This window comes from Tachysurus fulvidraco, chromosome 2 (genome assembly GCF_022655615.1).
Source record: "Tachysurus fulvidraco isolate hzauxx_2018 chromosome 2, HZAU_PFXX_2.0, whole genome shotgun sequence".
NCBI classification, from domain to species: domain Eukaryota; kingdom Metazoa; phylum Chordata; class Actinopteri; order Siluriformes; family Bagridae; genus Tachysurus; species Tachysurus fulvidraco.
The window spans coordinates 30,011,416-30,124,834 of NC_062519.1; the positions used below are offsets into that span (position 1 = coordinate 30,011,416).

The 113,419-nt window shown below is 36.1% G+C and overlaps 10 protein-coding genes and 1 long non-coding RNA gene across 68 annotated transcripts; 7 read left to right on the forward strand and 4 right to left on the reverse strand.

Annotated features, from left to right (window-relative positions):
- Window positions 1-415: 415 nt before the first annotated feature.
- Window positions 416-17,532, forward strand: ttc39c (tetratricopeptide repeat domain 39C). Its single transcript, XM_027148949.2, has 14 exons — window positions 416-954; window positions 3,467-3,515; window positions 5,688-5,816; window positions 6,012-6,126; window positions 7,888-8,233; window positions 8,511-8,679; window positions 9,447-9,540; window positions 9,639-9,746; window positions 9,924-10,033; window positions 10,151-10,274; window positions 12,003-12,100; window positions 12,292-12,396; window positions 12,908-12,946; window positions 14,207-17,532. Exons 1-14 carry the CDS (start codon window positions 788-790, stop codon window positions 14,294-14,296), a joined length of 1,743 nt encoding a protein of 580 aa, XP_027004750.1. The 5' UTR covers window positions 416-787; the 3' UTR covers window positions 14,297-17,532.
- Window positions 17,533-18,292: 760 nt separating this feature from the next.
- LOC113651212 (serine-rich adhesin for platelets-like) lies at window positions 18,293-30,015 on the forward strand. 29 transcript variants are annotated; one of them, XM_047803324.1, is made up of 26 exons: window positions 18,293-18,758; window positions 19,337-19,390; window positions 19,544-19,645; window positions 20,111-20,218; window positions 20,423-20,530; window positions 20,736-20,843; window positions 21,049-21,156; window positions 21,362-21,469; window positions 21,952-22,170; window positions 22,623-22,859; window positions 23,035-23,163; window positions 23,477-23,704; window positions 23,880-24,008; window positions 24,223-24,351; window positions 24,757-24,984; window positions 25,160-25,288; window positions 25,503-25,631; window positions 25,846-25,974; window positions 26,538-26,765; window positions 26,938-27,066; window positions 27,693-27,821; window positions 28,036-28,161; window positions 28,805-28,948; window positions 29,052-29,096; window positions 29,190-29,477; window positions 29,623-30,015. In XM_047803324.1, the coding sequence occupies exons 1-26, from the start codon at window positions 18,593-18,595 to the stop codon at window positions 29,916-29,918; spliced, it is 3,933 nt and encodes a 1,310-aa protein (XP_047659280.1). In that variant the 5' UTR covers window positions 18,293-18,592; the 3' UTR covers window positions 29,919-30,015. The 29 variants fall into 29 exon arrangements, with proteins under 29 accessions (XP_047659280.1, XP_047659334.1, XP_047659283.1 ...); XM_047803378.1 differs by having other exon boundaries at window positions 18,488-18,758; window positions 26,941-27,066; XM_047803327.1 differs by having other exon boundaries at window positions 18,489-18,758; window positions 27,696-27,821.
- Window positions 30,016-36,778: 6,763 nt separating this feature from the next.
- On the forward strand, window positions 36,779-44,629 carry tnfaip8l1 (tumor necrosis factor, alpha-induced protein 8-like 1). 6 transcript variants are annotated; one of them, XM_027160145.2, is made up of 4 exons: window positions 36,779-37,077; window positions 39,260-39,477; window positions 42,091-42,173; window positions 42,719-44,629. In XM_027160145.2, exons 3-4 carry the CDS (start codon window positions 42,092-42,094, stop codon window positions 43,282-43,284), a joined length of 648 nt encoding a protein of 215 aa, XP_027015946.1. In that variant the 5' UTR covers window positions 36,779-37,077; window positions 39,260-39,477; window position 42,091; the 3' UTR covers window positions 43,285-44,629. The 6 variants fall into 6 exon arrangements, with proteins under 6 accessions (XP_027015946.1, XP_027015949.1, XP_027015947.1 ...); XM_027160148.2 differs by having other exon boundaries at window positions 42,123-42,173; XM_027160146.2 differs by lacking the exon at window positions 39,260-39,477.
- Window positions 44,630-45,546: 917 nt separating this feature from the next.
- Window positions 45,547-46,938, reverse strand: LOC125140713. Its single transcript, XR_007139923.1, has 2 exons — window positions 46,799-46,938; window positions 45,547-45,779 (listed from the first exon to the last, which is right to left on the reverse strand). It is a non-coding gene; the product is annotated as an uncharacterized LOC125140713 (long non-coding RNA).
- Window positions 46,939-47,853: 915 nt separating this feature from the next.
- LOC113651306 lies at window positions 47,854-53,246 on the forward strand. Its single transcript, XM_027160126.2, has 3 exons — window positions 47,854-49,527; window positions 50,091-50,645; window positions 52,689-53,246. Exons 1-2 carry the CDS (start codon window positions 48,625-48,627, stop codon window positions 50,565-50,567), a joined length of 1,380 nt encoding a protein of 459 aa, XP_027015927.1. The 5' UTR covers window positions 47,854-48,624; the 3' UTR covers window positions 50,568-50,645; window positions 52,689-53,246.
- On the reverse strand, window positions 52,559-57,797 carry mydgf (myeloid-derived growth factor). Its single transcript, XM_027160191.2, has 6 exons — window positions 57,537-57,797; window positions 56,811-56,861; window positions 55,625-55,686; window positions 55,177-55,258; window positions 53,850-53,922; window positions 52,559-52,978 (listed from the first exon to the last, which is right to left on the reverse strand). Exons 1-6 carry the CDS (start codon window positions 57,699-57,701, stop codon window positions 52,899-52,901), a joined length of 513 nt encoding a protein of 170 aa, XP_027015992.1. The 5' UTR covers window positions 57,702-57,797; the 3' UTR covers window positions 52,559-52,898.
- Window positions 57,798-59,844: 2,047 nt separating this feature from the next.
- LOC113651389 (muscle-specific beta 1 integrin binding protein) lies at window positions 59,845-63,371 on the reverse strand. Of its 5 annotated transcripts, none has more exons than XM_027160168.2 (8): window positions 63,213-63,371; window positions 62,418-62,508; window positions 62,013-62,061; window positions 61,653-61,827; window positions 61,218-61,289; window positions 60,936-61,020; window positions 60,740-60,825; window positions 59,845-60,305 (listed from the first exon to the last, which is right to left on the reverse strand). In XM_027160168.2, the coding sequence occupies exons 1-7, from the start codon at window positions 63,236-63,238 to the stop codon at window positions 60,751-60,753; spliced, it is 573 nt and encodes a 190-aa protein (XP_027015969.1). In that variant the 5' UTR covers window positions 63,239-63,371; the 3' UTR covers window positions 59,845-60,305; window positions 60,740-60,750. The 5 variants fall into 5 exon arrangements, with proteins under 5 accessions (XP_027015969.1, XP_027015961.1, XP_027015955.1 ...); XM_027160160.2 differs by having other exon boundaries at window positions 59,845-60,308; XM_027160154.2 differs by having other exon boundaries at window positions 60,914-61,020.
- A 3,050-nt stretch (window positions 63,372-66,421) lies between these two features.
- atcaya (ATCAY kinesin light chain interacting caytaxin a) lies at window positions 66,422-71,371 on the reverse strand. The gene is made up of 11 exons (XM_027160140.2): window positions 71,167-71,371; window positions 70,372-70,430; window positions 70,013-70,249; window positions 69,747-69,911; window positions 69,550-69,652; window positions 68,717-68,848; window positions 68,128-68,214; window positions 67,752-67,850; window positions 67,397-67,432; window positions 67,234-67,293; window positions 66,422-66,663 (listed from the first exon to the last, which is right to left on the reverse strand). The coding sequence occupies exons 2-11, from the start codon at window positions 70,406-70,408 to the stop codon at window positions 66,612-66,614; spliced, it is 1,008 nt and encodes a 335-aa protein (XP_027015941.1). The 5' UTR covers window positions 70,409-70,430; window positions 71,167-71,371; the 3' UTR covers window positions 66,422-66,611.
- A 1,950-nt stretch (window positions 71,372-73,321) lies between these two features.
- On the forward strand, window positions 73,322-91,650 carry zfr2 (zinc finger RNA binding protein 2). 18 transcript variants are annotated; one of them, XR_007139096.1, is made up of 21 exons: window positions 73,322-73,474; window positions 75,331-75,571; window positions 75,766-75,880; window positions 76,568-76,798; window positions 77,507-77,883; window positions 78,165-78,347; window positions 78,653-78,860; window positions 79,022-79,152; window positions 81,332-81,448; window positions 81,762-81,933; window positions 82,261-82,309; window positions 83,233-83,359; window positions 84,674-84,852; window positions 85,463-85,631; window positions 86,746-86,926; window positions 88,458-88,540; window positions 88,909-89,007; window positions 89,120-89,231; window positions 89,329-89,448; window positions 90,199-90,482; window positions 90,675-91,650. XR_007139096.1 is itself a non-coding variant. In XM_047806236.1 (21 exons), exons 1-21 carry the CDS (start codon window positions 73,419-73,421, stop codon window positions 90,568-90,570), a joined length of 3,129 nt encoding a protein of 1,042 aa, XP_047662192.1. In that variant the 5' UTR covers window positions 73,322-73,418; the 3' UTR covers window positions 90,571-91,650. The 18 variants fall into 18 exon arrangements, 14 of the variants coding, with proteins under 14 accessions (XP_047662192.1, XP_047662243.1, XP_047662247.1 ...); XR_007139098.1 differs by having other exon boundaries at window positions 89,351-89,448; window positions 90,199-90,360; window positions 90,554-91,650; XM_047806236.1 differs by having other exon boundaries at window positions 90,199-90,360; window positions 90,554-91,650.
- A 585-nt stretch (window positions 91,651-92,235) lies between these two features.
- Window positions 92,236-102,953, forward strand: matk (megakaryocyte-associated tyrosine kinase). Of its 4 annotated transcripts, none has more exons than XM_027159948.2 (13): window positions 92,236-92,385; window positions 93,964-94,026; window positions 94,148-94,267; window positions 95,594-95,709; window positions 97,135-97,354; window positions 98,175-98,268; window positions 98,397-98,462; window positions 99,062-99,161; window positions 99,264-99,348; window positions 99,534-99,607; window positions 101,362-101,557; window positions 101,840-101,926; window positions 102,222-102,953. In XM_027159948.2, exons 2-13 carry the CDS (start codon window positions 94,018-94,020, stop codon window positions 102,411-102,413), a joined length of 1,359 nt encoding a protein of 452 aa, XP_027015749.1. In that variant the 5' UTR covers window positions 92,236-92,385; window positions 93,964-94,017; the 3' UTR covers window positions 102,414-102,953. The 4 variants fall into 4 exon arrangements, with proteins under 4 accessions (XP_027015749.1, XP_027015758.1, XP_047662278.1 ...); XM_027159957.2 differs by having other exon boundaries at window positions 92,295-92,408; XM_047806322.1 differs by having other exon boundaries at window positions 92,342-92,364.
- Window positions 102,954-103,196: 243 nt separating this feature from the next.
- rx1 (retinal homeobox gene 1) lies at window positions 103,197-110,861 on the forward strand. The gene is made up of 4 exons (XM_027159968.2): window positions 103,197-106,894; window positions 107,419-107,767; window positions 109,182-109,432; window positions 109,582-110,861. The coding sequence occupies exons 2-4, from the start codon at window positions 107,494-107,496 to the stop codon at window positions 110,014-110,016; spliced, it is 960 nt and encodes a 319-aa protein (XP_027015769.2). The 5' UTR covers window positions 103,197-106,894; window positions 107,419-107,493; the 3' UTR covers window positions 110,017-110,861.
- The last annotated feature ends 2,558 nt before the right edge of the window (window positions 110,862-113,419 follow it).

Genomic DNA, 113,419 nt, shown 5'->3' on the forward strand with positions numbered 1-113,419 from the left:
TTTAAGAAAAATCTTCTCCCAGTCAAGTTTAAAACAAATAAAATAACTGAAAATGTATTAAATATACAGCAGAAAACAGCTGCAATATATATAATTAGTGCTTTTGTTAGCTTCCAAGTCCCTAACACATATCGTTTGGTGTGTACTCTGGCAACCGTGGCTGAATGTAGCCTACTTTTCAGTGAGAAGGTGGTCCAGCGATAGGCTGTGATTTGTTGAGTGAGTTGCCAGATTGAGCAGAATAATATACAAACAATTTACACTATTCAGACTTTGATTTGTACTTACCAATATTGCTTAATGAGGTTATTGTTTAACATTTTTGCTTCTTTTCTCCTTGTATTAATTAATATGTAGTGAGTTGTGAAGTTTTTACACGGTTCTTGGAAATGGCGTTGAGCGGAACAATCTGGCAACCTTCACTGTCTTTGCGTTTTGGTGCGCCGCTTCGGGAAAATCCGGCAACAATGAATGAGGAGCGAATATATCGCATTGCATTTCGACTTTCTGCTGTGATTATCATCACACGTCTCACATAATCGGCTGGTAAACAATGAAAATTGTTGGATGTTCTATCTGTTTTTTAACAGATAGACAGGAGTTGCATTATACAGAGGACGTTTGGCCTAATCAACAAAATATGAGTTAAATCTTGGAGGAAACACACGTCCTTAGGGTTTTATCATTTTATCATATAATTTTATTCTACGTTTAGGACTGTTTAAGATTGTCCTGTCATTTGGATGGTTTATCTACGCTTGGTATTCGTTGTTAATCGCACTACTGTATGAGCGCATGTGCAATGGCAGGCCGCGAGCAGCATCAGCAGCATCAGCACCATTCGCAGGTGGAGATGAAGGCAGAGCTGGATGATGCGGAGCTGGCACTGCAGGGCATAAGTATGCTCCTCAACAATGGCTTCAAGGAAAGCGATGAGCTCTTCAGGAGATACAGGTAAGCCTAATGCAGCAAGAGCACAGCTGATTTCCTGAAACATGCTTGACTCAAACTGTCAGTAAATGACCAGGTCTGTCACGTTTGTTTGAGCAGAGAAATCACCATACAACTTACAGAACAGGGTGGTATACTCAAGGGTGGTCAGTGCCACTATAGGTCTAAAGGATATTATCATTCTCTAAACCCTAAAAGATATTATCATTATTATTCTTCCTGTTTGTTGTTGCTGTTCTGATTGTGTTGTCAGTATGGTAACGTCCCCAATGGTGTGAAAATGAACTTGATAATCTTTCAGATAATTTGATTTGAATCATTTTGTAAACTAACACAAAACAAAGTATTCCTTTGCCCCACTGATCACATTATTTGGTGGCATAACGTTAAATTTCATTTACTTGTATAGCACTTTTAACAATTTACATTGTCTCAAAGCAGCAGAAGTACAGAAACAGAAGGGGGGGAAAGGAAATAATTATATATAAAAAATATTAAGAAAAAAATAAGGATAAAAAATAAATGAATACATACAGTACATTTAAAGTTTAAAATTAATTTTAAAATATTTATTTAAAATTTTAAATACTATATATCAAACCCTATCACTGGCTAGAGAAAAAAAAGGAATGTAAAGCATCCCACCACTACACAGTCTGCAAACCTGAGTCACTTGCGAGGGTGGTAAGCGACAGCATCCAGACATCCCAGTTCACCAAACACTCTAAACTTAAGACTTAAACTCTGAGCATAAACTCTGTGTCTGAATCCCAAACACTAATTGGAAATCTGTTCCATAACTGTTGGGCTCTGTGAGAAAAAGATCTGCCCCTGCTGTAGTCTTTTGAACTTAAGGTACTACCAAATAGCCTGCACCTTTTGATCGATGTAGGCGTGACGGATCATAAAAACCAAAAGATCACTCAGGCACTGTGGCGGTGACCATTAAGTGCTTTATAGGTAAGTAATCAATTATAATCAATTTGAAATTTGCCTGGGAGCCAATGCAGTGTAAATAAAAAAGTAGTGATGTATTCATTTCTTTTAATTTTAGTAATTCTAGCTGCTGTGTTCTGGATTAACTGGAGCTTGTTTATTCTCCTACTAGAAAATCCAGACAGTAAAGCATTATAATAATTCAACCTAGAGGTAATAAAAGCATGAACTAGTGTTTCTGCATCATGTAATGTCATCATATTTCTTATCTTAGCAATGTTTCTGAGATAAAAGAAGGCTACCATTGTGATATTATTTATGTGCGCTTCAAATGAAAGACCGGTATAAATAATTACACCAAGGTCTTTAACTGCTGCACATGATGTAATAGAAAGACCATCCAGAGTTACTCTGTAATCAGATAGCTTACTTCTGATTTCTGATGATTTGAATAGATTTCTTCAGTTTGTTATTAGCTCCTGCTACCTAATGAAATTGAATTCTTAATGCTAACAGTTCATATGATGTGCCCAAATGTAACCATTGCTTTTTGTAGCTTGGTAAACAACAACAAAAAATGTTTAGGTGTGAGCCTGATAGGGATACTCTAAGACCATATATAGAGTAACATTATGTCATGCCTGGCTATACACTTGATTATACGCCCTTCGCTGGTTATGCATTATCAACCCTTGAACAAATATTTCCTTGTATAATATTATTTACAGAAATCTGTATTTGTTGGTTATCAGTGTGTTTGTATTGTAATTTGTGTGTTCTCAGCCATAGCAGAATAAATATTTGACCCAGTCCTGCATCAATAAGAGGATATGGAGCAATTGCGCCCACATTCAATTCAGGATGGGAAAATCCATCCCATTTTGATGATTTCATTTTAATTTAATTAGTCCAGCAATCTAGGACTTCCCACAGTACAGGCTTATTCTGCAGAGTGCCTGAAGCTAGAGTGCACCATACATATGCAGAATGTATAAAACTGGCAAAATGAAATTTCATTTAAAAGGAATTAATCATTTATAGCACAACTGTACATACAATTTATTTATTTTTGAGTTTATTTTCCTTTTTTTGGTCTATTTGTATTCTCATATTATTTTTTAATTGTCTGTGTTGTTGTTTTCTGTGTACTGGTAGCGTATGACACTAAAACAAATTCCTTGTATTTGCAAGCATACTTGGCAAGAAAGGTCCATCTGATTCTGATTCTGATTATTGTCAACATGCGGACACTATGTGATACTCAAAAACATCCAGGATCATGTCTTTTCCAATTCACTGTAGAAATAACAGCTCATTCTACATACAGAAATTTGAGCAACAGTATAGACAAATTCCAAATTCATATAATATATAATAATAATAATCTTTAGCAAATCAATTTAATCCTGATTCTTTTTCAGTTCATTTTTTGCACATTACAGTATAGGGTTTCTATACAGCTTCTCTATACAGTAGTCTGTCAGCAACTACGACAAACAAGGACACAATTTTTGAAATAGCAAAAATGTAGTAATTACAAATTAGCTGATTCTTTGTTTGTATTATTTCCTCTCTACAGGACCCAAAGTCCACTGATGAGCTTCGGGGCCAGTTTCGTGTCCTTCCTGGTCAGTGATACTTATGAACCTTATTACTTATGATACTTGTGAACTTATGAACTTTATTATCACTGGTGCTGTACTTTAAATACCTATTAGGGAACAGTTTAAGCTAAATGCAGCATTTTTTCACCTGAGTTACTCAGAAGTGTGAAGTCTGAATTTGGAGTTGTGTCATTTTAGAGCTCAGTGTGTTAAAACCTAAAAAGTAGGAAAATTATTATCAAAAATCTACCCATCTAAAATTATTACAGTATATGTACAACTAATATGATATGTTGATATACCTAATCTAAATATTACTATACAATCATTTAAAGTGATGAAGTGACTAGCACCTGCTTAATCTCTAAAGAAAAGTCTACTGACTAAAACCAATATTGTATATTACATTTTGTATAAAAGTAGTATATTAATGTAACAATTAATTATGTTCTGTAGTACGTTTGGTATTGTATTGTATATTTTGTGTGATTATATAAGCAATATTGTTCTGGAGTAACACTTGGACTACTCTTTAATATTTTACCTGAATTTATAATAAGGCAAGGTGGTATATATTCACCAGAAACACAGAATTATATAAATTACAATAAAAACATGAAAAAAATTCAGTATTCTATATAATTCATCATCTACAAGATTTATTATAAATTCAGCATTGTTAGATTAATGCAGCAATAAAAGTTTTGTCTGTTCATCGTACATAAATCAACATCATGCTTTATGCTTTTTTTTTAAGACATGAATAAGAATATCCCTGGCAATCTGTTGCTAATATGCCCAGATGTCCAGTGTTCAATGAATCAAGGAGATCCATCTGGTTTTGCAGATGATGATCATAAACTACCTCTAAAAAGAAAACAATCTTCTGTGGTGTCTGGTAATAAAGGATGTGTAAAATCAAAGAGATATTTTTGTGTTCACTTTTGGCTTTACTCATTCCCATTCTGCATCTGAAACCTTCCATCATGGGCTTTCAAGTATCTTTTGTGGAGAATAGAATTGGATTTGTATCACAGCAGTCCAGTGTTTGATATTGCATATTAAATAGTGATGTTGAACAGAACATTGACTGTAGTGTGTAAGACTAGCATATTTCTTACTAATGTACGTGAAGTGTATGTCAGCTTTTAAATTCATGCCTGATTAATTTAACATTTGAACTAAATAATAAGTGGAAACATGCTGTTTTGCTAGGGGTTTAGCTTATGTAAGAAAATGAATGCAAAATTATTTTTAACTATATTACCTAAATGCAGGTTATATGTAAATGTACTGATAGTCTGGGGAAAACCAACCAGATTCCTTTGTCAGATTTCTGAATACTGAAAAATCAGGTTTTAGGATACTTTGACACCTCTATATTAAGAAAGCATTATATTCTACCACAATGATGTTAGGATGGATGTGTGGTTTATTTAACAACCTTTTAACCTTTGTAATCAGTAACGGCTGTCAAAATGTCTTTGATACTCTTATCATCATCATCATCATCATCAAAACAGAAAAGAGCACTTAAATGCTGAGTACAGATCACAGCAGACAATGTTTTCAATGTTTCAAGACATAATTGAAATTATATATAGTCCTCTGTAAGTAATTTTATAAGTTATTTTAAAATTGGAAATTCCAATCATAAAAATTATAATCACATGACTCGGATAAATCACAATCACTGATCTAATTAGAAAAAGAAAAATGTAGAACATTATAAAGAGAAAGAGCTAGAACAAAGAAGAACAGAGAAGGAGAAAGAGAGACATTTTTCACAAAATACAGGCCTGTATAATGACCCCATATGGCAGAGCTGCTGCTCAGTAATGCAAACGTCAATATCATTATAGTACCTGCCCTCACAAGCGGAAGTGCAAGCGGGAATAGCATTAGAAGGCTGAGGAGAGAATCCCATTAAATATAATCAATACTAAACAACATTGAAGGGTTCATTTGTTTACCATACAATTACATTATTTTCAGGACAGGAAGAGTACATAAAGAAGTGAAAAAAGGTCAATTTAATTTTAAGTTAATTTATTGTGGGCTTGTACACATAGACCTTTTGGTTCAGTGATCCAGGGGAAAAGTGGATACAAAAGAAAATAGAATACATGTCGAAGATAGAATACATAATGTGTTATTCAAAGGATGAGATAAAAACATCACTTTCTGTGCTTGTAGAATGCCATGATGACGTTTGAGGAGGAGAAGATGCAGATGGCCTGTGATGACCTGCGCACCACAGAGAAGCTGTGTGAGAGTGACAACGCTGGTGTCATCGAGACCATCCGCAATAAAATCAAGAAAAGTGTAAGTGTGTATAGGTGTGAATGCAAACTGCAATAGTCATTTATATAACACCTCAATGATTGTATATGTTTTGTCAGTGATTGTAACACTGAGAAAAAGAGAAATTGGGCACCCTACATTATGCTGTCATACATAATGTAAAAGCCATCTGCTCTTTGGGGTTGCCAGATCTATTTCAGTTAATTTTCTCTACAGATGGACTCTCAGACGTCAGGGTCGGCAATAGTGGATCGACTCCAAAGGCAGATCATAGTGGCTGACTGCCAGGTATACCTCGCTGTGCTCTCGTTCATCAAGCAGGAACTCTCAGGTATGATTTGTATTTTTTTCCATTGATTAGGATTGGCTGGTTAAAACTGTAGCACTCAGTAATGGTGCAGTTCTTAATCTGTATTGTTAAAACACACATAATTTGCGCTAAAATTCGGCATTTATAAAGCATACGCAAGGTCTTTTTAGGATGAGACAAAAATAGCATACCTCATACCCCTGCTCTGCGCTGCGATTCCTTGTAATCCATTTTCTTCAGTCCTTTCTAAGTCCCACTTCTTTTTAACTAACCTCTTCCTCTGAATGCTGTCCTGTGCTTCCATGTTTCCTTATCTTCTTTTCTCCTTTCCGGTGACACATCTAGCACCCTCCTGCTAGTTTGCCTGATCAATTCTACTGTAGTTTTCCAATCATCTGAAAGCTCTTCCTGACCACCCAAAGCCTGTCTCAGCTTCTGTCTGAATTCCTCACAACATTGTTCCTTTTTTAATTTCACCACTTGGTCTTTTTTCTGTCTTTCCTCTCTTCCTCTTCCTGACCACCAGAGACATCTTACACATCACCATCTGATGCTGTCTGGCTACACTCTCTCCTATCACCACTTTGCAGCTACTAATCTCTCTCAAATTGCCTCATCTACATAGAAAGTTGTCTACCTGCATACTCATACCTCCACTATTATATCTGACTCTATGTTCCTCTCTATTCAGGAAATAAGTGTTAAGTCCATTTCCATCTTAGCAAAGTCCACCACCTAGGTTCCTTTCCTTAACACCAAAACCTGCCCATCACCTCTGTTCCCTTCACCAACATGCCAGTTGAAGTCTGCTCCAATCACTACTCTCTATCACCTCATCTAACTCACTCCAGAATCTCTTCTTCTCTTCTAACTCACAGCCTAATTGTGGAGCATAACCACTGATGACATTCAACATCATCCCTTCAATTTCTAACTTCAAATCTGATTACACTGTCTGACACTCTTTTCACCACTAAAACATTCCTCATAAACTCATTCTTCAGGATCACTCCTAACCCATTTCTCTTCCGATCCACACCATAATAAAACAGTTTGTATTCCTCTCCAATACTACATACTTTGCTCCCCTTCCACCTGGTCTCCTGCACACACAGTATATCTACCTTCCTTCTCTCCATTATGTCCACCAGCTCTCTACCTTTCCCTGTCATTGAACCAACGTTAAGAGTCCCTATTCTCTCTCTGTCTACGAACGATGTCATCAATATTGTCTTTCTCAAGGCCTCAGACAGCTCTTTGGATCTCACCTTCAACAAATAAGAGCAAACCAAACTAAATGTCTGATCTTTAAATAAGGCAAGCCTTATTCAAAATGCTCTGTAACAATGTTGTAATAATTTGCACCTGATGTGATACACCTGTAGGTCATTTTATCCATTTTAAATACAAATAATTGTGGGGGTGTCCTTAGCTTTTCTTCACAATAATTCTTTTTGTTTTTAATTACATTTTGCAGATTATTTAAAAAAGAAGTTTCATTGGTTTAATTTGTTTAATTATGTTATGGTATGATATTGAATCTTTCCACTATCATTAAAATCAAATACCCATATATTTATCTATTTATAAAAAAACACAGGCTTTCATGGGGTGTCCTAATTTTTTCACATGACTGTATGTACACACAAAGTATTATATAAAGCATAAGTATATATTTGTATTCTGCTATTTCAAAATTGACACATACTATATAGTAGGCATCTAGTCTGATGTGAAAATACGCCGTAACATTACCTCCTGCTCCAATTCCATCTATTGTAGCATATATTAAAGGAGGCTGGATCCTCCGCAAGGCTTGGAAGATGTACAACAAATGCTACAGTGACATTAGCCAGCTCCAGGAAGCATGTCGCAGGCGTTCCTCTGATCAGGAAAATCACAACTCACCTGTTGCCGAGAGCAATGGCGGGCTGACGGAGGAGGCACTGGGGCGTCTGAAGGGCTCGGTCAGTTTTGGCTATGGCCTTTTCCATCTCTGCATCTCTATGGTTCCTCCCCATCTACTGAAGATAGTCAATCTGCTGGGATTTCCAGGAGACCGAAACCAGGGTCTGGCATCACTCATCTACGCAAGTGAGAGCAAAGACATGAAAGCACCACTGGCCACGTAAGCTTTGGTTACTGAAACATTCATCCTTAATTTTCTAGTTAGACGGTTATAAATTCTAGTTTTATTTATCTAGTTTTTATATTCTATTATAATTCTAGTATAATTGTGTTGAATTCTTGATTATGTGCTAATACTGACAGCATGATTAAAAGCAGAGAAGGGCTATAATCAAGAAAAAAGCTATTAGTGGATGCCCATGTAATTACCAATATATTTATTGTGCTTTCTTTTGTGGTATTTGTGCATCTCTTATTCACACCTTGTTCTCCTCCAGGCTGGCTCTCTTATGGTACCACACAGTGGTGCAGCCCTTCTTTGCTCTGGATGGCTCTGATTCCCGGGCTGGGCTGCTTGAAGCTAAAACTATTCTGCAGAAGAAAGCAGTAATTTACCCCAACTCATCTCTCTTCATCTTCTTTAGAGGACGAGTGCAAAGGTTAGAGGTAAGTATGTGCAGCCTAGAAACTCTAACAGGTGATGAAGTGCATTTCATTTTCCACATATGTTGAAAAGTTAGTTTTTCCCAAAACACCACCCCAGCAGACACACCTTTAAACTTCAAATTAAAAATCAGCAAATGACAAAGTTATGTTATATATTTTTTGTAAATTTCAGCAGGATAGAGTTTTACAAGTGGTGTAATATTAAAAACAATTTCAGCATCAAATTTAAAGGATTTTTTGTTTTTGTTTTTGTAAATGCTAGCATTTCCTAGGTACTGTAGAATGTTAAAAGGGCTGACTGAATGTAACACAATACCTTTCAAAGTGGTTAAAGTAAAAAAACTCTTGCCTGTTTGATATATAATGTTTGCTCTGATTCCAGACATAAAATAAAACAGCAGATTCAGAAAAAAATTGTAAATTTTCCATATGAATTTTTCTGAATCAATTTTACAGATTTAGATTGTATGCAGAGCAAGGTAACTTGGCTAGCTCAGCAGAATAGATAGCTATAAAAATGTTAATGTTCATTGCAAATCCATATTCACTGCCCAGTTACCTCTTAACTGAACCATGTTTTAGATATGTCACAAAGAATATGTCTCAATTCTCATCTAAATTTTACAATCTATTTGAGCTAAAAATAAATCATCGAATTTTTTGCTTATAGCAAAATTGCAACAATGTGCACTTAGCTTATTAGTAGTTTGGTTACAATTTAGGGATGCTGGATTTAAAATGAATTTGCAGTCTTTTTTCTTTTTCAGTGCCAGATAAATGGTGCACTGGCATCTTTCAATGATGCTCTGGAGTTTGCTTCAGACCAAAGAGAGATCCAACATGTGTGTCTCTATGAGATCGGTATGATCTGTATCTTCTATATCTATAGAGTATATACATACTTTGAAGACTAGATTGGTCACAGTGTGTTCTAAACATCTTGCGTGTGTACGTTTCAGGGTGGTGCAGTATGATTGAGATGAACTTTGAAGATGCTTATAAGGCATTTGAAAGACTAAAAAATGAGTCCAGGTGGTCACAATGCTACTACGCTTATCTTACTGGAGGTATTTTTCATCATTTGTTTACATGGAGGTGTGTGTGTGTGTGTGTGTGTGTGTGTGTGTGTGTGTGTGTGTGTGTGTGTGTGTGTGTGTGTGTGTGTGTGTGAGCACATGCGTGTGTGTGTTTATATATAATGTATGTTAATATATCATTTGAGTTTACTTTTATCCCACACTTAGTATGCCAGGGTGCCTCAGGTGATTTGGCGGGGGCAAACACGATTTTCCAAGACGTACCTAAGCTCTTCAAACGCAAGAACAATCAGATTGAGCAGTTTGCATTCAGGAGGGTGAGTTTTTTACTGCTAATAAACATCATTAGCAAACAGTTATCATATGCTCAAAGTGGACCCCATACACTTGGTACCTCTTTTCACTTCTCGTTTTCTCTGATTTTTTTTTTACAGGCAGAGCGATTGAGAAAACTGGGTGCTTCACAGGAACTGTGCATTCTGGGAGTTGTAGAGGTGCTCTACCTGTGGAAGGCTCTTGCAAATTGCTCATCTTCTAAACTGCAGCTCATGAGCCAAGGTAAAATAAAGTGTTTTTATTTTTTTTCCCTTGTTTTTGTGTAGAACCATAAAACAGTGTTTTCCTATTAGATAGTGTTTAATATATAAAGGACTAAAATATTTTAGAACACCAAGAGCGCTTAACAGTTAAGTAAACTCTTCAAAATCCATAATGTGAGACTATAATGTGGGCTTGACTTTATATCAGTGCTTTGAAAATGGTTCTTAAAATCAATGATCTGGAATGATCAGGAATAGGTTTCAGCCTTAAGGGCGAAGGGCTCTTGAGCAAAGCTCTTGATTAAATCTCTAAGTCTGGCCATTGGTCTGGATGAATTTGGATGAAGTGGGCCAGCTTGGTAAAGCAGTTGATCATAGAAAGCACCACAGTGTTGCTGGAAAAGAGAGATAGTCTCGTCATTGTCCAGGGCGATGTGAGACCAGAATTGGGAGAGGGTTGTTGTCGGAACTCAGAGCTGGTCTCCAAGTCGACACATCACAGGGTGATCTCCACATTTAGACTTTTTGGTTACTAAAGACTGTTTTAGTTAAACTAAACTTAAACTGTTAACTCTATAATTACTACAAAATACTGAGAAAACTCCTCAGACCTGGATGAGAATGAGCAAACTTCTTTACTGTGGTCAATCAGCCAACAAATTATAATTTGCCAAATTCAAAGTAACAAATTGCCAAATTCAAAGTATCAAATTGCCAAATTAAAAGTAACAAATTGCCAAATTAAAAGTAACAAATGAAAACCCCCCAAAAAGATCATGTCATGCAAAATCAATCAAGAAAAACAAGAACTCTCGCGACGTCCTTGCAAAAATAAAAACACCCACCTTGACCCGCGGACACGAGCACCTCAGATATCTTCTCAATATATACCCTGGCGCTCCTAGGAGCCCAGGTGCCATATCACCTTATTTACCGGAATCATCTCCTATGTTTTCTAAATACACTGACCCAATTTCCCCTTATTTCCCATTAACTTTCACCCATATGCCCATTTATGGATTTTCCTCCCCTTATTTTTCATGACCTCAGACTAAACACCTGGGCCTTCTTCAGTCTGCACAACAAGTTTATGAGCACCACATGCCCATTTATGGATTTTCCTCCCTTTAGTTCTCAGGGCCTAGGTCTGTGGACCACTGTTTTTTTCATTCTACATAACATGTTATTGCTATGGACCAAGGTCTGAGAACCATGGTGTTCTTCATTTTCCATAACAATTTATGAGCTAAGGTCTGGGAACAATGGTATTTTCCCTTCTACATAACAAGTTGTTATTACAAATGTGCTCAGACTGACTAGGCCTGACAGCCCCGAATCTGGTTGCAATAAACATCTTTGGCCTACAACATCACCTACATATGTCTTATGACAGCAATTGTAATATTTTGCAAGGCCTAATACTTTACTTTGGTTATAGTATTGTAAGGAATAATATTTTAATTGTTTCTACTAAGATTTTTTTCCAACATTGTGACAGTCCAGGGTGATATGAGACCAGGGACGGTGAATATTTGGGAGGGGTTGTAGATAGCTGAGGGAGTCATGGGGCTTTTCTGCTGGGTGCAGAATGGGCACATCGAAACATTACTGACAGCATTCATAGGCCTACTTCAAAGCCTACAGATAAATAACGTAGGAAGAATGAATTCAGCAGGTGACTGATGTTGCTTTGGATTTGCCTGGCTTTGCTTTTTTTGCATTTTACCATTCTTCTTTGTTCTCTCAGTGTTGCAGGGTGTGGATGACCCATCCTTCATGGGTTTAAAACACTTGCTTCTCGGTGCTATACAGAAATGTCTTGGAAACATTAAAGATGCTATTCAGGTTTGTGTCTCTTCTATTAAAATGCATTTTAAAGCCATATGCTTGGATGTCATCCTGTCTAACTCCATCCATGTGTGAAAGATTGGAACTAGAGCATCTTAATTTTCGTGCAGAACATGTCGATAATAATGTGGCTGCTGTTTACACTCTGAGTAAATTACTTGTGTTTATCTTGTTGGTCAACCATACAGTCGTATCAGAGGGCAGCCAGGGATGAGCTGGGCCGACTGAACAACTCTTATGTGCAGCCATACGCCTACTATGAGCTAGGATGTGTGTTGTTGGCTAAACCTGAGGTAAGGCTACAAACCTAAGAAAACCAGCATAAAAACTGTTTCTTTCCAATGTTTTTTTTCCCTTTATGTTTGTTTCAAGAAGCCTGTAGCATGATATGCTGGGAACATCAAAAACTATGTCAAGTCAACTTTATATATGTGAACATACAAAATGTATAAAAAGTATATAAATGTGAAACCATAAAGAGAAGAGTGAGCTAAAAAATGAATCATGGTACAAGTTACACCATGATGAAGTTACATGCTTCTTACACAGGCAATTATTGTATAGTCCTTGGATATACAATTAATTTTGCATCCTTTTCATAATTGTGTTTGAATTAAGTGTATATTATTTGATCAATATAAAAGACATTGCTATTATGCATCTGTATAGATAATCTATAACTACATTCCATAATAAGTTATTAATACTAAATTAGATATTCCATTAAACCATTTCATTCAAATAAATGTGGTGGTCTCATTGTAAATTATAGTAAATGTCACTAATTTTTCTTTTTGTTTATAGACTTTGAGTAAAGGAAGGTCATTGTTGCTTCAGGCAAAGGTAAGCAGTATGTATTGTTGAGTTTAGCATAGTTTTTACAGCATGTTCTTAAGCCTGTGGTACAGGGGACCCAGCAGGGGTTTTAGGGATTTTCCAGGCTTTGCCAGGCATTATGCAGACAAATCAGGTTTAATACTTCATGGTATTAGCATCCCTGGTCACACATCCTTATTGTTATGATTTCAGTTTGTAATTTTACTGTATTAATTAGTATATGCAATGACAAGTCAAACTGGTGTGTTTCACTAGTCTTAATTCAGTTTGTGGTCCTACATAGTGCTCTGTATAAAACAGTCTGGAGTATACAGTATAGTGAGGAAGGGTTTTCTGACACAGTGAAGTTCAAGGCAGCATAAAAAGCAGGAAGTAAACATGAATCAAGGCAAAAGGCAAATAAATGGATTCTGTAATAGAACCTTAGTGAACTGAGGCTGTGACCAGGCAAGCTGCATTGTCTGCAAGCGTAACTAGAGGAGGTGTTTAAAGTAACACAGTGGAGAGATCAGGGTTGAAGATCAATATGAGATCATATTATTGTCAAAGCCCCAAAGCCTAGGCAAATAATTTCTCAAAATCTAGCTGACATAGCTCACAACAGAAACACCAGCAAAAAAAGGAAGAAAACCTTGATTTAATTCAGCCAGCATTTGGTGAAATGAGACCATAAACAGGAAGTCTCAAACACTATTATTATACAAGGTACTAAATGTCACAACGTAACATAAAATTTAAGCACTGTTTCATATTTTTGTACTCTCACCATCCACTTTATTAGGAACACCTGCCAATTTATGCAGTTGTCCAATCATTGGATCAAGAAAAAAATCATGCAGATACATTTCATGAGCTTCAGTTAAAACATAACAAATATGAGATCTCTATAACTTTAACTGTGGCATGGTTGATGGTGCAAGACAGGCTAGTCAGAATCTGTGGATTTCCTGGGAATTACAAACACAATAGTCTCTAGAGTTTATACAGTGTGGAACAAAAATACAGAATAACATGGTGTGAAATCAGCAGTTTCTTATTTTGATGTTTGATGTGAACAATAACTGAAGCTCTTGTCCTTTATCTATGTGATTGTATGCATTGTGCTGCCTCCACAAAATTGGCTGATTAGATACCTGCATGAAGCTGTGGTTGTACAGCTACACAACATACTGTAGGTGTCCTAATAAAGTGGATTGTGAGTGTTTATAGCTGTTTTTCAGTTAATTGTAAACAGAGTTGAAGTAGTGGGTTTGTGTATGTTTGCAGGAGAACTGTACAGGATATGACTTTGAGAACAGACTGCATGTGCGAATCCACACCGCCCTCGCCTCTGTAAAGGAAGTGGTCCCTCTGTGACTCCAGCCAACCCAGGAAGTGCATTTTACAGGGACCAGCCCTGTTTGGCACCTTTTAAAATGCAAGCCATTAAAAATGTTTTTTTTTTTGTTTGTTTGTTTGTTTTTTGAAAATGAAAATGATAAATTATTTTTAGATGGTTAGGTTGATCACCAATAGTCTTTTTTTTCCTATGTGGGTGAATTTCCTGTTTTTATGTAGTAGATAAAGTACATAAAGTGGATTATATTGCAGTTTCAAAGTTCAGTTAAAGTTAGCTGTCCCATTACACTGATGAATGTTACTATTTCTGAATGTTTTGTCTTTTTTGGCTTTGGAAATGTATTACATTTTACCAGGACATTTTGGAAAGGATAAGAACAATGTTCTAAATTTGGCTGGCTTTAGTTTTTGTTTTATAATTTGTTATAATTTAAGAATTTGTGTCATGGGAATAATACTAGATTAACACTACCTACCTAACACTACCTAACACTATTACAATATTTACACACACATTAATGTCAGAGGAAGGCAGAATTCTGTCTAAGGACTTAACCATGTTGTATTTTTTTTCTCTAATAAGCATAATCCCTCTGAAAAAATTAATTAAATATCATTTATTTAAAATTTTGCATTTTACAAAAATGATCTGTGTATGATATGAAAATGTAAATAGAAATAATCATTGTGTAATAATAAGTTAATAGATAACTACTAAAATTCGGCAATTATCATTATGAAGAAGGATGATGGTCTCCATATTCATCTGATAAGCCAAATGGCTCAGAAGCTTGTTTACTGTTTCTTCAAACAAGCTCAGACTTATCAAGAGCGATATCAGTATCGCGGACCCATATGTATATTCTCACCAATTTTCAGATGGATAGCTGAGCAGGTTCTGTAGTTAAAAAAACCTGTTTCCTTTAAAAAATCGGAATGTCAGATGTCACAGGTTTAAAGCCAACTGCCTTATAAGTTTAGAAGTTCTAAATGGGAAAATATAGATTTAGCACTTTGTTAACAAATTTAAACCAAAGACCAATTTACAGTATAGAATCAAAATTGGCCATGCGAGAGGAGTTAACCAGTTAAAATTACATTTCTGCATTTACAGAAATTCAGGGGTATACAACAAATTATTATATAAATAAGGCAATTTTAAGTCAAAATGCTTCACAGTATCATTTTAGCTTGTGCTATAAACTCTGGACAGATCAGATGAATGTTTTTAAACTAAAAATGAAGAATAAAATGCATACTTCTCTGTCCAATAATCTTTAAAAATTCTGTTTTTCATATTAAACATATAGTCACTACATTAATCAGACAAGAATGTATAAATGAACCTGGAATCTCAAATTTCCACGAGTATCCAATGAAAGTGAAAATGAATTCAGTCTGCTGCAACATTTTTCTCAGTCCAGCATTTGAGGATTACTGCTTCAGAGCGTTTTGGATAAATTTTCAGACATAAACTGATCAAACATTGCTAGCTCTGCAACATTACTCAATGTTTTTTAAATTTGCTGAGTGGTACTTCTTGCATGTGGTGTCTGCATTGCAGGGACATGCATATGCAGTTTGACATTGTAAAATTTGTTATCCTACTAATCTCCCATAACTAAGACAGGTTCGAGGTGTGCAAAAATCTGAATTTCTATTCAGTTGTGAAATCACACTTGATCTCACTGAAAAAAGTAATTATTCAGGAAAATATCACACATGGATAGTGTTATTTAGCCACACACATTAACTGTCTTGGCCTTAATCATGAGACATACAGAAACATACATAATAAAAATGTAATCTTCTTCACAATAGTGACCATATTTAAATGATTCTGTGCATGAAAAATGAGATATCATTAAATCAGACTGTTTTTGAATCCTTTCACATTGTCCTTAATATTTTTCCAGATTACAACTAATAAGATGCTGAAACTACTACCCAATGACCTCCTGGTTTCATTGCTTCTGTATGTTTAAGGCACCTGGTGAACGTGTTTTGCTAGCTTTCATTGTTATATCATTACTACTGTCAACATTATGACATTACATGTATGTACTCTATACTCAAATTTCCTGCTATATAGTTCTCAAAGTGGGGTTCAAGACATACAGCCAGGGTATAGTCATTTTCTATTTAATGAGGGTAAAGTGGTAGAAATCCATAGACTAAATCTTTATTGATTAATCTATATTGATTGATTGATTGATTGATTGATTGATTGATTGATTGATTGATTGATTGATTGATTGATTGATTGATTGATTGATTGATTGATTGATTGATTGATTGATTGATTGATTGGTGTCTCTAATATTGCAATAATAGGCTTTCACTCATACAATACCTTATTTCTGCAAATATAAAATTGTTTTACACTGAAAAGGCTCCCTGGCTGCAAAAGATGTACGAACCATAGAGATCTATACAGGATTTTTTTATATTTCTGATCCTTTAAAAATCATTTAGTAGCTGCTATTACATATAGATAATTTAATCTGGTTTATTAGATGACATACTCAATGCATTAGATAATCAGCCTGTTACATCACTCCACTTGCATGAGATGAGTAAATATGCACATGCTGCCATATAGACTGAAACACTATGAATATATTAATATGGTTAAATATGTTCAGGTATATTTCCACTTTATTTCCAAGTTTATTTCCACTAAAACTTATCACCCTGAAATAATACTGAAATAATCCTGAAAGTTTTTTCACATTCACCAGCTAGCAAGAAACTCTAAACTTTACACTGAAGGATAATCTCTGAGCACAAGTTTTGACCACTCATACAGCTACCTTGTTTTTTTATTTTTATATAAAGGATGGAATATATGCATCTATGCTATTACATGCTTTTTTGTTTCATCTATTACATAAAATATTCTTTAATTTTTGTTTTCAATTCATTGACCTGTATTTTGTTGAGCGAGGCAAGATCATATTCAGTGTGAGGTACCGAGGATGAAATGTGATTTGTTCCTTTTTCTTTGACAGTGCTTACAAGGAAATTTGGCAAATTGTACATTTCAAGTATTTTGATGTGCAAAATAAGTCAGAATCTCACATCTGTACTGATAATTTGTGTGCTTTACTGTTAAGTGCCCAGGTAATGTGATACTATGTTAATCCTATATGCATAACCATAATTAATATTCTGTACTGTAATGTCACTGAGACAGTGAAGTGTGTGAGTGGCACTGCCAGTTGACCCTGAATTAAAATATGTTCTTAATGCCATTACACGTCGTGGTCATCACATTTGTAATATCTATACATATATTTTATTTCTCTCATAAACAGAACATACTAGCTACTGAATGTAGGCTTCCGAACCAGACCATCTTTAATTCCAAGGAAGCAGTCACACAGGGTTGTTATGCTCAAAAGGCAGGAACACAAAATAACAAGAAATACAAAAACATCTAACAAACAGTCACAAAATAAGGAACAGTTCAAAAATAATGTTGAATGCTAAAATAATGAAACACCTAAATCAACAGTCAAATATAACAATAGTCCAAGTCAGTATCCAAAAACACAGGTCAAGCATGCAATCAAATCAGCAATAGCAAATGCAAAATCAGCATGAGAAAACAAGTCAATTCAAAAATCGCAAAATATCTGCCTTTTCCCCTCTTACAATGACCCTGGTCATTATTATTATTAATATTAGTTATTATTGTTGTTGTTAATTTTATTATTATTGTTGTTGTTGTTGTTGTTGTAGTAAAATAATAATAATAATAATAATAATAATAATAATAATAATAATAATAATAATAATAATAATAATAATAATAATAAGGAACTATTATTATTACTTTTTTGAATTAGCATATGGTTCAAGATGAAATATATTGTACTGTATTTGTGTTTTTCTGTTTTTTATCTATTACTGATATTTTATTGTGTTTTTGCATTGCATGTAAAGCACACTGGTCAACTGGTGTTGTGTGTAGTTGTGCTATAGAAATGAATTGACATTGACAATTGACATTAGTAGTAGTAGTAGTAGTAGTAGTAGTAGTAGTAGTAGTAGTAGTAGTAGTGTTATTGATTAATTAATTATTAATCTAAAGATATATAGAAGTAACAGATATTTATTCTAGGTGGGTTTAAAACAATAGCAGGAGCAGCTGCGCAACTGTATGACGCCATTATTATGACGTGCCTCGGAATGTTTATGACGAACGCGACCTTTTCATTCTAGAACGGTATCGATCAAAGCTGGTCGTATTGGCGACGCAACGGTTATGTTGCTACGGTGATTACTGCAAGTACGACTTGTAATGAATTAATGGCCACTAAAACTGAAACTTTCGAGGGATGGCCAACGGTGTTACTGCCGTTTGGTCTCTCAACGTTGCTGAAGAACATGAGCAGAGACGTTATGATCGAACAACCTGAAAACATCGCCTGCTTCTTGGCTGATTATATGTCTGAGCTGCTCCTGTACAGAAATCGTCAGTAGTTTGTTTTTATTTACTCACTAAACATAACTTTCAGCACTTTACATCTATAGTAGAATTAGTGCTTTTTTTAAGCTCGTGATTACAACACAATATAGACGTGAGTCTGATATTGTTGAATTGATTTAAAGTGTTTTGATGGCCTCAGAACGTGTAGTGAATTGACTGGCTAATAAAGAGCATGTTCTACTGGTCGTTTTTGCTGACACACTTTTAAAAATGAATTGAAATGAAAGTAAAAATAATAGTAATAAACAGATGTTTCTAACACCTTGTTGTCAAGTGCAAATGGAGGCTGTGAAAAACACTGGTAAAAAAAAACTAAAAAAAAATTAAGTATGAAACATAGTTTATGACTATGGCAATGACTTGACAAACACTCAGTATTATATATTAGTTTTCCTAATAAAGTTCTCTATTAGTATATAGGCTATATAATAATTTTTTTACCTTAAATGGATGCTGATTAGCGTGTTGTTTTAATAATTTAATAATAATTTTTGTTGTATTTGACCATCTTTGTGAAATAATGCAGTTTAACACAAACAATCACCTTAATTTTGATTTCTCAGAAAACCCAACAATGGACCTGAATGAAGTCATAATTCTATTTCAAAATAGGAGAGGTGAGTTTTATGACAAGCCATACTGAAAAATGTCTTCCTGATTTCTTAATATTAAAAAAAAATAGTTACAACAAAAAACAGTGGTGTTTTTACGGAATAAAGAGTTGTTAAAAAATAAGAACTGATAAAAATGAACTTTTTCTGTATTCTCAGAAGAGATCATGAATATATCATCTGAAGTGACAGCTGGTGAAGTTAGAGATATCGGAAAGGAAAGTGAGACGTCTTCCACAAACCTCCCCTCAACCAGTCAAGGTGAGAACTGTTGATTACAACAAACTTAATATTGTACTGTTCAAGGTACGTTAAAGAATTGTATGTTGTTTATTTTTATGCCAAAAAGGGTTTCAAAATTATTTCAATTGGTATATTGCATGCATAAGGAAATAATTGTGTTTTCAATAATATGATGTTTGTGGACTAAACACCAGTCTGGGACTATAATACCGGGATATATCTAGGTACTTGAACTTAGATTTCACATGAATGTTGCTGTATTACTAATCATCTGCATGGTTAAGGATATATCCTCTGCTATCACTGTAGCTAAACATGTATTTATTCCACCTTCATGACTAAGAGAATATCAGCAGTACCTTCAGATGTTCAAAGGGAAATGTTTAAATGTCCAAGAAACAAATGCCTTCATTTACCAATACCTAATATGTTTGCAGGTAAAAGCAGTAGCAAGCAGTACTAATGCTAAATAATTGTTTTTAGAAGCTGCTCATCTGAGTGTAGATAGAAGTCAGTCGAGTAAACTTAGCGTCACGTCACCTGAAGATGTTTTAGGTGTCAATCTCCTAGAGGAAACACCGCTTGTTGAAGGTAAATTACAAATTACACAGAAATGTGCAACATTGAGTGACTAGCTGTTCAGTTGCCAGGTAAAATTTAGTAACTCATGTAATAACTCCACAAATGTGGTGAGCAGAAATCCATTTGTTCAAAACATGCTTAAATGTTAATACCTTATATGTTTGCAGGTACAAGCAGTAGCAAGCAGTACTAATGCTAAATAATTGTTTTTAGAAGCTGCTCATCTGAGTGTAGATAGAAGTCAGTCGAGTGAAGTTAGCGTCACGTCACCTGAAGATGTTTTAGGCATCAAGCTCCTAGAGGAAACACCGCTTGTTGAAGGTAAATTACAAATTACACAGAAATGTGCAACATTGAGTGACTAGCTGTTCAGTTGCCAGGTAAAATTTAGTAACTCATGTAATAACTCCACAAATGTGGTGAGCAGAAATCCATTTGCTCAAAACATGCTTAAAATGTTAATACCTTATATGTTTGCAGGTACACGCAGTAGCAAGCAGTACTAATGCTAAATAATTGTTTTTAGAAGCTGCTCATCTGAGTGTAGATAGAAGTCAGTCGAGTGAAGTTAGCGTCACGTCACCTGTAGATGTTTTAGGTGTCGAGCTCCTAGAGGAAACACCGCTTGTTGAAGGTAAATTACAAATTACACAGAAATGTGCAACATTGAGTGACTAGCTGTTCAGTTGCCAGGTAAAATTTAGTAACTCATGTAATAACTCCACAAATGTGGTGAGCAGAAATCCATTTGCTCAAAACATGCTTAAAATGTTAATACCTTATATGTTTGCAGGTACAAGCAGTAGCAAGCAGCACTAATGCTAAATAATTGTTTTTAGAAGCTGCTCATCTGAGTGTAGATAGAAGTCAGTCGATTGAAGTTAGCGTCACGTCACCTGAAGATGTTTTAGGTATCAAGCTCCTAGAGGAAACACCGCTTGTTGAAGGTAAATTACAAATTACACAGACATGCACAACATTGAGTGACCAGCTGTTCAGTTGCCAGGTAAAATTTAGCATCTCATATAATAACTCCACAACTGTGGTGAGCAGAAATCCATCTGCTCAAAACTTGCTTAAAATGTTAATACCTAATATGTTTGCAGGTACAAGCAGTAGCAAGCAGTACTAATACTAAATAATTGTTTTTAGAAGCTGCTCATCTGAGTGTAGATAGAAGTCAGTCGAGTGAAGTTAGCGTCACGTCACCTGAAGATGTTTTAGGTGTCGAGCTCCTAGAGGAAACACCGCTTGTTGAAGGTAAATTACATATTACACAGAAACTTGCAACATTGCGTGACCAGCTGTTCAGTTGCCAGGTAAAATTTAGTAACTCATGTAATAACTCCACAAATGTGGTGAGCAGAAATCCATTTGCTCAAAACATGCTTAAAACATTGAATGTTGAGGTGGATGCGGTACAAAAGAAGAAGACCACTTTAAGCTCCACTCCTGTGAGCCAAGAAAAGGAATCTGAGGCTATCGTTTTAGAAGCAGTTATTTGAGGCAGTTTTGCACTCAAGTCTCCTTCTCTGAACAGCTGAACTCCAACACTATAGACTTCATGTTAAAACTATGATGAAGTCAAAGAAGACTGATGCTTTGAACCATAATGTGCTCATAAGATTCTGTTTTCACACAATTGCACCTTTTGACTATATAGAATACAGTTAGAGAAGAAACATTTTGCTGTATTAGCAAACTTCTTCATGGTTAATTCATATCCTCTTCTCTCACTGCAGTTAAACCTCAACCTATGCCACTACGTAAACCTATGAAAAGATTAGCAGCAACTTTAAAAAGAGCTGCTATACAAATGAAACTTTCAAGGAGCGATGGTGAAACCACTAATCAAGCGAAACTGGTAAAGTCATCATCTCTACAGGATAGTGGTGTTTTGATGTCCTCTGAAGTGACGTATAAATCTGACACAACACAACAGGAAGCTTTCCTGGACAAAGGTACATTTTGCATTTACAACTTTTTTGATCTTATAAAAAGGTAATTATTAATATGACTAGTGGCTGTGAATAGACAATAATCCATCACAGCTTACACATGACATTGAACATTGACGTAGATAGGGTACAACAGCAAAAAAACACTTTGAATCCCACTCCTGTCAGCTAAAAAAAATCAGAGGCTATCATTTTAGAAGCAGTTATCTGAGGCGGTTTTGTGTCTAGTCTCCATCACTGAACAGCTGATAACTTCAACAATATAGACTTTATGTTAAAACTATTATGAATTCAAACATGACTTGGATCCTTTTAGTTATAAGTTGCTCATAACATCCTGTTTTTACACAATTGCACTTTTTGACAATAAAGTATAGTTACTGAATATAAGGAACATTTTGCTGTATTAGCAAACTTCTGTTTGGTTAAGGTTATATCCTCTCCTCTCACTGCAGTTAAAGATCGACCTAACAAACATCAGCCACTAACTAAACCTATGAGAAAATTAGGAGCAGCTTTAAAAAGAGCTGCTATACAGATGAAACATTTAATGATTGATGGTGAAAACACTGAACAAGTGAAATACTCTCCTGGACTGGCAAAGGTGTCATCTCAACAGGATTGTGTTTTGATCTCCTATGAGGTGACTGATAAATCTTTCATAATGCAACAGGAAGCTTCACTAGAGAAAGGTACGTTTCAGAGACAGACAACTTCATTGTACTTATAAAGAGTTATTTATTATAGTGACTAGTGGCTGTAAATAGACAATAATCACAGCCAAAATGCCACCAGTTGCCAATATCTGACAAGTGTACAGGTAAAAGCAGTAACAGGCAGTACTAATGCTTAATGAATGTTTTTCAGAAGTTGCTAAAATGACCAGTGAAGAATCCCAAGTTGGTATAGATGAAATTCAGTCCAGTGAAGTCAGTGTCTCAACACTTGAAAGCGTTTCAGATGTCGATCTCCTACAGGATACACAACTGGTCGAAGGTAAATTACAAACTACACAGAATTTTGCAAAGAGCTTAAAACATTGTCCTTGTTGATAAGAGAGGTCAGAGGAAAATAGCCTAATTGATTTGAGCTGCCTGGAAGGATTTAGTAACTCATCTAATAATTCCATAACTATCATGCTGTCAGAAATCAATCTGTTTCTCATAATCATAAGTTGCTCCTAAGATCATAAGATCCTGTTCACATAATTGCACTTTTTGATTTTATAGTATACAGTTATATATGGAACATCCTTTTGTATTAGCAAACCTCTGCATGGTTAAGGTTATATCCTCTTCTCTCACTGCAGCTAAACATCTACCTATGCCACCACTAATACCTAAGGGAAGATCAGCAGCAGCTTCAAAAAGAGCTGCTATACAGATGAAACGTTCAAGGAGTGATGGTGAAATCATTGACCAAGTGAAATACTCTACTGGACTGGCAAAGGCGTCATCTCTTAAGGATTGTGTTCTGATGTCCAGTGAGGTGACTGATAAATCTGTCACAATGCAACAGGAAGCTTCACTAGAGAAAGGTATATTTCAGAGACAGACAACTTTATTGAACTTATAAAGAGTTGTTTATTATAGTGACTAGTGGCTGTAAATAGACAATAATCACAGAAAAAATGCCACCAGTTGCCAATATCTGACAAGTGTGCAGGTAAAAGCAGTAACAGGCAGTACTAATGCTTAATGATTGTTTTTCAGAAGTTGCTAAAATGACCAGTGAAGAATCCGCAGTTGGTGTAGAGGAAATTCAGTCCAGTGAAGTCAGTGTCTCAACACTTGAAAGCGTTTCAGATGTCGATCTCCTACTAGATACACAACTGGTCGAAGGTAAATTACAAATTAAACAGAATTTTGCAAAAAGCATAAAACCTTGAGTGAGCAGCTGTTCATTGCATGGAATGTCCTTGTTGATAAGAGAAGTGAGTTTTAGAATGTAAGTAGACAGTAATCACAGCCAAAATGCCACCAGTTTCCAATATCTGACAAGTGTGCAGGTAAAAGCAGTAACGGGCAGTGCTAATGCTTAATGATTGTTTTTTAGAATTTGCTAAAATGACCATTGAAGAATCCGAAGTTGGTGTAGATGAAATTCAGTCCAGTGAAGTCAGTGTCACGACAGCTGAAAGTGTTTCAGTTGTCGATCTCCCACAGGATACACCACTGGTCGAAGGTAAATTACAAATTGCACAGAATTTTGCAAACATTATAACACATTAAGTAAGCACCGATTCATTGAATGTTAATTCCTTGTTGATAAGAGAGGTCAGAGTAAAATAGACTGATTGATTCGAGTTGCCAGGAAGAATTTAGTAACTCATCTAATAATTCCAGTTTTGCACTCATGTCTCCATCACTGAACAGCTTATATTTTCAACACTATAGACTTTGTGTTAAAACTATCATGAAGTCAGAAATCAATCTGTTTCTCATAATCATAATTTGCTCCTAAGCTCATAAGATCCTGTTTTACATAATTTCACTTTTTGATTTTATAGTATATAGTTATAGAAGAAACATCCTGTTGTATTAGCAAACCTCTGCATGGTTAAGGTTATATCCTCTTCTCTCACTGCAGCTAAACATCTACCTATGCCACCACTAATACCTAAGGGAAGATCAGCAGCAGCTTCAAAAAGAGCTGCTATAGAGATGAAACGTTCAAGGAGTGATGGTGAAACCGCTGGCAAAATGAAATACTCTACTGGACTGGCAAAGGCGTCATCTCTTCAGGATTGTGTTCTGATGTCCAGTGAGGTGACTGATAAATCTGTGACAATGCAACAGGAAGCTTCACTAGAGAAAGGTATATTTCAGAGACAGACAACTTCATTGTACTTATAAAGAGTTGTTTATTATAGTGACTAGTGGCTGTAAATAGACAATAATCGCAGAAAAAATGCCACCAGTTACCAATATCTGACAAGTGTGCAGGTAAAAGCAGTAACAGGCAGTACTAATGCTTAATGATTGTTTTTCAGAAGTTGCTAAAATGACCAGTGAAGAATCCCAAGTTGGTATAGATGAAATTCAGTCCAGTGAAGTCAGTGTCTCAACACTTGAAAGCGTTTCAGATGTCGATCTCCTACAGGATGCACAACTGGTCGAAGGTAAATTACAAATTAAACAGAATTTTGCAAAAAGCATAAAACCTTGAGTGAGCAGCTGTTCATTGCATGGAATGTCCTTGTTGATAAGAGAAGTGAGTTTTAGAATGTAAGTAGACAGTAATCACAGCCAAAATGCCACCAGTTTCCAATATCTGACAAGTGTGCAGGTAAAAGCAGTAACAGGCAGTACTAATGCTTAATGATTGTTTTTCAGAAGTTGCTAAAATGACCAGTGAAGAATCCCAAGTTGGTGTAGAGGAAATTCAGTCCAGTGAAGTCAGTGTCTCAACACTTGAAAGTGTTTCAGATGTCGATCTCCTACAGGATACACAACTGGTCGAAGGTAAATTACAAACTACACAGAATTGTGCAAAGAGCTTAAAACATTGAGTGAGCAGCTGTTCATTGAATGGAAAGTCCTTGTTGATAAGAGAAGTCAGTTTTAGAATGTAAATAGACAATAATCACAACCAAAATGCCTCCAGTTACCAATATCTTTCAAGTGTGCAGGTAAAAGCAGAAACAGACAGTACTAATGCTTAAAGATTGTTTTTCAGAAGTTGTGAAAATGACCAGTGAAGAATCCAAAGTTGGTATAGATGAAATTCAGTCCAGTGAAGTCAGTGTCACGACACCTGAAAGTGTTTCAGATGTTGATCTCCTACAGGATACACCACTGGTCAAAGGTAAATTACAAATTACACAGAATTGTGCAAAAAGCTTAAAACATTGAGTGAGCAGCTGTTCATTGAATGGAAAATCCTTTGTAATAAGAGAGGTCAGAGGAAAATAGCCTAATTGATTTCAGTGGCCATGAGGAATTTAGTAACCCGTCTAATAATTCCATAACTGGTGAGCAGAAATCCATCTCAGCCTACACATAACATTGAACATTGAGGTGTATAGGGTACAACAGCAGAGGACCACTTTGAGTTCCACTTCTGTCAGCCAGGAAAGGGAATCTGAGGCTATAATTTTACTGTAGATGCAGTTGTCTGAGGCAGTTTTGCAATAAGTCTCTATTACTGAATGGCTGATCATTTCAACACTATAGACTTCATGTTAAAACTATCATGAAGTCAGAAATCAATCTGTTTCTCATAATCATAAGTTGTTGCTCCTAAGCTCCTAAGATCCTGTTTGCATAATTTCAATTTTTGATTTTATAGTATATAGTTATAGAAGAAACATCCTGTTGTATTAGCAAACGTCTGCATGGTTAAGGTTATATCCTCTCCTCTCACTGCAGCTAAACATCTACCTATGCCACCACTAATACCTAAGGGAAGATCAGCAGCAGCTTCAAAAAGAGCTGCTATACAGATGAAACGTTCAATGAGTGATGGTGAAATCATTGACCAAGTGAAATACTCTACTGGACTGGCAAAGGTGTCATCTCTCCAGGATTGTGTTTTGATCTCCTATGAGGTGACTGATAAATCTGTCACAATGCAACAGGAAGCTTCACTAGAGAAAGGTACGTTTCAGAGACAGACTTCATTGTACTTATAAAGAGTTATTTATTATAGTGACTAGTGGCTGTAAATAGACAATAATCACAGAAAAAATGCCACCAGTTACCAATATCTGACAAGTGTGCAGGTAAAAGCAGTAACAGGCAGTACTAATGCTTAATGATTGTTTTTCAGAAGTTGCTAAAATGACCAGTGAAGAATCCCAAGTTGGTATAGATGAAATTCAGTCCAGTGAAGTCAGTGTCACGACAGCTGAAAGCGCTTCAGATGTCGATCTCCTACAGGATACACCACTGGTCGAAGGTAAATTACAAATTACACAGAAAAAGCTTGGAACATTGAGTGAGCCCAGATTCAGTGGATGGAAAGTCCTTGTTGATAAGAGAGGTCAGAGGAAAATAGCTTAATTGGTTTGAGTTGCCAGGAAGAATTTAGTAACTCATCTATTATTTCCATAACTATGGTGAGCAGAAATCAATCTCAGTCTACACATAACATTGAACATTGAGGTGTATAGGGTACAACAGCAGAAGACCAGATTGTGTTCCACTTCTGTCAGCCAAGAAAGTGAATCTAAGGGTTTTAATTTTAGAGGCAGTTATTTAAGGCACTTTTACACTCAATTCTCCATCACTGAACAACTTATAATTTCAACACTATAGACTTCATGTTAAAACTATCGTTAAGTCAGAAATAACTCTGTTTCTCATAATCATAAGTTGCTCCTAAGCTCATAAGATCCTGTTTACATAATTGCACTTTTTGATTATATACTACACTGTTATGGAAGAAACATCCTGTTGTATTAGCAAACTTCTGCATGGTTAAGGTTATATCCTCTTCTCTCACTGCAGTTAAACATCGACCTATGCCACGACTAATACCTAATGGGAGTTCAGGCAGTACTAATGTTTAATGATTGTTTTTAGAAGTTGCTGAAATGACCAGTGAAGAATCTGAAGTTGGTGTAGATGAAATTCAGTCCAGTGAAGTCAGTGTCACAACACTTGAAAGCGTTTCAGATGTCGAGCTCCTACAGAAAACACCACTGGTCGAAGGTAAATTACAAATTGCACAGAATTGTGCAAAAAGCATGAAACCTTGAGTGAGCAGCTGTTCATTGGATGGAAAGTCCTTGTTGATAAGATAGGTCAGATTTAGAATGTAAATAGACAATAATCACAACCAAAATGCCATCAGATGTCAATATCTAACAAGTGTGCAGGTAAAAGCAGTAACAGGCAGTACTAATGCTTAATGATTGTTTTTCAGTGATTCAACTAAGCAGTGGCGAATCCTCAAATGGGTTTGACAGAACTCAATCCAGTGAAGTCAGTGTCGCAACACCTGAAAATGATTCTGATGTTGTGTTCATACAGGAAACACCTCTGGATGAAGGTATAACTACCAAAAACCTATGAATTACAAAGAACAGCTTGATGAAATACAGCAGTACTCAGTTACTGATTACAGTGAGAGAATAATTTGTTTTAGTAAGCACATCGTAACACTATAGTATATACTAAATGAAACCTCAAATACATTGTATAGAAGGATTAAAGAGAAAAATTTGGCTAAGGACCATGTTCTATAATGCAAAGAGCACACTTAGAATTGTCACTGGCTAAATCCCAAATGCTCCCCTCCTGCTAATGTACTCTCATCTTTTATTAGGGCGACCTTTTCACCTGCAACAGTATTTTTTTGTTTCATATTGTGCTTTTGCGAGATAAACTGCTAACACATTAAGTGATAAACCAATTTTAGAATACATAACTTAAGACTACAGCCAGAGTAAGTCTATATCCTCTCCAATTAGTCACACAAATTTTACAGCAACATATAGTAAATCACATTGATTAGCTTCAAATTACTAAAGTGCTAAGTGTTCCCTTATATCCTTTGCATATTTCTCCATAAAAGCATCTTTCCATTGAACAAGCTTTAAGGAGAGGATATTCAGGAAGATGCTCAAGTTCAGAAACTCCAGACGTTTCACAGTCTGACGAGCAATATGATCAAACGCTATCTTTTTCTGCAGGCATTAAGACTGAAACAACAAGGACAGTGCCTTCAGAGAAACTGTCATCATCATCATCATCATCATCATCATCATCATCATCATCATCATCATCATCATCATCATTATCCACATCATCATCATTATCATCAGCATCTTATTCAGGTTAGTAAATCTTTTAAGCATAACTATATCCAACTGATGCTGAGAATATACACTATGTGAGTAAGAGATATGTTTTCTATGCTACATTCCTTTCTGTTTTCAGAACGCCCTTCCTCTTCAGAGTCTGTCTCAGATGATAACAGAACAGGTATGGGTTCTGTGGCAACAAGCTGAAGTTGTTCCATTCCGTTTTTCTCATTGCCAGAAAACTGTGCATTTATAATTTGTGCATTTATTATAGCAAAAGAACTACTCCTGGGAATAAAAACAAGGAAACTGTCATCACATTCAAGCAGCAGGTCTTCTAAGACATCAGCATCCTCTACATCTCAAAAGCCATGCCGTTTGCTCCCCAAAAGACAGAAAATAGGAAAAGAATCATTTCAAAGTAGGGCAGCAGGTGTAACTGTAAAATCAATAGGAACGTCAACGGAGGATATAAAATTGCCTCAACTACCATCATCATGCAAAAGGCCACAAAGAAAACCAGGACCAATATCATCTGAGGAACAAAAACTTCCTCAAATTGGTAAAATACAATTTTAAATACACACATTAATAAACTCTTCAATAAACATCAAGCATCTCTATATTGTCAGTAGTGTCCAGTGTGAGTAGTGCAGAACACAAATGGACATATGAGATTTATGAGGTTTCCTCCTTTAAATTTTTAGGTACTAAATCCCAAAAAGCAAGACCAAGCCAGGGTATTAGTATCAGCCCAGCATCTTCGAAGAGAGAAAAGGAAAACCTAAACAAGACGTGGACATTATACCATCTTCCACATAGGGAAGAAGAGGGAACATTGTCTACCACAATCCTCTCACAGCCACAATACCAAGATGGGGCAAAAATCCAGGCCATCGGACCTGGCTACATTATACTGACAGAATGTCCGACCACCGGATCACCAACTGACGAAGACAATTTGGTGATCAAACCACCTCCTCTTCAACGTAAACATACTTAAACCTGAGGAAGAGAAATATGTTCTTTTTAGTTAAGTCAAATAAAAAAATGTACAATGTCTGATATACAAATAAAAAATACAAATTTACAAACCATAATTTAGAATATAATTAGAAAAATAAATATAGAATTTCAGGCCTGAGCAGCCATAACATTAAAAACCACAGAGAGCTGAGGTAAATACCATTGATTATCTTGTTACAATGGCACCTGGCAATTAGTTGATGTAATTAGGCAGCAGGTAAACAGTCAGTTCACATAGTTGACGTGTTGGATCTTAGCATCTTTGACAAAGGTTAAATTGTGATTGCTATGTCACTGGGTCAAAGTACCTTCAAAACAGCAGGTTTTGTTGGGTGTTCCCAGTATGCAGTAGTTAGTACACGCCAAAAGTGGTTCATGGAAGGACAACCGGTGAACTGGCCACAGGGTCATAAGGTTGCAATCTAAGACAGAAAGGTGTTAGAAGAGCATCTTGCTGAGAATAGGGCTGTGTAGCTGCAGACCTGACAGAGTGCCTGATCCATAACCAATATGAAAGTGGCACACAAGTTTATTAGCAGGAATGTAGGGTGTGTGTAATGTGCAAGCAAACAATATGTGAAAAGATGATGGATTTGGGATATTTATATTGCAGTACAAGAAAAACAAATGTATGCTACAGAATTCTCCAGGTTATGTATGGCACATGATTCTGCTTAGGTGTTTAGCTACATATTTTATATTATTGCTTTAAGAAAAAAATGGGGGAGCTTTGTTCTTACTTGGGAATGCTGAAGCACCTGCTAGCACCTTAGTGCTGCCTATGTGGGTGGTTCATTTTGCAGATGAGGTTTTCATGGATTTTCTAAAAAAAACAATATCTAGTTTACAGCAGAAAGTATTTACTAGGTAGATTAATTCTCAGAAACAGGCAATGGACAATCTTTTCAGAATCAGAAAACAGAAGGAACCAAGCAAAATAAAATGCATGGTGAAGATGCCATAAAACTCTTCTGTGAGGTTTAACACACTGCCTCATAGTTAAATGTTCTGAAAGAAATTAAAGACACTAACCAGACACAAATCAAAAGTCAACAGACAATTCAATAGCTGAGATGTTCACCAGTGACATTTATCAAGTTCATTTATCAAACATTAAAAACTTTATCGCAAGAAGACTGGTCAGCACATAATCTTCCACGCTTCCACTTCCTTGACCAGTAGACTTTGATTTGTTCACCACAGGTATTGCTTAATAGCACCATAGATATTTTAGTGTTAATATTGTATATTAGCATGAAATAGTGAAAAATGAAAATGCTTCCTCTGAAATTAAAGGGTTTTCTAAAGAATAAGGGAAATCTTCCAGATCACCTACAGCTCCTTTTGTGACTGAAAATTGACTTCTACAAATTATAGTAAAATGCAGACTGGATGCATGCATGAATGAAAATGATAAATAGATCTATTTATTTTTAATTTTCCTCAACTAGCTATGAAGAAAGAAATTTAACCATGACTTTATACAACTGGATAAATATCTTAGTCGCAAAATTGCTGCCAGTGCTTTGGAAAATCACTTCCAATGTGTTCAGGTGCAGCAGAGCTTTTATCTGCAGCTTCCACACTCCAGAGCAGATGCTGTCTTTTTCTACCATTTAGAAAAACAACCTTTGCAAATTAAGAGCAGACCAGTAGCCAAAAGACAGTTGGTTAAGATAGTAGTGAAGAAATCATATACAGTCTAACTGTATAAAAAAAAAATAATAATTGACATCCCAAATAGGTCCTATTCACTATATACACACACTACATATTTAAGGTTAGGTTTTAATATGTTTTATCACATCTACACAGTGTCCTAGCTTAGAAGGTCATTTAAAGATTGGGCAACATAATAAAGGTTTACTGTAAAGATGATATATAAACACAAGATGGCGGTATGTACATTTAATTTACAGCAGCAATGACTGGGGAAGAGCACTAAGTAGTAAATGTATTATTCATATTATTTTATAACATTTCATATCATATTACTTCGTACAACACTTCAACAAATGACTCACATAAATATCTGCTATATAGACCTGAGTTAGAATAGTTTAGCCATAACTGTTCATTTTTCATTTCCTGAGCCTAAAATTGACACATAGTGCACAATTTGCAATAACCTATAGTGAGCATATTTATAAACGTGGGATTTTGAATGATGTTGAACAAGACTTGGCAAAAAATAAATAGATAGATAGATAGATAGATAGATAGATAGATAGATAGATAGATAGATAGATAGATAGATAGATAGATAGATAGATAGATAGATAGATAGATAGATAGATAGATGAAGAAAGAAAGAAAGAAAGAAAGAAAGAAAGAAAGAAAGAAAGAAAGAAAGAAAGAAAGAAAGAAAGAAAGAAAGAAAGAAAGAAAGAAAGGACAAGATAATTCTGCTAATATCCTGCAGTGAAATTAAGAAAAAAACATTACTGTTGGTAAAGCATTAACATTTATTGGAAAAACTAAGTCACACGACTGCAACCTTCTATGGATATTACGAAATGGAAACCTTCTCATGCAGAATAAAATTCCAAAAGCATTTAAATAATAGCATTTTAAATAGTCATTTTTCACAACATTGTTTCTCAAATGTACATGCAAGTTAATGTCCTACATCTCGCAAGAAAAATACGCTTTGAGCTTCTATTTAAAAAACATTAGAAGTACAAATCCATTAGAAGGCATCATTTCCTGCACAAGAGCACATGAACTTACTGGATGACCCTGATTGTTGTGGCTCTAATGAAAACTGAACTCCTACTGTCTTAGTGGATTGTGGTGATAAGATTTGCCTAAAGCTGCTTTCCTCCCTATATACCATTTCACTGGGCAATAATGATGAGTTCGGCCCAGACCATCACTTTACTTAAAATAACATGCTCCTGCTTAGTGATGATATTGAGGAGAATATCGAGGATATGTTGTCTGTTTTGAATCAGGATCAAGGGCTTAAAAATGTCTAATAATTCACAGTCACTGAACAACATACAGGGAGGAAACTGTAAGCTTTTTTTGCATAAGGGAAGATTACGTTTACTAAATGTGCCTTAAATCTGATATTAAAAGAAATTTGATATTGGTCCCATAATCCACTGCTTCTCCCCCATTCTTTTACAAGCTACAAGCTACAGTACACTTCTCACATCTCACAGTAGGATGATTACGACCTGTGAGGTACAATTATCAGTTTTAAAATTATCAGTGCCAATCATCAGCTGTGTTTTATTCTGATGAGAACCCTTAAATTGCTGTTAATTATAATGCTAATTGTGATGGAATTGAGTATGATGAAGTTTATTCTAAAGAATAATCTTATCTCTCAACACAGAGGGCTGAAAGTATTCTTACAGCACAAATAAGTACTGAGGCACAATCAGTATGTCCAGGATTTTATCATAGTCATGTTGATAATGAAATTGAATTGAAAATGAATTTCATTCAAACATCGCATTCTTTAATGTTTCACACCTTCCAGGAAATATGCAACCTTAGCTCCACCAACTCTGGGAGTAGGGAATTAGAGCAAAAGTATTTCAGCCGAATACATCTGCAGGACATTCAGCAAACAACAATGATTTCAACAGATCAGGAAGATTACAAGAAAATCTGCTTCAAGTTCCTTCTACTTATTATGATTAACAAAGCAGTAGTGTGCAAGTTTTTTTTCTAGCATAAAATATTAGAAAACCCATTACAAAGACTATGCAACAATAAGTAAAACGCTAATAAAAAATGGTGCATTTAAAAAAAAATGAGATCAAATATTCCACTGTTACAATTTCACAGTTAGCACAGAGACAGAGCACCCTCTGCTGCACAAAAACACACGTGCAATTCAGGTTTGTACCATCATAAAGCAAGCAAAAATTGTTTGTTCTCCTATCTTTCCATAGCAGACAGGGGAAATGAATTCTCTCTTCATGCAGAGTTCCATTAGCACAGATTATCTTGGCTGAGTTTACTTGGGTGAAAAAAATATGCTGTAAGGCGAAAAAAATGCCGTAGGGTGAAGAAATGGATCAGGAGCAAAATGAGCAACTAAAAGTGGCCTGTTGAAGCTTTCAGCCAAGAGTTTAGCCTTCGTGCTCTCATATTCATAACCCAGAGTTATGATGATCCTGAAGCTTCTTTCAAGAGAGTGCACACAAATCTGTCTATCTGTCATCAACTAATAGTGATGGAAGCCCTTAACTACAAACAGATGATCTGTTTTATAAAAAAAAAAAAAAAGTGTTCTGACCATGAACTTCCTTCCATGTGTGATAGACAAAGTTGAGATATCAAATTCCAGAGAAGTATTACAATAAATTAAGACACTGAGCTTCTATATTTCATAGATAAATGTAATCATCTTTCAATATCGGGTGATACTGTATAAACATCTGTTTGGTTGTCTAAATAGGCATATACCATTAGTCTAAGGAATGCAATTCAGACTATATCTCTTAGTTCTAAACTGCATTTCTTCTGTTCTAACAAACGGATTTTCACTGGCTCGATGATATTGCATGCATTACCTACTGAGAAATCATTTCTGAGAATTTAATTTCACACAGGGGGCACGGTGATTTAGTGGGTAGCACGTTCGCCTCACACCTCCAGGGCCGCGGTTCGATTCCCGCCTCCGCCTTGTGTGTGCGGAGTTTGCATGTTCTCCCCGTGCCTCGGGGGTTTCCTCCGGGTACTCCAGTTTCCTCCCCCGGTCCAAAGACATGCATGGTAGGTTGATTGGCATCTCATTATGCATCTCTGGAAAATTGTCCGTAGTGTGTGAATGAGAGTGTGTGTGTGCCCTGCGATGGGTTGGCACTCTGTCCAGGGTGTATCCTGCCTCGATGCTCGATGACGCCTGAGATAGGCACAGGATCCCTGTGACCCGAGAAGTTTGGATAAGCGGTAGAAAGTGAGTGAGTGAGAGTAATTTCACACAATACTGCAACACTGCAGGTGTAAAAAGAGGCTTATTATGGTGTCTGAGATCTGGACATGATTGTAAAAAACTAGAATATTTGTCACCACCCTGTGGAGGCACCAGTATGAGAAATCTGGTTTAGATGTTTTCACACACTGAATATGTTGTGTGGTTCACACTTCTTATTTAAGCCACATAGGCATTGTTTAGTCCGTCTGTTTCCTTTGGGACGTCCATTCATAAAACGGAAAAAACAAGGATAGGCTTTCTTGCTGTCAAGGAAAACATCCGGTTGTGGGGAAAGGGTTGGTAACCTGTTTGGGTGTGCAATACACATGCTGCTTTTTATAACACAGTGCTGTCGAATGCGTAATGCTGATTGATCAGATGGTGTTGATTAATTTTAATTAAGTAATAATACTAATAATTTGTTATTAATTGAAAAAAATGTAATTAACTATAATGCAATTGTAATGTGTATGAAGGACACTTCACATTGTTGATATGATGACGTGTTCTGTGAAATGTTTAGTACTTTTGGAAGTGTTTTGCAACAAGTAAGAGGTAAAGATGTTTCAGAATGGAAGATTACGCAGTTTCTCTACAACATGACAATCTGCATTTTATAAATTTAAGCAGATTATCTATAACATTTAACAGAACTAAAAGCAAACAAATAGGATGTTTAAAAAATATTAATTTGAATACTACAAGACTAAAATACTTCAGCTCGTGGTGTTACAGGAAAAGATTTCACGTCAGGGTGCTAGCAGTAATTTACGCTTCATGTCTTCATGCCCTGAAGTTCTGTAATGTTCTATGATTTGTGTTCTGTGATCCTGATCAATCTCAGATCTTATTCTCAAAACATAATATCTAATCTACTTGGAGAAGTGTATCAGGTCCAGCGGCACCGTGTACTCTTAGCGGACACTTTATTAGACTCACCTTCCTTTTCTAAGCACATTTGTGTCTTAATTTCCAACTGGCCTTTTTTCTGACTGTTTGCCTGTTATTGGTAGACTGTTTCCTAACTAATTAATAAATGAGGTTTACCAGATACACTTGCCATCACCATCACCACTACTGACATGCCAATACTAGGCTAGCATCACTGTTGAGCTGGGAATGGCCCAACAGCAGAAATGAATAATAGAATAGTAGAATAATCACAGTATTGTATTTGTCAGTATTGTGACTCTGTTGTACATTATTCTATTTACCTGCACCTGTCTGTGTTCTGTGTGAGTAGCTTGCAAAAGTTTTTTTTTTAAAAAAAAAAGCTCATAGTGTAATTTCCTTCCTCCTACTCATCTAAATAGTCTTCATCCAATTGTTCTATTGAAAAAAACTGAACAGGGTCCACAAATTCCCCTTTTTCATTGTTCTCTGTAGACCATTTCCTTTGGTAAATTCTCAGCCTTCTTGTAGAAAACAAAGCACACTGTAAAAGCAGACAAAGTTTTATAATTGTGCGACACAAAAAAATAATAATAATTAAGGGATTATAAATAGCATACAGATAAGAAAATATAGACTCTGTGGATTCTTCCAAATGCAATAAAATGTTAAGTTGTAAGAAAAACAAGTTTACATATGTTTTAATTACAAATGTTTTGGGGTCTACAATTATTTAATCTTAAATATAGTAAATGCAAGAGCCTTGGGGCCAGCTAGCCTTATTAGCTGTATTAGCTTATTAGCTGTCGCTAGCTAATAAATCTAAACTGTATGCTTTGGAGCTTTAACAGGGTTGCTAATCACTGAAACCTTAGAGCCGTGGGCGGGACACAACTTTTTTTCTTTCTACCTTCTTGTTCTTCTTTCTGATTGGTTTCGTAACAGCGGATTCGAACATGTTATTGGCTAATCTTCACGTCAATCATCCGGTCTCCTAGAGCTTCGACTTTGAAACTTTTTCGTTAAAGGTGGAGTCATGTAACACAAACTCCAGTAACCGATCCGAAGAGGCAGAGGACGGACGACAACTTCTTTAATTATTCACAAGGACAGTAAAATAGCTTTACAGATTTGTCCAGTGGGGATTTTCTCGTCGCTAAAGCTTTGTTAGAAGGTTTAGTTGTCGTTGTTTTGTTTGTAAAATCAATGTTTATAAGAGGTCTTGTGAAATGAGATGGCTGCCACGAACTGGTGCTTTTAGATGGAGATTTGAGGAACCGGGGTTGCTGAGTGGATCACGGATTTGACGGTATATACATATATATTAATTGTTTCATATTTACTTTATTTATATATCTATGTCTACCCAGTTATGAGTTCGACCTGAGCTTGTAAACTGGAACAATCCGAGGTCAAAGTGTTTTATCTTTATCTTTAACTTTGTGTTGGAGCTGGTGGTGAAAAGCTCTCATTACACTCTGATTACAAGATCTATTTACACCCACTTTTAATCTGTTACTTTTTCATTTTAGAGCCACAGCGTTTACACGTACAGCCTGTTTTAATAGCTGCTTGTGTTTGTAATCAAATCGTTTGCATTATACAGCACTTAAAAGATGCATATGTAACACCATCACACAGTTTGAGATACAGCTTGCTACCTACAGTATAAGTTGTATACAGTTGTTGATTTTGGATGAATATGTCTGGGTCATGTTGTTATATACAGACCCATCGTTAGACTCAGATAATGGTAATAATAATAATAATAATAATAATAATAATAATAATAATAAATCTTGACAGACTGCTTACATTTAACTCTCAGGTATTACACTCCCAGAAGAAAAAGTACTAAACTGCACCTTTCCTTGTTCCTTTTGTATCATTAATATCATATTTCACTTCAGTATCATTTACACAACTGCATGATAACTATCTCTTTTAGTAAAGATTTAAAAGGTAAAATGCACAGACTAGCGATATAAAAGTCGCATATGTTATGAGTAAAGATGGCATTTAATGCCATTTCTCTGATTGTGTATGTTGCCAATTAGGCCCAGATTAGAAATATAGCCCTTTATTAACAGTGTACATGAAATGTAGGTCTAGCTTGTACTACAGAATGCATCTATGGCTCTTACAGCTGTGGAAACCTGATGTGTTGAGAGCCTGAGTAACTTGTTTACAGGGTGGAGGTGACGTAACCTGATTTACTAGCCTGCAAAGTGTATTGCACCTTCATTTGTAACCCAGGAAACACCTGTGTGTTTGTGTGTGTGTGTGTGTGTGTGTGTGTGTGTGTGTTAATTAATATTAAGGAATAGTTTGTCCAAAATATTAAATGTACAGGAAATGCTTGTACCCAGAATATAGTCAGTCAGCAATTTTATTTAAATTGGAAGATCTCACCAATGGTAATTCATGACAGACTCTGTGCGTTTAAAAGACAAAAGACAGTCGATGGAGTCAGAAAGTTCTCTCAGTCAGAAATATTTGATTTCTGTATGATCTCTGGTACAGCCTGCAATGTTATTTATTTGCAGGTCCATCCTTAGTGGATAATTCCTGAGACACGTCTTGGCTGTTCAACTTTTTTTTTTTTTTTTTTTAAACATGAAAACCATGATCCTAAATCACACTTTACAACTGTCTGTTTGACACCAGCAGTTGTGTATTTGTACGCCTGGTTTAATTGTGTGGTCAACAAAATGAATGTTTCTCATTGAGCGGCAAGATCAGTGAATCCTCCTCATCTGGCAATTACAAAAAGGCTATTCTCTGGGTTGTTACAGAACCAGAAAGCCCTGAGAGAAAGCTTTGTCACGAGTCAAATTGTAGCTATAAACACTACGAAATGACACTGAATAGAAAGCTCAATTTTTCCCATCCCCAAACATACACGTGTGTTCATCTGCACAGTCTCACTCACAAGAGATACTGTTGTGCAGCTGCAAAGAGTACAGGAAATGCTTTTGGCTATGGTCTCCTTCATAACATTTAGCCTAAAAAATGCATCATATGCATGCCCAACACAATTCTTTGCACGAGATACAAACATTCGCTGAAAATCACACCTCTGATGAGTGTCCCAGTTTCTGGTGTCTCATTGTTATGCAGCTTCTGGTAACTATCACCATTAGCTAATTACATCCTTAGTAAGCATTTTTATTTTTTCAAATTATGCAGCATGAATTATTAATCTGTGGCTTGTTTTGTGGCTTTCTTGAATAATTAATCATGCCACAGGCATCAGTAGACCTCTGTGGCCTAAATGAGAAAAAGCCCCAATATATATATGTTTTCTGATATTAAAGAGAGTGAAATCTGAGCACAAACATTCTTCTGCCACTCAAACTGAGAACTGACTTACAAACCTGTTACAGTACATAAGCAAACCTGAAAGCAGCAAATTCTTTATTGCATGTTTCATATCTGAAAGTACATTAGCATATATATACTGTGTTATTTGGTTGTTTTTTTTCTTAAAGGAAAAGTTAAAGTAAGAAGCATGGATAAGTGGGCAGGATAAGAACAGATAGTGGAAGCAAGTATCAGGTGCATCTATTTTAGTCACACCCTTTCTCACCTGAGGCAATCAAGGTACAAACTCCAAGTTGCATTTTACACCTGGAAGTTTGCTTCATACCTGGGAGCTAACTTCACTCCTATTCCAGTCATTTTATGGCAGTATTACACCTTCATGATGGTGAGTTTTTGTTCCAACATTGCCTTTTGCCTAGTCACCACAATGTTTTTTTTTTTGTTTGTTTGTTTTTGTTTTTTTGAGAAAAAAAAAGCTTTAGATACTGCATCCATAAATGTTAGCATGTGTTTAATGCTAGTTTGCATGGCTTGATGGTCAAAATTGCTCCTTTTCACACTGTTTTATTGCTGTAGCAGAATTGAAATTTATACATATGTACAGAAAGAACAGCTGTTGTTCCTCTTTACTTACATCCATGAAATGTTTTTATTCGCGCTTGTGTAAAACTAACCACAAATGACAGTGCTTGACAGTTGGTTGCTGCCCAGTAGTTCCTTGGACAAAGTTCAAAACCATATTTCTGCACCACAGTTGGCAATCATGGCTTGGTGAAAGCTTTACTCTGAATTTCAATACAGACTGCATGCATGCTATATGGCTTCCTTACCTTCTTTAAAATGCGTTCAGCACAGGCTTGGATTACGATCTCTCTCTCTCTGCCTCAATCTCAGGCTTTATCTTAAGCTCCGAACACGACAGGATCCTCATTCAGAGACACTGTTGAGGTGTAAAATGTGATGAGAAGTGTTTTATGGTAGCAGAATAATGCAGTGAGTTTTTTTTTATTTTATTTTCATTCGTGCTTTTTGCAATGAAGATCTTGTATCTCTTAACTTTGCCTTGCTTTGTACGTTTTCTTCAAAGGATTCCCTTTGAACTAATGTGAAGATATTCAGCCTGGGCAAACCTGGGGCTTCTCCAAACGAGGAGAAGGATAAATCTGGGCATCACAGCTACAATTGTAGCTGTTTCTATCCCTGTTTCTGACCAAAAGGCTGATTAGACTCGGGTTTTGAAAGAAAAAGATGGGTGCAATATGAAGATATGCTATCAGTTTTTAAATTCAGAGTCCTGTTGGATTATTGAAACCAATATCTTCTTAATTTTCCATAAAAGCAGTTCTTTTTTTTTTAGTAGTGCTGCTTGCAAGGCAAATGTATTCTTGCTTACTTCTACTAATGCTTTTTCTAACGTATTATCAATACTCAGGACATGAGCTAATAAATATTTATTAAAATAATTTTGATTAATTTAAATGTTTGTGTAACATTTTATAGAAGTGTTCCCCAGTGTCAGTGCTTTGTAACTGTCAGTATGATTTTACTTCTTTTGTTTTCTCTAAAATGTAACTTGTTTTTGTCATTAAAATTTCAATGTCCAGAGTAAAGTCATGCAATAATGTGGTTTACATCTGTCTCCTGGCAGGACTGAGATTAAAATGGATTGAGTATGCTGAAACTTTTAGTTTTGTTTGGAGTTTGAAAATTTAATTAAATCCCTCTCTTTGTACTTGTGTTGTATGTTTGTACACATTAGGTTAAAATATATTCAATCTATTCATATCCCACTCAGTGTGACCACTAATATGGAAAAAAAAATAATTTTTAAAACTCCAATTATTTTCACAAAGCTTAAAGGTCTTTTGGGGCTACACTGGGCTGTGAAATAAAGGCACTTCCCGTCGTTGTGCTGTTGTAATGATGGATTAGCCTCACTGCAGATAATTGCTTCCACAGTGCTGTGTCTTCTGTCTTCACTTGAATTCACATATGGTTCAACTGCCTCAGACTCAACTATCTGATTGGCTGGTGATATTTGACCTGGTGATATTTCCTTCTTCATTGCAGAAATAATGACCCTCTCTCCACTCTTGTTGTCTTTTGGTTTTTGACATTATACAATGCATTTGCTTGTGTGTTTATAAAATCTGTCAGAATAAATGTAAAATTCGCTTCACATTTGCTTTCAGGAAATGCAGCAAACATTCATTCATGAATATTATTGAAATTGCTGTCTGTGCTTAACCGTTTATTAAAATTTGAAAAGCTTTCCTCCTCAGAAAAATTCACTTTTTCCAAGCCATTGGTTTTCTGAGGTGAGTGTAAAGTGATTTAGACATGAAGTGGTAACTTGACAATTGCACTTCTGGTATTTATTAGTTATTTTTAGCCTTAAACTAATTTTTAAGCAAATAGCTTGAGATTAAAAACTTTAAAAGAAAATATCACACACAGACTTTTTTATTTATGACAAGCTCTAATGGAGCTGATGCTTTCTAAACAGTATCGAAAATGACTGCAAGTCCTACACAGTTTTCAGGAGCCCTCTTATCATTTGACACTGAATACTTTTTTTTTCCTCCCTAACAAATTCAGTGTGTCTGTGGCTTGTAATGAGGGAGAATAAATGCTCTAGATGCCAGGTTTTGTTCAAAGGATTTCATCATGTCTGTAATAGTAAGTGATTGTAGGCAGCTTACCATCTCTAGTGTAAAGCTCTGTAAGGAACAGGATGGCTTCAGAGCTTTGCAGCTTTGTTGTGCAAAAATTGTGGGAGATTTGAGAGAGACAGACAGAACTGGAATTTGCACCAGTGTGTTTCCTGTGGCAGGATGTAGTGAGTGGGGAGCAAATCCATATCAATCCAGCTCCCCCGAAAATTAAATGACACAGCTTGCCCGAAGGAATTTGTGCCGTCTCAGTCTTGGTAGTAGGTGTGTGTGTGTGTGTGTGAACAGTAGGAAGAGGCAGAAAATAACTTTTTTTTTTTAATTAGAATGATGGACATCATCTCATTCTGTGTTCTAGAGGACAGGAACAAGCAGTATATGAACAATCCTTTGCAAACTCACTGTCCAGGTGAGAGAACTCCTCATACTCTGAAACTTGCAACATGAGTCCTTGTTGCAAGTTCTGATTCTCAGAATGTCCTTTCAATGTTTTATATATGTTTACATGAACATGACCTCACTGTCCACTTTATTGGAAGCATCTGCACCCGGTCTTTGGTGCATTAAATTCCCAAATCAACAGTTTCTGACGACCACAGAGAACTCATTTTTCTCCATTTTTATGTCTGATGTGAACATTAACTGAAGCTTTTGACGTGTGTGTGTTTGTGTTCCACACCAGGCCACATTATGCTGCTGCCACTTGATTTGCTGATTAAATAACTGTGTGTGTATACAGGTGTTCCTAATAAAGTGGATTGTGTGTTGCCATGGTGATGGTGTACTCATGTTTCCATATGCTTTCACGCAGCATATAATGGGTAAACATCTGCTGTAGTAATTTAGATGTATGAGTATTGTTTGGTCAAATGTTCACCACCCTAGGTCCTCCCATTCCTCCTTTTTTTTTTCTGTCACTGGATAATCATCTCTCTTCTTGTCTTCTGTTTTCAGAAAACATGGACTCTTTCAGCACTAAGAACCTGGCCCTGCAGGCCCAGAAGAAGCTCATGAGCAAGATGGCTACGAAGACAGTGGCTAACCTGTTCATCGATGACACGAGCAGCGAGGTGCTTGATGAGTTGTACCGTGTTACCAAGGAGTACACACGCAACCGAAAGGAAGCACAGAAGATAATCAAGAACCTCATCAAGATCGTAGTGAAATTGGGCGTGCTGTACCGCAATGGGCAGTTTAACAGCGAGGAGCTTCTGCTTGTTGAGCGCTTCCGCAAAAAGGTGCACACACTGGCCATGACTGCAGTCAGCTTCCACCAGATCGACTTTACCTTTGACCGACGTGTCATGAGCAGTCTCCTAAACGATTGCCGTGAGCTGTTGCACCAGGCTATCAACAGACACCTCACAGCCAAATCACATGCCCGTGTCAACCACGTCTTCAACCACTTCTCCGACTGTGACTTCCTGGCAGCTCTCTACGGCCCCTCTGAGATCTACCGTGGCCATCTGCAGAGGATCTGTGATGGTGTGAATAAAATGCTGGATGAAGACAACCTTTGACCCTTAATTTTTGTCTCCCTGAGGCCTTATATTTTGTCGGGTTTTTATTGTATGTGAATATTTTCACATTTCTATTATCTGTTTTTTGTTATGCCACACCCAGCCTCAACTTCCGCAGTGCTCTTTCTGACTGAATGTTCTCCTGCGTGGGGAGAACAGCAGCTGCATGTTTTACATGACAATTCAACACGCTTGGTCAAACCATTAAAAGAAGAGGACAACCCAGACTTTAAACACGCACTCGTATCTGGAAGGATTAATCAGGAGTGCTGGTTGAGCTTTAAAGTTGAAGTAGCACATGGTTTCCCTCATTTGCTTTCTTCTTGAAGTTTTAAAATGTGTAATTTTATGCACTATAATTATTACACCGAAGGAGATTTTACACTTGTTCCTCTAGGATTAGATTGAAGTTTGCTTTCATTTGGTAGCTAGAAAAATAATGTCTGCTGCAGTTGTCCTCAGAAGCCCAATGTAAGCAATCTCTCAATGCTAAGCCTATAATGTTTAATACCCACATGAGTCATGTGACACAATGCAAGAACATAAATGAGCTTTATGTGGTCAACAAACCGGTTTAGTATGTATGGAATGGTCATGTATCGGCAAGTCCTTGTCATGTATGTATTTTCTTTGTTTTATTCTTCGCTGTGACCTTTTCACCCTGATGCAGTTCCTCTTTGGGAATGAAGGCAAAATGAGCATTTTCCATGTACAACTATTTCATTCCTTTTTTGTTTTAATAATTTTATTACTGAGCCCTTTTTGCTATACTTCTTTCTTTTTGTGTGTGTATGTGGCTGTCGCTAGTCACCTCCATGACTCGGCCAAAGAGATGCAATGCAGAATTTTATTTCAAGGGCAGGAAGGAACAAACTCTAGCAGGCGTGCTGATCTAGGGGTTAAAGTTATCAGACGCATAACATGACACTCCAGCAGTCTGTATTTTTAATGTATCTAGAGATAGTGATGAGACATTTTACATTTCCCTGATGACATGAGCAACTGTTAAATGAAGGACCTCAGTGAACAGGAGTATTTCTATAGGTGATCTGTAGGTGTTTAAAACATTTTCCGGCTGTTTCTGTCAGATCCTGCCCTGTGCATCAAGGTGTGATACGATGTTTGCTTTCAAAGTTTTATAAATGATCAAACATAGATGTCAATATTGATGCTCACCGTCCAAAGGTAAACATGAACCATAAATGTTTTACACATGAATAGTGGAATTTTTTTTTTTAATATATAAATGGTGTATGTAAAATTTGGTTTTGACTGTGACACTAAAAGTAATTGTTATGAAGGCACAGAGCTTGAAGCTGAAATAAAACCATATTAGTAAACAGCATTTCTTCTAAGGATTGAAGCCTGCTCGAGCACACAAGGATGTCCGGGATTGTTTACCGTTTATATGAGTGAACAAAAGTCATCTTCCAACTTTCTGGTTCTATCTTTTTGGTCGCTTCTACACTTGTTGATTTGTAGGTGCTTGTGCCTCCACCTTTCAGACCTGATATATGTGTGTGTGTGTGTGTGTGTGTGTATAATACATACATGCATACATATACAGTGTATATGTGTGTGTATTATTTATTTATATATATATATATATTTATTTATTTATATATATATATATATATATATATATATATATATATATATATATATATATATATATATATATATATATATATATATATATATATATATAATGAGAGAGAGAGAGAGAGCGAAATCTTGTTTTTATTTGAACCTCTTGTTTTTCCCCACCAAGAGGCCTAACGAGAGTTAAATATCTTATCAGGCCTGGATTAATTCCCCTAATCCACAAACTAACTGTTTGTTTTGTATGGCTGTAATTTACTTGAGCATATCAGCTCTTGTTTTCACCTCATGTGGTCATGCAGGTCCAAATGAGTGATATGTGCTCTGATTACCTGTTCAGCTGTGTTTAGATTGCACTGTAGGTAATGATTTGGGATCCTCTTGACCTTAAACAAAATACCTATTTGTGTATTTAGAGAAGCTGTTGGCTTGAGAGTCAGTTTCTAAAAGAAAAGCAGAAATATAAAAGGAAATGACTAGCTGAGCCTGAAAATGACTGCTGATCGACATCAGTCTTTTTTTTTCTGTATTTAAAAAATCCAATTTTGAACAATACGACTGCTGACAGTACATTTAACAGTTGATAAGTTTCAATATAGCCCCATGGTACATCAGCAAAAGTTTTTTTAGTGTAAAGAAAGATGCAAGGACCAATGAAAATGTCTGTACACCCCGCCATTTATTATTCCCCTCACAGCTTGCGGATTGCCTAGGTGACATCCTCTCCATCCTGTATGCTGATGCCTCTCCCCTCAGGCTGCTGTTACTTGAGATGTGACAGTTACCTGAGACTCAGCTTCTTAAGACAGGCAAATTCTTTTTGTTTTCCTTCAACTCAAAGATCATCCTCTGAGAATAGTCAAGACTGGCATATTTGTCTTAAGCTGAAAGTGCTGAGGAAAAGACAGAAGTGATGCAAAGAAAGTTGGATTGCACTCCCAAATATGTTAATATTCTGTATGGGTTTCAAAAATGTTAAATGAATGGCAAGGTCAAAATGTACAAGCTCCTGGTTCTGGGTAATTGCAGTCAAAATGATCTTTTTTTTTTTTTTTTTGGCATCTGTTTTAAATCTTAGATATCTGTGAATAAAAACAGTTTCCCCCCAGTAGTGCTGCACAACATGCAGCAGTTCCATAGATATTTGCATGGTATGTATCCTGTAGCTGTCTTTCACAGTATACTGGAGTTTAAACTAAATGTATATGAGCTCAGACATACACATTTAACTGGAGGGTATTGAAATTATTTTAGATAAGGTGCCCACTTAAGACCAAAAATGATTTGGACAAACTAACAAGTTAAATCATTTTTAATATGTGGTCGCAAACCTATTGCCGTCAATATCTGAGAGACATCACCTGATGCTGGGTGAGGGTCCCTGTTAATGCGCTGTCAGGCATTTGCTGCAAATGTCTTTTGGGCCAGCATGTTCTTGGGGTCACTTTCAAAGTATGAGCATGGAAGCATATGACTGAACCTGAGCTGATTATAGCTGTTGGATATATAATATGCCAGCTGTCAAACTCACCAAGATCTCGAAAGTTTATTTGACCTCATTTACCTACACGTTTGATGTGAACATCAGCTGAAGCTCTTGAACTGTATCTGCATGTTTTTATCCACTGCACTGCTCCCACATCAGTGCCTGATTTGCCAATTGCAAGAATGTGGAGGTGTTCCTAATAAAGTGGACACCAAGTGCATGTTTTTCCTACCTGGCCTTTAAAAATCTCTACGTTTTCTCTGGGTGATTTGATAAATTGTGACCTTTTAGATAATCCAAAAAAAAATTAAACCAATTTATCCTCCCAGATCATAAACTGTAATGCAACACAATTTCCATCATTTTAAATTTCTAGCTACAGTAGATCACAACCCACCTATAACATAACTGTAACATGCTACTTACTGTATCAGGCTTGCAAGATGAGCTTGAAGCAAAAGGTGCAGTTCAAGGCCTGCTTATTCAGCTTTGGCTTGCAAAATGTATGCTGCTTTCTTTTCCTTTAACTTGGTGATATAGTGACGGGCAGAAGGTGCAGAGTTACCCAACCTCCTGTTATACAGACGATACAGCTTTCAAAACAACACAGGCTTATGCAATCCTAACCCTTTAACTGAAGATTTTTTTTCTACAAGTCAATATTGTAGAGAGCGCACACATACAAAAACCATGCAGATAAATACCAGACGTTCAGAATCATTGTATGAAAAGAAAGCCACACAGGAATCCTCTTAAAGTGACTAATGGGGATATAGTTTTAGTATATAATCTGGGAATATAGCTGTAGACGTGTGTGTGTGTGTGTGTGTGTGTGTGTGTGTGTGTGTGTGGCCAGCTGTTAAAAATATTTTCTTTGCAGCTGAGCATGTAACAGCACACACTTGTCCAAAACGAATCTGTGATCAAGTGCAGTGTGAAGCTTTTCCAGCTATTTCTGACTCACATACAGCAAGTGGGTGACGAGTTTGAATGCTGACTGTTTACAGACAGCAGAGCTTCATTACTCGAATCCCAAGATAGGTCCTCTGACCCCATCCCAGTGAGGGGTTAGCACGACTGAAGAATGTGCTGTTGAGAGCTTCTTCAATGAAGCAAATCATAGAAAACCTCTATTTTAGTTTTCGATTATGCTGCTTATCACTCATTGCATGAGTTCAAAGTTATTGGTGTTTTTTGTTTTGTTTTTCAGCTGTGTGGTATAATCATGATTAATAATTGACTTTTTTTTTTTTTTTTTTTTACACAAGTGTAGTAAACAGTAGACCATGACTGAAATGTCAACAGGGTTAATGAATACACTGATGATTAATAACATGAGAAATGGTTTTGAATATCTACTCTTCTTGAAATAAAACATTCTATTTTTTCTTAAAGTTTTGAGGAAAACTTATTAAAACGTGGGGGGGGGGGGATCCACTCTAACAAGATGTAGGCATGTTCATTTATAATTCTTTTTTATTCCTTGTGGAGAAGCTATGTTCTCAATCCCTTAGAGAAAGAGAGCAAGCAAGAAAGATCCTCCCTCCCAGAGGCTATCCTTTCTCAAATCCTAGCTCTACTTGTGCCTTATGAAGCAAAAGCCAGACACGATCAGATCAGAGATTAGAGCTATGACACAAGTAGACACTGTCGATGGTGGATTTAAAAAAATAAAAATAAAAACCCTGACTGGAGTCAACTAGTCTTGCCAGTGAGTAAGTACGGGAGCGAAAGAGAAAGGGGAACAGCTATGAGAAGGAGTGGGAGGAAGAAAGCACCAGAAAGGGAGTGAGTGCAATGCGCGAGAGGAAGTGAGAGAGGGAGAGACTGAGCGGGAATGGGGAGGGGGAGAGCAAGCGATGGAGAGACAGGAAACATGCAACAGCCACTGAGCCTGGACGGCAGGAAGAGTGGAGGAAGCAGCGGAATACAGAGGCTCTTGGCCAGAAGCAGGAGCAATGGAATATGAGCAAAGGCAGCATGTGTTTGTTCAGAAGGAGGGAGGGAGGCTGTCAACGGTCCAGCAGCAGAGAACAACATGGGGATAATATCAGAAGCAGGCACTGACGAGAAACGGAGGGAGAGGGTGGGGGTGTGAGCCAAGGAACATGCTGACGAAAAAGTTTTAGGCTTCAGGAGGGATAGAACTTGCATGACAATGCCATCTAGCCAGGAGTGGTGGGAGACGATGCATGGGGAAAGGACAAATCTGTTCCGGCGTCTCAATATGAATTCGGTGTCCTCCCTTCGCTATGTTTACTGATACCAGAAGACTTGGGAAACATACTATCCCATGTCCCGTCTGGCTCCTACAGAAAAAGACCAAGATGGGACACTCAGCAAAGACTGGGAAGGGATCTTTGTTTAGTTTTGAGCCTAAGGAATACAACAAGATGGGTACTTATGGATCTAAGCAGACCATCCATAATGGATACAGTCGCCATTCCAGACTATCACTTACCACTTTGAAGTGGCATTCAAAGATCTTTAGGACTGGTGAGAGCTGTCAAAATGAGTCAAGCAGTATGAGATGGCGTAAGTGTCAGGGGCAGGGATTACAACACAACAGCGCCTCTGTGAGGGACCGCTCAAGAGAATGCAGCTTTGTGGAAAACCTTCACCAAACCCAGACACCCCTCCCTTTGAGGAAATGTGCTCTGGATTTACCGACGCAGTTCATAGGTCAAAGAAACTGTGGAGTGCCTGTTTGCGTGGTGGCACAACAATCCAGCTCTGTCAGAGAGTCGCAGCCGCCTGGGCAAACTGAAGCAAACGAATATACCTTTAACAAACGTCAGACACCTAAAACCAGCTGCAGGAGCAATCTAGAACACTATAGTGTGGACAACGCAAGACAGAATTTTCCTAACTCAATGGGACATGTAGCAGAAGACAGTGATGGGTCCAGGTCCATGCATGAAGTTTTCTTCTCTACAGAAGTTCCCCAAAACATCACCATCAACCACAATGAGAGCTCTCATAAAGGGAATTTGCAAAATATGTCAAACAAGGGGGGGCAGTCCATGAGTGGAGAAGCTTATGTCTTCAAATCAAAGAAAACTCAGAGGGTTCTCCAAGACCAGATCCGTAAAGTGGTTGTCAACCTTGAGGAAGTTCTCTGTGGCTTAAAGGAAGTGCATTTGGAAATGAAGGAGGTACAGTAAAATCTGTTTGTAGATGTGCTCATAGATGGTTTTAATAATGCCTTGTTGTAGATATGTCTATTCATATGGGAGTTGTCAGTCATGTAGCAGTTACTCCTCTAATAAAATTATAAAAATCCAGTTACATGAAGTTAGTGTTAAACACCTAAAAAAACAACTTAAAAACAACATGGCTAAGAGAAAAAAAGAGTCATGCAAAAAAAACTAAAAAAAAACAAAACAAAACTACCTGCTCCATTTCTGAGGTGAATGCAGTGCTTGTAAAGGATGCTGTGCTGCACCTTTTTTATCATCCGTTGTCAGCTGAAGCGAATAGAGTGGGGCAGCTGGAAGGCAAGGCGACTGCCTATTTTTAGTTTCATGCTGCTGCAGCCTAATCTCATTTACACAAACGCATCCCATTGGTGTCCTTGCATGTTATCTTCATCCATGTGGCACTGATTGTTTGGCATAAAACTGGGTGTTCTGGGATCTTAGGCTTTTGCAAACATGGGTTGGATTGTTTGAGCAAAGCTGCCATATGGTGATGCCAAATGTCTTTCTCTGACCCTCAGGTGGTCCAGCAGATTGACCAGCTGACCTCCAGCATTGACCTAAGAGAGGATGTCAGCGGAGAAGCTTCTGGGCATTGCAGCCCTATTGAGAGTGTTTCTACATCAGAGGAAGCAAAGCATGTAGACACCAGCATCCACAATTCTGGGTACTCAAAAGACCCAGGACTTATGTCAACACTACCAGGGGGCACGGGAAGACTTGAAGCATGTAATAAAGACCAGACACCAGGTGAATGCCCCCCTAGTGTTGTGCCACCAGCATACACAACTGCACTTTTATCTATAAACAATTCAGGACTGAAATTTAATCACGGAACAACAGTGTCCCAAATTAAGGGGCCTAAAACAGAGGCCAGTGCGCTGTCTAGAAGCCAGAAGCCTCCTCCTTACCCCCTTAACAACAGAACCTTGAGGGCAAATAAAGGGAAAACGCCCCCATATGCAGGCAGACGAAGACTGCTGTCCACTACTGTGTAATGGGGCAGTTGCTCGAAGGCAGCTAGGGGAAGATTACAGTTTGACGAAGCCAGTATCCAAGGAGACCGGCGGCATTAAGTAAGTATGTTCCAAGTCTCGCTGCATGCAGTTGACTGATTCAGCACCTCACAATTCAACGATGATTCACTCTGAGTGCAAGTTAAGTATGCACCATGGTGTGTCTGCATGTGTGTGTACAGCCGTGTTCTTTTAGACCAACTTGTGAGACAATTTCACAAGGCACCTGTAGATTAACAGAAACTGTGGTCTACAGAAACATTTGGAGAAGAATTTATTTACATATTCAGTTTTCTTTTTTTAAATTTAGTAACAATCTGTTATTTGTAAAGAATTTTTATTTATATACATTTTGACAGTAGAACAAGTATCATCTGCATTGCTGTAAAGATTAGATTAGACTTGAACTGATATAAAAATTTAAATGACTGAATCATTAAAGGGGTGTTTGTAGTGGGAAAATCTACCCCATCACTTTTGTATTATCTTTGGAAACCTTTTGATCGTGGTCAGAATCAAAGAGGATCAAGAGCTTATGTATATATGAGATTACTGCAAAAATCCCATGGTGCCAGATACACACATAATTTACTGCTATGCCTTTCGATGTGCAGGCGTAAAAAATATACCCGGAAGAAATTTTATGATTGCAGTTCACAACTCTCTGAATTATATAATAGCTTCATTACAAATCACTCAGTCATCTGAAAGCAGGCCTCTTCAGTCAAGCATTTGGAGCCCAGCTGGATATTTCAGGCTGAAGCTCTGCTTCTTAAGATTAATTGATTAACGTGAACACCTGGAGGAACACCAAGATGGCAGAGCTTTGGCTCAAAACCACAAGGGGAGAGGAATAATGGATGTACTATTGTAGAGAACACAGTTACTTGCACAAACTTTTTGCTGACTTGAGTAGAAAAACCTCATAATTGAAACCACAAATAAAATAACAGAGCTGTGTGTAAGCACCACTTGCATTCAGAAAGAGCTTCCATTATCAGGATGTGTGAGGGCATTTTAAAGGTACAGTTGAACTTAAACCTCTAACATGGTTTAGAATGAAAGCATTATAACATGATGGGAAATTTAATTTGATCATTTCTAATAACAGCAAGTTCACGAGACAAGTTACATCAAGGCAACCATTTCCTCTACAGTCTCTAACGTTACCAAGAACCTGCAAAGTACTAAGTTCATAAGATGTTTCTGTAGAAGAAAACTTAAATCCTGTTACAAAGCACTGATACTGGAGACTCTTTCCTATCATTTGAATTATCAATAACACTATTTTTGGAGTGTCTGAGTGTCTTCAGAAAGGGAATCAAAACCCTCTGACCAATCAGATTCCAGAATTCAATAGTACTCCGGTATTATAATTATTATTGCAGCATATTCTGCTTAGATTAAATTATGTAGAGTTCAATGCCAAAAACAGTTGACTTGCTTTACAAAGTATAACACCTATCATAACATTAGTAGCCAATAGATAAAACTTTGCAGGTGATTTTCCCCCTTTTCTACCATGTTTCCTTCCATTTTTTCTATATGGTTTTCGTTGCATGCATTTAAATCAGGGTGGTTCTTGAGCTCCCTTGAGTAAATATTACTGCATTTTAAAGTCTATCTAACTTGAAATTTAATTTAAATCACTGTGACTGCACAGAACCATAACTGATATATTGGCAGTCTGTGTCTGATTAAATATTTAACTGAATTAATTAGGTGTATGTCCATTTTATTGGGGCACAAAGCTACATCTTGATAGAAGTAGAATAAGTAAATAAAAATATTGGGCTAACATTTTAGACTTGCTTAAATATATTTATGGTTTCTTAAAGTTCCAAAGTTCAAATATGGTTAAAAAACTAAACAAAAAAACAAAGATTTACAATCTTGTGGTACGATAAATTTTAGCGGAATAACGTTTTGACCAGACATTTGATGACTGAAATAAGAAAGCAATGATCTCACAATCCAACAGCTGAACTTATTTATTAAAATCTATTTAGACTATTACTAGATCATGATCACAGAAACTGAAAATATATTGCTTTGTCAAATTGTGGTAGAAAAGTTGAACCTCTTGTTTTTTTTCCCCTTCAGGCACAGGCAGATGACGGAAATGCTTGTTTTTTTTAAAGTGGAGGAATCCAAAAACAGTAGGAAAATAGGGACATCATTCATCTCTTCTTCTGGCTGAATCTCTGCTGTTCAGTGATGTCGGGAAACAGTTTAGTAACAGATTCCGGGACAAGAGCCACATCCATCCATTTGTTCCCCTTTTTCTAAGCGCAAGTGTCTGAAGTTAACCAATCAGAGCTCATCATGACGAGTCCTACCAATGATGGTGAGTTTGGAGAGTTCAGCCCGGAATTTTCCTTCTTTGTGTGTCACTAAAGAAAACAATAATGAAAATAAATAAATAAATAAAAACATAAGCAACCTCAGCAGGCAACGGTATCTCAACTGTCATGGTTCTGCACTAGTGAACAAAAGTTTGAGTTCAAATCCCAGGACTACCATTGAGCCATTGTTGGGTGCCTGAGTGAGACGCTTTAAATAGCACTTCTATATGACTGGATTGAATTCCGTTTCACTTGTGTAATTACAATTTGTATTAAAATGTGTCTGCTGAATGAATAAATGTAAATGCGAATCTCAGGGCTCTCTACAATTACATCAGTCACAAAGGATGACTCCAAGGATCAAAGTGGCTCTCGATCACCAAAATAATCATACTGTCAGAAGAGATAAAAGTGAAAACTGTGTTGCAGAGCAGTACAGCATCTAGACTCTGCCAAGTGACAGGCTCGCCTGGGACAACAAGGGATCATAAATCAAACCAAAACATCATACACCACCTCTAGTCTTTCTTTTCTGTTCATTAATTGACATCCCTGGCAATTATGTGCATATCTGCATTTCAATTAAGTTCAGCTAATAACATAATTCATGACTGCAAAGTATATGGTCTAAACTGTCCAGATTGTAAAACATAAGTAAATATTACTATAAACTCGGTTAGCTGATAGTGTGAGCATCATATTCTGAAGGATTGAGGACTCCTTTCCCAACTCTCCATGTAGGAATGACAAGTTGAGGGAGTGCTTCATATTCAGAAATAAATAAGCTTTAGTTGAATGGTGCACAAGTTTACGTTTTTAACAAATCACATTTAAATTAGGCTCCACCCTTGTTGACTCAGGACCTTCTGTCACGCAGCAAGTTCAGGATGTGCAGTAATCAGCAGTGAAGTCAGCTCACCTGTGGAGTCACCAGTTATGTACTCTTCTTCCTTCAGAGCCACATCCTTTAATCCGCCTACAGCTGACTGGGACTGAGAGAGAGAGTTAAAGTGAGAATGTAGAGCAATTATAATTCCATTATTCATATTCTTTTTGAAGAAATCTCTTTTTTCTTTTACCCCATTGAAGTTTAGAGCAAAAGAAAATGCTTTAAATTTGATTTCTTATCAGAATGAAAATATTTTTTGATGAGGCCATAATCTGAAATAGCTACAAAGAAAATCCTGCATCTGTACGAACAAGGGTTAGGGCTCAAATTAGGGGCTGATTGACAGCAGAGTTAAAAAGAAATATAGTTCAAAGTTTTGTCCAGAAATTACATTTACACAAATTTCTTATATATATATACATACATACATACATACACACACACGTATTTATGCCAGAGCAACATGGCAAAAGTAGGAAAAATTAAAGGCATAGTAAGGTTTAACTAAGTCTCTGATCTCTAATGGACAGATAAACATTTAACACGCCACAAACACAAAGGATTAGGGTCTTCCTGGATGTGATTGACCAGACAAACATTATATTGATTTGCATTGATGCTTCGATTTTAGTTGCGTCAAACCATGCCAGCAGTTTCAGAAACCACAACATATAGTTTGAGGTGATATCTATGCATCATATTTGAATGTGATAAATGCTGGAGTAGTGACAATATCCTGATGGTCATGATGATAATTGCCCTCAATTATAAAACTGGATATCCACGTTTTTGTTTTTTTGTTTTTTTTCCAGAAATGTATTTGAGGAGTAGATACACAAGAAATTTGAAATTCAAGAAAATACAGTTGTACAAAACAAGTGCTGCTTAGTTTGTGTGCAGGTGGACACTCACAAATATGAACCTTGACTGATAGGCTTAAAAGCACACTCAAATTTTATATACATATTGTTTTTAAATTTAAATCATTTGTTTATTTGATTGCACACATTTAATTTCAATGTTATGGAACTATCCATAAATTAGGGGGGGGGGGGGCTAGATTTTTTTATCAGAGCAAAATAAAAGATGAGTTTTGTGGGTATTACAAATGTAAATCTGCTGTACCATGAACATGCTTGGGAATTCACAGCTGATCTGAAATTAATTACCTACACACGTGTAAAGAAAATAAACCTTACAAAAACTTACTAAAATCTGTTGAAGCTTTTTCATTTGGTCTAGCTTACAAAAACATTTAGACATAGCTTTGTTAAAAACTGATAAACACACTTTTGTCATGAGACATTGGAGCAAATGGTGCATCTTCAGTGTTGTTCATGAGAGAAGTGATACTTACATATGCATTGGCGTATTCAATCTTTGCTCCTTTAATCTCAGCTTTGAACTGTGTGAAAAACAAGTAGGATTTCCCTTGGGGTCTTTCATTAAAAAAGGAAAAGAAAGAAAGAAGAATAAGAAGAAATCATATTTCTTTCATCTCATGGTCGCAGGACACATGACAATGTATGGAAACAAAACAAAGACTCAAGACTCAAGCATCTGTCTGCATCATATCATTTCACAGACAGAATCAGCACACCACCTGGTGTCTTAATGGAGCAGACCAACTAATGCTAATGTTCCTGAATGATGAATACATACAAACAGCCATCAATTACCATTTTGCATTTTCAAAATAAACCATGATTGTTTATGACCACAACTCAGACTGTACACACCAAACCTTCCATGGAGTTAAAAACCAGCTTAAAAACTCAAACCAACATGGAATTCTTGACTCTTACCTCCACACGGAGCAAGAGAAGAGCCTGTCATCATCACTCAAACCCACACTCATCTGCCATTGCTACAGGAAGACAAACAAACATGTCAAACAGTGTTTATTTTTAATAACACACCCAAAAACATTCATGTCAAACTAAACAAATGAAAGTTCTAAGAGGATTTGGTGCCTGATGTGATCTCCGGCAGTATAGTGTATATTTAATAAACAAGTGTAATAAAAAAGTCCATGTGTTGTATCGGTGTTTAAATGGTGAGGGTGTTACTTTTTTTGTGCTATGTTGATATGTTTATAGTATATTATGGAAGACTGAAGGATGTAAAAGTAAACAGCACAATCACAAAGCTATGGAGTGAGATTGCTATGGCCCGGGTGACCTAGCATAAACACAGGCCAGGCTTTCTGTGTCACTTTTTGCAGTACTACAGACATGTGAACAAAAATAATACAAAAGTTGCACTGAGATCTTATCATTCCTATCCTGCTGCTGGAATTCCCCTACACTGCTGGTTAATGAGTCAGACACTTTAATCAGGGTAAGTGCAAAAAATGCAGATGTCCTTCAGAGATGCACCAGACACAGATCCAGCAAAGTATTTCAATGGATTGAACCAAACAATACAAAATAATAATAATAATAATAATAATAATAATAATAATAATAATAATATAGCTGATAACTGATCAACAGATTTAAAAAAAATTCCTGCACTTCCGTGACTGAGTGGGTTTTGGTTTGTTTGTTTGTTTTCATCCTCTGATCCTCTGATGTGGTTTATCAGATCGCATTCATACGTGTATGTTCTTTAGCCGATTTTATTGATGCTTTTAAAGTAATTCAATGAGGAAAAATATGTTAGCATGTTTGTCAGAATGAAGCACGGCAAAATAAAACAATCGCTTTAAATTGTCTTGTTTATAGCAATCAGTTATCAATGCTGTTATAGCTCCGAGTTCATAATTGTTATTAGACCTGTTCACTCTAATTGAATGGGCCCTGAATTCAGCATGTGGCATCATGTCATCATGTCAACGTTTATTTTACATTTAAAGAATACCTGTTGTTAATTGTCAGTCAATTAAAGACAGACAGGCAGACGACAGACAGGCAGGCAGGCAGGCAGGCAGGCAGACCCTGGCCACGCCCCTAGACATAGGAGATACAATGCTATGCAAATCACTCTTACCTCATTGGTTCCTCCTTGAGAAGCGTAGGTGAATGTGCATTCATACTCTTTCTGTAAAATAAAAAAACATTTAAAATAAGGAATCTGGGAAAAGTTTATGCATTACATTCAAATAAATAAATTCTTCAGAATTAGCCATTCGCTAACGCTAGCCTGGGTTTTTCATTGGAGGTGACAATGAAATGAAATGAAATGAAATGAATCTTTTCAATTTCTAGGCGACAATAGCAGTGCAGCCAGCGGGGAAAATTACCTTTAACACTAATATTTTTCAAATGTTTTATAAAACACAACTTATTTAATGCATAAAAACGGGTGTAGATAATTTACTTCCGCATGTTAGTCAGACTTCAAGTACACGATTGGTACAAAATCCCGAAGCCCCGCCCCCTGACCAATCAGAAGCTGACCTGTGGCATCGCGCTAACCACGTGACATGCTTTTCAACGACATCCCACTGGGAGTATTTCTGAATGTACCTTTTTTGTGTGTAAAGTCAACAGATTTAATATTAGAAAATGATCAAACTTCATTATAATTTATACACAATGACTAATAAATGCAATATCACTCAGTGATGTAATACCACGTGTCCTGAAGTACAGGATCATCTTTATTGAACATAATGTAAGGTTGTAATATATACTTAATAATGCATATTAATCACAATGCACTACAGGGATGTAGCTCATCATTACAGCTTCTGTGGTTTCTTTGTGTACTTACAATTTTTTCAGTAAATGTATGCACCACACCTCCGGGTTTGACGTTGAACTCCACTGTTTTAGCGTTTTCATTGGAATTGGATGCATTAGCAGCCACCAACATAAATAAAACCATTATCAATTTTGGCTGAAACAAAAAATCTGTTCTGCTATAACCGAAATCCATGGCTGTATATGTATGACACGTTGCGAGCTATAGCTCTGTCTTATTCTATTTTAACGTGAACCGTCTTGTTTGTTTTCCACTCGTATTCCGGTTAACTCTGCCCCCTGCGCTGGGATTGGCTACCAGTGTCACGTGTGAGAATGAAAATATTTTTTTTCTTTTTTTTCTTTGATTTATCCATTATAGTCTATTGTTATTTATACGCAATTTATTACATATGCACATACATTTGTGTGTGTGGTGTATTCCGCGATAAAAAGGTTAATTACTTTCGCATATTTAACGTGATGTGAGCGCCATCTACTTGTCAGAGATGCAAACGCACTTAAGCAAAATTCCATATAAAATTGTAAAAACACATCAATGTGGAATAATAATCGTGGACTACAGGAGGAACTCACCTCTGGTCATCAAAGGGACCTGACAGTCATTGACAGTTTCTGGACCTTCACTTGACAACAAACTTGAGCTAAGGCAAAAGCATTGCAGATTCAGTGAAAAGGCCCAGAAATGTCTTTATTTCATCATTCATGAGAAAAGCAGGACTCAGATGTCACACTCAGCAAAGTCTACAAACGCCTTACAGAGAGCATCCTTACATGGCATCACTGTCTGGTTCAGAAACACCACCCAGACAGAGAGGAAGTCTCTCCAAAGAGTCATTAAAACTGCTGAGAGGATCACTGGATCTATCCTGTCATCAGTATAAGCACTTTTACAACACTGCAAGAAAAATATAGAACATCCTACAGGACACACACAACCCAGCTCACTCTCTGCTTACACACAAACCTTCAACATACAACCTGAGACATTGCAGACTGGACAGTATCATCACACACAAAGCATGTTTCAATAACAGCTTCTTTCCAGCCACAGTCAGACTGATGGCAAAATGACACAATGGAAGGACAGAATATATCTACCTCATCTCTGTAAGGTCATACATTTTTATAAGCTCAATTTTTATCTCGGTCATAAAAAGGCCCGCTGCTACATTTTCTTGCTGCAATATAACCAATATATATGTATATTTGTTATACATCATAGTGTAAATTCTTTTCATAATTTATAGTGTTTATATTCTGTGTACAGCGTTAATTCATTCAATTCAATTCAAATTCATTTCTATAGCACTTTTTACAATTGACATTGTCTCAAAGCAGAACATTTTTTACAGAACATAAACATAAATAATAATAATAATAATAATAATAATAATAATAATAATAATAATAAATGATATAAAGATTAATAGAATACAAAAATTCAAGAATAATATTAGATATATTTAAATGTGTTTGTATTTATCCACAATGAGCAAGTCAGAGGTGATTCAGGTGACTATGGTGAGGAAAAACTCCCTTGAATGGTAAAGGAAGAAACCTTGAGAGGAACCAGACTCAAAGGGGAACCTCATCCTCATATGGGTGACACTGGAGGGTGTGATTATACATATAGTCTGATAAATGTGTATGTCCTCAAAGACCACATGGAGTTGGCATCTCCTCATTACTGCTCTTTTTATTTGTTTTAATATAACTGTCATAGTTCTTTTATCACCAGTCTTGTTTACTTGCACAAATATCCTGTGCACCCGTGCTATCTGTACATATATGGCAAATAATCCTTATGAATCTTTGAAATGTAAGTGAACCTCAGTTTAACCCATCCATCAGTTCTGTATATATTAAATGGGCCATGAATAATATTTACATTTAAAAACAAAAATAATTTACTGTGCTTTATAGTAAAACAAATTTAAAACTGTGCTTATACTTAAACCATGAATAAACACTGTCTTACTGCTGTTTAAAAAATTACATTTTATATATATATACACACACACACATACGCGCGTTTTCTTTCTTGTTTAAAATAACGACCACTAGATGGCGCTAAGGGAGCGAAAACACATTAATACTGGTTTACTAGGTCAGACTAAAAATACACCAGTCTAAAACTTTGTTGGGTGGTAATACAGTAAGAGCGAATTTAAACATAAAATTTTACTGCCAATGACTCAGCTGTTCAGACATCGTGGGTATGTTCATCACCTCGGTTAAAGAACAAAGAGTCTTGATGTTTACCTTCCCAGTATTGGTCCCTGCCTTGTAGAAATAAATCAACAAAAGAGCAGAAATAGGAAAAACAGGTATTTTTTTGAACCCAGTTTTTAATTTGTCTGATTGCAGTTCAGTGTATCAGACATCAGTGGATGCTGTTGTACAGAAGGAACATATCCAAATAAAAGCACTTAATAATAATCTAACTAGGCATCATGTGGCAAACATTTGAAGCCATACTGCACATGTTCTGCAGTTAGCATGTAAGAAAAGAATAATGACAGGGTAACAACCTGAAATTTATTTGGAAATCCATTACTGAATTATCTGCATGAAATAAGCATAGATACAAACAGCATCCTCAATTGAAAAGAATAACACGAAGATTTACCATAACAAAAAAACTCCAAAGACTCCAAAAAGTGATAAGTTAACATTCCATCATTATATTTACAGTTACATTGGTGTAAAACAGAAAAAAAAACTTAAGAGGGGCTATTTACAGTTGTATACAAAGGCACTGCTGGCCAGGATGCTGCTGCTGAAAAAGAAAAGGGTCAAATGTTAACCAAATGACTTGTAAAGCTCCCATCGCAAGAACAATGGTAGCCTGAATCATTCAAGTGGGGTCAAACTAAAACAGACCATTGCTCTCCATTAGCTAAAGAGCAATTTGCCAATTCACGCCAACCCCCACTGAAATACAAAGACTACTAAAACTACAGCTCAGTAAATTGACTCCTTGCTACTGAAATCGGTGGCAAATACCTATAGTACAACGGGAATAAAACCCTTCCAAATATGATCAGCTTTGGGGCAATAACAGTAACTCTGCTTCAAGGTATATTTAGTAATAAAAGCAGTGAGGTTTAAGATTGTGAAAATAAAATGTACTGTGATTTTTTTTTTCTATTCATCATCCCATAAATTAATTAACTCCAAATAATTGTCTAATGATCTGTCTTCTCTTACCTATAAATGATTCAAAAGTGTATTGTGGAGGTCTTCGTACACTTGCTGGTAGATTTCATCTTTAGATTTCGAGCCATCCAGGTATTCTAGTGCATAATGGTGAAATATCAGTCTCAGTGATTTTACACAATAAACACTTTCAATATGCTGAATGCATAGGTAAAATATACAAACCAATTGGTAAAAGGCTTTCTACCATCTCTGCATTGTGTTTTAGGTACATGGGCCACACATGACCATCAAACAGGCCTGGAGGGTCAGGGACAATGTACTGTCTTGAACTATGGATGAAAAAATACTGTCAATTCAGATACAGTCTTAGTTTTACTTTTATTGTGAATACTGAAAAGGTTGAATTCATATTGAATTCAGACATGGGTTATTTTATACTGTGATTTTATACTGTGATACACTCCATTATAAAATTGCAAGTCAGGATGACTTATAAGGTCAAGCATTCATTTTACAAACCAAATACCTTCTCCTCCTCTTGCACACATCATAAGGGATGGTGATGTAGTAACACTTGTCAAACACTTCCATCAGGGGCCTGTTCAAAGAAGTACAGGACACAGCTCAATATTTATCAGCAGTACACAGTTGTACAGAACATATGAAATGGCATAACTTAGAAACAAAATGGCAGATATCACTTGAAAAGAGGGAACATTTCGTTCAGAAGCACCAATCCTATAGCCACCCAGACACTCTATCACCTTATCAGTGGGTCTGCAGAGACGGGTCATATGACCTGCCCAAGACGCTACGGCATTATGCACTGTGTGAACCCCAACCTAGGCCCCACCCCCACGTTCACAGCACTACATGAACCAGATGTCTTTCCAAGAAGATAATCTTCATTAACTAAAATTCTCAGGACCTTGTACTACAAGCACATTTACAGAACACTCACTTGTAATTATACAAGAGAAATCCCTCTATAACAAGGATGTGGGTTTCGTCTTCTGGTGATCCCATTTCAGTTGCTGGGGTCACCTGGATGCCATGGGAGCGTGCAAACTTGACTGGGTTCTCAATCCAACCTTTTATGGTGTTCACCATGGCTTCCATATCCAGTGATGTTATCACTATAGAAGTGAAAAAGGGCAAACGTTCAATGGAACAATAATGGAAAACTGAACAATTTTTTGAAACACTGCATACAAGTGGAGGAGTAATGGATGGGAAATTACATTTGGAGATGACTTTTGTTAGGGATAGTGTCTACAGTAAAAGGAGTTATTGGTCGCCTATGGCCAAATCTCATTCTTACCATCCCACTGTTTAAAGCCGTCCTCTCCGACTTCTATCTGATCCGGTGGCTGAAATAACAGTGACCAATAAAACACTGCAGAGGACTCAAAGTGATCCGCAATCTACTAGATCTGATCACACCATTATAACAAATGCTCTTCCCCCCAAAAATGACCAATTGGTTTTATTCAGAAATACATATCTGATCCAATGTTTGAACAAAAATGTAATAACTGTTAGAATCGTGTCAAAATGTAAAACTTGGAAAAAATGACTCAATATTTTGAAAAATGGGGGCAAAGCAAAGAAGGAGAAAATGTTTGATGCAACATCTTAGTCCTTTGGAAACAAAAACAGCATTTGTTCTCTGTATTTTTAAGCTAAAAACAATAAAAATAAAACAATTCTAAAACTGCGTACTCACCTTGAAAAAGTCATCTTGATGAACCACACAACAGTTAGGTAAGGCTTTGACTAACCTATTAGTCAGTGTGGTTTTTCCACCATTGGTCACACTGTAGAGGAGAAAATAAATGCTTAAAATAGGTCGACAGACCTGGACAAAGCAGGTGAGGAAAGATAATAAAGATCTAATTAAACTCTGGTATTTACTGATTAGAACTTTGCTAGCTGGCATGGGGCAGCAATTTGGCGGGATAAATGCAGCTGGCACAACAAAAGGTAAAGTTGGTGCTAGTTTACCAGATTTTAAAGTTATATACCATTATCATTATTAAAAATAAATAAATAAATAAATAAATAATAATAATTTTGACTTAAAGACCAAAAAAATTGCTATCAATAATCCAACATAGTTAATAACCTATAAACAAACACCCAAGAGTGTTCCCTTACCTCATTTATTATAACAGTAAATTGGGTTATTCTTCAAACATTACTTCATCGACAAATTACATCAGATATGTGTTTCGATTTAAAACAAGTGTAGATTTAGGTTGTTTATGCGTTAATTTGTTTTGTTGTTGTTGTGTCCTCGCGCGCACCGTTTTAAATCTCCCGCTTAAAATCACTTCCTATCCAGCGCAAGCGCCACTCACCAACCGTTATTAAACGTTTCTGATTAAAACACTACATCTGTTGTAGTATATTAAACACACCATACATTCTGTACGAACCAAAAACTTTTTAATTAGAAAAAATAAAAAAATAAAACCATATTCCATCAGTTAATTCAAATAAAAGACATTTTATCACTTACCCGCCGATTCCTATAATGAATTTCATTTTTCTTCGGGCTGTTCTGTCACCAAGTCCAAAATAATAACTATTCAAAATGCAAAATTAATAATAACCTTACAAACAACTGCACTTAAGTCAGGCTGTGGCATGAAGTGTTTCTGCTTCACGTGGCTATATGAGTAGCTCAGGCGCGTCACTCAAACGCCTGCCATGACATCCACCAATCACGTGCAAGGGGGCGTGGCTACTGTCTGACATCAACACAGCACGTTTGTCTGAAAAGTATGGAGTTTTTAGGCAGGCACTAAATTCCAGGGGTTTCGTTACCACGACGTAAAGTGGGCGTGTTTCCGGAGGTCTTGGAAAAACGCCTTCTTTAAAAAAAAAAACAGCATACTACGAAGGACAAAACAGTCATACAGGTTGATTTATTTTAGAAAATAAATAAACAACCAAAAACTACGGTTATGGTTATGGTTAGGGTTAGATTATCAAATAGGCCACGCCTACCTGATGGCGCAATATATGTTACGCTGTCCTGAAATCCCTGGAAATAAGTGCATGCCGGAGTTTTTAGGCAGGACGTAAAATAGAAAATAGTACAAAAAGTTACAGAAAAACAGACCACAGTACGCAAAGTGCATCTGAGGTTGTAGGTGGTGAAACCAGTAGATATACAAAGGGTGTATGGGTGTATATACTGAAGTCCTAAGAGGCCATGCATTATTATTATTATAATATACATATTATTACATATTATATATAATGGGCCACATTTCCATTCTAGCTCATAGATATTCATTTTCAGCACAGCACTGACATGGTAGTGTATATGTTAAACCTTAAATGTTATACATATTTTGTAGCTAGGTTACAGGCAGTAATTGTTAATGTACAAATACACTGACCAATAAATGGCCAATGTGTCTAGCTATAATATTCCAAGGGCACTATAATGCTTTGGCACACTTCCAAAGAGGTCTAACTCACATGAGGGACCAAGAGGCATTGAGATAAGGACATTTATATAGTCATGTAGGCCTCCAGGCACTGTATGAACCTTATGGTAGTTGATTTTTCTTTTCTTTCAGCTGCAGTTGTTAAGCATATATCAAATATTTAAAATGCTTAATGTTTTCAAAGTATTTCCAAGGTTATATTCTTATTTATAGAAAAATAACTGAAGCTCAGCATTTGTGAGTAACTCAGTGATTCCTCAATTGTGGTGCCATTTGTCTCCCACCAATATTACATTTACAAATATGTATGGAAAGGTGAAAGACATATATATCTACAGCATTTTGCCTGTCTCAACTCACTTCCAAACAATATTTATTATACATATAATTAACAAGCTTTCAGGTATTATATAATCTTTGCATTTATGTGTGATTTTGTTTAATAGTGTATGCATATGCTACATATATTTCCATGAGTCATCGAATTTAGGATATGAAAAATGCACATTTTAGTTCCTGGACATTTACTTGCTGTTACCTAAAAATAAAATAAAGTAATTTCTCTCATTCTTTACTGTTACTGTTAATTATCTATTGATATTGATTAAATGTCATTTTAAAGCAACCCTGTTACCCAAATTATACACAGTAATTCATAAATTTAAAAAAAGAATTAAGTAAATTATAAGAAGGCCTGTAAAATCCTCCTGCCATTAGCTTGGATGCTAGTTATCTACATTTAGTGTATTTGCTTCTTTCTCTGCTATTAAAAATTACTTGTTACTCAGTTACTTGTAGCGTGCAAGTGATTTATGCAACATTAAGGACTATTCTTTAGGTGTAAATAAGCATGTGTATATGTGGGCAAAAGGCAGGAAGAGTGAAATATCTATTTATGGAAAGACGTGATGTAACCAGGGTAAACGTGCTGAAGTAGCCGGTGTCAGAGCATGTGATCAAGTGTTTATGTTGTCACAGGTACACAGAAATTAGTGTTTTCTCATGAGCACCATTTTCTCCACTTTCATGCCTATACTGACTGAGCTAGTGTTTTATACCTCCATAAGTAGTGAGGAAGCATATTTATTAATGATATATGTTTTGTATAATCCTTCAAAAACAATTAAAATTTTTCATTGTATAGGTGAAACTTCTTTCCACAAGCCATTCAGGCTCTGAACAAGGACAAAATCTAGAGATAGGACTTTTTTGAACTTGTCTGTTAAATACCCGCTACCTCAACAGACTCTTTGCACAGCACACCTTTGCATTTTTATGCACTAAATACTGCACACAAATTACATATATGCACTATATTCATCAAGGTTTTTAATAACATGTATTGTACATGTATTGCATATGCTGCATTTTTTTATATTTTGTCTATTTATTTTTCTCTGGTTAGTGTACAGCTAATTACATTTTATTTTATATTATTGTTTTGCACAGCTAATTGCTTTTTATATTTTATCTTATTCTATTTCATTTTATTGTATTGCATTCTATTTTCTTAGAATAAAAAGTCATAGTTTACTTCTAAATAAATACAAAATGTCTTTCAAATATTGCCCATGGGATGTGTTTTCTCAACATTTTTGGCCAAACAAAACTGCATCAGTGTCACATTTAAACCGGACAGTCAAGTCAAACAGGGCCCACAATATATTGCATAAGCAGATCAAACCTGAACCCATTCACTCCATGGACACATCTTTAATAATAAAAAAGCAGACAAGCAGTTATTGGCTAAAATCTTGCACACATTTCAATCAAAAACAGAATTAAGAACATTACTTGATGAATTACTTGAACATTACTTGATAAATGAAAATGCATAAACTGAGCCAATGTCATTCATATAGTTCTGTTTAATTGTGAAACCTTGAACAGTCAGAACTTAAGGCAACATAAAATTGCCACTGAACAAAATCTGACAAGCCAAATTCTCCTGCAAATATTGGTTTACACTTCTGCAGAACTTTAAAAGCCAATAATGTACCACAATACTGGTGGAGCAAGAAAGCAATCAAAACATTTAAAAAATCGAACGGTGAAATAGCCATACAAACAAGCAGCAGTGTTAAATAACACATTCAAGCTGGGCACATGTGCAGACAGACAGGAACTTTTGCATGCATCGCTTTAAAGAATCTCTCCTGAGCAAACACACCTATGATTTGTATAGGCAGGGTATTTATAGGCATAAAGTGGACATCAGGGTCTGTCATTAACGAGGAAGCTGCAGTATTGGAGGTTGAATATATATATATATATATATATATATATATATATATATATATATATATATATATATATATATATATATATATATATATATAAAACCTGCTTTTATGCTGTGTGATTGGTGTGATTATATTCCATAGTAAGACAGTAAAAGGTGAAGCTGGATTTATATCAGCAGGTAGGAATGACTTAAAGGAAGGCCTTCTCTCATTCTCTTACAGGAGTGGCTCTTCTACTCTTGTTGTGGTTGTGGTTGTTGTTGATGGTCTAAGAAAGACAAAAGAACTTGTTATTGGTAAGTGTTTTTTCTGCAGATATAGTGGTTTGTGACCATGCTCTAAATACTTACATGTAATAATTATATTGTTAGTTGAGATTACAGTTGAGATTGCTTTTCTGTGTTTTGTTACACAGAAAAGCAATGGACTTATTTGTAGTATGAATAAACTAGGGTTAAATTGTGATTTGGAATGTTAGGATTTAGAGATTTAGAACCGGGAAGCCACTTCTTTAGAAATCTATATGTTCAGTTGTGACAAAAGGTTTGTGAGCTCTATTGAATTACTTGTCTTTCCACATGAATGTAATCTTTTTTTTCCAGTTAGATAAGATTAGGCAAGACACTACTTATATTCATAGTCTTTATTAATAGGTTTATCTGGTTATTACTCCTTGTGCAACTGCCCTTAATAAAATAATCTGAGATCAGCCTTTTAATAATTGTTCATATACATGATTTAGGTATTTGGTGCAACACTGTTTAATATCTTGCCTTAGTCTTAGTTGCATAAGAAATGATTAAAGATTAATAAAAACAGATTGAGATGAACTACATACCCATCTGTATCAGCTGACTCTTGTTTTTCTTGAGTCTGATGTTCCCCCTCTTCTTCCATTCTAAAAATACACAGGCATTATGGGTAAATGTGTTTGTAGCATTATTTGCATTTTAAATCCACCTCCAAATACATTTAATTTCAGTCTAATTCAGAATGTTTACCGTTCTTTTCGTGCTTTAATTCTTTCTTCATCATACCTGCAACAAAAAGAAAGCAAAATACATGACTGTACAAAAGCATCATAAATCATAAACCCTTAATACATTAGTGCTGTTAAATGAAAAATCCACACTGAATGATATATTAGTCTTCATCTGTATTAATTAACAAGTAATCTTCAACATTGTCCAGGACTAATTTGGCTTGGTCTATTTCCACTTTGGTCAATGATGCTGTACATTACCCACATTGCTATTAAACTACTTCTGGAAGTCGTAGAGTAGGATTTATGCAACTTTCAAGGAGAAGTTCCAAACCCCACCTACAACCAGGAGAACTACCAAAAATTACACTTACTGGATGACACATTCTGGGATGTGGATATGTTCCATGGGGACAATCTGTTCCAGTTCCTCTAAGCTGTGCACGTAGCGGATTTTGTTCATAAACTTCACACTGCACAAAGACATAAACACTTTTTGAAAACATACACAATACACTTAGTTACCTTAAAATTCAGAAATGAAGATTTTTGGCTTATACTTTACGTAAATTTAAAATTGTGTAAATGTAATTTTTGGTCAAGTTTATTGCTTAAAAATAGATTTCTTTTTCATGCATTCTTGTTTAATTGTTTGCATCATTCTGGTTTAACAAGCTATTTCTATCCTGATTCTATAATCTTGTCAGTTAAGAATGAAAATGGCAAGGTTGATAAAAGCTCCTACTGTACCTGATGAAGGGTCTGGAGATGGCCAAGACTGTACGTATGAACCAGGATGGATGGGCAATGATCAAAGACTTTAGGTTCTTCCTCAGTCTATTAAAAAATAATTAAATGCTTTAAACATGATCTAGTGTTGTGTATTGTCTTCAAATCAAGTGCTGTTCAAAAAAATGTGCAGTTACAGTAGCATTTTTTTTCTGACCACAGCAATGATTGCAAAAAAGAGCTCAATGGATCTTTGTACAGATAATGGCTATTAGATTTCTAAAGAGGTTTTGCTTGTAATATTATCCAAAAGTAACACACAATGTTGTAAAGTTAGGATCAGTTATCAGGTTTCTTTTTAGAAGGACAAACTGAAGATCATTTTTCCAAGTGGGTACTGTGATAGGTGTGGACTGTGACTGTCCCATCAATCCATCAATCCATCCATCCTTCCATCCATCCATCCTTCTATCCATCAATGCATCAATCCATCCTTCCATCCATCCATCCAAAATGTATATATACAAAAAAAAATGCTAATAATATACTCTGTGAAAAGTCTGCCTTCTATTAATTATAAACAAATAAAACACAGATGGTGGTGATTTACCTTCTGTCAATCATCTGATAGCACTTTTTCAACCAGCTGATACCAGGCATCTTGCTGCGGGGTGTTCCTCCATTCATATAGATTATCATGTAGTCCTCAGCCACCAACATCTCCAGGCTGCTCACTACATACCTACACTCAAATGTAAGAAGGAATTTGTTGGAGAGATTAAATTACTTAGAAAAATGAAGATTCACTAATCAAAGATGATTACTTTTCAATAACAGCATGTCCCAAATAGCTCTTCTTCCTTGGCAATTAGTTAATGATACACTTTTTTGCTTATTAAAGAAAGTATTTGATATTTATGTATTTAAAACAAGTTAGCTCCTGTTATTAATTATGATATACACACTGGATTACTGTTTAACTGCAAAAATAAACAATAACAAAGTATTTTAAACATGTGCTGTAACAGAGAAATTCCCCCATTGTGGGACGAATAAAGGTATATCTTATCTTACCTTACCTTATCTTATCTTATCTTATCTTATCTTATCTTAGCTTATCTTATCTTAATTGAGCTAAAAATCTAAAAATGCCCATGTTATTATGTATCTGGCATGAAAATTATATATATATATATATATATATATATATATATATATATATATATATATATATATATATATATATATATATATAATTATTATTATTATTAGATATACTTAATATTTGTAGAAAAATAATTTATTGGAATGAGTGCATGAATATAAAATAACTTGTCTTATGATCAGCACCATCATCTACTATTATAGATTCAAAATATGTCCTAGTAGGCACACAGAACTCACTATTTCTGTGTACATAAAATATAATTATCTGCTACTTACAGGAAGAGGTTTTCCATGATATAATGGTAATCTGGACTGCTGCTGTCAGGCAAGTAGCATGCTGAAAACACGATGATGGCATTCAGACCTTCACCATAGTATCCTATCAAACCAGAGCAGAAAAAGAGGATAGTGATTTGGGGAAAAATACCAGTACATGCAATAGACCTCAAGAACAGATTCACACAGGGGCTCACCTCCATGAGATATAACACGCACGTATGGCCGTATAAGCTGCATGTCGATACGGTGCTCCTGCTCACCGATTATAACGGTCCTCCACAAGCGACCATTTCCAACATCCCCCTCATCTTCAACTCCTTCTAAAGGCCCCGAGTTTGCTGAGGCCACTGGTGTGTCATCTGCACACAAAATAATATAAATAATTTCTTTATAAAACATTTGAGCTTATTCATGTATTTAAACAAAGAACAAATTCAGAGAAAAACAAAATAAACTTCACCTTCCCATTCCAGGTCATTTCCGTTGGCTGGGAACTCCAAGGAGTCTGTCTCGTCAGGCGTTTCAATGTCATCAACGTTAATGTCCAGATCATCGGGTGTATCCAAGAAATCATCAGAAAGCAGGGACCCTTCACTTTGGTCCAAAGACAGGTTCATATCTGGGGCTACAAGGGTGCGACGTTTGCGGTGACCTGAACCTCCACCAGCTCCACTGATGTGAAGTGAGTTTGGAGGAGCTGAATAAGAGGAAATGTGCAGAGAAAGATGGAAGGGTTAAATATTCATGAAGGAGTCAATAAAACTCAGTGCTTCTTGTTCATACTCTTGATGGATCAAACATACATATATGTGCACTTACATGTTCTCTCATCACCAACTGTGCAGGAAGAATCCATAACTCCCTCCTCTGGAAGTGACCTTACAAACACAGACAACATTCCAGTCTTCAACATCACATTTAGATATACCAAAGAGGCTAAAAAGAAGAGATGGCTGAATAATTTATCAAACTATCCCATCTTTGCTCTGAATTGGTATTATGTTGACTTATGAGACAATGATATGTTAATGAACCCAAAAGCAAGAGAGGGTAAGCATCCCATCATGCTCTGAAGGGTTCACTGGTGTTGGGCCTGCAGCTGCTTCAGCACTAATAAAGTGCTGCTTAACTTGCACAGGGTGTCAACATCCCCCAACACACAAACACACACACACACACCTCCCACCACACACACTATTCAGTGAATAGAGAACAGAGAGAGATAGTGAACTGCGATCAGGCTCCTTATGTTAACAAAACAAAGCAGTATAATCCCAATATTTTAACAACATACCAATTTATTTCTTTACGATTTAGAGGAATAGATTTGCATTTATATATATATATATATATATATATATATATATATATATATATATATATATATATATATATATATATATTATAAACCAGATATAAGAGTTTTGTTTTAACAGCATTTCTCAGTGTCATTGGAAATTGAAAAATCATTGTCACTGTATCATCACATTATTTAAATAAAATGCATTGAAGAATTAAACATTCCTGAATTCAAGCACACAACTTCATCTTGATTTAACTGAGGGCCATAAGCACAAGCCAAATATAGAAAATCAAAGCTGATCCATTACTTACCTTCGTGTTTGGCAATGAATATTTTACTGATTCTTCGTTAGATCAGCACTCCTCTACTTTCTGAATGCACAAAATATCATCTTTTCTATTGTCCTTAATGTTTATAGCATCCTATTTAGCCAGTGATGCTGACACTGTCTGTGTGTGTGTTTCTCTATGCGTGCCCTGCCTCCATTTTCCTGGTGATGCTGTGTTGTTGGCTCAAGCCTGCATCACATGACATGGCTCATTACCATTTAAGGAGAAAGCTGCACCTGCTCCCTTTTTCTTCACACACAGAGACACCATGTGATGACACAGAATTCACACTGCTGCTGACCCACGATTCACACTGCTGCTGACCCAGGATCAGAGATTATCTGCCCATGCTCGTGTTAATGCCAAGTCAATGAAGGGGAAATTCCAGCACCAATATGTCTAGATGTCATCTCATTCTTTGACTAGTCATAAAATATAAGTTCTGACAGCAGACCTTAAATAAAATAGTCAAGCATTACTTTAGCATGAAGGTCTGCTATAACAATGAATTAAGCAACATATCTACTCCTACTGTGCAACTAAAGTAATATTAAATAATGCATTGATCTATCTGAATTGTTTAAAAAAATATTTTAATGCCATGCAACTACAAAAGGTCAAAGAGCATACCACATTTTATAGACGATCTACAATTTTGTGTACAGACTGTGTACTATTTAGTGTAGTATATACTAAGTAAGGAATAAAAGTGTTATAGTCATTAATTCAACAGTGTGGTGGTGTGACACATCCTGATGTTATTATACAGTGAAGTTTTTTATTTTCCTTTAACATGACATCACAAAATGTTTCATTTCTCCCAAACCACAGCAATTTGACGATTATTAGAAATATGCATTTAATCCTCAACAACATATCATAATATATATGCATTTATAATTGCACTTAATATTGTGGACTCTTGTGACACAGAGTTGTTCCCTCACAAGCCTTTATATTTGTTTCACTAGAAGTTAATAAGACAAAAAAATGCAGCTTGTCATTAATAAATTAATGATGCCATTACTGATTTCTAATAAATAGCGCTTTTTGAAAAAAGAAAAAAAAGAAAAGAAAAGAAAATCAGAACATATTAATTACCTAATAAAGGTTAAATGTAAATGTGTTGTCTTACTGCAGAGATGCATGTAAATTATCTCACTGTATGGCAGAATTTCGGATTTTCTTTATACCCGTGCAGTCTGAACTAGTTAATTGTGTATCGACTCATCTGTTTATTAGATATTTTGAGTTTATTCTGCTCTCTAATATCCAAAAACCTTTTTTATTTCAGGGTATAATATCCTGGAATCTGCCAAAAATTAACCTTTTACATTCCGACTGAGTCTACAGCTAAAATCCCAAACAGCATCACTGATGTTTTTGTCAGAAGCATTGTTTACTTAATATGGCTCATTTCCAAAAAAGAATATAAAAATTATGCAATGTTTTCTCTCATACACACTTAGTTTAAAAGATCTCATAGCAACATTATGTGGTTTTCCTGTCTTTTTAAGTATACAGTAAACAATATGTCCTTTTGAACAATATGTCATTCTTGATTTTATTGTCCTATTTGCTGTAGAATCTTTGGCTTGTCTTGGAGAAGATCAGATGTTTTCTTGGTTTGGAGGCACTGTAATGTTCCACATCTGATCATATAAAGTGATGCACTTCCTCTTTTCAAGGCTAGAGGGTGCAGAACTACAAGACATGTCTATATGCAGGGATTTCCCAGTCCTGCTGCTTTACTTTCCTAAATTGTTTGTGTGACATATACACAACAGCACAAGGGTATATAAAATAAAATGATAATATTTCCCTGGTGACTTACTGCCTAAATGTACTGATTTTATGTTTTACATGTTTTAATAAATCAAATGACAAGTAAACAATAAAAGGCAAGTACATTTTGAAAGTAAATAAACCTCATTTTTCTGTTAACCAAAGTGCTCTAAAATGTGCAAAACAAAATATCACCATTTGTTATTGTCAGCTGCAACATACACATATAAATCAAACATAAATTATGCACTCAACAGTTTCCTATGGCCCCTCGTATGTAAAGACATACTTGATATATCATTGAATGCATCAATGTACGAATTTAAAGGTGTTGACGTTGATATGGTGAAAGATGTCCCCAACCATCCAATCAACAAGCTGCTTGTTAGACGTACAATATAAGGTGGAATTTGTCGGAGAACGGGTGGGAAACGTAGTAGCTAACTAAAATGGCTGCTAGTAATTATTATGGATATGCACATGGAGCCGCTGCACCACAGTACAGGTAATGTGGGAGATTTGCATTTTATTCCAGAGTAATGGGTGAATCATTTTACGAAAACTGAGCAAATAACTGCTTTAAATGTATTGTCGAGGAGTGACAGACCAGTTAGCAAAGTTGTTTTGCTAAGTTAGCTAGCAAAATTAGCCCCGACAGTTAGTTGGGATAAGTAGCCTGCTCTTGGCCACAGATGTAAATAGACTTGCTGACCTCTGGGTTTTGTCATTTTGTCCTGGCAGGTTGTTGTACCTTTTAGAAATAATAACAAAAAGGAACAGAAGATTCAAAATAAATGCTAATTTAACGGTTATGTGTTAATTTAAATTCTAATTTGTCACCTACACTGTATTTACTGTCCTTGATATAAAGGCTGACCTCCTTGTTATGGCACAGTTAAAAGATATACATCCATATATTCTTCAGGTTTAAAATATGTATTTGTTTATTGGTTTATTTAATTAAACTGTTAAGCAAAATTGAAATTGTAAAAAGGTATGGAATAAAATGGATTAGTGATGTCCCATTGAGGAGCCAGAACATCTTCAGTGCCCAGTTCTACGAGTCTATCGGGCTGTACTCGACCTGTATAGATGATCTACAATTTTGTGTACAGATTGTGTACTATTTGGTGTAGTGTATATACTAAGAAAGGAATAAAAGTATTATAGTAATTAATTCAACAGTGTGGTGGTGTGACACATCCTGATGTTATTATACAGTGAAGTTTTTTATTACCCTATAATTGCACTTAATTTTGTGGACTCTTTGTGACACAAGTTAATTCCTGTTAACAATAAATTAATGAGGCCATTAATGATGTCTAATAAATAGCACTTTGTTGAACAAGAAAAAAATGAAAATCAGAACATATTAAGTACCTAATAAAGGTTTAGTGTAAATGTGTTGTTTTACTGCAGAGATGCATGTAAATTATCTCACTGTATGACAGAATTTCAGATTTTCTTTATTCTCTTATAGTCTGAACTAGTTAATTGTGTATCGACTGATGTATTTATTAGATATATTGAGTTTATTGTGCTCCCTACTATCCAAAAACCTTTTATTTCAGGGTATAAAAATTAACCTGTTACAATACAGAACATCTTTAGTGCCAATTCTACGAGTCTATCGAGCTGTACTCGAAAGATTGTTCCTCAAAAATATATTCCTTCAGTTAATGATTTGATGCTGAAAGTGGATGGTGTCACTCCAAAATCTGTCGGATGATATCCAACTAGGTTGAGATCTAATAACAGTGAAGCATATTTACATAATTTAGATACTCATCAAACCCTTCCGAGATCCTTCATACCATGTGGACCTTCAGAATAGGAATGTTTTTTCATAGGATGAAGGAGATCAGTTAGAAGAATTTTTGCAGTGACACTTCCCTTAAGAGGGCAAGTGGAGCCAAACCATGTTCTAAAAAAAAACCCACATAAATGCCCACATTGCATTACAGAGCTAATGTATGCCCTTATTCTAACTGTCAAGCATTAAGACTTGTGCTCTTCTCTGGTTTACATGCAGTTCTCAAGAATATGGTGAAGCATCTGGTCAGATCATTTCTTGAAAAGTGTATGTGGTTTTTGTCCATTGAACTCTCAAGTGTGCTTTTGTCTTTTTTGTGATGATGATGCACAGTAACCTTACTAGATAATTGGTATCTGTGTTATTTTCTTGCTGACAGTCTAATCATGACAAAATATTCTCACCTAAAGAGCAGTTGCACTTATGTTTTTATGACTGGTCCAAGTTGATGTCATGCATAACTTTATTTTTTTTTTTTTCAAATCAGTTTATTTACACATTGTCTTGTTTATTGAAATTAATTTTCTGGCTGTGTTGCCTGCTTTCAGCATCCAGCCACCCCCTACATACTCGCATCAAACCTCTGGCGGCTACAGTGTCCGGCCTACATATGCAGTAGATCACCAAGCCTCCTTCTGTCCAGTCACAGCACACAATCCCCAGCCAGCAGCAACTCAAACCTTTCAGCCATACCAGACACATGCAACTTCGAATTACACTTTTGGTCGGCGAGAGGTGGAACCTCAACAAAGCAGCACCTCCCAGACTTATCAGGTCTTCGGTGAAGGGGTCAGTCTTACTTTTAATAGCTTATGGAGCAACAGAGGATTATACACTTGTACACCTAAGACTGTATAGTAAACCAATTATGTACATTTTATCATGTGAACAAAATATTTTTGTAAGAAACAATATGTGCTTTCTTTCTTTTCTAAATGTTTTTATGATTTGTGACAAATTTGGCTTCCTTCTAAAAACTATAGGGTAACTGCAGCTATGGCCAGCCAGCGTTGGTCAGTAGCTATGATAACAAACAGTACTATCAGGCGAGTGACATCGCCACCCACCACAGTCCATTGGAGGCCTTCTTTCAGACAGGTGATCTCTATACCTTTTTTATGTTGTTAAATTTATATATCTATATACCACTATTAGGTCTCTAACTGTTATACAGACAATAAAATAATGTTACATAAGCAAAACGTGCTGAATTGCAGCACACTTGCAATAAAGCCAGCACGATTGCGAGCATGTTTAATTTAGTAATATTTTTGGTTCTGTATACACACACACACACGTGTGTATAGTGTGTAATATATATATAAATATATACTGTACGTGGACAAAATTGTTATTACCCTTCGGTCAATAATGAAAGAAAAACTCACAATGGTCACAGAAAAAACTTTAATCTGACAAAAGTTCTATGAATGTTAACCAATGAAAGTCAGACATTGCTTTTTGACCATGCTTCAATGGAATTATTTAAAAAAATAAACTCATGGAACAGGCCTAGACAAAAATGACATTTATAGATCTAAAGAAAAAAGAAATACTGAGTAACAGATATTTCGGACACTATATGGCCTAATGTTTATGGTCAAATTTTTGCTCTCTCCAAAAACAGTGACAGCTGGTTAGAGCTTTGCATGTTCCCAAGAGTAATACTGCCATTCATATAATCATAATCACTGTATTTGTATGTGTATTGGATGCTAGTAATGAATCTGGTGTTTAAGACACATTTTTCAACATTATTAACTTTTCTTCTGCTCATTAATGAAGGTGTTATTCCTTCAGGTGTGAAAAGTGATTACAGGCCTATAAGTGCAGTGTACAGTCAGTCTCCACCTCAAGGACCGGCCACAGTGCTCAAAACCCTGCCTCCTGCTAACTCGGTGTCCACCAGCTACAGTGTTTATCCTGCATCCACCAGCATACAGCAGCCCCCCAGCTCCATCCCCACCTTTACCCTGAGCTCCTCCTATAATTCAACAGCTGCCACTTCATACGTTGGTGAGTTGGGGTTTCCTTCTTGCACATCACTGTCCCACCATACCAGCACTGTTGTCATTTAAAAATATAATAAGTGTTACATTTGGGCCTATATATATATATATATATATATATATATATATATATATATATATATATACAGCACAGTTAATTATAGTTATTACACAGTTATTATCTCTGTGCACAGTTATTATCTCTGTATATCCCAATTTGTTAGGAAGTTTTCAGAGAATAGGGTCAGCCACGATACAATGTCCCTGGAGCAGAGAGAGTTAAGGTCCTTACTCAAGGCCAAAAAGTGGCACTTTTGGCAATGTTGGGGCTTGAACACCCAATCAGATTCAGCAGTGAAAGCAATGTATGTAGTTTGCACACTTCAAAACAGGAAGAATGGACTTAAAGATTAAATGGTCAATGAAATTATGGTGTCTGCTAACCAAATAGAAATATATGTAGTAGGTTAACTTACATTTTAAATTTACACTTTCAACTTTATTGGCTTTAGATTTTAGTACTTTTCAAGCTATTTTTAACCTGGTGGTATTTGTTGTTGAGAGTACAAAATGCTAACTTTTGATAACTTCCACAGTAAATTACATTAACAATATCTGGTCATAATGGTGACACATATGGAAATGGAGGTTTTTGTGATATAATTTTCAAAAGTTTAATTTACTTAGCTTGGGTTCTGTCTGTTTGTTTTTGCAGGTCACAACTACTCCAGTTATGAGCCCCACAGCTACAGCCCCACTCCATCATATTATCAAGCAACCCAGCATCTTGGCCCTCAGTGCCATAGCCAGCCCCAGGGTCCTTCCCATCATCCACAATGTCCCTCCCAACTGCCTCAGGGTTTTTCCCATCAACCCCAGCTTCCCCAACAGCAATCACAGACCCCTACAAAGCAGCTCACCAGTTTATCCTGGAGTAACTCAAGGCACAGTTCAAGGGTCACTGGTTCTGCTCGCAGTGCATACAGAAAACCCACATTTCATCAGAATAAAGTCCAAAAGCCAAAAGGACCTCCCAAACAACCTCAGCTTCACTACTGCGATATCTGCAAGATAAGCTGTGCTGGTTTACAGGTATTTTAAAGTCTGTTCGAGGAATACAACTCACAAATGGTGAGATGTTACTGTATGTAATTGGTAGGTACAGACTTCCATCGCAATACTAATGTCTCACTTATCCCATAACGGATCTAAGGCCATTATCATATTGGCAACTGTGCCTGTTCTCTGCAATTTAGGAAATATAAAACTCTTTATGACAATACAATTTATGACAATATAACTCTATATTCTCCATTTGATGAAATATTAATAAACGAGTTCACATCCAGTGCTCCTTTTTTTCCCTCCTGCAGACCTACCGAGAGCACCTGGAGGGTCAGAAGCACAAAAAGAAGGAGGCATTGCAGAAAGGTAGCAGTCAGGTCATTAATGGGATACATAATGTTCAAACTCAGCTGCACTGTGAACTCTGTGATGTTTCCTGTACTGGTGCAGATGCCTACAAAGCACACATCCGTGGGACTAAGCACTTAAAGGTCTGTCCTCAAATTTGATTCCTGCATAGCTCAATGTTTTGTTTTTTTTTGGTTTGGTTTTTTTTTGTGCCTTACTACATTTCATCTGTGAGTTGAACTAGGTTTGCATACCTAGTCATATACCAACAAAATAAAGTTCGCTTGTAACATTTTGTGAGCTGTTATAAAAGGTGGCTGGTACCAGATTTGGATTTTATCTCTCTCTCTCTCTCTCTCTCTCTCTCACACACACACACACACACACACACACACACACACACACACATGATTATACCCTGACACTTTTCATTTTGAATTGTCACTAGGTGGTGAAGCTGCACACAAAACTTGGCAAACCTATACCATCCAGTGATCCTGTTTTTGTGAGCTCTGCCCCTGTTCTGATGACGACAATCTCTGCAAAACCAACCAAAGCTTCTGCTTCCTCTGCAGTGTCACAGAAACCCCCCATCATAAAACCTCCCAAAACAGAGACTCTGAAGTCACATGCTCCTGCCAAAGCCATAGTTAATGGTAAGTTGTTAATTGTTTACTGTTTTGTTTATTGCCATGACAAACCTAACCCTGAAGTCTAAAGATCTTGAGGAAGGTATGGATGGATGTGTACTGTAAATACTTTTACTCAGATGGTTAACATTGCTTCTAATATTATAATGTGTTTTTTTGCTGAATAGAAGCCAAAGCTGCTGCTCTAGACCCAGTGAGGGTCGACGAGCCAAAATCTGACCAACAGAGTGAAAATGAGGGAAGTTTAGGTTGTGCTCACGGAAATGTCCAACCTGTTGGCTATGATTATGTAGAGGAGGTGAGTTTTTCAGAGGATATTTGATTATAGACACCATAGGAGATGGAAGTTCCATGTTATAGTACCATTTAATATATATTGCTGTTTAACATGTTCACATTTAACTTTTGTTGTTTGCTTGGTGTCTGAAATTTGTATCTTTAGTTTTGTACTGACATTATGTGGGTACTTTAGTATAAAAATTAATAACTGCTTATAGCCAAAACCTTATAAGCATCCCTTTAAACCTCACGGTATTGGGCTCAGTGTAGACTATAGCATCATTCTGACGTCAGATTTCACACTCTCTTTTCCCATCCATGCCAGGATCACACTCAGATCAAAGGTATGGGCCAAAGGTGGAATTTTATTTGATATGGATGCTAATATATCTGTTAGTTTGTCTATCTAATTTTAATACAACTTATTCTATATTGGAATGAATACACATAGTATCACTGAATCAGTACATAGTAAGTATTAATACAGTGGCAAGGAAAATAAATGAACCTTGTGGAATTTCATGGTTTTCTGAATAAATTTGTCAAAATGTGATCTGATCATCTAAGTCAAGGGTATTGACCAAAAAAGTGTCAAAGTAATTACACAAAGAAATTCTTATCTTTCATGTCTTTTACTGAACACACGCATTCAACATTCAAAATGGCAGTGGAAAAAGTAAGTGAACCCTTAGAATTATGGGTTGAACCCCCATTGGCAGCAATAACATCAAAAAGGCACTTTCTGTAGCTGTGGATCAGACCTGCGCACCGTTGAGGAATTTTAGCCCAGCTTATATCCTTTGGCCGTCTCATGTGTATGGCCCGCTTCCAGCCAATCCATAGCATCTCTATTGGGTTGAAGTGTGGGCTCTGCCTCGGCCACTCCAAAAGGTGGATTTTGTTTTTCTAAAGCCATTCTGTTGTGGACTTGCTCGTGTTTTGGGTCAGTGTCCTGTTGCATCACCCACCTTCTACACAGTTTCAGCTGGTTTAGACATTCTCACATTATCCTGAAGAATTGTCTGATATACTTGGGAATTCATCTTCCCCTCAATGACAGGCCCTGGTGCAGCAAAGGAGGCCCAAATCATGATTATTCCGCCACCATACTGTACAGTTGGGATGATGTGTTCATAATGATATGCCATACCCTTTCTACGCCAGAAATAGGGCTGTGTTTTTTCCAAATAGTTCGATCTTAGTTTCCATCAGTCCACAAAACATTTTTCCAATATAGCAAGTGTCAATGTGCTCTTTTGCACACTTCAGGCATGCAGCAATGTTCTTTTTAGTAAGCAGTGGCTTCCTTCGTGGTGTCCTGCCGTGGATATCCTGCCTGTTCTGTGTTTTACGTATTGTAGACTCATGAACAGAGATGTTAGCAAGTTCCAATGATGCCTTCAGATCTTTGGCTGTCATTTGGGGTTGTTTCTTTACCTTATTGATGGGCCTTCGTTGTGCTCTTGGTGTCATGACTGGGCACCCACTTCGTGGTAGAGTAGCAACAGTCCCAAAGCATCACCATTTGTTTAGATTGTTTTCCTAACTGTAGACTGGTAAATTTCTAAAGACTTTTAAATAACTTTGTAACCCTTTCCAGCTTTATGTAAAAAATTCTTGATTGTAGGTCCTCCGAAAGCTCTTTTTGGGACGGAATGGGTGTTCTTCTTGTGCAGAGCAAACTCCAAAAGTTTGAGGGGTTTTTATCAGTCAAAGTAGCTGTAGTCCACAACTCCAAACGTATTATCTTAACGAGACTCCAGGTGTGCTAAAACCTGACCCCAATTAGCTTTTTTGAGGTGATTAACTCAAGGGTTCACATTCTTTTTCCCCAATGCTCTATGAGGATTTTTGGTTGTTCTCAATAAAGACATGAAAGATCAGAATTTATTTGTGTAATTTTTTTTAGACACTGTTTGTCAATACCCTTGACTTAGATGAAGATCAAATTTTATGACAAATTTATTCAGAAAAACCATGAAACTCCAAAAGGTTCACATACCTTTTCTTGCCACTGTATATCAGTATCAGATTAAGTGAGTGAAGCTGAAGCTTGTTTGCAGCTTTGAAATTTCAACAACCTTTGTAAACATACTTCAGGCTACCTGAAGTAAATGTAAATATATTTGCGTGTATTGTATTACGTTTCCTTTATTTTTTCCATTGGTGTTTAAAACTCATGTTTGTTTTTCTTTCAGATTTACAATGATGAAAAGCTGGTTCGCTTCCACTGTAAGCTGTGTGAGTGCAGCTTCAACGATCCCAATGCCAAAGACATGCACTTAAAGGGCAGAAGACACCGGCTTCAGTATAAGGCAGGATTTTTTGCTCACTTTTCACACAAAGATATAATATTGGAAATCTGTCAAAGTATACTAATGTAGTCTTCAATGTATATAATGTGTTTTCAGTGTATAATGGTATAACTTGATGATGAACGAAATTGATGATGAAATCTTTATACAAAAATCTGTTTCGACATACAGCGCAAACCAATACAACATAAATGCCAAAGTTTTTCTGTTGCTGTGACATCCCCTGTATGATTTTGGGTGAGTCCAGAGGGAGACAGTTGCAAAATCCAAAATTGTTACAAAGATTTTAATCACTAGTTTTAATTTTTTGCAGAAAAAGGTGAATCCAGACCTGCTGGTGGACATCAAGCCGAGTAATCGTGCAAGGAAGCTTCTGGAAGAAAAACTGAGGAAGCAGAATCAGAAATCCATGCTCAAGAGACTTGAGGGTGACCAGCACTGGCACATGGACATGAGGTTCATTTATTTCAATTTAGCACAGAGGGGTTAGTGCGTATACGTGTGCATTCATGTGTGTCTCTGCGTGTGTGCATGTGTAAAATCTGTCTGTTTTCTAATCTTAAAAAAGAACCCTGTGTGAGGTTCACACTAAAAAAAATCTGTCACCTGTGTCATATTTTTTAGTAACTGTGAAAGTACTTGTAAAAGTACACAGGTATTTACTGAAAAAGTAGTTGTCCATTTAATATTTGCTGAACATTTTTAGTTTTTAAATAGTCTGCTACAAAAGTTGTTTACTTTTTCCATGTCAAAAAGCAACAAAATGCCTGGCTGTTGTCTTTTTTTTATTCTTCTTCTTCAAACTCAAACAGCATTCATTTCCTTTGTGAGGTTGATGCTTAACTCAAGAAGTGTGAATAGGTGTGTAAAATGTTCTTAGCTCCCACTGAGTTTTTTTTCTTCTTTCTTTTTTTCTTTTCTTTTTTCTTCTTTATTTTGTCAGAGAACATTTCACAAAAACATTTCCTTAAGCTGTATGATTTCTTAAAAAAAAAAAATTCTGACAAATATTCCGATACCATGTTTCATGAAACAGTTGACTTAGTGTTCGAGGGCAGATAGTGGTGGGACGTTTACTGGTATATTATAAATATAAACAGAGGAAACAGTGGGGATTTCTGTGTTCCATTTCTACCATGGTAAAGGTTCACTAAAAAGACAAACGACTTATGTTTGTGGCTCATACTGCTTTGTTTAAAGAAAAAAGTAGAAAAAGTTATTTTAAAATTATTAACTGTAATCTATTGTTCAGGTTAAGAGTTTCAGTTTGGACAGTTTCACTTCCCATTGTTTGAGGTAAACTGTATCTGAATTGAAATTGTTATTGTTAAAAAAATATTTGATCATCTGAATTGATTGTATACAGTAGTAATGTGTTTTTAAGATGGAGTAAACAAAGCCACTTTCAGCCACTTTTTATTACAGCACGAGTACAACCACTTACCTTTTCATTAAGAGCAGAATATGGCAAATGGAAAAGGCATACAGGCGTGCAGAATTTTTGTATACCATTTTTGTTGAGTGCAGAGCTGGCTGTAAGAAGATTAGTCTATTTTTGTTCCCTCATTTTTGCTGTTAAAGCTATGAAAATACAGTAGGTTGATAACTGATCTCATCATCAGGTCAGCCAGTGGTTGATGCTTCAGGTGAAGTTTGAGTATGGAGTCTAACAAAAGGAAAAATGTCTTCAGGAGTTCCTTTATTGTATTGGATGCCAAATCACAAAGCAGACCATGCAAGTGCATTCACTTAAGTGTTATTTTTATGCTTTATATTTTTTGTAGAAGATATGAGGAGGACATTTACTGGAGGAAAGTCGAGGAGGAACACCTATACTGGGAGAAACAGAGGCACAGACTAGCGCCCCTGCTGTTCACAAACCACCCCAGGATGCCTCTGCTCCCTCTACTGGTGAGGACAAAAGTGAAGCTTATGAAACAGGGAAATTCAAATATTCCATTTAAAATGTGGATAATAGTATCTCTAATAGTAAACAAAAAAAAAACAGGTAACAGGTGAAAATAAAATCTAGGACCCAGTAAAGTTTCAATACACAAATGCAGGATGTGCAGCAGTGGTCTCTTGGGGGAAGTGGGTGGGGGAATATAAGGCTGGGGGCTTTCACATTTAGCAGAACCTTCTATGCCGTTTATTTTTATATACTGAAATGTTTTTGTAAAACTGCCATATTTTGAAGAAATAGTCAATGTAGAAAATTTGCCTTCAAAAGTTTTAAATGATCTTTTGTGTCAGATACATCTGCTTGTAAATCAGTGTCCTGTGGCTTTGTATTCTGGGTCTGAAATAGCAGTAAAACTGCACCAACACACGCATAACATTTAAGCAAATAAATGCACACAAACTTTTTTTAGCTTTATCTTGTGGGTAGCAACAGACCTAAGCACACAGTGATTGGAGTGGCAAACAGGATTTATTATTACATAAGTACACAGTTGTACATGTCATTGAACTGAAGTCTGGATCTTGATCTCTTCACATAGAGATTTTTGCCTCGTTAAAAAGAATTTTATTCTCAGGGCACAGATACGGTTGCTGTTTTATGGAACCAATCTGCAATTTCTTAATACATAATCAGATATGGGGGTTTTGAGACTGCATTTTTTTTGTCAACACAGTTAAACAAATATTTAACAGAGAAAAGGTCAGATAGGAATTCAAAAAGAAGCGATGAATTGAGCCACAAAAGTTCTGAAATCACGATTAAGGCCAAAGTGTAGAGAAAGAAAGGATCATGATCCAAAACATACAACTTCATCAAGTCAAGCACATGAAGGTAGTGTAATGACTTGGACTTGCGTGGCTGCTTCTGGATTGTGCTCACTAATTTTTATTGATGATGTAACTCATGATGGTAATTCAGAAGCCAACAGAAATGTTTACAGAGAGCTGCATCCAGTGTTCTTGGGCAGAAATTAATTAAATTCATCAAAACAATGACACAAAACAACCTGCTAACATAATTTATTAATTTTAATTTACTTGAAGGCCATCTGTTCTTAGGTGCTTAACACAGCTGAAATTCTGATTTATTGACTCAATAATCTTTTTACCAGCAGCATTTTTCTGTGAGAAAAGTGCAAAAATCCTTGAAAGACATGCAATGGTTCAGGATTAGGCACAGAGCACCAGGACCTTGTCAGCATAGAAGTGCTAAGTCATAATTAAACATTTAATATAATCTGGACTTTTTTTTTGCTCCTGCAGCCTGTTCGTCGGCCAGATTCCCCAGATGACCACCACATCATGGCCAAGCATGCCAGCATCTACCCAGCAGATCATGAGCTGGAAGCTGTGCAGCGCATTGTGTCTCATTCAGAGAGAGCTCTTAAACTGGTGTCTGACATGCTGTTAGAGCACGATGGCAAAGAAGCAGTGGATTTAAAGTTAGTCGCACCACTGTCTACAGTATCTGAGGATTTCCAAATCTGTCAGCCTGAAGAGAATAGTTCCAAACCCTGATCAAAGTCACCTCGAGTAAACTGTAGGTCTTCTTGGAAGAGATCTGTTCAAGTCTGTAGATAATGTAGATCATTTCAGGAGGTGGATTTGGTATCCTTAATTCTAGCCGTTATGTCAAAGTGCAAAGTGAAAATTTTGTTACTACATTCTTATTCATTTTATTCTTTTATCTAGTTATGGTTTATTTCTCTCATTATCCAATTAATTGTACTAGGATACTTGAATATTAATAAAGAATATCACTGATACAAGATTTTAAACTCTACCTCATTGCCATATGCATTTGGTTGGATGATCAGTAGATAGTAGAATTCCCCTAATGTGAATGTTATGGCCAAAGGCTTCTCCTCTAGGTGATCCTACTCATGTTAGCTTAAACAGATACTGGACACTGATTAATTATACTGAATAACATAAAAAAAAATAATTATCTTTTAATTGATCATTACTATTTAACTAGTCTGTTTTGTAACCTGTTTGTCTGGAATATGTGTTGTGAAGACTGGAACTTGTTTGTCTCTGGCGATGTAACAGGTTGGATTCTCAGGGCCAAGTGCTGAATGGAGTGATGAGAGTGGGGATTCTGGCCAAAGGCCTGCTGCTGCATGGAGACAGGAGCATTCAGCTCATCCTTCTTTCTACTAAGAAACCCACCATTTCCCTTTTGAACAGCATCGCTCAACTGCTTCCCAAACAATTGAGGGTAAGTCAGCAGCCCATTCTTGTGAGATGTTTTGCTGGACAAGCAACAATTTTAACATGCGATTACACTCTAAGGGAGTTTGATTTTTAGAACATAATGAGAATTTTTTAAATTGTTTAAATTTAATCAGAAATATGTGAAATATTGTTGAGGCCACAGCTCATACCATTAAAGGCCAGAAATTACCTGTATCTGTATATCAAAAATATATGTAGGAACCTTGAAAATTTCTTAAAACCTTTGGTAGTAATAATAATAATAATAATAATAATAATAATAATAATAATAATAAATGGGTTTGTGTTTGCAAACTACCATGTTTTATGCAGAATAAAACACCTCAGGTTATACTGTCAGTGGAAACTTTGGTAGCTGTGCTGTAATTTAATTTAATTTTGCAGTGATTTATTGTTTTTCTACTACAGCAGGCTCACAAGTGTTTTATACATTAATTAAGGCATGTTTCCATGTTCCAGACTCATGTCATGTTAAAAGTACCATGCCTATATTAGAACATTTTGATTAAATGTGTCAGATGGCATATTTCTGAGGTTAAGAACGAATGTGAATTTTTTTAGACACATTTATGAAGAAAGGCTACAGACGAGGTTTGGTTTCTTCTGCATTTCTTGGGAAATTCACCATGTAAGGTCATGAGTCACTAGAAACCTGCGGTCCTTTTATACGCTTCCTGAAAAAATGTGGTTTCAACAGTCACAAGCTACAAAGTGTTGTTGTAATCATGATGTTCAAATTCTTGGTGTAATGTACAGTAATTTTTGTTTTTCTGCAGGTTGAGGAGTTTGTTGCTATTGAAGTTTTTGCTTTGTGATTTTGGTTAATTTCAGATTCCATACAAATAAATGTAAAGATGGTGATTAATACTATAACTGATCTTTAGTTCCCCTGCCTGGTTCTGACACCTAAACCCTACAGAGCGAGCCCGGGTTATTTCTTACATACAGCAAGCCTAAAGTACAAAAATTTGAAAGCAAAGAATATGAGATTAATTCTCCTTATGGGGCTATAGCTCTGATATAATTTGGGATGTTCCATCTCTTGCCCGGCTGTCTCCTCTGTAGTGAGTAATGCAGCGTGTCCTTTTAACCGGCAGACCTTTTCTGAAGATCAGTACGTGGTGCAGGCTCAGCCTGAGGAAGCCAACATCATCATTATTTCCAGCAAGGAACCAAAAATGCAGGTGACCATCTGTCTCACTTCGCCAATGATGAGTAAGGAGCCTGAGCCTGAGCCTGGTACAGAGGGAAAGGCAGGTGACAAGCTGCCTGAGAAAGGTTAGAGAACCCATGCTTTCAGTCGACTGCACTGTATGTCTACTTTTCGTTAAAAAAAAAAAAGCCAAATTTAAGATAAATCTGGCTCTAACTGAGATGGGATGTTGTTTAGTCCCAACTCAATTTTTAGTATCACTATTTACAACATCTGTTAGTGAGTGAATTGGCCAGCCTCAGTGTATAATTTTGCTCTTATTGAGTCTAAAGCAGGATCTCTGACCTTTCTGTAAATTTACGTGTCATTATGCTAACGACGTACTGTGCATTACAATCACTGTGACTCAGACACACGCAGTTTTAAGGTGTTTTACGCAGTGCATGGGAGAGAACTTCTGTAATTATTTATAAGGAAAGGGTAATTTGTCATTGGTTGAGTATGTACAGACAGAACATGATGTTTACTGTCCATTTAAACTAAATATTTATCATTACCTTAATTTGGACCTCCTTGGTTCCTTTCCTCACAGTGTAGCTCCTCCCTTGGAGCACGCAAGGAAAGTAAACATATCTAAAAATAGCAAATTTAGCAAACACCAACTTAAGTTGTTTCACTTGACACATTTCCCTTGTGTATATTATTACAATGTTATTGCATTGTCATTGACAACCCCTAATTTAATGTCCACGTGACTGACAATATTTTTGTTTATCTGCAGCTCTGTGTGTTTAAACTCTGTCTTTGAATTGAATGCCATCCAGTAGAGGAGAGAATATTCAAATACTTTGTTTGATCACTGTCAATGTTAGATGTGACGATCTCATTTTATCCCTTTTTGAAGAAACAAATGGTGCTGTTTTTGAAAATTATCAGCCAAAGCTTTCCTGTTCTTAAAAAAATTTAATTATATACTTGTCTAATAGTCAAACATACCATAATATATTTTATTATAATTCAAAACATTCACAATTTACCTTGATAAAAACCTGTGTAAGTTAATTTAATGAGAGATGGCATTCCAGATTCCTAAAGTCCATTAGTGTTCAAAGATTTGTTCTTAAGAGCTTTGTGTATACGCAGATTGCAACCTTCAAGATTCTGAAGCTTGTGGCCAGAAAAGTATAAAAATAGATTTGGCCACAAATTTTATGCAATATTTAATGGCCATCTCCTGTTTTATGGGAAAAAGAGACTCATTTTTTGGTGTATGTTTAAGAGTGAGCTCAGACACAAAACGTGGCTTATTTGATTAGCTAATTTTGTACATTATTAAGAACTATACAGCTATATTGAGTTTTATCACTTTTCTTATTTCATATGTTTGTAACTTTTGGCTATCTTTACTTAAGTCAGACTCAATCTTTACATAACGTATTCCATTACAACAATTTGTAGGAACCAGGAGCTGTGGAAACTATTCCTGTAATGTTATGTGCAAATTTTCCTCTTTGTAATTTATATTGAATTACATTTGTGGTAAATGTTTTTGCAGATTTTGCTGCTATGTACAGAAGTTGCAATGTTTTTGTCTTAACTTAGATGTTTCAAATAAAAAGAGATCAGTTGATCTATATCCTGTTTGTCTGTTTCTAGTGCCTGAAGACACTGCGGATGCTCTAAACAGGACAAAGTGCCTTGAGTACTTGTCTGTCCTTCGTCATACAAAATGGTTTCAAGTAAATCCACTCTCTTCTATTATTTCCTGCAAAGTCCAAAGCAAAACTAGGCTGACTTTTTAAAATGAAAAATAATGAAAAATAGATTTATCGGGGAAGCTCCAGGGTGTGTGTTTTTTTTTTTTTTTGTACGAATTTATTAATGTGATGAACATACTGGTGTATGTATGTATGTATGCATGTATGTATGTATGCAATGTTCATATTCTGGAAAATAAGTAATTATTATAAGTAATTGTTCTTTCCAGAGAGTAGGCCTGCTTTACCTTTTGGATAGAAATGATAAAAGTAAAATTAGGAATGAAGTTTTTATACTGGAAGATGCATAATTTGTTTTATATGAATGCAGTCTCAGTATGTTTTGTCAGCAGGCTCGGGCAAATGGTCTTCAGTCCTGTGTGATCATCATCCGTGTACTTAGAGACCTCTGTCAGCGCATGCCAACCTGGGGCAAGATGCCAGAATGGGTGAGAGCCTGGCATTTACGACACCTGAATTCTGACGAGTCACCTTTCAGTTTAGCTTTAGTGAGGAACAAATTCTCCATTGTGCTTAATGATGATGTGTTTGCTGTTAAAGGCTATGGAGTTGCTGATTGAGAAAGCCATCAGCAGTGCATTGACTCCTCTGGGTCCAGGAAAAGCCTTGCGCAGAGTTCTGGAGTGTATTTCTAGTGGAATCTTACTGCAAGGTGCGTGGATTTAAAAGATCAGATAATAATTATTTTATGATGTTCTCAATAATATACGTAGCTCATGTTACAATTTGGTACATACAAACATTTGCAGTGTGTACTATTTCTGCTGTCAGATGGTCCAGGCTTGATAGACCCATGCGAAAAAGTTCAAACAGATGCACTCAAGACCATGACCATGCAAGCCAGAGAGGATGTAACAGCAAGTGCCCAGGTATTTAAAAAAGCCTTTTGCTAATGTAATACACACACATTATAAATCATTCCCATATATGTAACCATGATGGATCTTAATCTTAAATGATTAAGTTAGGGAAGTTTATCTTGTTACTGTAAAACAGAACTTAGTTACAGCTTTATCTTTGTTACTCAGCATGGACGCCAGAGACTCCTTCAATAAATCTTAAATATCAGCTTCCTTAGAGAGAATTTCACCATATCAATCATTACATTACATTACATTACATTTACAGCATTTAGCAGACACCCTTATCCAGAGTGACTTGCAACTGAGGGTTAAGGGCCTTGCTCAGGGGCCCAGCAGTGGCAGCTTGGTGGACCAGGGGTTCGAACCCATGACCTTCCGATCAGTAGCCCAACACCTTAACCACTGAGCTACCACATCCCCGATTACATGTTTTTTAATTTTCATGTTCATGTGGGGTGGCTATCAAATAAGTCTGAGTCTTAATTGTAATTATGTACCTATAAAAACAATAATCTTCCAGTTGAAACAATTCCCCAATAATCCTAAACATGTATTAGAGACACGTCATTATCTAGTAACAGGATTGTTTAGCTGTCAGAACAAGGAAGCACTGGCACTGTCTCATGGAAAGATTTAATACCAGTGTGAAGATTAGGACAACAAAACTTCTAGTTTCCAGGACCTTAATCATTGGGTAACAATTATTCATTTATTCCTGTTTTGTCATTACTTATGTAATCGTGAGACCAACGTCAGCTCCTGTCTTTCAGCATGCCTTGCGGCTACTGGCATTTCGTCATATCAACAAGCTCTTAGGGATGGACTCACTAACAGCATCAAAAACCAGCACTTACAACCGCAAGAGACGGAGTGACAAAGTAGACAAGGCAGAAGGGGAGGGCAAGAAGGAAAAAAAAGATTTCCAAGATGCTTGAGAAATTCCACAAACATCATGTATACATCATAATGTAAAAATGCTCCTTCCAAAGAAAAGAATGTGCTAAAAAAAGAACCACAACATTCAACATCAGACCCTAGAAATGGAGAACATACAACAGACGGAGTGACAAAGTAGACAAGGCAGAAGGGGAGGGCAAGAAGGAAAAAAAAGATTTCCAAGATGCTTGAGAAATTCCACAAACATCATGTATACATCATAATGTAAAAATGCTCCTTCCAAAGAAAGAATGTGCTAAAAAAAGAACCACAACATTCAACATCAGACCCTAGAAATGGAGAAGCAATGTTTCCTCTTTTCTTCTTATTTCAGCTGTACTGAAAATAAATTCAGCTTGTCGCTGTGTACAATTCATAGTTTAGAAGAAATAATATAAACTATTAAATAACTACTGAAAATAACTACTGAAACATACTGTTTTCTCAGATAAGGTACAATAATGGCAGTAATTTAAAAAAAAAAAAAAGCAAGCATTAGTATCTTATACAGAGTTGCTTTTTTTGTAGAGTGGGTCTGGTCCATTGATAAGGACATGAATTAAGACTGATCTGAGATGAGGAATAAAATGATTCTCAGATTCTTGGCAATAAACTGATTAATTGTCTGGATATTGTTTTAGTGCAAAGAGGTCAAAGTTTATATATATTTTTTATTTAATCAGAGGCAGAGTAGTATTAAAGCTTATTTAAGACAACAGATTATTCAAAATCTTTTAAGTTTTCTCCACAAGCGAAGTGTATCAGCTTGTGAATTACTCAGATGAAACATTTAGGTTGAGCTTATAATATACTGCTCTGATTGTTTAATACTTAGCCATTAAGTTTGAAGTCAAAGCCACTTCTTTTAATTGCACATGAATGTTGTATATCTTATCTATCGTGAGTAAAGTCGAGGATCCACCTGTGTCACAGAAGCTTAAAAAACAGGAATAAAACGATCAGATTTCATGAGCATCTACAGAAATGGAGTCTGGTTCAGGATCTTTTTTATTGTGCCTGAAATTAAGGGAGCTTAGAGGGGCAGAATACAACATGTGTGGAACAAGATGGGTGAAAATGTTAGTAATTTATACTGTAATAAGATTTGCAATGTATATTTATTAATATTATTGAATTTGTGTTCTGTACAAAAGCAGAACATTAGATTTGGTGATGTTTATGATTAAGGATGTAAACTTTTTTTTCTTTTCTTTTTTTTTTAGAAATTGTAGTTCTGTTAAAATGTCATTAAACTCATGTTCAGAATTGTCACTTTTGTAGTTTTGTTTGATTGGTTTGTTAGATGCTGTTTATGATTTATGGGAAAGAAAGAAAAAAGAAACATCATTACAATACCTTGTCTCAGTTTATTCATGTATTTTTGCACTATATGGCCAAAAACGTGTGGACACCTGGCTATGACCCGATATACGGGGCCTTCCTAAAACTTTCCTGGGGTTCTTCTAGAAGAGACCATACCCATCAGCGTAACAATTGAAATGTTTTATTGTAGTGATCAGATAGAAGAACTCTGGTGTGATTTGTAACGGCTTTTCTATGAAAGGTGCCACTTCTGTAAAAGCCGAGCCAAACGATGCCTGCTAAATTATTCTTTTTTTTTTCATCAGCACTCGTTATATTATTCCACTCATTTATTTACTTTCCCCAACATTTGGACACATCCATCCTTGAAATTATCAGGCGTTACACAGTTTATTGGTGCTGTGAAAGAACATCAGTTGGTCTGCAACTGACCTGAAAAACTTTAGCTTCATTCACTTCACACCAGTTCATCGAGAAGTCTGTTCTCTGTCTGCTCCTCTGGCGGATAAGTGATGTATTACACTGTTGTTTTTGGCACAGTCGGAAAATAAAGAGGAAGTGATGAGCACGACATCGAGCAAGATATTTCACAAAACTACTTAAACTCTTTCAGGCTCACATATCCTCAATGTGTGCTGTTGAACGCTGCATGGACATGAAATTGTAAGCTTTCTGCAGTGTGGGGTGAGTCTTAACCTGTATACAGGGTGCGTTCATTTGATATTATACTAGAATTCGATTTTAGGTTTAAGGGTTTATGTCTTTCTTTTTTTTTTTTTTAATTAAGTTGCATTCGACAGGCATCAAATACTTTAATGACATAAATAGGAAAACTGAAATGATGTACTATTAAAGAATATGATTTGAAGGTGTAATATAACATTAATAATGCATATTAAACCAAAACAAAAGAATGAAATACATAATTAAATCTTCAATCATAATTCAAGGTGGATTAGACACATTAGTGCAGTATTTAAATTAATATTTAAATGTTGCTTTATATATTTATATCTATCACACAGTAAAGCAGTTCACTGGAGCTAAAAACAGTGAAATAATGAAATGTCCAGTCCAGAGTCCTGATCTAAACCTGATTGAAAATCTCTGGAAAATATTTGGCAGCAATGATCTTAATTAAGAGCCTAATACAGTTATCGAACTGGGGAAGGTATTGGAAAAATGGTGACAAAAAGATCACACCAGAGAAGTGTGAGAAACTAGTGATGTTCTGTGGTCGCAGATGTGCTGAAGTCATTCAGATCGAGACTTCCTGCTATTTTTTTTTTTTTTTTGACAGCTCTAAATCTGTCTGTTCATGTTTTTCCAGTTTTCCAAAATTTTCCTTGGTTATTTTGTAGCACATGCTAGTAGAACAGTGGTAAACCTACAGCTAATATTCCTTTAAATTTTGAGCGATGAAGATTAACAGTATATTAGAAAAAATCCTGTGTTTATCAATTGCCCTTTAATTTTCATCTCTACTGTTAGACCGTTCCACCACATGTTGGACAATGTCTTCTAAAACCGATTTTTAAGTTTTGTGTATCATATACTGTATATAAAATTTTGGGGGGAAATGTGAATCGTGAGTCTGGTAAATGATAGTTAAATCATTTAAAGAAAAGAAAAAGAAAGCATCTTTAATGTGCTATCATTTATCTTGTAACAATGTTATTTCTATATTTTTGTTGAATTTTTAACTTCTCAGACTAATCCCTTGTTTACAAAAGGCACTGGTGGGACAGTTGTCTAGAAAATGTATGACACGGGGTTTGGTGACACACAAAAACGTAGCAGCATTAAATCCATAAGTGGAAATTGTAATTCTAAAGGCTGGCACCAATAACCACATTATGCCAAAGTCACATAAATCACATTTTTCCTCATTATTATGTTTGATATGTACATTACTGGACCTGTATCTCTATGATTTTAGGCTTTGATCTGCTGATTGGCTGATTTGGAAATAATAATATTAAAGTGAAATCTGAGTGTACAAACAGAGGACATAAGTGATCACTACAAAAACTATAATAAAAATCAATAATAACAATAAAAGCTGGAAATAAACAGGGAGAAAAAATTATATTAAAAAACAAAGCCTTATTAACTTCATAGTTGTATTTTATTTCAAAAAAGGAGGTGAAAAGCATTATGTTTATGTTAATATTATCATGATTTTTTTTGTACTTAATTATTAGCTATTTATTTTTGTTTTTGTAAAAAGTCTTGCATCTGTTTGTATTTTTATATTTACAGGAAATTTAATGCTGGCCAAGTTTTACATTTGAGTTACATTTCCTTCGTATTGCGATGTCTATGGTAAAACTACACACACACACACACACACACACACACACACACACACACACACACACACACACACACACACATCACTATCAGGTGGCTTCTGTAAATAAACTAATGGCTTCTGTTTTAACAGAAAACATGGCCTCCTGGTACACAGTGTGTCGCCAAAAGTGACCACACAAGACCTAAACCCAATGAAGTCTTCTATCACAAAGGAGACATCCTTACTATTTTAGGTTTGGAGTTATTAATGGTAAGTGGGTTTTATTTTCTTATAAGAAAGATCACATACAGTAGCTTAACAGGATTTCCACATTTTAAAATTGAATTGTAGCACTAATGCCCTTTACCTCCTTTTTCATACTCTGACTAATCCCCTTTTTACTCAACGTCTTATGGTTAACAGCCTACTGACAGCAGAGTCACAGTCATTCGGGATATACTATATTTTATAATGGAATCTTGATAGATACTTTTCTCTGACCTTGTCAGAGAACCAGAACGAATTTACTAAAGTGGTGAATACTTATGAAGTCACAACTTTTATTCAGATTCATAATATTTAACCCAAATTATATCCATTTCATTTCTAGTTTGTAACACATCAAAATGTGAGGATGCGTAATCTGCTGTGTTGGGATTTCCGGACTGCAGCAGGTCTATATTTGAATGAAATAACAAAATTAGAAATCTGGACTATAGGACCATGTCACTGTGTAACTGTAACTGTAATTGAAACGGCTATGCTGTTAATAGCATTCTGGAGACATTTTTGTTAAAGTTGCTAGTGTAACATTGTAAGAAAATGATGTAAATAACATTGGTATACCCAGCACCAGACGTTTCTAGAACCCCACTACTAATTTATAACCTAAAATTCTTCTTATGTTTTCAAATCTGTTTTGTGTGAAACATACAGTATTTATATGGAAACTTATTACCCTCCAATTAAAAAAAAAAAATTAAGCGTTTAAAAAGAAAGTGATTGCAGATTTTTAATTTGTTTTATGTTGAAAATTTCAAGCATTTTCAATGGAGACAGTTCACACACAAAAGGAGTTGAATAACATGAGATCCTGATTTTAAATGCTTGTTATTTGACTAGCATTATATTCATTAACTGCCACTTTGTAATTTACAGATGAAAGAGTAGTGAAAATCAATTAACAGAAAATGAGCTGACTGAAAATCGTAATTGTTTTAACTGATGTACTAGGAACAGATTTCACAATTTTTCTATAACTTACTTATCGGTATTGTTTCCTCAAATCAACAATTTGAACACTTCATCATCTCAGTTCATCATTAACAACTTTTCAATTTAAGGTTTTGGGTTTTACTCTCTTTTTTTAATGCTGATTGTTTACTTAGTAACAAATAAGAGGAAAAAATCTTTACATAAAGTACTTGTTTATAATGAACTGTTGCCTAATGAACTGCGTGAATGGTGTGTTCAAAAAGTACTGTATTTATAAATGCTTACTCTGAATTATAATGATGCAGAAGCTTCAAGGGCTTAATTCCACAAACTGCTCTGAAATGTCAGTAGATGGAACACTAAAGTGCTTTTATTTTATAGGGGAAGTCCGTCTACAGAGCCAAACACAACAGGACAGGTGAAGAAGGTCTGATCTTTGCTTCTAACATGCGAGAACGTGAGGCCCTACGTGTAGACCCCAGTCTCAGCCTTATGCCGTAAGTCAGATTTAAATCAGAAAGCCTTCAAAAAGAAAATAATACAGCCACGGTATGTAAATTGTATAACTCTGTGTCATGGTGTTGAATACATAACATTATTAGCGTTTCATTTTCGACCACATTTCAGTTAGTAGACTTGTTAGAATGTCTGCTTTTAGCGTTTGTTCTCTGACTTCTATAACCACATAAGACACTCCAGTCTTTTTACTGTTATTTTTTTTTTATGTTTATGTACAAAAATGTGTTAGGGTTAAGCGTACACAATGCTAAGGTGGAAGAGATTTGAGTGCTTATTATTTTCTTTCTCAGAATTACCATCAATATGTGGACTTGTTACTGTCATTGCTTTACACCGTATTTATTTCATCTTGTTCTAAGAGATGCTAATTATAGAAGTATGTAGGTAGAATAAGTCGTGTGTACTCCTGTCTCATGCTGTGATGTGGTTAGTAGGTGAAAAGCTGCAGGTTGCACATGGCTGGTTGGAGGAACATGTGAGTGGTCTTAAAGTAATTCAAAGGTTGTTTATTGTAATAGTAACTTTTAGATATGCCTATTTTTCAAAGGGACATTTGTAGTGTTTTATTTTAAAACAACAACAGCAACAACAAAGAGGTTGTAAGACTCTGAAAACTTGGATGTCCTGATTTGGATAAGGGAATGGGCTATTATAGAGTTCTACGTTATACCTTTGAGATTTCTCACAGAGGTGTCTAGGATGTCTAGATTTTAGAATTTTACTTAATTCTAGCACAGGCTCTGTGGCCAACTATGGTTTCAGACCCGGATGTGGTGATATTGTTACCCATTGCTTAGCATGGTTTGAAGGGTGATTATTTCAGTGTCTGTTCTCTTGTCTGCTCTACACACTTTTTCCATTTCCCTCTGACCACTCCTCTGAACAAGGCATTTCTGCACACAGAATTGTTACGCACTAGGTTTATGTTTTTTTTTACGGTTTTTGCATCATTCTGTCTAAACTCTATAGACTGGAGTAAATATCTGTAGAATTGAGATACCACAGTCAATTAATTGAACTGAATTCTGAATCTGAATGATTTTATCATGTAGCTGGGTTGGCTGATAGGATAATTGAATGATCTTTGCTCAAGTGTTTCAAATTAAAAATGGAGATTGTATCTGGTGACAGTTTCAGTTCAGTCTAAAGACATACTGTTACCAAACACATTATAAAAAGCATTTCTAAAGGGGTCTTTTAACAGGAAATGATTTAATCTATTCACAGATGTTCTACTTGATATATTTCCTGAATGAGAAACGCACTCATTTATTGTTCTACTAGCCGATGACTGATTTATGGACCTGGTTGAAACACTAAGAAGCTTCAAAGTACCCTCAGACATAATTTTACACTACAGAATATATCATTTATCCCTTGTTGTTTTTCTTTTGATGTTTCAGATGGTTCCATGGGAAGATCTCAGGTCCAGATGCTGTAAGCAGACTGCAGCCAATGGAAGACGGTTTGTTTCTGGTGCGTGAGTCTATTCGGCACCCAGGTGACTACGTCCTGTGCGTAAGCTTTAAGGAAGAGGTTCTTCATTACCATGTCATCTACCAGGAATCCAAGCTGACAATTGACAAAACACAGTACTTTTACAACCTCATCGATATGGTGGAGGTGAGAATACTCAGAGGTAGCGAGAATGCTGTTTATAACCTCACTTACAGAGTTTGGTAGCTGGTTTGAGTCTTAATTTAGTGACTTGAAGAAAATCTTAGCTGCACAGTTGGTGTTCAACTATTTCCTGTGGTTTAGCTGATTTCCTCTGGAAGTGACTGCCTGTCAAGATAATCAACATCCAATGGAGATGCCATGCAACTGGCCATTCCACAACTATCAGTGAATTATTTTAGAGTTTTGCATAATTGAATTTGGAAAACTGCATACATTCTATATTTTATACAGGCAGCTTAACCCATGTCAGATGAGGAGGGGGAGCTTGGAAGCAATTCTGTTTTATTATTGAAAAAAAAAATACATTTGGTTATTTTGTGCAGTTTTTCCATACATAATTTCAGCTGTGGCTGATAGATGTGAAAACTATCTAATATTATAAAGCTGATTGTAATTCTGATTGTAATGAAAAGTAATCAATTTTATCAAGCAGTAACTACAGTAGGAACTGAAGAACAATAGACACTATAGATTTCAGGTCATAACATGATGATTGGAAATTCCAACATCAGAGCTAAAAAAAAGTAATAACTGTGATGGTTGTATACAAAATAGGCTGTTAATATGACATTTGTAAAATTACTAGAAATATACCAGGAGCCTGAGTGAATTTAAGTAAGGGCAATGTGGTGATGAGTTATCAATGACTGTGTGTGTGTGTGTGTGTGTGTGTGTGTGTGTGTGTGTGTGTGTGTGTGTGTGTGTGTGTGTGTGTGTGTGTGTGTGCGTGCATGTGTGTGTGTTTTTCTTTGTACTGTTTCAGTTTTACTCGAAGACAAAAGGCATTATTGCTACCACACTCCAGAAACCTAAAGTGAAAGAGGGAACTAAGTCAGCTGCACTGCAACTATCCAAAAGTAACTGCTATCATTTTGTTGATCTTTTCTTACAATTAGCCTAAGAGGTTTTATTGAAATGCCACTCTATTTTCCCTCTTTTTTACCTCCTATCTCTCTGTCTCTCTCTTTCTGTCACTTTCTCTCAGCGGGCTGGCTATTAGATCTCTCAAAGCTAACTTTGGGTGAAAATATTGGAAGTGGCGAGTTTGGAGGTTAGTTCTACATTTACATTTACCACCACCACCGGAAGGCGCTAAATGTCCAGATTATTTCTTTCCGTGTGCCTATGCAAGCATGGATTCAGAGCTTGATCTGCGAGGTGTATTTTTTAAGTTAAGTTGTAGTGAGGGATATATTTCCTTTTTTCATAAACAGCATACATAGTTTGCACCCTGTGCTTAAGTGAACAGTGGTTGCTAGCTTTGCCCTCATTCAAGAAGCCAATCATTCCATACCATGTCTCCTAAATTCAGCTCAGGTGACCTTTTCATGTGCATTTCACAAGATATCTAGCTTCAGATTTATTCATGCCTAAAATCTTTTTGCAGTAAGTATTAGTAACTTCACTGCAAAGCAAATATTAATTATTTAATGAGTAAAAAACAATTTTCACCCTGTTTGGTTTCATGTCGTTTGCCATCTGCTGTGACTGATAAACAAAGAGGAGGAGGGTGAAATACTAATACTACTAAATAATAAAACTCTTCAGAACCCCCATATGTTCAGACTCAAACTCACTGTCCATCATATACTACATCTGTTTATTGCTTGATAAACCAGACACTCACAGCCCTTGTTTCTTTATCTTTAGCTGTATTTCAGGGCGAGTACATGGGCAGGAAGGTGGCAGTAAAAAACATAAAATCTGATGTCACTGCTCAAGCTTTCTTGGATGAAACTTCTGTTATGACGTGAGTGTCTCTCTACATGTGTCCCTGAAATTGTCCATCGATTATGCTGTTATTTACTGCATAGACATCTCACTAATGTTGATGTACCTATTTAATTCAAAGGAAACTGCAGCACAGGAATCTGGTACAGTTATTAGGCGTGATTCTACATAATGGCCTTTACATCATCACAGAATTTATGGCAAAGGTATGTCATGTTCTGGCATTTCGGGTTTGGTTAATTTTTGGTTAATATTCTTATGTCCATTAAAGATTTTAATCAAAATGTAGTTTTAAACAGTTTTAATCATATAAATTTAAAATGTAAAAGAATAAAGGCTAATGGTATTTTTGTATATATTGATCATTCAGTAATGCTACTGTTTCCTGTAGGGCAATCTGGTGAATTACCTGCGATCACGAGGACGCTCCGTTATTACCACTGTTGAAATCCTGCAATATGCTCTGTACGTATTCAATCACATCCACATTTTATCTATACAAATTGCTACATTGCTATAAAGCAACAAATAAGTAATTTATTCTCAAAGTTGTTCAACTGACTGAAAACTATTTTGTTACATTGACTTTTATGCTGAAGGCTGCAGAATAAACTTATGAACGTAATTCTGACATTTTGTCTGATTGCAAGTCTCAGCATGTATTCTTTTCAGCAGAGGTGGGAAGTAACGGAGTAAAAATACTTAGTTACTGTACTTAAGTACATTTTTCTGGTATCAGTACTTTACTCCACTTATTTTTCGGACAACTTTTTACTTTTACTCATTACATTTTTACACAAATATCTGTACTTTTTACTTCTTACATTTTCAAAACGGACTCGTTACTTTTAGTATTATTTATTCTCATTGAGCGCTGTTTCCAGCCTATCATCCTGTCATTGTGCGGCTTTTTCCCCATGTGACTGGTGTACTGTATTATTTACTGACTATCAGACATATACTAAGGATAGCGGAGCTAACAATGAGCAGCACGCCTACAAAAAGAATGGCTAATGTTAATTCAGAGGGAGTCACCGAAGTTAAAATAACTAACAACGAGGACATTACTGAACACACATGGCCATGTATGAGGGAGATGTTTGAAATAATCGGCGTCAAAAAGGATTCCTGGCGAATGCGTTCCGAATTGTGTCAACCAGGGGCGGTTCTAGCCCTTTTTTAGGGTGTCTCCAGCCCCCTGTCTGTAATCTCAGCCACTCTAAAACTATAAGTATCATTTTTACTTTCATAAATAAACAATAAAAATGACGTTAAAATGCAGGACATGTCGTCGATGGGAAAGAAAATTATTTATCAGTTTGATCCAAGAGCGATTTTTTTTACTTTGCTTTTATTCCATACTTTTACACGCGTGTGTTGTAGTCTTTCAAAAGTGCGTCTTCAGATGTCCGCTTTATTTGAACGGAGAAGCACAGGTACGCGCAGCGTGCACGCGCAGTCAGAGAGGCGTTTATCTATAACGTTAATCGGCAGAAAGACGCAAAGACGGCAACCAAAAGCAGTGAAATTTCACTATTCTTATTACCAGAGTTGTCATATAATATATAATTCAAAATTCTTCTGTTTTAAATTCTCACTGAGGGCTAAACCCCCTAAAGATGAAATCCTAGAACCGCCCCTGGTGTCAACCCCAAAAACACAAATTGCTTAATTTAATTAACATTAATTTTGTCATTTGTAAAACAACACAATAATTTTGAGTTGTTTTCAAGGACAGAGCTGGAATCTCCCTACAGTTTGGGATATGGCCTTGTTGATACACTTGGTATACATTACATTTCCAAAAGTATTGGGTCACCTGACCTTTCCTGCTATATGTGGTTGTTTTCTGATCTCATCCCTACTGAACACCTTTGGGATGAATGTGAACGCTGACTCCACCCTACCTCACCTACATCAGTGCCTGCCTTTCATAACAATCTTGTGGCTGATGAACACAAATATCCATATACATACACACACACACACACACACACACACACACACACACATATATATACCAGCATGACACTAAATACGTAGTAGTATCGGCGACTTTTTACTTAAGTACATGTCAGAGCCCATACTTATTTTTCCTTTAACTTGAGTAAAAGAGTGTAGTCATTACTTCTACTTTTACTGGAGTCTTTTAAAAAATTAGTATCTGTACTTCTACTTGAGTAAAGGATGTGTGTACTTTTGCCACCTCTGCATTTCAGAGATGTGTGTAAAGGCATGGAATATCTGGAGTCAAAGAAACTTGTACATCGAGACCTAGCTGCACGTAACATCCTCATATCTGAGGACAATATTGCCAAGATCAGTGATTTTGGCCTGGCTATGGGTGACTGTCAGAGCATTGACAATACGAAGTTACCTGTGAAATGGACTGCACCTGAGGCCTTAAACAACAAGGTGAGAACATTTGTAGAAAAATTTTGAAAACAGTTCCAAATAAAAATCATGAATTACTCAATATTTGGTGGCTCCACCAAAAATGATTCATGGGCTTGATTGATTAATCTTGTCTGTTCATGAAATTATGATTTGTAATTATATTGGCAAGTGGTAGCTCATTGGTCAAGTCCCTTGTTGCCAGACAGACAAATTTTGGCTCTTAAGAAGCTGCTCAGATTTACACTGTGTAGACTACATATGTCAGCCATTATTAATAAGCAACTGTGGATTTTTTTTTAGAAATTCTCTACAAAATCAGACGTTTGGAGTTATGGTGTGCTTCTTTGGGAAACATTCTCCTTTGGCAGACAGCCCTACCCCAAGATGGTGAGTTTGTTGACAGGTTTGTGATGGTTGAATTTGTAGTATTATGTCCCGGTCCTGGCACCCACACTTCTCCCAATAGTTTTGCAGTCATTTAATTTAAACTTAACCAAAGTGCCGCATAGTTTTCCGTGATCCTTGCTCTGCTTGAAAATTGTAATGAGTAAAAATATTAATGTCAATGACCAATTCTTACAATGAGCTCATGTGGACAAGCAGTTCAGCTGACCTGATTGGTTCTGAATCTAAATGAACAATACATTAATAAATTTCAATACATTTCTGTTCTTCCTTGTAGACTGTGAAGGAGGTGAAGGAGCAGGTGGAAGAGGGATACCGTATGGAGTCGCCCGAAAACTGTCCATCCGACATATATGCCATCATGAGGCTCTGCTGGGATAAAGACCCCAAAATGAGACCAGCATTCCATAAGCTTAAAGAGCGTCTACAGTCTGAGCTGAACAAACATGAGTCTGCCACAGAGTCCTAAAATCATTTTCTCCATTCAAACATCTGCTTTCTTCTGAGAAGACCAGACATTATAAATAAATAATTAAAATATATTGTACTGGACACAAAAATGCTCCTACTGTAAGCCTTTTCACCAAGTTTTGTTACAGAATGTACTCAATATTTCACTTTCTAATTTATTTTTATTTATCAAACACTTTATTTCAAGAGAATTTCCCAATGGATGTGAAATATACACAAGTAAGGACGCAGATCGCAAAGCAATGGAAGAATGAAGCTGTTGTTATATATGCTTTGAAAGCTGGCAGACGTGAAAAGGCGCTCATAAAAAGTTGCTATGGACTGTGGATATATGGAAAGAATATGAACTCATCAGCAAACTGAACAGCAAAACTTTGAGAAATTTGTGGAGAAGAATCTGTCTATCTACAAATCAAAAGACTCATTGGGTGACAGAATTTCACTCATTCATTTGCCTTTCTGTCTTGAGAGGATAAATGTAAACAACGGAAAAGTAGGAGGAGACTCTTCTGGGGATTAAAATTCAAGATCTAGAGTATCTGCTTGTTTCCCATTGTAATTGTCTTGGAATATGCTAAGCTTAACACAACAAATCTGGAATGTTATTGCTGATGTAAAAAAAGGAATTACACTCACCGAGGTTTGTCCATGCAGAACCTTAGAATAACAACATCAGGTTGCACCTATGCACCATTGAACATCTTGTTCTTTCACCAGACACCAAGCCATTATCAGCTCATATGATTATTACAGCTCTTTCCTTTTCATTTGGCAGATGCCATTACCCAAAGCAACTTATATGAGAGGTAAAATACATTCCAATCGTAGAGCTATTAATGTGACGCAATTTCAACCACTAACCAAAAGCAAATGAAAAACAGAATCTAAAAATACAATACAAAGATTTAAGGAACAGACAAAACTCAAATGGTACTCAAACATTATTCCAAAAAAGTCAAACTATCACTGGAGCAACTGTTTAGTTCAGGGCTAAAATGCAATAATGATAGTAGTAAACAACAATAATAAAATGACTTTATTAAATAATAAAATGGCCTTATTAAATTTACCCATCAGAAATATAGGACAACAATTACATGAAACAATACCAGATTTCTTATGTGTCTCTTTTAAGCCTCAAACTGTGCCTCGCAATTTGCCCTCCTTAATGCAGTAATGAAAAGAGTTGCTAGAACATTTTAAACATATCAGACAATGTTGGTTAGAGATCATCGTATGTAATCATTGAAATTTCACAGAAATTGCTGTGATTTGGTGGAAGTGTCTTCTCATAAGACGTTCCACCAAGACATACACAATGTCCAATACACTACTTGTGCTAATAATAACTTAATTTAAACCAAATAATTAAAATCAATTTAATTTAAACATTTTCTCCATAGTGTTAAAACGTGCACTGTGGTGTACTAACTATTCTCATTTTAAGTGGATGGAATGACTGTTAGCATTTAAAGTTAAAGTTGTATCCTTATGTTTACTAACATGAGAAAGTCTTGCATTTGTCTTAGTAACTCTTATTAACAATTGAGAGAGCCCTTGTTTTTTTTCATATAAGGTTTATTTCCCCCCACACACTCCCCACTTCTCTTTTGGTTGGTAATATAATATACTTTATATGTTTTGAAATTGAACATGTTTGATTGAGGTTTAAAGAACTGAAATCATCTTTTAAAATATTTGACTGCTTGTATTTCAGTGCTTTTTTTTACAGTTTAATAATACAGCTAATGCCTAACCCCTTTTAAGCTACTACTATACATCTGCATATAATTACAGTTGTAAATAACCTGAGGTTGTATTGTTTAAATGCAAACACAACTGCATGAAAAAGGGAACGCAGAACTAGGCCCTTGTGTTACAAGAAAGAGAGATTAGAGCAGAGCCTCTTGGCTTGATCTTCATATTTTCCTACTGATTTGGGCCTAATCCTCCCCGGCTAAACTGTAATCCACTACACAGAAGGCGTAGGAAGAAGGAAGTCATCATGAAGTGATAAATGAGATGGTAAAGATGTGTGTTTATGGCTGACCCAGAATAACCTGTAGTAGGTCAGCAATATGTCTTCATCTTATCTAATGCTTCACTGATGACCTGAGATTCAGGCACTGATCTGAGATCAGTCCTGATGATCTGCAGGCAATGATGAGAAGGCCAGGTAAGTTCAGACTGCTTTTCAAAGCAGACATGAATGTACAAGAAATTTTTAAGTTTATGAATTTCCTGCACATTATTCCTTTCTATTAACCACATGCAATGCACCTTTAAAACTGCATTTCAACCTGGAAAAGGCCAAATAATATCAGTGTAATAGGAGTTCAGGTGTCTGTGGTGGGATGAGAAGGGCATGATTGGCAGGTGAGGTATCTAATCAGACAATTACTTGCCAAAGCATGTCAGTGTCTCCCCAGGAACATCATTCTTAACGGATTTAAGGAAATCGGATGAAGTGTTCAGGAAGCTGGTTTAACCCCAACATGCTGTTCTCGTTGCTGTTCTCTTTCTGCCTCTCAACTGACCCACACACCAAAGAGGTCAACCATGGCAAGAACCAACATGGATTTTCTTTTTAATACAACTGAGCAATTGAACTTTGACGGCCTTGCTCAGGGACCAGCAGTGGCAGCTTGGTGGACCTGGGATTTAAACACACAACCTTCTAATTGGTAGTCAAACACCTTATCAAGTTAGCTAACATATCCCTAGCACATGATTCCTATATTAATCTTATTTAACACAAAAAGAGAAACTATATCTGTTTTTGTTTAAACAAAAGAGAAAACGTAATTCTGGCACATGGAAAATATGCTACTGAATTTGCAGATTTTTAAGATTTTTTTCTCCTATTACACTCTCTCTTTCTGTTCTGCCTCTTTCTCTCACCATCCCCCCTTTTTTCCTAAACTGACACAGGACCTCTAACCGTTAGCTGCTTTGCCACTAATAGGATCAGAGGTGCTTACTCTGTCATCTGATAAAACTTAAGCCGCTTGATAGCTGTGCAGCACCTTAGCTAATTTCAACTCAATTAGCATAATGAGGAAACAAGCCAAGAACATGAGAAAATATATTAACTTGATAGATTGATTGCCTGTCCTGTACACGTTTGAGTGACTTATTACATGTGAAGTGGATCGGACCACAGATCCTCTCACAGTGAGCTTGCATTCTTAGAAATTAAGGCTGCACACACCAGAATGAGTACTTGAGTAACAAGGAATGAGTAACAACATATACCTAAAAAAACCCATGTTGTTTGTGTAAAAATCTGTGATTCTACATGTTTTCTTAAACAAGTCAATCCCACCATGACCTACATGCATGTGAGATGTCACTTCATCATTCTTTATGTATGGAGAGGCAAATGATATACAGTATCTCAATGTGTGGGTAGTAAGACTTTTAAATACTTTTAATATATTATATCATAAATATAAATATATCATATTACAGTAAAGAAATGTGTGAGGATGATTGCATCTATGGATTACTGTTTATTATTAATCTGTCACTTAAACAAAATGAATCAAACTGATTTAAAGTTGGATTACAACTTACATGATAAATATGTGACATTATTTATCAAGATTTGTCTAACACACGATTCCTTGAGAGTCACTGAGGTGTAATTTTTTTTTTATTAGGTTATCTGTTTTATGCATACTGTTATCTGCATTGTGTGTGCTGTGTGAGCCACACTGTGGGTTAATATAGTACACGCTTTGTTTATTGTGGTTTTGTGAGTCGGTTTTTCAGTTTGTTGTGTTTTACAGTCGTTATAAACAATCATTCAAGCACAAAACAGCTTTCAGTCATTCTCAGACAAGTGGAGATCGTAATATATAAGATTACATACATTCTCCTTAAATGTTTTTTTTTTATGTTTTTTGTTGTTTCTTGATGTTATGTATGAAATATACAGAGATTAAGCAGCTGCATGTACATGTTAGCATCCTTCTGAGGCGCTCTAAACCACGCCCACGCAAAGCCCTTCTTCAACCCAATTCGTTGACATTTGTGTGTGTAGCGCGCTCGTGCAAAAGTTTTTTTTTTAATCTCCGATTGGTCAGCGTTCAGTGCGCGTGAAAGCGTTCTTGTTGATCAGTAGAAAAGCAGGTAGTTAGCCAAAGTTATGTAGTTACTCGTCTATCACAGACTACAACGTGGGTGGGTCGGTTTGCTCAAACAGACTTATTTGACAGTGCTGTGCTGTAATTTTACTCTACTATACTTGGTCGCACTGGAAATACAGAAAGCTCCATTTTTGGGACGTCGCTCATGTGTCAGTGTGCGTGTGACAATATCTTTACCATCGGAAGGGAGAATAATAGATTAAATTAGTAGATTAACTTCTAAACGTAACAAAATGGTGACTGTAAGTTTACTTGGTTAACTGAAACCATGGCTCTTTAGCCTTACTTCTGAGTGAAAACTGCGCGCGCGCCGGGAGCCTCGTCTGAGGTAAGGACAAACTTTTCGGCTGTCTCTGCGTCTCTGTGTCTCAAACAGCTTTCTAAAGCGGGATAAATAGTACTCAGCACTAGAACTACCGGTTTTTCAATATTATCAGTGATATTATTATTGCATTATTTTTAATGCATTATTTCTATTGCATTATTATTGCATTATTTTTTATTGCATTATTGCATCATTATTGTATTGTTAGTAAATTTTTTATTGCATTAGTATTTCATTATTATTGCATTATTATTGCATTATTATGGCATTTTATTGCATTATTATTGCATTATTGCATTATTATTGCATTATTTTATTGCATTATTATTGCATTATTTTTATTGCATTATTATGGCATTATTTTTATTGCATTATTATTGCATTTTTATTGCATTATCACAATTTGATTAACTTAATGCTTGTCAGCTTAGTCATACTAGATATACTAGACATAGATATAGCTATTAAATTTCATTAATGGTTGGGCATTTATTTTGTTTTTCTTCATTTTTTCCACACAAAAATAGAAATTTCAGGGAAGAATTCCAAATTTGGACAGCCTCCACAAGATTTTTTTTATCCAGGACTGTCCCAGCTCTCGGATGCATTTATCACTAGATACTAGTAACATGGTGGATGACAGCTGCCCCTCGCCAGGCAACTTCCATGACATGGTAAAAGTAGAGGTGGCATCTGTTGGGACTCATGTCCACAGCATTGATGTGATTCTGGGCTTCACAAAGGACCCCGTGCCATTGCTTAATACTGGACTTAATGCTGTACCTCCTGAAGTTAGTGTCGAAAGTCCAGGGGATGCAGAAAAGCAAGATTTCATTGTGTCTCCGAGAGACAACTCCGAGCTGCCAACTTTTCACGGTCAGTTACTCACAGGTGTAACAAAGTAATTACTCTTGGACTTTTCGCAATTTGCTGTACAACCAACAGTTTGTACAACATGCAAAGAATAGTTACAATTCCTTCACAGGTTGGACTATATTACGGTATTTATGTAATTCTCATAATTATATATATTATAACTATATTACAGTATTTATGTAATTCTCATAATTAAATGTATTATAACTATATTACAGTATTTATGTAATTCTCATAATTAAATAGATTATAACATATTACAGTATTTATGTAATTCTCATAATTATATATATTAATGTAAATAATATAAATGTTAAATCTTTGGCAAAGAATATTTGCTGTATACCCACTCACTTTCAGTACCAACTTTATTCTGGTTTGGTTTACTGTGGATCTATCCCGGTAACACTGGACATGAGGCAGTAATACAATCTAATTGGGACACTAGTTCATGGCAGGGTACCATGCACAGACACATTCATAGCTAAAGGAAATTTATTTTAACCAATTCACTTGGAGGCTAGACTTGGGAGGTGGGAGCAAACCCACACAGACACAAAGCGAACTTGTAAAACTCTGCTCAGACACTAATCTGAGTTTAGGATTGAACATAGGATCCTGGAGCTATGTGCCATCATTGCTTTCTTTAATATTGTTAGACGATATTTGTTTCCGATTATACATATACACATTATTATTATATTATACATGTACCTTGGTTTATTTCATATAAAATGCTTGTTTTAATCAAATAATCTTGTAATTAATCAAATTACTGTCCAACTATTTTGTCTTTATTTTAATCTCACTATTTTCACAAAACATGTATTTTTTAACAAATCCATATTCATCAAATTTGGGATAAATAAATTTATCCCTCATACTTATGTAATGAAACGAACATATTGAACATATTTCCTCAAGAATACATTACTTTACTGTCTGTATTTTGATTAAAATGCCAGGAAATCTCTTTGACAGCATAAATAAATGCATTTGAGGTTTGTTTGAGTAGCTGATGGCAAATAAAAACAATTCTTACAGACTGGTATCCTTCCCCTGTGATGTTTATCTCACTGGGATTAGAAGGCTATGTCTGTTACTATTTAGATTAGAAGGTGAGAGACTCTAGCAAGCCAAATGGCTGTGGTTGTAAATTGTACAAGCTAAGACCAAATGGATACTAAAAATTAAATAAGAACTATGAATGCATACATTTTGTCCATGTATAGGTAAATGTATTTGTAAAAAATAATTAGATTTCATGTATTGTACTATTAATATTTTTTCACATGTTATTTAATAGCGGTATTAACTCTGGAACTTTTAATAAAATGTAATAAGAGCGCTAAATTTCACGGTTAATAAAGTTTTTCTCATGTTGTATGTGTGTTTGTTGTGGTGGATTCTGTAGTACCTGAAACATTTTCTGACACGTTTGAGTCTGAGCAAAGAGAAGTATGGAAAACAACTAAGAATGACCAGAAATCTCCAGAGCAGACAGATGAGGAGCAACCGAAGAAGAAGCATAGGCGAAACCGCACCACCTTCACCACATATCAACTGCATGAGCTCGAGCGTGCCTTTGAGAAGTCTCACTATCCTGATGTGTATAGCCGTGAGGAGCTTGCTATGAAAGTCAACCTCCCTGAGGTCCGAGTACAGGTATGTATATAGCAATGCCATAAGGTGCATAAAAAAAAACAAAAACTGAGGTATTCAAATACAGTGATGCATCTTGCAGACACCAGGAAAAGACCTGCTTAGTAGGGGGGACTGTTGTGTAAGTCTCTAATGTCCATGTGTTAATCCAGGTGTGGTTCCAGAACCGTCGTGCCAAATGGAGGCGCCAGGAGAAGATGGACACTGGTGCCGTGAAGCTTCATGACTCGCCCATGCTCTCTTTGAGTCGACCAACTAGCATTAACACCATGAGTAACTCGCTGCCTCTGGACCCCTGGTTAGCACCTCCCCTGACCAACACTACACCAATGCATTCTATTCCAGACATCATGGGGACTGCACAGGGCCTGCAGACTGGATATCAGAGCCATGGTTTCTTGAACCACACTCAGGTCATGAACCAAAGTATGCAGCCCATGGCACCCCCACAGTATCAGTGCTCTCCAGTGTTTACTGATAAATTCCCCCTGGAAGAAGTTGACCAACGCTGCTTCAGCATCGCTGCTCTGAGGATGAAAGCCAAGGAACATATTCAATCCATGGATAAAACATGGCAGCCCATGTGACTGGACTGAGCCAAAAACTGGCATGGTGTTATGTTCTGCTGCATTATAACTGTGTATGATACAAATAGATAAAATTGAGGGTAGAGGGAGTAAAATGAAAAAAAAAAACCTGACAACAATGAGCCCATTATGCTTTCAGTTAAATGGATTTGTGGAATTTTTTTGTGGAATTGTTGTTTTGATTTGGGTCAGACTGCATAGGACACATGAGAAAGAATTTTTATGATGAGCCTATCCTGTGTTTAATTTTCTGCAAGCAGACTCAAGTGGTATTGTAGGCTTTAAATCAGCTGCTGCACCCTCAGATAACCTAGACTGTTAAGTCAGATGAGGTATCTTTGGATAATTAGCTGGATACCTTGTTTATTTATATTTTTGACAGCCCTAAGGTGGCTGCTTTGACTACATATTTTGGCAAAAAGAAAATGAAACATAGAGCCCTCATGTGGCTGGAATTTATAATCAAACTGGGTATATTGTCATTTATTTTCTTTTTAATATAGTTATTTCTGTTCTGTTTAAGAGTAGTCAAATTAATTGCTTATTTCCTTCTCTTCTGTGAAGAAGATATTTAGTTGTTAGATCTCTAAAACACTCAACAAGAATTCAAATCAGCCAACTATTTTATCTGATCAGTTTTAGTCAAAACAAGAAAAGTGAAATAACATATTACCATTGTGTAGCCAGGCTAGCGTTTTACTGTCATTCAGAAAAATTGACCACAGTAATGCCTCAAAAACCGACAAAAAACAATGCATTGCTAGCCCAGCCACTCTGTCACTGTTGATCTTTCAATTAAAACCAATATGTTGATGTTTTTGCAATAAATGACACTTTTCTGAGTATTTCAGAAGTAATTTATACTTTTATAACACTGATCAAGGACACATTTTATTTTTTAAAAAAGGGTTTAGATAAATAATACACAGTGTAATACACAACCTACTGTGTTTGTGTGTGTAATTGTCTTTTAACAACAATTATAGTTAAGAGCCATTATTGTCATACATATTTAAGGTCTTGCCTGATACCATGGCTACAGAAAATACTATTTTTGATTGGCTTGATGGCTTCTTGGTTTTGTTTTGTTTTTATACTGGGATACCAACAATGTCAATCTGGTCAAAAATGTAATCGGGATTATGAAAATAATAAACATTTTTAACAAATAAATTTTATAAAATTATGCCTATAGTTTAGGCTAACCTTATATTTACAAATTGCTACTGCAATGGACCCCAGCATTGAAAACTGCAAATAATATAAAGCCTATATTTATGCTTGATTATGGAAGTGAAAAGAAACAAATCACTTACAGTAAACAGAAAGGAATGATTTATAGACTGTATTATATAGAAGGTAATAATTGATTAGTGACTTGAATAGTGCTCTAATGTGATGTCTGATTTACAAACTGCCCTGGTTTACCATATGACTCCAGCACCTTATAACACCCACTTAAATTACTTATAGGAGATTTTCTTAATTCCCAGAGCAGCCGGGTGTCCTTCAGTGGTTTCCAAGAGACACGCAGAACACACAGAACTGTCCATACCATTGGTCAACTCAGGTCTTTATTGTACATAAGCACAGCATGTGAGGACATGTGAGGACAGCATGTAATGGGAATAACGAACAGAGCAGCGAAATGGCGACTCAGAAAAAAAGAGGCCAGTGCACCTCAGTGCTCATTAAAGGAGACGACCTGTTGGCAGGTCACTCCCTCAGTAATGATCACTACGTGCAGAGTGCTGTACCTCTCATACAATCTGATCCTCATTGTTTTGACACAAAAAACAAAACAGTCACCAAGCAAATAATAAAGCTTTCACCATGGGATTAAAATGTAAGACTTGTTTAGTTTTTTCTTTCTAGTTCACTGCTGCATTTTGGTTGCATTTAAAATTCCTTATGTACTTTAAAAACCGTCAAGGACAATATGGTAAAATATTACTTGAAAATTTTATGATATACAATATCTATATATTAGAATATTTCTGATGTTTTTAAGACAAGCATTAAGATGACTTTAAAATGATTTAAATGAAGCAATCCAGACATCCAATTAGCTGGTTGTTGCTGATTTGTTTTGCCATTGTGACTTAATTGAGTAATAGGCTATATAATTGGTTTCAATTGTTTTACATTTTTAACCTGTTTTATAAATAAAACATGGGGTTGGTCAATGTCCTAACATCCAGTCTTGCTGATGCTAATCACTATAGCATGATTTATTTATTTTGGCAGGCTCCATGTTGTTTTATTTAACTAAGGCCTTGAAGCATGTCTTAAGTAACAACAACAGTTTTTGGAATGAAACTGACATATTGTGCAGTCAACTGTGCCACTTATTGTGTGTGTGGTGGGGTGTTTGGTTGAGGGTTCAGCAACAATTATTAATACACAATTATTAAGTATTAATACACAGCCTGAATATATGCAGTATACTGGCATTACAAGTATCTTTAAACATGATATTTTTTCTGTTTTTTTAACCTCTCACTCATTCAGTATCCACAGCTATGATTAAAAGAAAATAGGTAAGATTCATTAAGCAGGCTCATGCAGATCTGGCAAAATTTACACATTTGAAAATGCAATAAATTTCTGAAATTTGCAAATTATGTTTGTGTAAACTGTTTCAAGCTTTCTTTCATTAAGAAATGATTTTTTTTATGGAATAAACAAATTTATATTTGTAATAGTTTACCTTATACATGTCCTCTTACACTAACATATCCTCCAGTCTTTTGCCCTTATATCATTCATCTTTGTCTTTTCTCTCTCTTCTTCCATTTCTTCCTTTTCTTCTCCTCTTCATGACCTCCGCCTCAATGCCTCCTGACTGATGGCAGGCCGCCAGCCTGTTAGGAAGATGAAGCTCCAATCAATCAGCTCTCTTCGGATGGGTGTGCTGGGGCTCCAGCGCAGCCTAATTTCTCTGGCAATTGCTGCTTTAGCACATGTTCTGCCCTCTGTGGTCCTGTTGTGGCCACACTTACAATGTCTGTGGTGGACAGATGGGACGCCACAGTGATATTCCACCACCACCATCTGGGTCCCAAAAACATCTTAAAAATTTTATTAAAAGGGGTTTAAAAAATACATTCTTGGATGCATTGTGATTGTTTTTGAAAGGTGCTCTGTAAATGCACAAAATGTCATAATCTGACCTTTACAGATTTCAGCATAATTTCTTTAGGTCAATAATATTAAATAATTTTAAGGAAAATAACACTTACAAACTGAATAAAAACGTTGTTTAATCCCAGCCAAGTCCTGCCTTGCCCAATAAAGGCATTAATCATTAGTATGTTGTAGTGTAAACACACAAGGTAATAATCTCAAAATAATCTAGAAAAGAATAAAAAATAACTTTGTGATTTGCATACAGCTTTAACTC

Excerpts from the sequence above, each read along its gene's own strand:
- ttc39c (XM_027148949.2), top strand. The coding sequence starts at position 788 with ATGAGCGCATGTGCAATGGCAGGCCGCGAGCAGCATCAGCAGCATCAG. Across the intron at positions 9,541-9,638 it reads TGTGTGTCTCTATGAGATCG|GGTGGTGCAGTATGATTGAG; the intron begins GTATGATCTGTA and ends TGTACGTTTCAG. Across the intron at positions 12,397-12,907 it reads TGTTGTTGGCTAAACCTGAG|ACTTTGAGTAAAGGAAGGTC; the intron begins GTAAGGCTACAA and ends TTTTGTTTATAG.
- LOC113651212 (XM_047803324.1), top strand. The coding sequence starts at position 18,593 with ATGGCCACTAAAACTGAAACTTTCGAGGGATGGCCAACGGTGTTACTG. Across the intron at positions 25,975-26,537 it reads GGATACACCACTGGTCAAAG|CTAAACATCTACCTATGCCA; the intron begins GTAAATTACAAA and ends CTCTCACTGCAG. Across the intron at positions 27,067-27,692 it reads GGATACACCACTGGTCGAAG|AAGTTGCTGAAATGACCAGT; the intron begins GTAAATTACAAA and ends GATTGTTTTTAG.
- tnfaip8l1 (XM_027160145.2), top strand. The coding sequence starts at position 42,092 with ATGATGGACATCATCTCATTCTGTGTTCTAGAGGACAGGAACAAGCAG. Across the intron at positions 42,174-42,718 it reads TTTGCAAACTCACTGTCCAG|AAAACATGGACTCTTTCAGC; the intron begins GTGAGAGAACTC and ends TTCTGTTTTCAG.
- LOC113651306 (XM_027160126.2), top strand. The coding sequence starts at position 48,625 with ATGTTTACTGATACCAGAAGACTTGGGAAACATACTATCCCATGTCCC. Across the intron at positions 49,528-50,090 it reads TGCATTTGGAAATGAAGGAG|GTGGTCCAGCAGATTGACCA; the intron begins GTACAGTAAAAT and ends TCTGACCCTCAG.
- mydgf (XM_027160191.2), bottom strand. The coding sequence starts at position 57,701 with ATGGATTTCGGTTATAGCAGAACAGATTTTTTGTTTCAGCCAAAATTG. Across the intron at positions 55,259-55,624 it reads TTCTCTTGCTCCGTGTGGAG|ACCCCAAGGGAAATCCTACT; the intron begins GTAAGAGTCAAG and ends TTTTAATGAAAG. Across the intron at positions 52,979-53,849 it reads CATAACTGGTGACTCCACAG|TGACACACAAAGAAGGAAAA; the intron begins GTGAGCTGACTT and ends TGTTTTCTTTAG.
- LOC113651389 (XM_027160154.2), bottom strand. The coding sequence starts at position 63,238 with ATGAAATTCATTATAGGAATCGGCGG. Across the intron at positions 61,828-62,012 it reads CGGCTTTAAACAGTGGGATG|TGATAACATCACTGGATATG; the intron begins GTAAGAATGAGA and ends TCACTTCTATAG. Across the intron at positions 61,021-61,217 it reads GTGTGCAAGAGGAGGAGAAG|TTCAAGACAGTACATTGTCC; the intron begins GTATTTGGTTTG and ends TTTCATCCATAG.
- atcaya (XM_027160140.2), bottom strand. The coding sequence starts at position 70,408 with ATGGATTCTTCCTGCACAGTTGGTGATGAGAGAACAT. Across the intron at positions 67,851-68,127 it reads ATCTCCAGACCCTTCATCAG|TGTGAAGTTTATGAACAAAA; the intron begins GTACAGTAGGAG and ends GTCTTTGTGCAG. Across the intron at positions 66,664-67,233 it reads GAGTCAGCTGATACAGATGG|ACCATCAACAACAACCACAA; the intron begins GTATGTAGTTCA and ends TGTCTTTCTTAG.
- zfr2 (XM_047806232.1), top strand. The coding sequence starts at position 73,419 with ATGGCTGCTAGTAATTATTATGGATATGCACATGGAGCCGCTGCACCA. Across the intron at positions 81,449-81,761 it reads GACACCGGCTTCAGTATAAG|AAAAAGGTGAATCCAGACCT; the intron begins GCAGGATTTTTT and ends AATTTTTTGCAG. Across the intron at positions 85,632-86,745 it reads TGCTTCCCAAACAATTGAGG|ACCTTTTCTGAAGATCAGTA; the intron begins GTAAGTCAGCAG and ends TTTAACCGGCAG.
- matk (XM_027159948.2), top strand. Across the intron at positions 98,463-99,061 it reads TGGAAGTGGCGAGTTTGGAG|CTGTATTTCAGGGCGAGTAC; the intron begins GTTAGTTCTACA and ends CTTTATCTTTAG. Across the intron at positions 101,927-102,221 it reads GACAGCCCTACCCCAAGATG|ACTGTGAAGGAGGTGAAGGA; the intron begins GTGAGTTTGTTG and ends TCTTCCTTGTAG.
- rx1 (XM_027159968.2), top strand. The coding sequence starts at position 107,494 with ATGCATTTATCACTAGATACTAGTAACATGGTGGATGACAGCTGCCCC. Across the intron at positions 107,768-109,181 it reads CGAGCTGCCAACTTTTCACG|TACCTGAAACATTTTCTGAC; the intron begins GTCAGTTACTCA and ends TGGATTCTGTAG. Across the intron at positions 109,433-109,581 it reads TCCCTGAGGTCCGAGTACAG|GTGTGGTTCCAGAACCGTCG; the intron begins GTATGTATATAG and ends GTGTTAATCCAG.